This window comes from Pristiophorus japonicus, chromosome 12, assembly GCF_044704955.1.
Source record: "Pristiophorus japonicus isolate sPriJap1 chromosome 12, sPriJap1.hap1, whole genome shotgun sequence".
Taxonomy (NCBI): Eukaryota; Metazoa; Chordata; class Chondrichthyes; family Pristiophoridae; genus Pristiophorus; species Pristiophorus japonicus.
Window position 1 is genome coordinate 70,758,724 of NC_091988.1, and position 143,712 is coordinate 70,902,435.

The 143,712-nt window shown below is 48.2% G+C and overlaps 2 protein-coding genes and 1 non-coding gene across 6 annotated transcripts; 1 reads left to right on the top strand and 2 right to left on the bottom strand.

Moving 5' to 3' along the window:
• Positions 1-1,633: 1,633 nt before the first annotated feature.
• On the bottom strand, positions 1,634-1,725 carry trnad-guc (transfer RNA aspartic acid (anticodon GUC)). The gene is given in 2 exon segments: positions 1,634-1,669; positions 1,689-1,725. It is a non-coding gene; the product is annotated as a tRNA-Asp (tRNA).
• A 6,452-nt stretch (positions 1,726-8,177) lies between these two features.
• Positions 8,178-61,302, bottom strand: xpc (xeroderma pigmentosum, complementation group C). Of its 3 annotated transcripts, none has more exons than XM_070895646.1 (16): positions 61,041-61,302; positions 57,935-58,139; positions 47,223-47,311; positions 38,843-38,963; positions 37,482-37,566; positions 34,828-34,985; positions 25,552-25,672; positions 23,244-23,333; positions 20,715-21,716; positions 17,440-17,600; positions 15,350-15,431; positions 14,121-14,255; positions 12,233-12,402; positions 10,870-10,963; positions 9,777-9,866; positions 8,178-8,658 (listed from the first exon to the last, which is right to left on the bottom strand). In XM_070895646.1, exons 1-16 carry the CDS (start codon positions 61,156-61,158, stop codon positions 8,455-8,457), a joined length of 2,925 nt encoding a protein of 974 aa, XP_070751747.1. In that variant the 5' UTR covers positions 61,159-61,302; the 3' UTR covers positions 8,178-8,454. The 3 variants fall into 3 exon arrangements, with proteins under 3 accessions (XP_070751747.1, XP_070751746.1, XP_070751748.1); XM_070895645.1 differs by having other exon boundaries at positions 20,715-21,719; XM_070895647.1 differs by lacking the exon at positions 23,244-23,333 and having other exon boundaries at positions 20,715-21,719.
• Positions 61,303-61,361: 59 nt separating this feature from the next.
• Positions 61,362-98,666, top strand: lsm3 (LSM3 homolog, U6 small nuclear RNA and mRNA degradation associated). Of its 2 annotated transcripts, none has more exons than XM_070894936.1 (4): positions 61,362-61,425; positions 77,992-78,102; positions 94,673-94,768; positions 98,382-98,666. In XM_070894936.1, the coding sequence occupies exons 1-4, from the start codon at positions 61,381-61,383 to the stop codon at positions 98,460-98,462; spliced, it is 333 nt and encodes a 110-aa protein (XP_070751037.1). In that variant the 5' UTR covers positions 61,362-61,380; the 3' UTR covers positions 98,463-98,666. The 2 variants fall into 2 exon arrangements, with proteins under 2 accessions (XP_070751037.1, XP_070751036.1); XM_070894935.1 differs by lacking the exon at positions 61,362-61,425 and adding an exon at positions 72,734-72,826.
• The last annotated feature ends 45,046 nt before the right edge of the window (positions 98,667-143,712 follow it).

The window sequence follows — 143,712 nt, forward strand, 5'->3', positions numbered from 1 at the left end:
GCGTCTTCAAGTAGAAATGAGAGGTGGAGAGGTTTAGGGAGGCTGTTCCAGAGCTCAGGGCCCAGGCAGCTGCAGGCACGGCCACCAATGGTGGAGTGATGGGAATCAGATGCTCAAGAGGCCAGAATTAGAGGAGCGCAGACATCTCTGGGTGGGGTTACAGAGATAGGCAGGGGTGAGGGCCACGGAGGGATCTGAATACATTCTGGCCGAAATTGCCCCTTCCCTGAAGGACCGTCAGCGCCGGAAATCGGCGGCCACACTGCGGAGTGCAAGGGCCTCCATTTTGAAAGTTCCGTTCCTGCTGTGACCCCTCCACCGTTCCGTCCTAAGTGCATCATCAGAGCGTACACCGCTGATGGCGAAATTCCTCCAAGAAAATCTTGCTGCGCCGTGCGGTGCCAAAAGCTGCTTTGTGCTGCTGGTGCAGTGAGGCTGTGACCTTGTAAAATGGCGGTGCAGCTCCCATTAAAGGGGAGGGCGTGCTGCCGCCGTGTTTTTTTTTGCCGGTCGACTGCCAGGTCAGCCCGGCAATTATGCCTCCTTGAGTGCCAGACCGCTGGCCCGGCCGACACCCTCCTGGTGGCCCATTGGATCAAATTTAAACAATCGCACAGGCTCTCCCCTTTAAATGAAGGGGTGAGCCGCGGTGATGCGGCACCGATGATGTCATCAGCGCTATGTTCAGGTTTACGGAGGGTGCAAGATGGGAGGTCGGCCAGGAGTGCGTTGGAATAGTTGAGTCTGCTGGTAACAAAGGCAGGGATGAGGGTTTCAGCAGCGGATGAGCTGAGTGAGGGGCAGAGACGGGCGATGTATTCGCAGCCAATGCTCAGTGGCTAGTACCTTTGCCTCTGAGTCCATAATTTCAGGCGACATTTCCAGTGGCAGTACTGAGGGAGCACTGCACTGTCGAAGGGCCGGTACTGAGGGAGCGCTGCACTGTCCGAGGGGCAGTACTGAGGGAGCACTGCACTGTCGGAGAGGCAGTACTAAGGGAGCGATGCACTGTCAGAGGGGCAGTACTGAGGGAGCGCTGCGCTGTCGGAGGGGCAGTACTGAGGGAGCGCTGCACTGTCGGAGGGGCGGTACTGAGCGAGCGCCGCACTGTCGGAGGGGTAGTACTGAGGGAGCGCTGCACTGTCGATTGGGCAATATAGTGGACTGCGATAGTTTTCAGTGGTTTGGTTTCTGATGGCAGAGGCTGGGCATGGACCAGAATATTCCTTCCTGTGTCACAGGCATCCTCATTAAAGAATTCGGGTTGGAAATCGGTGGTTAGTGGTGTGCCACAGGGATCGGTGCTGGGTCCACAACTGTTTACAATATACATAGATGACCTGGAAAAGGGGACAGAGTGTAGTGTAACAAAATTTGCAGATGACACAAAGATTAGTGGGAAAGCGGGTTGTGTAGAGGACACAGAGAGGCTGCAAAGAGATTTGGATAGGTTAAGCGAATGGGCTAAGGTTTGGCAGATGGAATACAATGTTGGAAAGTGTGAGGTCATCCACCTTGGGGAAAAAAAACAGTAAAAGGGAATATTATTTGAATGGGGAGAAATTACAACATGCTGAGGTGCAGAGGGACCTGGGGGTCCTTGTGCATGAAACTCTTTTTGGAGAACACTAGCTCCTTCGAGCCGGAAATGAACCAGCGACCTAAGGATGACTTTGCTTTGTATTCCACGACAGTCCTCCGCTCTACCAACTGAGCTATCGAAGGGAAGCTGCAAATTTCAGGCAGCGAGCTAATTGACCGAGGCAGGACTCGAACTGTAATTTTCTGATAACTTCGTGGTTATAACCGAAGTCAGACGCCTTAACCATTAGGCCACGCGAGTTAGTTAGCAGGTGCAGCAGGTAATCAGGAAGGCGAATGGAATGTTGGCCTTCATTGCAAGAGGGATGGAGTACAAAAGCAGGGAGGTCCTGCAGGGTATTGGTGAGGCCGCATCTGGAGTACTGCGTGCAGTTTTGGTCACCTTACTTAAGGAAGGATATACTGGCTTTGGAGGGGATACAGAGACGATTCACTAGGCTGATTCCGGAGATGAGGGGGTTACCTTATGATGATAGATTGAGTAGACTGGGTCTTTACTCGTTGGAATTCAGAAGGATCAGGGGTGATCTTATAGAAACATTTAAAATAATGAAAGGAATAGACAAAATAGAGGCGGAGAGGTTGTTTCCACTGGTAGGGGAGACTAGAACTCGGGGGCACAGCCTCAAAATATGGGCGAGCCAATTTAAACCCGAGTTGAGAAGGAATTTCTTCTTCCAGAGGGTTGTGAATCTGTAGAATTCTCTGCCCAAGGAAGCAGTTAAGGCTAGCTCATTGAATGTATTCAAGTCACAGATAGATAGACTTTAAACCAATAAAGGAATTAATGGTTACGAGGAGCAGGCGGGTAAGTGGAGCTGAGTCCACGGCCAGATCAGCCATGATCTTGTTGAATGGCGGAGCAGGCTCGAGGGGCTGGATGGCCTACTCCTGTTCCTAATTCTTATGTTCTTATTAACCATCAATTGTAAGGTAACCAAGTGTCAGTCTACGGTTACTTACAAAGAAAAAGTTGACTGATCCTAACTGGATTAGGTTATATCTTTTGATTAATTCCTTAGTACGAGTCCTATTCTTGCAGGGCCATAACTCTCAAGGCTAGAGCAAAAATGCCTCTGCCTTGCAATAAAATCGGGTCAGCAGCCAGTGGGCAGCATTAGAAAAACCAACACAGTTGCTGATGTTTTTTGATAGACTTATTTCAAAAGATCAAATTACTAGGATCCTAACTGAAGTGAACCCGTCCAAACCTGGTGTTACAAATATATGCATCAGATCACACTACGTCAAAAATCAATGTATGGGCAATTAGATACATTTTTGCGAAGAACATTTACCTTAATTCAGGTATACAGGATGACAATAATACTGAAATAAATATCAATTGTTGTCGATGTTCTGTTCTGAGCCTGGGCCTAGAAGAGCCGAGGGCCCAGGGGCGGCACGGGCCAGCCCACATTGCGATATGTGTGCGCACTAGGTCCGTGCAGCAGAGCAGGTCTCCAGTCGTCCTGGTTAATCCTCGCTCTGTCAAATCCATGTGGTGGCTGATGTGCAACGGTCACCGCACGTTAAAAAAATCCACGCACAGGCATCTTCCACACCTGGAGTTCAGGACTGGAATATCGGGTACTTCATTGAACCATCTGTGAACTCACGTGGAAGCAAGTCATCCTCGTTCGAGGGACCGCATATGATGACTGAGGAAGTGCTGCACTGCCGGAGGGAGCAGTACTGAGGGAGCACTGCACTACCGGAGGGGCAGTACTGAGGGAGCGCTGCACTGCCTGAGGGGCAGTACTAAGGAACGCTGCACTGTCGGAGGGGCAGTACTGGGGGAGTGCTGCACTGTCGGAGGGACAGTACTGGGGGAGCGCTGCACAGTCGGAGGGGCAGTACTGGGGGAGCGCTGCACAGTCAGAGGTGCCGTCTTTCAGATGAGACGTTAAACCGAGGCCCCGTCTGCCCTCAGGTGGATGTGAAAGATCCCACGGGCACTGTTTTGAAGAGGAGCCGGGGTGTTCTCCCTGGTGTCCTGGGGCCAATATTTATCCCTCAACCAACATCACAAAAACAGATGATTTCATTGTTGCATTGCAATCTGTGTGCAAATTGGCTGCTGTGTTTCCTACATTATAAGTGACTACACTCCAAAAGTACTTCATTGGCTGTAAAGCACTTTGAGACAGCCCGAGGTGGTGAAAGTCCAGTCAAACACTCGCAGGGTAGTTACAGCACAAGTAAATGTCATTCTCCCTTCCTCACCTGGGTCGCTTGTGCAAGTTTTGTCCCCGACTGGATGCTGAGTTACTCCGCTCTGCTCCCTTGACCGATTGTGAGGTGCTGTTGACCCTTGAACCAGGAGCTGTCTAGTACAAGGTACAGTTGCAATCTCAGACAAATGAAGAAGCGGAGAGACAATCAATATCAGTGCAACCAAAAACCCATCAATCTCAGGCTGCAAAGCTCCAATTGTGCCCCGGCACCCACAGCCTCTGGGGGAGAGCGTTCCACCCTTTGTGTGAACAAGTGCTTCCTGACATCACCTCTCAACGGCCTGGCTCTAATTTTAAGGTTACGCCCCCTTGTTCTGGACTCCCCCACTAGAGGAAATAGTTTCTCTCTACGCTATCAACACCTCAATTACGTCACTCCTTAATTTTCCAAACCCAAGGGAACACAAGCCCAGTCTGTACAACCTGACCTTGTAATTTAACCTTTAGCCCCGGGTATCATTCTGGGGAATCTGCGCTGCTCCCCCTCCGAGGCCGATATATCCTCCCTGAGGGGCGGGGCCCAGAACTGAACCCAGTTACTGCAGACGGGGTCTGAGCAGAGCTCTGTACAACTGATGCATCACTTCCTCTTTGTATTGAGTAGGGCGAGTTCTTTGTACATCCAATCAATCGCTGCTCTCGCGAGGTGCAGATGTGCATTTTTAGCACTTGGTTTTCATTTTAATTTCATTTCACTCAAGAAGCTCGACGCGGCCATCCAGGACAGAGCAGCGCACTTGATCAATACCCCATGCACCACATTAAACATTCACTCCCACCACCACCGGCGCACCGTGTCTGCAGTGTGCACGATCTACAAGATGCACTGCAGTAACTCACCAAGGCTTCTTCGGCAGCACCTCCCAAACCCGCAACCGCTACCACCTAGAAGGACAAAGGCAGCAGGAGCATGGAAACACCATCACCTCCATGTTCCCCTCCAAGTCACACAGCAGCCTGACTTGGAAATATATTGGCCGTTTCTTTATCGTCACTGGGTCAAAACCCTGGAACTCCCTCTTTAACAGCACTGTGGGATACCTGCACCACACGGACTGCAGCGGTTCAAGGCAGCGGCTCACCACCACCTTCTCAAGGGCAATTAGGGATGGGCAATAAACGCTGGCCTTGCCAGCGATGTCCACATCCTAGGAATAAATAATTTTTGTTTTAAATTCCAGTTCTCGAGCTTGTTCTAAGGGGTACTTTCACTCTCAGTGCAAGCTGCTGATTTGGACTTGGGCACTGGGAACAGAAAACCACCAGTAGCTAATGATATGGAAGCAGGGGTTTGACAGAAGCTGGGATTGTTCCCCTTGGAGTAGAGATGGTAAGTGAGAGATTTAATAGAGTTGCTGAAAATGATGAGGGGTTTTGATGGAGTAAATAAGGAGACACTGTTTCCAGTGGCAGGAGGGTCGGTAACCAGAGGACACGGATTGAAGGTAATCGGCAAAAGAACCAGAGGGAGATGAGAATTTATTTTTACGCAGCGAGTTGTTGTGATCGGGAACGCGCCGCCTGAAAGAGCGGTGGGAGCAGATTCAATAGTAACTTTCAAAGGGGAATTGGATAAATAATTGAAAAGGAGAAATGATGCAGGGCGATGGGGAAAGGGCAGGGGGAGCGGATCACTCTTTCACAGAGCCAGCACCAGCACGGTGGGCTGAATGATTCTGTGCTGTAGGATTCCAAGGTTCTAACAGGAGGACTGCAAGAAGACTTCAGGTGGGTTTAAGAACATCAGAATTGGGAGCAGGAGTCGGCCCCAGGCTACTCGAGGCTGCTCTGCCAGGCAATGAGATCATGGCTGATCTCTGACCTCAACTCCACTTTCCCACCCGATCCCCATATCCCTTGATTCACCTAGTCTAAAAATCTACTGATCTCAGCCTTGAATATACTCAACGACTCAGCAGCCACAGCCCTCTGGGGTAGAGAATTCCACTGCAACATGGGCAGACAGGTGGAAGATGCAGTTTAATGTGGAGAAGTAATGCATTTTGGGAGGAGAAACAAATAATGCGAGCGTGCACTCCAGGACACTTGTAACACTTGCCCGCTCTACAGACCCTGACTGATCGTTGTCTTTAGTTTGATACAAGGACAACAACAACAACAACCTGTATTTATATAGCGCCTTTAATGTAGTGAAACGTCCCAAGGCGCTTCACAGGAGTATTATGCGATAAAACTGACACCGAGCTGCATAGGTAGAAATTAGTGCATATGACCAAAAGCTTGGTCAGAGGTAGGTTTTAAGGAGCGTCTTGAAGGAGGAGAAGTAGAGAGGTGGAAAGGTTTAGGCAGGGAGTTCCAGAGCTTGGGGCCCAGGCATCAGAAGGCACAGCCACCTATGGCTGAGCGATTATAATCAGGGATGCTCAGGGCAGAATTAGAAGAGCGCAGACATCTCGGGGGGGGGGGGGGTTCTAGGGCCAAAGTAGATTATAGAGATAGGGAGGGGCGAGGCCATGGAGGGATTTGAAAACGAGGCGTTTCTTAACTGGGAGCTAACGCAGGTCGGCGATCACAGGGGTGATGGGTGAGTGGGACTTGGTGCGAGTTAGGACACGGGTAGCGTAGGATGGAATGTGGGAGGCTGGCCAGGAGCGCGTTGGAAGAGTCAAGTTTAGAGGTAACAAAGGCATGGATGAGGGATTCAGCAGCGGATGAGCTGAGGCAATTGGAGAAAATTTCTGCTCATCCATAACTGGATGTCAGACAAGCAATCTGACATTTGAGAGACCGTGGAGGAGTCGATAGAAGTGGTGGTGAGGTATAGCTGGGTGTCGTCAGCGTATGTGTGGAAACTGGCGCCGTGTTTTCGGATTTTAACACAATAGAACGGGTTTTAATATAAATCAACACACTTTATTTCTCGCAAAGTACAAAACACCCCAACAGTACTGAATATATATACACAACTCCCAAACTGGATCGGTTGCACCTCAGCAGGTGTCAAGAGTCTGCGCTGGAGGGGGGAGGGGTTTATTTTAAATTGGTAAACATGGTCTTACAAGACCAATTTAACTTCCAGGGTGAGCAATGAAGCTTTAGTGGGTCGGTCTCGGTTTCCAGCCCTGGGCTGAGCCGGGTTATCTAATTTCCGTCTGGCCACAGCGGGAGAGCTGTCACTCCGTCATGGGCTGACCCGGGGCGGGGGATAATTTCTGGCCGGGGTCGAATCAACAGATAACCAATCGAGCGACTCCTCCCGGAGAGCGTCTGCGGGACTTGGGCCGAGAACAGGATCGGGGGTCAGCTGTGAAGCTGCCCGTAACGGAACGGCCTGCACGCACCAGTCTAAAACTTCGAACGGAGGGCACCAGGGGAGGTGCCCGAGCTCTGTGACCAGGGGGGCATCACTGCCGACTGTTACCCTGCCCCTTGGGGATCGCGCGCGCACACACACACACACACCGGGTGCCGAGCCAAGAGACGGGCTGAGAGATGCTGAAAGCCTCCAGTTACTTCTCGTTAAGAAATTACACTTGAATTTTTTTTTCTTTTTGCGGGCCTATCTTTTTCTGATTAAGGTTGAGGGCTCTCTGCCACCTCCCCACCCCCCCACTGCACACCCTGGCCCCCTCTTCCATCACACATCTTCAGTCCTGACAGCTGCAAGGTCCTACTGCCTGGCTCCTGTCAGCCGAACCCAGAAACACACACACACAGGGGCCGCTGTAGGGAGGCACGTCGCGAGAGGTCCGGGGGGAGGGGCTGTTTGGAGCTGCACTGCTTCAAGCTGACAATTTATCGATGGCCCCTTTGTAATGATACGAGGAGAAGGAGAGAGGACACATGTCCTTTCCTTCTCTCTACAGCATGACCATTATCTTCTTTGAGCGATAAGGGAATCAAGGGTTGTGGGGAGTGGGCAGGAAAGTAGAGTTGAGGCCAAGACCAGATCAGCCATGATCTTATTGAATGGCGGAGTAGGCTCGAGAGGCCTGTGACCGACTCCTGCTCCTATTTCTTCCGTTTTTAATGTTTTCATGCACCCACCCTTCATGGACAGGATCCACGGGACGTTTCCCGTCCTCCCCACCCCCCCCCTTTTCCAAATAGCTACAGCCGTCGCTTGTTGCTCTCCATAAAAGGCATGACGGAAGCTGATCCCCAAAGGCCAGTGAGATTCCGCAATTCCCGAGATCATAGCGCCGCCAGTTTGTGGACTGCTGATAGCAGTCAGTGAGGTTCGCTGGGTTTGAGCAGCAGGTTTCAACCGCCCCAATACCTAGCCTGTCCAACACCGTCTCCCCCCCACCCCCCCCCGCCAAAACCCCTTCTCTCCCCCACCCAACCCCTCTTCCTACTCTCCCTCCCCCCCCCCCCCGGGGCAGTGCTCGGGACCCCAAGCGTTCAGCAACCACATAACAAATAAAGATAGAGTATCGGTGGCCCAATTGGTGCGAGCTGCGACTGACCAGCCAACAACAGATACCCCCGTCGACCTTGCAGCCTCTAGGCAACGCTGCACATTCTGCGATGGGCTAAACTATGGGGTGTCCCGAGCAGTTGCCGTGACAACCCCCCCCCCCCCCGCCGCTCTCACTACCGAGCCACACGCGAGATGCTGGCCGCTCAGACCCTGCACGGACACTCGCCGCTGTCACAGCTTCTCGAACGGGAACAGGTGCTTCTCCTCCCCTTTCCTCCGCCTCTGGCTGCTCCCCGGCCCTGCCGTCTCCGCCGTCTGCCGGTTCAGGGGCCACGAGGAAGCCAGGTCGCTGGCCGGGGCGGGGTCGCTGGGGCCCTCCTCACCGGACGAGCAGCCTCCTCCCAACTCCCGGCTCTCCCCGAGGCCAGCGCCGTCCTGGAACATACAACACGCACAGAGACAACAGGGAGATAAAAACATTAGGGTTTTGTTTCTGGAGAGATAGAATTGAAAAGTGGAGACGTTATGCCAAACTTGTATCGAACCGGGTTTAGACTACACTTGGAGCACCGTGCACAGTTCTGGTCTCCATCTTATAAAACGGATATCGAGGCACAGGAGAGGGGGATAAAAAGATTCACAAGGATGATACCAGAACTGCGAGGTTATACCTAACAGGAAAGGATGAACAGGCTGGGTCCATTTTGGAATGCTGAGGGGTACCTGATCAAGGTCTTTAAAATTATGAAAGGCTTTGGTAGAGTAGACACACAAGAATTAGGAGCAGGAGTAGACCATTCTGTCCCTCGAGCCTGCTCTGCCATTTAATGAGATCATGGGTAATCTTCAACCCCAATTCCACAAGGATTCATTGGAGCTGTGCCGTGTGGGGAGTGCAGTGAGCTCGGGAGGAACAGGGCACTTTGAACCTCTACTCCCAAAGCTCTCCCCCACTGAGGGTTTTCCTCGCCTCGTATCATTGATGGAGATCGATTGATGTGATTGGTCAACAACTCCATTATTGCTGGGTCATAAAGTAAAGAAAGACTTGCATTTATATAGCGCCTTTCACGCCCACTGGACGTCTCAAAGTGCTTTGCAGCCAATGACGTATTTTTTTGAAGTGTAGAGTCACTTGCATTGTGGAAAATGCAGCTGCCAATTTGTGCACAGCAAGATGCCACAAACAGCCATGTGAGAATGGCCGGATAATCTGCTTTCAGTGATTGTGAATAAATATTGGCCCCAGGACACCGGGAATATCTCCCCTGCTCTTTTTTGAAATAGTGCCATGGGATCTTTTATGTCCACTTGAGGGAGCAGACGGGGCCTCGGTTTAACAACATGTATTTATATAGTGCCTTTAACGTAGTGAATGTCCCAAGGTGCTTCACAGGAGTGTTATGAAACAAAAAATTTGACAAAAATGTAACATCAGAAATTTAACAAATGTGACTACCAGGATGGTTGACAGTGAATTAGTTGGACCTTGGTCTTTTCCTATGATAAAGCTGTGAGGCGGGGGGGGGGGGGGGGAGGCTTGCAGTGATTACCTTCATACTGTATCGAGTCTTCAACCTTTCCCGGATGAAAAGGCCTTTCACCAACAGCTTCCAGTTTCCCATCGCTCGTTTCTGCCGCTTCTACAGAGTAAACACAGCCCACGAATTCCAGTCAGACTCACAATAACACACCAAAAACACTACAGCTATTTACTCTCAACAAGGTGCAGGATTGTCAGTGCTGAGGAGACCCAGATCATCATAAAGATATCAGGTACAGCACGGGGTTAGATAGAGAGAAAGTTCCCGCTACACTGTCCCATCAAACACTCCCAGGGCAGGTACAGCATGGGTTAGATACAGAGTAAAGCTCCCTCTACACTGTCCCATCAAACACTCCCAGGGCAGGTACAGCATGGGTTAGATACAGAGTAAAGCTCCCTCTACACTGTCCCATCAAACACTCCCAGGGCAGGTGCAGCACGGGGTTAGATACAGAGTAAAGCTCCCTCTACACTGTCCCATCAAACACTCCCAGGGCAGGTACAGCATGGGTTAGACAGAGTAACGCTCCCTCTACACTGTCCCATCAAACACTCCCAGGGCAGGTACAGCACGGGTTAGATACAGAGTAAAGCTCCCTCTACACTGTCCCATCAAACACTCCCAGGGCAGGTACTGCACAGGTTAGATACAGAGTAAAGCTCCCTCTACACTGTCCCATCAAACACTCCCAGGGCAGGTACTGCACAGGTTAGATACAGAGTAAAGCTCCCTCTACACTGTCCCATCAAACACTCCCAGGGCAGGTACAGCGCAGGTTAGACACAGAGTAAAGCTCCCTCTACACTGTCCCATCAAACACTCCCAGTGCTGGGACAGCCCCACAGCAGCCTGCCTGCAGTCTCGGAGTATGAAACAAACAAAGTACGAGATCGATGACTGACTGCCAGTTTTGAGCTCCAGGAACTTGTGGCTATAGGGAAGTGGGCTGAGATTGCTCAGCCCGTCTCGTATCAAACCCTTACAGCCAGCAGCCAACTGCTGCACACGAGCAGTCAGTGGAGAGTCGACCGCGACGGCCAGCCTCCAGCCCGGAATCCCATCCCGCCCGCTGCCCCTGGCCAGCCCAGGGCCGTCTCACCATTTGTTCTTTTCTTGCCGTTTCGGCCTCGTCTTCCTCGTGGGCTGCCAGCAAGATCTCCTCGTGCTCGTCACACACAATGTATCCATCGATCCTGCGGGGTGGGAGAGCACACGGGACAATTTACATTCTCTTTACAGTGCCGTCTCCCTTTCAAAAACTGGGAACAGTTGCGTGGTGTAATGTGTGCACACGTGAGTATGCTCACAGGTTTGTAGAGCTGTTGAATAGCCTGTCACGTGAGGTTCACTCGTCTCAATAAAACCCCAGCCAGTTGGGTTCGGGGGGATCCACAACGAGGCAGGTAGTTGTGAGCCTGGTGGATGAACTGGTAATGTGTAGTGTGATTGTTAAACCTTTGATAGTAAACTGACTAGTTCTTAATACGTGTTGCTATAAATTGTTAAGCAAAGAACCCATAAAGCAAATACATTACACTCAGAATAAAAGAAAGACTTGCATTTCTATCACAACCACCGGACGTCTCAAAGCGCTTTACAGCCAATGAAGTACTTTCGGAATGTAGTCACTGTTGTAATGTGGGAAACATAATGTGGGAAATAACAGATTTTACAGCACAGAAACAGGCCATTTGGCCCAACTGCTCCGTGCTGGTGTTTATTCTTCACACCAGCCTCCTCCCACCGTCTTCATCTACCCCCCCACCTCTACCCCCCCACCCCCCCCACCACCATATTCTTCTATTCATTTCTCCCTCGTGTGTTTATCCAGCTTCCCCTTAAATCCATCTCTGCTATTCGCCTCAACCACTCCCTGTGGCAGCAAGTTCCACATTCTCACCTCTCTCTGGGTAAAGATGTTTCTCCTGATTTCCCCACTGGATTTATTAGTGACTGTCTTATACTGATGGCCCGGGCACAGAATCTCACCAGTGACCAGTGTAACGACGGGATGCTGTTGCTCACTCCCGGTATATATTTGGAAGATTTCTCTCAGTTTTATAACAACACCAATAGCAACGTGCATTTATACAGCACCTTTTATGTCGCAAGGTGCTTCACAGGAACAACCAGACGGAATTTAACACCGAGCCACAAATGGAGATATGAGCACAAATGACCAAAAGCTTGGTCAAACAGGGAGGTTTTAAGGAGCATCTTAAAGGAGGAGAGAGAGGTGGCGAGGTTTAGGGAGGGAGTTCCAGAGCTTAGGGCCCTGGCAGCTGAAGGCACAGCCACCGATGGTGGAGCGATGGAAATCGAGAGATGCTCAGGAGGGCAGAATTGGAGGGGCGCAGAGATCTCGGAGGGTTGTGGGGCTGGAGGAGATTACAGAACCATGGAAGGTATAGAATTAAGTTTGCAGATGTCAGTGTCCCAGCCAATCACAATGGGCGACCTACACCGGGTGCGAATGTCCCGAGTGGTAATCGAATCCGATCACTGCCCCCGCACAGTCGATGTTGAGTTTCCGGGCCACGCGGTTAATATTCGGTACCCTCAGGTGCTTGCAGCCTCTGGGAAGCATGCAGGGTCTGAACATGTAGACATTTCCAAAATCGTTCCGCGGGACCTGAAGGAGGAAAGGAACAATGAGAGAATCAGTATCTCCATTTAACCACAGTCTTTCTTATCGCACCACCCCACCCCCCCACTTAACCCCTCGTCTCTCGCACACACACACACACCCGCGCACACCCACACGCACCCTCGCACTCCAGTGGGAGTCGCTGGGCACGATAAGGAGCAGGAAACCTGGCTTGAGGATTGCTTCGCTAAGCCAGCATGTGGGTGAACTGTAGAACAGCAAACCCAGCAGGGCCTGGAGCTCGTGTATGTGCCTCACTATCTCATTGGGTGTTGAATTTACACATGGGACCAGAAGAAGCAATGCCCCCGATAGTGACAGTGGAGGGTCTGCCCAGCCCGAGGTATTCCGGCTGTGGAGTTTAGACTCTACAACATGTTACTTTATTTTTCGACCGGGGGTGGGGGGGGGGTAAAGTACTGAGGGACAGTACTGAGGGAGTGCCACACTGTCAGAGGGACAGTACTGAGGGAACGCTGCACTGTCGGAGGGGCAGTACTGAGGGAGCGCCACACTGTCAGAGGGACAGTACTGAGGGAGCGCTGCACTGTCAGAGGGACAGTACTGAGGGAGTGCCACACTGTCAGAGGGACAGTACTGAGGGAACGCTGCACTGTCGGAGGGGCAGTACTGAGGGAGCGCCACACTGTCAGAGGGACAGTACTGAGGGAGCGCTGCACTGTCAGAGGGACAGTACTGAGGGAACGCTGCACTGTCGGAGGGGCAGTACTGAGGGAACGCTGCACTGTCGGAGGGACAGTACTGAGGGAACGCTGCACTGTCGGAGGGGCAGTAATGAGTGAGCGCTGCACTGTCAGAGGGGCAGTACTGAGGGAACGCTGCACTGTCGGAGGGGCAGTACTGAGGGAGCGCCACACTGTCAGAGGGACAGTACTGAGGGAACGCTGCACTGTCGGAGGGGCAGTACTGAGTGAGCGCTGCACTGTCGGAGGGGCAGTACTGAGGGAGCGCCGCACTGTCGGAGGGACAGTACTGAGGGAGCGCTGCACTGTCGGAGGGGCAGTATTGAGGGAGCGCAGCACTGTTGGAGGGGCAGTACTGAGGGAGTGCTGCACTGTCGGAGGGGCAGTACTGAGGGAGCGCAGCACTGTTGGAGGGGCAGTACTGAGGGAGCGCGGCACTGTTGGAGGGGCAATACTGAGGGAGTGCTGCACTGTCGGAGGGGCAGTACTGAGGGAGTGCTGCACTGTCGGAGGGGCAGTACTGAGGGAGTGCTGCACTGTCGGAGGGGCAGTACTGAGGGGGTGCAGCACTGTCGGAGGGGCAGTACTGAGGGAGTGCAGCACTGTCGGAGGGGCAGTACTGAGGGAGTGCAGCACTGTTGGAGGGGCAGTACTGAGGGAGTGCAGCACTGTCGGAGCTGCTGTCTTTCCAATGATATGTTAAACTGAGGCCCCGTCTGCTCTCTCAAGGGGATGTAAAAGAACCTATGACACTATTTCGATGAAGAACAGAGGGTTGATGCTCAAAGTTTTGCTGGACAAGGGTATAAAGGGTTATGGAGCCAAGGCGGGTGGGATGGAGTTATGATACAGATCAGCTACAATCTCGATGAATGAGGTGTCAGAGGGGCTGAGTGGCCTCCTCCTGTTCCTGTGCAAGAAAAAGTATGTAACCAGGGATGCAAAGCCCAGCCACCCCTCTCCTCCGTAACCCGCTGGGAGAGACCACAGGACCCACACCTTCCCGTCGATGGCCCTCGGAGGCTGATAGGGCTCGGTCTGCCAGCGCCCGAACAGGCCGAGGTCGGCCTTGTCTGGATCAGCCCAGTCGTCCAGTCGCGCCTGTCGTGCTCGGTTGGATTGGCTTTTCACCATCTACGAAGGTGGAGAACAAAATATCAACTGTCAGCTGCTGCTTCTACACCTAGTTACAACAACATGTATTTATATAGCGCCTTTAACGTAGTGAAATGTCCCAAGGCGCTTCACAGGGGTATTATACGACACAAATTGACACCGATCCACATAAGTAGAAATTCTGGCAGATGATCAAAAGCTTGGTCGAAGAGGTAGGTTTTAAGGAACGTCTTAAAGGAGGAGAGAGAGACGGAGAGGTTTAGGGAGGAAGTTCCAGAGCCTGGGGCCCAGGCAACAAAAGGCATGGCCACCGATGGTTGAGCAATTATAATCAGGGATGCTCAGGAGGGCAGGGTTAAAGGAGCGCAGAGATCTCGGGGGGTTGCGGGGCTGGAGGTTACAGAGATAGAGAGGGGTGAGGCCATGGAGGGATTTGTAAATAAGGATGAGAATTTTGAAATTGAGGCATTGCTTAACCGGGAGCCAACGTAGGTCAGTGAGCACAGGGGGTGATGGGTGAGCAGGACAGAAGCTTGACCCTGAGCCACATAAGCAGATATTAGGTCAGGCGACCAAAAGCTTGGTCAAAGAGGTAGGTTTTAAGGAGCATCTTTAAAGGAGAAGAGTGAGGTGGAGAGGTTTAGGGAAGGAATTCCAGAGCTTAGGACCTTGTCAGCCATTCCAACTTGGGAATATATCGCCGTTCCTTCATCGTTGCTGGGTCAAAATCCTGGAACTCCCTCCCTAACAGCACTGTGGGAGCACCTTCACCACACGGACTGCAGCGGTTCAAGGCGGCGGCTCACCACCACCTCCTCGAGGGCAATTAGGGATGGGCAATAAATGCCGGCCTCATCAGCGATGACCACATCCCAGAAACAAATTTTTTAAAATCTGAAAGCACGGCCGCCAATGGTGGAGCGATGAAAATCGGGGATGGGCAAGAGGCCGGAATTGGAGAAGCACAGAAATCTCAGGGGAGCATGGGGCTGGAGGAGGTCACAGAGATAGGGAGGCAGCGAGGTCATGGAGGGATTTTATGGAGCAAGCTACTCAGGTAGTCGGGTTATGGTAGCACAGGGGTTAGTGTAGAGAGCTGGGATCTACAGTACCTTACAGGGCACCTCTCCATCTCTCACCACACGGGCTTCCTTCAGCCAGAGGTCCTTAGAGTGCAGTGTGTGCACGCAGTCCCTGAAACATGAAGCAGCACATGGAGTGGGTGAGCAACAAATGGGTGTCTGTGAGTGAGTGAGTGTGAGCGAGCGAGCGTGCGTGCGTGCAAGGGCGCCGTTTGTGTGTATGTGTAGTGTTACTGACCGCTCCAATCAACATACGATAGTTCAGGTCAACGGTTCAGTATAAAGCTCGCTGGAGGCTTGGCTGACAAACACACCCCTGGAGTGGGACAGAGCGGGTCCCAGTTCAACTCCAGCCCCGAGTTAGATGCGCTGTGAATGGCCTCTGCACGAGGGGGTTAGGAAAGGAGGAAGATAAATCAGCCATCGGTTCCTGACCGCTTTCCAAAAAGTTCAGCTTGAAATAAGAGAGAGAGAATTAGCGAGAGAGAGAGAGAGAGACAGAGAGAGAGAGGAGAGAGAGACAGAGAGAAAATGAGAGAGAGAGAGAAAATGAGAGAGAGAGAGAAAATGAGAGAGAGAGAGAAAATGAGAGAGAGAGAGAAAATGAGAGAGAGAGAGAAAATGAGAGAGAGAGAGAGAATGAGAGAGAGAGAGAATGAGAGCGAGAGAATGAGAGCGAGAGAATGAGAGCGAGAGAATGAGAGCGAGAGAATGAGAGCGAGAGAATGAGAGCGAGAGAATGAGAGCGAGAGAATGAGAGCGAGAGAATGAGAGCGAGAGAATGAGAGCGAGAGAATGAGAGCGAGAGAATGAGAGCGAGAGAATGAGAGCGAGAGAATGAGAGCGAGAGAATGAGAGCGAGAGAATGAGAGCGAGAGAATGAGAGCGAGAGAATGAGAGCGAGAGAATGAGAGCGAGAGAATGAGAGCGAGAGAATGAGAGCGAGAGAATGAGAGCGAGAGAATGAGAGCGAGAGAATGAGAGCGAGAGAATGAGAGCGAGAGAATGAGAGCGAGAGAATGAGAGCGAGAGAATGAGAGCGAGAGAATGAGAGCGAGAGAATGAGAGCGAGAGAATGAGAGCGAGAGAATGAGAGCGAGAGAATGAGAGCGAGAGAATGAGAGCGAGAGAATGAGAGCGAGAGAATGAGAGCGAGAGAATGAGAGCGAGAGAATGAGAGCGAGAGAATGAGAGCGAGAGAATGAGAGCGAGAGAATGAGAGCGAGAGAATGAGAGCGAGAGAATGAGAGCGAGAGAATGAGAGCGAGAGAATGAGAGCGAGAGAATGAGAGCGAGAGAATGAGAGCGAGAGAATGAGAGCGAGAGAATGAGAGCGAGAGAATGAGAGCGAGAGAATGAGAGCGAGAGAATGAGAGCGAGAGAATGAGAGCGAGAGAATGAGAGCGAGAGAATGAGAGCGAGAGAATGAGAGCGAGAGAATGAGAGCGAGAGAATGAGAGCGAGAGAATGAGAGCGAGAGAATGAGAGCGAGAGAATGAGAGCGAGAGAATGAGAGCGCGAGAATGAGAGAGAGAGAATGAGAGAGAGAGAGAGAATGAGAGAGAGAGAGAATGAGAGAGAGAGAGAATGAGAGAGAGAGAGAGAGAATGAGAGAGAGAGAGAGAGAATGAGAGAGAGAGAGAGAATGAGAGAGGGAGAAAGAGTGAGAGGGAGAAAGAGTGAGAGAGTGAGAGAATGAGTGAGTGAGAGAATGAGTGAGTGAGAGAATGAGTGAGAGGGAACGAGTGAGAGGGAACGAGAAACAGAGAAAGAGAGAAAGAAATTAGGGAGAGAGACAGACAGAGAATTAGAGAATGAATTAGAGGGAGAGAGAGAAACGGAGAGACAGAGTGTGTGTGTGTTGGATAAAGACAGGATAGGGCTCAGCTCTGAAGCCCGCCACAGTTGAATCCCCTGGTCTCATGTTTTGGGTGAAGTGTCGGAGGCCAGCCGACGCCCCTGGAGCCCACTCCCACAAAGGGTCCAGACGGTCAAGACTGAACACGAGAGAGGGGGCTCCGGGTGGGGCCCAATGGCTCTGGTCCTGAACTTTGCTGGTTTGTGAGAGGCCCTGGAGAAGACCCAGCCAGCTGGCTGGGCATGTGGGGAAGTGTTCTTACCTCGAATACACGGCCTCCTTTCTGCAGTAGCCCAGAACTGACGCGGTCGGGGGATAGAGAGTCTCATACTTCAGCAGATGCCTTTTCAGCACATACAGCGGGTGGCTTTTATACTCGGCCACGGACGTGGGCAACGGTCGATCGAGCAGCTTAGCTTGCAGCTGGGAAACAAAGCAAGAGAAAGGCTACATTACATCTCCGCAATGAAACAGGCCATTCGGCTCAACAGGTCCGTGCCAGTGTTTATGCTCCACACCAGCCTCCTCCCACCTTCTTCATCTCCCTCCCCCATCACCATATCCTTCTATTCCTTTCTCACTCATGTGTTTATCCAGCTTCCCCTTAAACACATCTCTGCTATTTGCCTCAACCACTCCCTGTGGCAGCGAGTTCCACATTCTCACCACTCTCTGGGTAAAGAACATAAGAATTAGGAGCAGGAGCCGGCCATTCGGCCCCTCAAGCCTGCTCTGTCATTCAATAAGATCATGGCTGATCTTCTATCTCAACTCCACTTTCCTGCACTAGCCCATATCCCTTGATTCCCTTTATATCCAAAAATCTATCGATCTCAATACTCAACGACTGAACATCTAATGCCCACTGGGGCAGAGAGTTCCAAAGATTCACAAACCTTTGAGTGAAGAAATTGCTCCTCATCTCAGTCCTAGATGGCTGACCCCTTATCCTGGGACTGTGTGCCCTGGTTTTAGACTCTCCTGGCCAGGGGAAACAACCTCTCAGCATCTACCCTGTCAAACCCCCTCAGAATCTTATGTTTCACTGAAATCACCTCTCATTCTTCTAAACTCCAGAATGTATAGGTTCATTTTACACAATCTCTCCTCATAAAACAGCCCTCTCATCCCAGGGATCAGTCTGGTGAACGTTTGTTGCACCGCCTCCAAGAGAAGTATATCCTTCCTGAGATAAGGAGAACAAATCTGTGCACAGTACTCCAGGTGTGGTCTCACCAAGGCCCTGTACAACTGTAGCAAGACTTCCTTGCTCTTATACTCCAACCCCCTTGCAATGAAGGACAACATGCCATTTGCCTTCCTTATTGCTTGCTGTACCTACACGCTAGCTTTCTGTGTTTCCAGTACGAGGACACCCAGATCCCTCTGAACACCAACATTTAAAAGTTTCTCACCATTTAAAAAATATTCTGTTTTTCTATTCTTCCTACCAAAGTGAATAACCTTACATTTTCCTACTTTATACTCCATCTGCCACCTTACTGCCCACTCACTTAGTCTATCTATATCCCTTTGCAGACGGTTTGGGTTCTTACAGCTTACTGTCCCACCTAGATTTGTATCGTCAGCAAACTTTTTTACATTACACTCAGTCCCTTCATCCAACTCATTGATATAGATTGTAAATAGTTGAGGCCCCAGCACTGATCCTTGCGGCACCCCACTAGTTACAGCCAGCCAACCTGAAAAAGACCCGTTTATCTCTACTCTCTGGTTTATGTCCGTTAACCAATCATTACCTCCAATCCCATGATCCTTTATCTTGTGTAGTAACCTTTTATGTGGCAACTTATCGAATGCCTTTTAGAAATTCAAATATATTATATCCACCAGGTCCCCTTTATCTCCGCTGCCAGTTACATCCTCCAAAAACTCTGATAAATGAGTTAAATATGATTTCCCTTTCATAAAACCATGCTGACTCTGCCTAATCATGTTATGATTATCTAAGTGTTCTGATACCACTTCCTTAACAATGGATTGCAGCATTTTCTCCATGACTGATGTCAGGTTAACTGGCCTGTAATTCCCTGTTTTCTCTCTCCCTCCTTTCTTGAATAACGGGGTTACATTTTTTACCTTCCATTCTGCAGGGACCGTTCCTGAAACTAGGGAATTTTGTACGGTCACAACCAATGCATCCACCAACTCTGCAGCCGCCTATTTTAGAACCCTAGGGTATAGGGCATCAGGTCCGGGAGAAGTCTCTCTTGAACTCACTATTGGATTTATCAGTGACCATCTTATAATTATGGCCCCAAGTTTGAAACTCACAAAAAGGGAAACTGTTCAAAGTGAACTTGTCTCAGCAGCAGTGACCTGCAATTAAAACACAACACCCAAAGCCAGTGCTTTGCTGCTGGTGTATATCACCGACATGAATGGCCGCAGATTAACCGTTTGAGTACTCAATCTCTTTCCGAACTTGCACATTTGTTAACTGCCAACAATGATTTGGCCACTTGCAGCGAGTTATTGGAGAGTGTCAGCTGTGGCTCAGTGGGCAGCACTCCCGCCTGAGTCAGGAGGTTGTGGGTTCAAGTCCCACTCCAGAGACTTGAGCACAAAAATCCAGGCTGACACTTCAATGCAGTGCTGAGGGAGTGCTGCACTGTCGGAGGGGCAGTACTGAGGGAGCGCCGCACTGTTGGAGGGGCAGTACTGAGGGAGTACTGCACTGTCAGAGGTGCCGTTAAACCAAGGTCCCATCTGCTCTCTCAGGTGGACGTAAAAGATCCCATGGCACTATTTCGAAGAAGAGCAGGGGAGTTCTCCCCGGTGCCCTGGGCCAATATTTATCTCTCAATCAACATCACTAAAACAGATGATCTGTTCATTATCACATTGCTGTTTGTGGGACCTTGCTTTGTGCAAATTGGCTGCCGCATTTCCCACATTACAACAGTGACTACACTCCAAAAGTACTTCATTGGCTGTAAAGAGCTTTGGAATGTCCAGTGGTCGTGAAAGGCGCTATATAAATCCAAGTCTTTCTTGCAAATGATGGCCATGGAACCCTCGCCTCATCGCCATCGGGGGAGAGAATTGAACATAAGAAACTGGAACAGGAGTCGGCTATTTGACCCCTCGAGCCTGTTCCGCCATTTAATGAGATCATGGCTGATCTGATCTTGGCCTCAACTCCACTTCCCTGCCTACACCCCATAATCCTTATCGTTCAAAAATCTGTCTATCACTGCCTTAAATATATTCAATGACCCACCCTCCACAGCTCTCTGGGGTAGAAAATTCCAGAGATTTACGGTCCTCAGAGAAGAAATTCCTCCTCATTTCTGTTTTAAATGGGCGACCCCTTATTCTGAAACTGTGCCCCCTAGTTCTAGATTCCCCCATGAGGGGAAACATCCTCTGTGCATCCAGCCTGTCAAGCCCCCTCATAATCTTATATGTTTCAATAAGATCACCTCTCATTCTTGTAAACTGCAATGGTGAAGACAATGCACCTCTATCAGGTCACCTCTAAGTCTACGCTGCTCCAAAGTGAACGCCCCTCACCTCCAGGTCTTCCTCCTTCTGGCGCTGCGTACAGCTGCTTTTGTACGGCTCCAGAGTCTTGTCCCACCACCCAGGGTCAGTGCGTCGTTTCCTCGTGGTGGTCATCCAGGCCGCGTCGTACCTCTGGGTCACGTCTCTCACGGAGCTCTGGTTGTCCAGGCTGATGATGTAGGAGAGCGGTTTGGTCGCATGCTTTGCGCAGAGTTCGGGATGGTTCAAAGTGTTCCGTACACAGTCAATTGCAACCCATTTCCTCTCTGCCTCTGCGTATACCTCAATCCACTGATCCGAGCCCTTGGGATATGGAGACGCCTCGATCGACAGCCTCGCGCTTTCATCGCCGCCCTCAGTCTGGTTGCATCTCGAGGACTTTCTCTTCCTCGGATTGGTTTTCTCAAAGTTCTCATCTTCGCTGTCCTCGGGACCCTTCTTGCCCTTTGGTGTCCCGACAATCGCACCCTTGCTCTTCCCTGGGATAGTCTGCCTTCCCCGCGGTGTCTGTGCTCGCGAAGGGACAACCCTGTCCCGAGCACTCCTGTTATCTCCGCCCGAATGATTGCTGGAATCGGCAGAACCTTCAACTTGAAAATCAGAATCACTGTCATCATCTTCCTCGGTGTCCTCCTCCTTGTAAGAGACTTTCGATGCTACTCGCCGTCGTCGCTCATTCTTCGGCCTCGGAGACGCTGGTTTTCTGGGCGCCGAGCTCTCGTCCTCCTCAAACTCAGATTCGGCAGAAGCTCCATTCAGGGTTTTAACATTTTTACTTCTCCCTCTTGGGTTCCTCGGCTTGTTCGTCCCTTCAGCCTGCTTCCTTTTTGATGCCTGTTGTGGTTTATCTTCATCTTCAGCCTGAATCTTCACCCAATGGCCCTGCTCTTCTTCTCGTTTCACCAAAGCACCCCCCTTTGCTGACTCCCTGGACGCAGGGTCAGGTTTGATGTCGGGCATTGCACGAAGCGTTTTTCGGGAACCAACTTTGGATTTGCTGCCTCTCGGGGTCTTCTGAAGAAAACAAAGAAGATTTAGAGCCGGGACCAAGCTCAGAGGCACATTTCACAACTCAAAGGCCGTGGGTTCAAGTCCCAGCACCAGCACAATTTAAGTTTAATAACTTTAGACCTTAACCAGCACTCTCATCTACTCTGGGACTCCAGAATTCCCATGCTCCCGTCCCCCCCGTTCCCCGTCCCCCGCTATTCTGCTGTCACTATTTACACCTCCTCTAGATCCATCTCTTGCTCTTTTATTTGTCCCGGAAAAGTTGAGGCCCATGGCATAAAAGAGACAGTGGCTGCATGGATATGAAATTGTGAAAGGAAACAGAGTACTGGTGAATAGTTGTTTTTGGGACTGGAGGAAGGTATACAGTGGTGTTCCCCAGGGGTTGGTACTAGGACCACTGCTTTTCTTGATATATATTAATAGTTTGGATGTGGGTGTACAGGGCACTATTTCAAAATCTGCAGATGACAAAAAACTTGGAAGTATAGTGAACAGTGAGGAGGATGGTGATAGACAGGCTGATGCAATGGGCGGCCACGGGGCAGATAAAGTTTAACGCAGAAAATTACGAAATGATACATTTTGCTGGGAAGAACGAGGAGAGGAAATGTAAACTAAAGGGTACAATTCTAAAGGGGTGCAAGAACAGAGAGACCTGGGGGTATATGTGCACAAATCGTTGAAGGTGGCAGGGCAGGTTGAGAAAGTGGTTAAACTAGCATACGGGATCCTGGGCTTCATATATAGAGGCATAGAGTACAAGGAAGTTATGATGAGCCTTTATAAAAACAATGGTCCGTCCTCAACTGGAGCAGTGTGTCCAATTCTGGGCACCGCACTTTAGGAAGGATGTGAAGGCCTTACGAGAAGGTGCAGAAAAGATTTCCGAGAATGATTCCAGGGATGAGGGACTTCACTTACGTGGATAGACTGGAGAAGCTGGGGTTGTTCTCCTTGGAGCAGAGAGGGTTGAGAGGAGATTTGTTGGAGGTGTTCAAAATCATGACGGGTCTACTCTTTCCTCCCCGTTGACCTTATCCAAGTTCAACCTCAGAAAAAAATTATTTAAAAACATTTCTAGAGTGCTTCTCAAGAAGAGGGCAATGTCTCAGAGCAGATTAGAGCTGGCAGGGAATAGTGCAGAGAAATTAGGAGCAGGGGCCAAAAGGTGTCAGCCGTGGCTCAGTGGGCAGCACTCTCGCCTCTGAGTCAGGAGGTTGTGGGTTCAAGTCCCAATCCAGGGACTTGGGCACAAAAATCCAGGCTGACACTCCCAGTGCAGTACTGATGGAGAGCTGCTCTGTTGGAGGGGCAGTACTAAGGGAGAGGCGCACTGTCGGAGGGGCAGTACTGAGGGAGCCACGCACTGTCGGACGAGACTTTAAATTAAGTTAAGATACAGATTAGCCATGGTCTACCTGAATGGCAAAACAGGCTCGAGGGGCTGAATGGCCTCCTCCTGTTCCTAGGAAGCCAAGGAAAAATAAAACATGAAATGAAAATAATTGCTGTTGGGTTTCTTACCGCTTTCGAACTTTCTTTAAATGAAATGGGTTGCAGAGAAATCACAAGGCGCGATGCCAAGGGTAGAGTTCGAAGGATAATTAGAAAAAGCTGTCAAAACAAAACCAGGTTCATTAAGGTCATAGCCACTGGGGTTGGTAGATTGCAAGAGCAGGCAAATAATGGGAAAGTACAAAATCTTCAAACAACTAGACCTTGTATTTATATAGCGCCTTTAACGTAGTGAAACGTCCCAAGGAGCTTCACAGGAGTATTATGTGAAAATAAATTTGACACCGAGCTGCATAAGGAGATATTAGCGCAGGTGACCAAAGGCTTGGTCAGAAGTAGGTTTTAAGGAGCATCTTGAAGGAGCTGAGGTGGAGGGGTTTAGGGAGGGAGTTCCAGAGCTTGGCGCCCAGGCAGCTGAAGGCACGGCCACCAATGGTTGAGCGATTATAATCGGGGATGCTCAGGAGGGCAGAATTAGAGGAGCGCAGACATCTCGGGGGGGGGTTGTGGGGCTGGAGGAGATTGCAGAGATAGGGAGTGGCGAGGCCATGGAGGGAATTGATTCCTTTTATTGTTTACATTGCCCGTGATCTCACAAGTCCCCAATATCTCGGCGCGAGTCGGTTTTACTTAGTGTGCCTCACGATCAAAAATAAAAAAAAACCATCTGCGTCTCTTTTCCTGCAAACTTCTTCGCAACCTAGGTGTCATATTTGACCCTGAAATGAGCTTCCGACCACATATCCGCAGCATAACTAAGACCGCCTATTTCCACCTCCGTAACATCGCCCGTCTCCGCCCCTGCCTCAGCTCAACCGCTGGTGAAACCCTCATCCATGCCTTTGTTACCTCGAGATTTGACTATGCCAACGTATTCCTGGCTGGCCTCCCACATTCTACCCTACGTAAACTAGAGGTGATCCCATGTCCTAACTCGCACCCAGGCTGGCTCACCCATTCACCCCGTGCTCGCCGACCTACATTGGCTCCTGGTTAATCATAGAATCATAGAAATTTACAGCACGGAAGGAGGACATTTCAGCCCATCGTGTCCGTGCCGGCTGTCAAAGAGCTATCCAGCCTAATCCCACTTTCCAGCTCTCGGTCCGTAGCTCTGTAGGTTACGGCACGTCAAGTGCACATTCAAGTACTTTTTAAATGTAATGAGGGTTTCTGCCTCTACCACCCTTTCAGGCAGTGAGTTCCAGACCCCCACCACTCTCTGGGTGAAGAAATTTCCCCTCAAATCCATTCTAATTCTTCTACCAACTTGTATTTATATAGCACCTTTAACATAATGAAATGCCTCAAGGCGCCTCACAGGAGCGTAAATCAGACAAAGATTCAACAATGACCCAAAGAAGGAGCCATTAAGACACGTGACCAAAAACTTGGTCAAAGAGGTGGGTATTCAGGAGCATCTTCAAGTAGGAAAGAGAGGCGGAGAGGTTTAGGGAGGGTGTTCCAGGGCCCAGGCAGTTGAAGGTACGGCCATGCTCAAGAGGCCAGAATTAGAGGAGCACAGACATCTTGGTGGGGGGGGGGGGGGCGGCTGGAGGAGGTTTCAGAGTTAGGGAGGGACAAGGGCCACGGAGGGATCTGAACACATTATGGCCGAAATTGCCCCTTCCCTGATGGACCGTCAGCGCCGGAAATCGGCGGCTACGCTGCGGAGTGCAAGGGCCTCCATTTTGAAAGTTCCGTTCCTACGGTATCCCGGCGGTAACCCCTCCCTGCAGGGGCACACAGTACGACATCGGCCCCAACCCTGCACTGGTAATATCACTCAAAGACAACAACTTATATTTATATAGCGCCTTCAACGTGGTGAAATGTCCCAAGGCGCCTCCACAAGAGTATTATGCGACAAAACATTTGACACCGAGCTGCACAAGTAGAAATTAGGGCAGCTGATCAACAGCTTTGTTGAAGATGTAGGTTTTAAGGAGAGTCTCGAAGGAGGAAAGAGAGAGAGAGAGAGAGAGAGAGAGGTTTATGGAGGGAGTTCCAGAGTTTGGTGTCCAGGCAACAGAATGCATGGCCACCAATGATTGAGCGATTATAATCGGGGATGCTCAGGAGGGCAGAATTAGAGGAGCACAGACATCTCGGTGGGGGGAGGGGGGAGTTGTGGGGCTGAAGGAGATTACAGAATTAGGGAGGGCATCGCACCTGTGCATGGGGAGGAGGAGGGCTGGAGGGGCGGCAGGAAGGATGGAGGAGGGGGAGTGTTATTAGGCCGGGGCAAAGGCAGGCTGCTGGGGTAGAGCACGGAGAGCTCGGTGATGCACTGTTGCCGGTTACAGGGAACACTCACATGAACCATTTCTTCCATACTCCTCGCCGAGCAGCTGCTGAATCTGTGCGCCAGCACCGTGAACAGATTCTCCCTCTCGCCCTTGGGGAGGGAGGGGTCAATCTCGAATGCTGACACAAACCTGTAAATAGAACGAGAGAGACTGAAGTTAACGATGAACCAGGTGCCGATAGATACTGAGCTGCATTATCAGGAGGACGGGGCAGGAATGAAAAGATGGTTGCTGTGGATTCCTGCTCACCGAGTCAAAGTGACACGAGCAGGCCATTCAGCCTCTTGACCGTGCTCCACCATTCTATCAGATCAGGGCTGATCTGCACCTCAACTCCATTGGCCCACCTTTGCTCCATGTCCCGCGATACACAGACCCAACAAAAACCCATCGATCTCAGTCTTGGAAGCTCCAATTGACCCCCGGCACCCACAGCCCCTGGGGGAAGAGAGTTCCTGATTCCCAGCACCCTTTGTGTGAAGAAGTGCTTCCTGACATCACCCCCTGAACGGCCTGGCTCTAATTTTAAGGTTATGCCCCCTTGTTCTGGACTCCCCCCACCAGAGGAAACAGTTTCTCTCCATTTACACTATTGAATAACTTTGCCGCCTTAAACACCTCGATCAGATCATCCCCTCAACTTTCCAAACCCGAGGAACAAAAGCCCAGTCTGTGCAACCTGTCCTCGTAATTCAACCCTTTTATCCCCAGGTATCATTCTGGTGAATCTGCTCCCCCTCCAAGGCCAATATATCCTCCCTGAGGGGCGGGGCCCAGGACTGAACCCAGTTACTGCAGGTGGGCTCTGAGCAGAGCTCTGTACGGCTGAAGCATCACTCTCTCATTTTGGTATTCCAGCCCTCTGAGATAAAGGCCAACATGGGATGGGTAGAGATAGGGGCAACTGTACTGATGCCAGTTATTTCTAAGAACAAAAGAATTAGGAGCAGGAGTCAGCCATTCGGCCCCTCGAGCCTGCTCCGCCATTCAATGAGATCATGGCTGATCTTCTGCCTCACTCCACTTTCCCGTCCGATCCCCATAAACGTGGAGAAAGGTCAAGGAAATTGGAACTTGTCTCTGGTTGAATTTAACCAACTCAACACAAATGAGGAGTGGGCCGACTCCCAGTGCCTGAGAGGGGAGGGGTTGTTTACAAGCAGCTGGTAGGGAGCTGGATGGCACTAGAAATCTCTCTCAGAACTTCTCAATCCTGCTTAGTAGAAAGTTTGTTCACCATCAAATCTCAGCTATAACTGGTCGTTTTCCTGGTAAAATTCCCTCGTTTTCAAATCCCTCCATGGCCTCACCCCTCCCTATCTCAGTAACCTCCACCAGTCCCACAACCCCCCTCCCCAAGATCTCTGCGCCCCTCCAATTCTGGCCTCTTGCGTATCTCCGATTTCCATTACTCCACCATTGGTGGCCGTGCCCTCAGCTGCCTGGGCCCTAAGCTCTGGAACTTCCTCCCTAAACCTCTCCGCCTCGCTACCTCTCCTTCCTCCATTAAGATGCTCCTTAAAACCTATGTCTTTGACCAAGCTTTTGGTCACCAGCCCTACTATCTCCTTATGTGGCCCAGTGTCAATTTTTTGCCTGATTTACGCTCCTGTGAAGCACCTCGCCACGTAAAAGGTTACTGTACAAGACAAGAGCTCATGGGGTTCAGCATCACAGGCAGTCCCTCGGAGTTGAGGATGACTTGCCTCCACACTAACAATAAGTTCTCAGGTGACTGAAGAGTCCAACGGGACGTATCTCTGTCACGGTTTGAAGGAAAGGGTGGATGGGAGGCCTGGGTTGCCGCACGCTCCTTCCGCTGTCTGTGCTTGGCTTCAGTTTGCTCTCGGCGAAGAGACTCGAAGTGCTCAGCGCTCTCCTGGATTCTTTTCCTCTGGTCTTGGGCCAGGCATTCCCAGGTGTTGGTGGGGGATGTTGCACTTTACCAAGGAGGCTTTGAGGGTGTCCTTGAAGCATTTCCTCTGCCCACCTGGGGCTCGCTTGACGTGTAGGAGTTCCGAGTAGAGCGCTTGCTTTGGGAGTCTTGTGTTGGGCATACGAACAATGTGGCCCGTCCAACGAAGCTGGTCGAGTGTGGTCAATGCTTCGATGCTGGGAATGTTGGCCTGAGCGAGGACACTGCTGTTGGTGCACCTATCCTGCCAATAGATTTGCAGGATCTTGCAGAGGCAGCGTTGGTGGTACTTCTCCAGTGTTTTGAGGTGCCTGCTTTATATGGTCCATGTCTCTGAGCCAAATAGGAGGATGCGTATCACCACTGCTCTGTAAACCACGAGCTTGGTGCCGAGTTTGAGGTCCTGGTCTTCAAACACTCCCTTTCTCAGGCGACCGAAGGCTGCACTGGAACACTAAAGGCGATGTTGGACCTAGTCGTCGATGTCTGCCCTTGTTGATAGTAGACTCCCGAGGTATGGAAAATGGTCCACATTGTTTAAGGCCTCGTCGTGGATGTTGATAACTGGGGGTGGCAGGAGGGGGCAGTGCTGTGTGATGGGGGCAGGTTGGTAGAGGACCTTTGTCTTTCAGATGTTTAGTGTAAGCCCCATGCTCTCGTACGCCTCAGTGAAGGTGTTGACGATGGTTTGGAATTCGGCCTCAGTGTGTGCAGGCACAAGCATCATCTGCGTACTGAAATTCGATGATGGAGGATGGGACGACCTTGGATCTGTCCTAGAGGCGGTGGAGGTTGAACAGATTCCCGTTTGATCTGTAATGTAGCTCCACTCCAGAGGGGAGCTTGCTGAGGGTGAGATGGAGCATTGCAGCAAGGAAGATCGAGAAGAGCATTGGTGTGATGACGCAGCCCTGCTTGACCCCGGTCCGGACGTGGATTGGGTCTGTGGTGGATCCTTTGGTCAGGATCATGGCTTCGTGGAGCAGGCGGAGGATGGTGACAAACTTTTGAGGGCAGCTGAATCTGAGGTTGAGGTGGCCGCCTTGGAAATAGCGGATGCATTGACAGTCATTTTCCAACATTCCATTGACTCTGGATCAGTTCCTATAGAGTGGAGGGTAGCCAATGTAACCCCACTTTTTAAAAAAGGAGGGAGAGAGAAAACAGGGAATTATAGATCGGTCAGCCTGACATCAGTAGTGGGTAAAATGATGGAATCAATTATTAAGGATGTCATAGCAGTGCATTTGGAAAGAGGTGATATGATAGGTCTAAGTCAGCATGGATTTGTGAAAGGGAAATCATGCTTGACAAATCTTCTGGAATTTTTTGAGGATGTTTCCAGTAGAGTGGACAAGGGAGAACCAGCTGATGTGGTATATTTGGACTTTCAGAAGGCTTTCTACACAGTCCCACACAAGAGATTAATGTGCAAAGTTAAAGCACATGGGATTGGGGGTAGTGTGCTGACGTGGATTGAGAACTGGTTGTGAGACAGGAAGCAAAGAGTAGGAGTAAATGGGTACTTTTCAGAATGGCAGGCAGTGACTAGTGGGGTACCGCAAGGTTCTGTGCTGGGGCCCCAGCTGTTTACACTGTACATTAATGATTTAGACGAGGGGATTAAATGTAGTATCTCCAAATTTGCGGAAGACACTAAGTTGGGTGGCAGTGTGAGCTGCGAGGAGGATGCTATGAGGCTGCAGAGTGACTTGGATAGGTTAGGTGAGTGGGCAAATGCATGGCAGATGAAGTATAATGTGGATAAATGTGAGGTTATCCACTTTGGTGGTAAAAACAGAGAGACAGACTATTATCTGAATGGTGACAGATTAGGAAAAGGGGAGGTGCAAAGAGACCTGGGTGTCATGGTACATCAGTCATTGAAGGTTGGCATGCAGGTACAGCAGGCGGTTAAGAAAGCAAATGGCATGTTGGTCTTCATAGCGAGGGGATTTGAGTACAGGGGCAGGGAGGTGTTACTACAGTTGTACAGGGCCTTGGTGAGGCCACACCTGGAGTATTGTGTACAGTTTTGGTCTCCTAACCTGAGGAAGGACATTCTTGCTATTGAGGGAGTGCAGCGAAGGTTCACCAGACTGATTTCCGGGATGGCGGGACTGACCTATCAAGAAAGACTGGATCAACTGGGCTTATATTCACTGGAGTTCAGAAGAATGAGAGGAGACCTCATAGAAACGTTTAAAATTCTGACGGGGTTTAGACAGATTAGATGCAGGAAGAATGTTCCCAATGTTGGGGAAGTCCAGAACCAGGGGACACAGTCTAAGGATAAGGGGTAAGCCATTTAGGACCGAGATGAGGAGAAATTTCTCCACCCAGAGAGTGGTGAACCTGTGGAATTCTCTACCACAGAAAGTTGTTGAGGTCAATTCACTAAATATATTCAAAAAGGAGTTAGATGAAGTCCTTACTACTAGGGGGATCAAGGGGTATGGTGAGAAAGCAGGAATGGGGTACTGAAGTTGCATGTTCAGCCATGAACTCATTGAATGGCGGTGCAGGCTAGAAGGACCGAATGGCCGACTCCTGCACCTATTTTCTATGTTTCTATATTAGCATAGATTGAAGATTCGCTAACTATCAGAAAGCAGAATCGGGATAAATGGTTCAAACCAAATGGCAAACTGTAACTAGTGGGGTGCCACAGGGATCAGTGACGGGGCCTCAATTATGTACAATCTTGGATGAAGGGTCTGAGTGTAATGTAGCCAAAATTGCTGATGATACAAAGATAGGTGGGAAAGCAAGTTGTGAGGATGTCGCAAAGAATCTGCAAAGGGATATAGATAGGCTCAGTGAGTGGGCAAACATTTGGCAGATGGGAGTAGAATGTGGGAAAATGTGAGGTTATCCAGTTTAGTAGGAAAAATAATAAAACTAATTATTATTTAAATGGAAAATGCGGTGATTCGGAGGGACCTTGTACATGAAACACAAAAACTTAGCATACCAGGTACAGCAAGTAATGAGGAAGGCAAATGGAATGTTGGCCTTTAATTCAAGGGGGGTGGAGCATAAAAGCAGAGAAGTCCTGCTACAATTGTACAGGGCGTTGGCAAGACCACACCTGGAGTACTGCGTATAGTTTTGGTTTCCTTATTTAAGGAAGGATATACTTGCACTGGAGGCAGTTCAGAGAAGGTTCACGAGGTTGATTCCTGAGATGAAGGGGTTGTCACATGAAGAAAGGTTGAGCAGGTTGGGCCTATACTCATTGGAGTTTAGAAGAATGAGAGGTGATCTCATTGAAACATAAAAGATTCTGAGGGGGCTTGACATGGTAGATGCAGAGAGGATGTTTCCCCTCGTGGGGGAATCTAGAACTAGGGGGCATAGTTTCAGAATAAGGGGTCGCCCATTTAAAACAGAGATGAGGAGGAATTTCTTCTCTCAGACAGTCATGATCTTTGGAATTCTCTGCCCCAGAGAGTTGTGGAGGCTGGGTCATTGAATATATTTAAGGTGGAGATAAGACAGATTTTTGAGCGATAAGGGAGTAAAGGGTTATGGGGAGTGGGTAGGGAAGTGGAGCCGAGCCCATGATCAGATCAGCAATGATCTTATTGTATGGCGGAGCAGGCTCGAGGGGCCAAATGGCTTACTCCTGCTTCTATTTCTTACATTCTTATATTAAGTTCTTATGTTTTTACTATGTTAACAGTTGCTGTATAAATGCAAGTGGTTGTTGGAGGTGGCGAGGCAGAAGGAGTGGGGTTTGGAGGCACAGTGACAGCGCGGTGCAGTGAGCAGTAACTGGGTGTCGGAGAAACATAGAAACAGAGAAAATAGGTGCAGGAGTAGGCCATTCGGCCCTTCTAGCCTGCACCGCCATTCAATGAGTTCATGGCTGAACATTCAACTTCAGTACCCCATTCCTGCTTTCTCGCCATACCCCTTGATCCCCCTAGTAGTAAGGACCTCATCTAACTCCTTTTTGAATATATTTAGTGAATTGGCCTCAACAACTTTCTGTGGTAGAGAATTCCACAGGTTCACCACTCTCTGGGTGAAGAAGTTCCTCCGCATCTCGGTCCTAAATGGCTTACCCCTTATCCTTAGACTGTGACCTCTGGTTCTGGACTTCCCCAACATTGGGAACATTCTTCCTACATCTAACCTGTCTAACCTCTTCAGAATTTTAAATGTTTCTATGAGGTCCCCTCTCATTCTTCTGAACTCCAGTGAATACAAGCCCAGTTGATCCAGTCTTTCTTGATAGGTCAGTCCCGCCATCCCGGGAATCAGTCTGGTGAATCTTCGCTGCACTCCCTCAATAGCAAGAATGTCCTTCCTCAGGTTAGGAGACCAAAACTGTACACAATACTCCAGGTGTGGCCTCACCAATGCCCTGTACAACTGTAGTAACACCTCCCTGCCCCTGTACTCAAATCCCCTCACTATGAAGGCCAACATGCCATTTGCTTTCTTAACCGCCTGCTGCACCTGCATGCCAACCTTCAATGACTGATGTACCATGACACCCAGGTCTCTTTGCACCTCCCCTTTTCCTAATCTGTCACCATTCAGATAATAGTCTGTCTCTCTGTTTTTACCACCAAAGTGGATAACCTCACATTTATCCACATTATACTTCATCTGCCATGCATTTGCCCACTCACCTAACCTATCCAAGTCGCTCTGCAGCCTCACAGCATCCTCCTCGCAGCTCACACTGCCACCCAACTTAGTGTCATCCGCAAATTTGGAGATACTACATTTAATCCCCTCATCTAAATCATTAATGTACAGTGTAAACAGCTGGGGCCCCAGCACAGAACCTTGCGGTACCCCACTAGTCACTGCCTGCCATTCTGAAAAGTCCCCATTTACTCCTACTCTTTGCTTCCTGTCTGACAACCAGTTCTCAATCCATGTCAGTACACTACCCCCAATCCCATGTGCTCTAACTTTGCACATCAATCTCTTGTGTGGGACCTTGTCGAAAGCCTTCTGAAAGTCCAAATATACCACATCAACTGGTTCTCCCTTATCCACTCTACTGGAAACATCCTCAAAAAATTCCAGAAGATTTGTCAAGCATGATTTCCCTTTCACAAATCCATGCTGACTTGGACCTATCATGTCACCTCTTTCCAAATGCACTGCTATGACATCCTTAATAATTGATTCCATCATTTTACCCACTACCGATGTCAGGCTGACCGGTCTATAATTCCCTGTTATCTTTCTCCCTCCTTTTTTAAAAAGTGGGGTTACATTGGCTACCCTCCACTCCATAGGAACTGATCCAGAGTCAATGGAATGTTGGAAAATGACTGTCAACGCATCCACTATTTCCAAGGCCACCTCCTTAAGTACTCTGGGATGCAGTCCATCAGGCCCTGGGGATTTATCGGCCTTCAATCCCATCAATTTCCCCAACACAATTTCCCGGCTAATAAGGATTTCCCTCAGTTCCTCCTCCTTACTAGACCCCCGACCCCTTTTATAACCGGAAGGTTGTTCGTGTCCTCCTTCGTGAATACCGAACCAAAGTACTTGTTCAATTGGTCCGCCATTTCTTTGTTCCCCGTTATGACTTCCCCTGATTCTGACTGCAGGGGATCTACGTTTGTCTTTACTAACCTTTTTCTCTTTACATATCTATAGAAACTTTTGCAATCCGTCTTAATGTTCCCTGCAAGCTTCTTCTCATACTCCATTTTCCCTGCCCTAATCAAACCCTTTGTCCTCCTCTGCTGAGTTCTAAATTTCTCCCAGTCCCCAGGTTCGCTGCTATTTCTGGCCAATTTGAATGCCACTTCCTTGGCTTTAATACTATCCCTGATTTCCCTTGATAGCCACGGTTGAGCCACCTTCCCTTTTTTATTTCTATGCCAGACAGGAATGTACAATTGTTGTAGTTCATCCATGCGGTCTCTAAATGTCTGCCATTGCCCATCCACAGTCAACCCCTTAAGTATCATTCGCCAATCCATCCCAGCCAATTCACGCCTCATACCTTCAAAGTTAGCCTTCTTTAAGTTCTGGACCATGGTCTCTGAATTAACTGTTTCATTCTCCATCCCAATGCAGAATTCCACCATATTATGGTCACTCTTCCCCAAGGGGCCTCGCACAACGAGATTGCTAATTAATCCTCTCTCATTACATAACACCCAATCTAAGATGGCCTCCCCCTAGTTGGTTCCTCGACATATTGGTCTAAAAAACCATCCCTTATGCACTCCAGAAAATCCTCCTCCACCGTATTGCTTCCAGTTTGGTTAGCCCAATCTATGTGCATATTAAAGTCACCCATTATAACTGCTGCACCTTTATTGCATGCACCCCTAATTTCCTGGAGGAGCAGGTCCATACACCTGGAGATGTGTGGGGAACCGAGGCCGAGGATCTGGACGTAGATTACATGGGATATACGGCACAGGAATGAGGAAAGATTGGCTAAATTGGGCCTATATTCACTAGAGTTTAGAAGAATGAAAGGTGATCTCATTGAAACATACAGAATTCTTACAGGGCTCGACAGGGTAGATGCAGGGAGGATGTTTCCCCTGGCTGGGGAGTCTAGAAACAGGGGTCACAGTCTCAGAATAAGGGGTCGGCCATTTAGGACTGAGATGATGAGAAACTTCTTCACTCAGAGGGTGGTGAATCTTTGGAATTCTCTATTCCAGAGGGTTGTGGAGGCTCAGTCTTTGAGTATATTCAAGACAGAGATCGATCGATTTTTGGATATTAAGGAAATCAAGGGACTCATGCCGGCGTTTATGCTCCACTCGAGCCTCCTCCTGTCTTTCCTCATCTAAATCTATCAGCATAACCCTCTATTCCCTTCTTCCTCATGCTTGTCTAGCCTCCCCTTAAATGTATCGATACTATTCGCTTCAACCACTCCCTGCGGCAGCGAGTTCCACATTCTCATCACTCTCTGGGTGGAGAAGTTTCTTCTGAATTCCCTATTGGATTTCTTGGTGATTATTTTATATTGATGGCCTCTAGTTATGCTCTTCCCCACAAGTAGAAACATTCTCTCTGTATCCACTCTATCAAAACCTTTCATAATTTTAAAGACCTCTATTAGGTCACCCCTCAGCCTTCTTATTTCAAGAGAAAAGAGACCCAGTCAGTCATTTCCTGATATGTATACCCTCGTATTTCTGGTATCATCCTTGTAAATCTTCTCTGCACTCTCTCCAATGCCTCTATATCCTTTCTTTAATATGGCGACCAGAACTGTACACAGTGTGATCCAACCAAGGTTCGATACAAGTTTAGCATAACTTTCCTACTTTTCAATTCTATACCTCTAGAAATAAACGCTAGTTTGGCGGGGCCACTGGGAGCCGGGGAGGCAAAGGGCGGACCAAACTCATTGGCTTACCACTTCAGCAGTTTGGAGAGGAACGGAATGTCCACACAGCTGCTTGGCACCTTGGTGAGTTCGGCGGGCACCAGCGACAGTGCCACGGCACGCAGCTCCGGCTCATTGCACATCCTGTTCCGGAACATTCCATTGGCCAACAGACACAGAAGGTGCACCTGCAGCAGGGGAAGCAATAACAAGAACAAAGGTCGCAATATCAGCAATAGGTGCATCACAATGCATTTATAGCACAGAAACAGGCCATTCGGCCCATCGGGTCCGTGCCAGTGTTTATGCTCCACACGAGGCTCCTCCCCCCACCCCTTCTTCATCTCACCCCATCACCATATCTTTCTATTCCTTTCTCCTTCATGTGTTTATCCAGCTTCCCTGTAAATGTACCTCTGCTATTCGCCTCAACCAGTTTTGCTTTTTCCCACAAGTGGAAACATTCTCTCTGTATCCACTCTATCAAAACCTTTCATAATTTTAAAGACCTCTATGAAGTCACCCCTCAGCCTTCTTATTTCAAGAGAAAAGAGACCCAGCCTGTTCATCCTTTCCTGATGCTGAGGCCCCAAGCTCTGGAACTTCCTCCCTAAACCTCTCTGCCTCACTATCCTCCTTTAAGACACTCCTTAAAACCCACCTCTTTCCTGCACTAATTTCTACTTATACAGCTCGGTGTCAAATTGTTATTCCATAATACTCCTGTGAAGCACCTTGGGACATTTCACTATGTTAAAGGCGCTATATAAATACAAGTTGTTGTTGACACACAATCTTAGAATGAAACAGCACAGAAGGAGACCCTTCTCTTTCCACATAGCCCTGTCACTATTTTCTCTTCAAGTACATACACACAATTCCCTTTTGAAAGCTTCCACAACCCTTTCAGGCAGCGTTCGGCCCATTACAACCAGATCACAACTCGCTGCGTAAAAACATTCTCCTCCTCTCCCCCTCGAGTTCTTTTGCCAATTATCTTCAATCTGTGTCCTCTGGTTACCGACCCTCCTGCCAGTGGAATCAATTTCTCCTCATTTACTCTATCGAAAACCATTCATGGTTTTGATCACCGCTATTAAATCTCCCACTAACACTCTCCACTCTAAGGAGAACCATCCCTGCTTCTCCATGAAGTCGCTCATCCCTGGAACCATTCTAGTAAATCTCCTCTGCACCCTCTCTAAGAAGGTGGTATACAATGAAAGAAAGGAAAGACTTGCATTTATATAGCGCCTTTCACGACCACCGGACAGCCAATGAAGTACTTTTTGAACCATGGTCACTATTGTAATGAAGGAAACGCAGCAGCCAACTTGCACATTGCAGGTTTCCACAAACAGCAATGTGATAATGAGCAGATAATGTGTTTTAATGACATTGGTTGAGGGATAAATTGTGGCCCCATGACATCGGAATAACTCCCTTCCTCTTCTTCGAAATGGTGCAATGGGATCTTTTACGTCCACTTGAAAGAACAGACGGAGCCTCGGTTTAATGTCTCATCCAAAAGAGGGCACCTCCGACAATGCGGCGCTCCCTCAGTACTGCCCCTCAGAGTGAGGCACTCCCTCAAGTACTGCCCCTCCGACATTGCAGAGCTCCCTCAAGTACTGCCCCTCCGACAATGCGGAGCTCCCTCGGGTACTGCCCCTCCAACAGTGCAGCGCTCCCTCAGTACTGCCTCTCCGACAGTGCAGCACACCCTCAGCACTGCACTGGATTATGTGCTCAAGTTTCGGGAGTGGAACCTGAACCCACAGCCTTCAGACTCTAGAGGCAAAAGCGCTTCGCACCTGGCACCGTGAGTCAGTCAGCATCTGAAAGAGAGGCTCCTCACCACTACTCTCCGATAGGTGCTGACCCTCCATGGGCAACAGCAGCCCATCACCTCACCCTTGTTCTTCACACACGAGCCTAAATAGGGAGCGTATGGCAGACTATTTCACCACAAAGGCATCGCAGCCTAATCCAACAATGCCTCAGACATAATTGTTTTGCAATCAATCAGTGGATGGCGATTTATCCAGGGCCACTGAGGCATCTATAACAACAACTTGCATTTATATAGCACCTTTAACATAGTAAAATGTCCCAAGGTGCTTGACAGGAGTGATTATCAAACAAAATTTCACACAGAGCCACAGAAGGAGATATTAGGATGGGTGATCAAAAGCTTGGTCAAAGAGGTAGGTTTTAAGGAGCGTTTTGAAGGAGGAGAGAGAGGTGGAGAGGTTTAGGCAGGGAGTTCCAGAGCTTGGGGCCCAGGCAGCTGAAGGCACAGCTGCCATGGTGGAGCGATGGAAATCGGGGATGGACAAGAGGCCGAATTGGAGGAGCGCAGAGATCTCGGAGGGGGGGGGGGGGGGGGGAGTTTGTAGGGCTGGAGGGGATTACAGAGATAGGGAGGGGCGAGGCAAGGAAGGGATTTGAAAACAAAGATAAGAATTTTAAAATCGAGGGAGCCCATGTGGGTCAGCGAGCACAGGCCCTGCTCCCGAGATCAGTAGGCTCAGCCCAGGGCAGGGACTAATCCTGCTTCACACGACTGTCCCTCCCCCTCACTGGGCCCAGTAATTACTGATCGAGAACTTTGGCCAATCCCTAAAGTCCCCATTTTCTTGGTTTCAATCGCGCCGCGCTGCATCCTGGGTACGTTGGTGTACCTTGTGAGTGTCCACGAGAACATTCCTCGTAAAACGGTTTATCATTCGCCGGAGGTAGTCCTCAAATTCAGCCTGTCGCTTCTCTCTGTATGGCACATAATGTTAGCATGAAAGGTTACATTACCAATCGGATTGAAAGATTGATTCATCATAAAAGGTTCAAATAACAGGAAAAGAATTTATAGCGCCTTTCAAAAGTTCAGGACATCCCAAAGGGCTTTACAGCCAATTAAGTGCTTTGTTAAGTGTAGTCACTGTTGTAATGTAGGAAATGCGGCAGCCAATGTGCGCAGCACAAACTCCCACAAACAGCAATGTGACAAGGAGCAGATCATCTGTTTTAGTGATGTTCACTGAGGGATAAATATTAGCCGCAGGACACCGGAGAGAACTCCGTTGCTCTCCTTAGAAATAGTGTCATGGGATCTTTTACGTCCATCTGAGAAGGCAGACCGGGACTCGGTTTAACGTCTCATCTTAAAGACGGCACCTCCAAAAGTGCAGCGCTCCCTCGGTACTGCCCCTCCGACAGTGCAGCACTCCCTCAGCACTGGTCCTCTGACTGTGCCGCACTCCCTCAGTACTGCCCCTACATCAGTGCAGCATTCCCTCAGTACTGCCCCTTCGACAGTGCAGCGCTCCCTCAGTACTGCCCCTACATCAGTGCAGCATTCCCTCAGTACTGCCCCTCCGACAGTGCTGCACTCCCTCAGTACTGCCCTTCCGACAGTGCAGCACTCCCTCAGTACTGCCCCTCCGACAGTGCAGCACTCCCTCAGTACTGCCCCTCCAACAGTGCTGCACTCCCTCAGTACTACACTGGGAGGGTCAGCCTGGATTATGGGGCTCCAGGTGGATGTGGAGGATCCCGCAGCCATTGATGAACGGGGAGCGGGGGTCAGTTCTCCACAGGTTCCTCGGACCATATTTTGTCCCTTAACCAACATTCCTAAAACTAGAACTAGGACCCGTCAATATAAGATAGTCACCAATAGGGAATTCAGGAGAAACTTCTTTATCCAGAGAGTGGTGAGAATGTGGAACTCGCTGCCACAGGGAGGGGTTGAGGCAAATAGCAAAGATGCATTTAAGGGGAAGCTGGATAAACACATGAGGGAGAAAGGAATAGAAGGATATGGTGATGGGGGGAGATGAAGAAGGGTGGAAGGAGGCTGGTGTGGAGCATAAACACCAGCATGAATCTGATGGGCCGAATGGCCTGTTTCTGTGCCGTATGCTCGATGCTAGTCTCTGGAGTGGGGCTTGAACCCACGATCTCTGACTCGGGCACGATGGGAAGTGGTGAGGTTGTATAATAAAAGCAACAATTGTAAATTAAAGAGGGTTTATAAATCACAGACCTTCGCGCCTTTTTCTTGCTATAGGCTGGAGTTTCAATTTCAATCTCCAGGGGCTCTTCAGGAAAGTCGTGCTTAGGAAGGGGCAAGGTCAATGATTCTTCTGACACACTGTTCTGCAGCTCTGTGAGAAAGAAAAAGAAAGGAATGCTTAAATTGTGGTCCGCTTGATACTGTTGGTGCCACTCCCTAAGCGTTTGTCCATGGCTCAAACCTCAAGCAATATTTGGCTCTCTGGACATGGGGGTGAACCCAGTATTTTCCCACGCACAGTGACAGAAGGTGCGTCTCTACCAGCATCTAACAGGTGTTACATATAGAGTAAAGCTCCCTCTGCACTGTCCCGTCCAACACTCCCAGGGCAGGTACAGCATGGGTTAGATACAGAGTAAAACTCCTTCTACACTGTCCCATCAAACACTCTCAGGACAGGTACAGCACAGGGTTAGATACAGAGTAAAGCTCCCTCTGCATTGTCCCATCAAACACTGAGAACATAAGAATTAGGAGTAGGAGGAGGCCATTCAGCCCCTCGAGGCTGCTCTGCCATTCAATGTGTGATATTCGACCTCAACTCCACTTTCCTGTCCCCATATCTCTTGATTCCCTTAATATCCAAAAATCTACTGATCTCTGTCTTGAATATACTCAAACACTGAGCCTCCATAGCCCTCTGGAGTAGAGAATTCCAAAGAGTCACCACCTCTGAGTGAAGAAGTTTCTCCTCATCTCAGTCCTAAATAGTCAACCCCTTATTCTGAGACTGTGACCCCTGGTTCTAGACTCCCCAGCCAGGAGGAAACATCCTCCCTGCATCTACCCTGTCAAGCCCTGTAAGAATTTTGTATGTTTCAATAAAGTTACCTCTCATTCTTCTAAACTCTAGAGAATATAGGCCTAGTCTACTCAATCTGTCCTTAAAGGTCCAGGGGATTTATCAGCTTTCAGTCCCATTAATTTCTCCGGTACTATTTTTTTTTACTAATACTAATTTCTTTCAGTTCCTCATTCTCCTTAGACCCTTGGTACTCCACTATTTCCGAGAGGTTTCTTGTGTCTTCTTCCGTGAAGACAACGCAAAGCATTTGTTTAGTTACTCCGTCATTTCCTTATTCCCCATTATAATTTCTCCTGTCTCAGTCTGTAGGAGACCCACTTTTTCCTTTTTACCCCATACCTATAGAAGCTTTTACAGTCTGTTTTTATCTCTTTCTCTAATTTACTCTCATATTCTACTTTCCCTTTATCAATTTCTTGGTCCTCCTTTGCTGAATTCTAAAATCCTCTCAATCCTCAGGCTTACTGCTCTTTTTGGCAACATTATAAGCCTCTTCCTTTGATCTAATACTACCTTTAACTTCTCTTATTAGCCATGGTTGGACCACTTTTCCTGTGGGGTTTTTGTGCCTTAAAGGAATGTATATTTGTTGTAAATTATGTATTAATTCTTTAAATGCTAGCTATTGCTTGTCAACCGTCGTACCGTTTACTGTCGTTTCCCAATCTACCTTAGCCAACTCGCCCCTCATACCTACGTAGTTTGCTTTGTTTAGATTTAAGACCTTAGTTTCGGATTTAACTAAATCACTTTCAAACTCAATATAAAATTCTATCATATTATGGTCACTTTTCTCTATTTCTTTTTAAGTAGATTTTAAACTAGATAAGGCTAACTAGAGGGATGGTAGTGCAGCTCAGTCCTGTGGAATGCACATCCTGCGGCATGTGGGAAGTCCTGGACGCTTTGTGCGGCCTAGACAACCAGCTGTGCTCGGGCTTCGTGTTGTGGAGTTGGAGCAGCGTGTGGAGTCAATACGGTGCATCCGCGAGGCTGACAGCTACGTGGATAGCACGTTTCAGGAGGTGGTCACCCCGCAGCTTAAAGGCGAGCAGGTAGAGGGGAAGTGGGTGACCAGCAGACGTAGTAAGTGTGCTAGGCAGGTAGTGCAGGAGTCCCCCCGTGAGTCCATCTCGCTTTCAAACCGATATTCACTTCTGAGTATCGGTAAGGACGATGGTGCCTCTGGGAAGTGCAGCCAGAGCCAATTCCAAGGCATCACGGGTGGCTCAGCTGCATAGAGGGGAGGGACAAAGAACAAAAGAGCCCTAGTGAGAGGGGATTCTATAGTTAGGGGAATAGAGGCTTTTCTGCGGCCGTAGACGTGATTCCCAAATGGTTTTGTGCCTTCCTTGTGCCAGGATCAAGGATGTCACAGAGCGGACGCAGGGCATCCTGGGAGGGCGGGGAGAGGGTAAACAGCTAGAGGTCGTGGTCCAGATAGGTAAAATGAGGGATGAGGTCCTACAGGAAGAATTCAGGGAGCGAGGAAGAAAATTAAAGAGTAGGACCTCAAAGGTAGTAATCTAGTAATAGAAGGATAGAGAGGATGAACACGTGGCTGGAGAGTTGGTGTAGGAGGGAGGGCTTTAAATTCTTGAGGCATTGGTACCGCTTCTGGGGGAGATGGGACCTGTACAAACTGGACGGGTTGCACCTCAACAGCGCCGGGACCAATATCCTCGTGGGGAGTTTTGCTAATGCTGTTGGGGAGAGTTTAAACTAGCTTGGCGGGGGATGGGAACCTGAGAATGAATTCAAAAGGGAGGGAAGTAAAGCAGAAATTGGATAGCAAGAATCTAGAAAGCGAATCTGTAAGACAGAGGAAAACATGGCTTAGTATGTAGTAAGTAAGGAGGTTTTCCTGTGCTGAATGGTATATACTTTAATGCAAACTGTATAGCGAATACAGTGGATGAGCTAAGAGTATGACATTATAACCATTACAGAAACATGGCTGAAAGAGGGGCAGGTTTGGCAGATCAATATTCCTGGCTACAGGATTTTTAGACAAGATAGACAGGGGGATAAAAAGTGGGGGTTGGGGGGGGGGGGGGTTGCGGTCCTGATTAAAGAAACTATTACAGCGGTGAGGAGGGATGATATGTTAGAGGGATCATCAAATGAGGCCATATGGGTAGAATTAAAAAATAAAAAAGGGGCGATCACACTGCTGGGCGTGTATTATAGACCCCGAAACAGTGGGAGGGAGATAGAGGAGCAAATATGTAGGCAAATTGCTGTGAAGTCTAAAAATCAAAGGGTAGTAACAGTAGGGGATTTTAACTATCCAAATATTGATTGGGACAAATTTAGTGTGAAGGGTATAGAGGGTGCGGAATTCTTGAATTGCATTCAAGAGAACTTTTTTAGTCAGTATGTAGCAAGCCCAACACGAGAGGGGGCAGTCTTGGATTTAGTTTTGGGGAATGAAGCTGGGCAGGTTGAAGGGGTATTAGTGGGACAGCACTTGGGAGGTAGTGACCATAATTCAGTCAGATTCAAGTTGGTTATGGATAAGGACAAGAATAGGCCTGGAATAAAAGTTCCGAATTGGGGAAAAGCTAATTTTGCTAAGTTAAGGAGTGATTTGGCCATGGTGATGTGGAAACAGCTACTTGTGGGTAAATCAGTGTCGGAACAGTGGGAGGCATTTGAGGAGGAGATCCGGAATGCTCAAGCCAAATATGTGCCCTTAAAGAAAAAGGCTGGGAAAAATAATTCTAGAACCCCTGGATGTCTAGGGACTTACAGGGGAGGATTAAGAAAAAAAGGGACGCTTAAGTCATATACTGACAGCTAAATACTTTAGAATCTTTATAGGAATATAGAAAGTTAAAAGGCAAAATTAAAAAGGATATTAGGAATGCTAAGAGAGAGCATGAGAAATTCTTGGCCAGTAAAATTAAGGAAAACCCTAAGACGTTCTATAAATATATTAAGAATAAGTGGGTAACTAAAGAAAGGTTAGGGCCTATTAGAGACCATGAGGGTAATATTTGTGTGGAAGCGGAAGATGTTGGTAGGGTTCTTAACGAATACTTTGCATCTGTTTTCACAAAGGAAAGGGGTAATGCAGATACTGCTATCGAGGAGGAGTGTGAGAGAGGAAGTATTAAGGGGTTTAGCAGCATTGAAAGTAGATTAAGTCCCCAGGCCTGGATGAAATGCATCCCAGGCTGTTGAGCGAAGTAAAAGAGGAAATAGCAGAGGCCTTGACCAGCATTTGCCCGTCCTCTTTGGTGCCAGAGGATTGGAGGACTGTTAATGTAGTACCCTTGTTTAAGGAGGGAAAAAGGGATAAGCTGAGTAATTATAGGCCTGTCAGCCTAACCTCAGTGGTGGGAAAACTATTGGAAAAAATCCTGAAAGACAGGATAAATCTACATTTGGAAAGGCAAGGATTTTAATTAGGGACAGTCAGCAAGGGAAGATGGTGTTTGACTAACCTGATCGAATTTTTTGAGGAGGTAACCAAGAAGGTCGATGAGGATAGTGCATACGATGTAGTATATATGGACTTTAGCAAAGCTTTTGATAAGGTCCCACATGGTAGACTGGTCATGAAAGTTAAAGCCCATGAGATACAGGGCAAAGTGGCAAGTTGGATCCAAAATTGGCTTGGAGGTAGGAAGCAAAAGGTAATGATTGATGGATGTTTTTGTGACTGGAATGATGTTTCCAGTGGGGTTCTGCAGGGCTCAGTACTGGGTCCCTTTCCTTTTGTGGTATATGTCAACGATTTAGATTTGAATATAGGGAGTATGATTAAGAAGTTTGCAGGCGACACTAAAATTGGCTGTGTGGTTAATAATGAAGAGGAAAGTAATGGGCTGCAGGAGGATATCAATCTACTGGTCAGGTGAGCAGAGCAGTGGCAAATGGAATTAAATTCAGATAAGTGTGAGGTGATGCACTTTGGGAGGGCTAATAAGGAAAGGGTATACACAAAATGGTACATTGGCCTTTATTGCAAAGAGGATGGAGTATAAAAGCAGGGAAGTCTTGTTATAGCTATATAAGGTATTGGTGAGGCCACACCTGGAATACTGCATGCAGTTTTGGTTTCCATATTTACAAAAGGATATACTTGCTTTGGAGGCAGTTCAGAGAAGATTCACTAGGTTGATTCCGGGGATTGAGGGGGTTGACTTATGAGGAAAGGTTGAGTAGGTTGGGCCTCTACTCATGGGAATTCAGAAGAATGAGAGGTGATCTTATCAAAACGTATAAGATTATGAGGGGGCTTGACAAGGTGAATGCAGAGAGGATGTTTCCACTGATGGGGAGACTAGAACTAGAGGGCATGATCTTAGAATAATGGACTGTCCATTTAAAACAGAGATGAGGAGAAATTTCTTCTCTCAGAGGGTTGTAAATCTGTGGAATTCGCTTCCTCAGAGAGCTGTGGAAGCTGGGACATTGAATAAATTTAAGACAGAAATTGTTTTTTAAATGATAAGGAAATAAGGGGTTAAGGGAAGCAGGCGGGGAAGTGGAACGGAGTCCATGATCAGATCAGCCATGATTTTATTGAATGGCGATGCAGGCTCGAGGGGCCATATGGCCTGCTCCTGTTCCTATTTCTTATGTTCTTATTAAGCGGTTGGCCACTTACTAGTATAGATGCACAAAGGGACCTTGGAGTGCTTGTCCACAGATCCCTGAAAGTAGCAGGCCAGGTGGTTAAGAAGTCATACGGAATGCTTGCCTTTATTGGCCAAGGCAGAGAGTATAAGAGCAGGGAGGTTATGCTTAAATTGTATAATACTTTGGTTAGGCCACAGCTGGAGTACTGCGTGCAGTTCTGGTCACTATTATAGGAAGGACGTGATTGCACTAGAGAGGGTGCAGAGGAAATTTACTAGGATGCTGCCTGGAATGGAGAATCTTAGTTTATGAGGACAGATTGGATAGGCTGGGTTTGTTCTCATTGGAACAGAGGAGGCTGAGAGGAGACTTCATTGAGGTGTACAAAATATTGAGGGGCCTGGACATAGTGGATAGTAAGGGTCTATTTCCATTGGTGGAGGGATCTATTACGAGGAGGCATAGTTTTAAGGTGGTTGGTGGAGGTTTAGAGGGGATTTGATGGGGGGGGGGGGGAGGGGGGCTTCTTTACCCAGAGGGTTGTGGGGATCTGGAACTCGCTGCCTGGAAGAGTGGTGGATGCAGAAACCCTCACCACTTTTAAGAGATGGTTGGCTGGGCACTTAAAGTGCAGTAACCTGCAGGGTTACGGACCTAGAGCTGGTAATTGGGATTAGACTGGGTGATTTGTTGGACGGCGCAGATATAATGGTAAGTACCGCAGGGAATAGAATACGGCCAGGGTGATCTCCTGGACTAGTTTCGATCACCTGGATGGGTCGGAGAGGAATTTTCCCAGATTTTTTCTCCTTAAATCGGCCTGGGTTTTTATCTGGTTTTTGCCTCTCCCAGGAGATCACATGACTCCGGTTGGGGTGGAGTGTAGAATGTTTCAGTATAAGGGGTGTCGAATGTTGGGTGAGGCGGACTGGTTGCTCTTTGCCTTTCCGTCATTGTTCATAGGTTTATATGTAAACTGCAAACTGAGTAGCGAACGCGGCCGCGAGAGACATAGGCCGACAGTCGGAGCCAAGATAGCGGGGACAGCGAGACACGCCCGGGAAATGGGGATGAATGCGAAGCAGCAACTGCGGCAGCGCACGGACCCGGTGGAGAAATTGCGGCTGCAGTGTCTGTCCTGGGGCTCGGCCGGCATCAAGGGACCCGGCAGCCTACCTTTCCTAACGCAAGGAAAGAGATCATTGCACAAGCCTTCCGACAAGACAGGAGACGGTGTGATCACCATCGAGAATCTGCGAGGAGTGTACAACGCCACGCATCACCCCAAATATCAGAACGGGGAGTGGACGGAGTACCAGGTCCTCAGGACCTTCCTGCCCTACAACAAGGATGAAATTGGCACCAAATTTGAATTTTTAAGTTACTACGTTGGAGTGAGTGCCTCTATTGACAGTGACGCCTATTTCATCCTGATGATGAGTGCCTGCCAATTATGATGGATCCTGATGCTTAGATTTTACTATTTCAAGGAGCGCTGACAGTGAGCAGAGCAGATTGGACAACGGCATTGGTTTCCAGAGATTGGGACTGTGAATGTCTCGTGTGTTACTGTCCCTACTTTGCTCCTGTCTCTCTCCCCATTTCTGTAATCAGTGGTGTGTAATGTTTGTGCGTTTGTGGGCTCGGTGACTGTACAGGGTGTGTGTGTGTGAGTGCTGGTGGTTTGCAGAGGGACTGTTTATCTAGCTTCCCCTTAAATGCATGCGAAGGAGCGGCGAGAGACTGTGGACGGATGTGATCGGGGCCCAGGAGAGGCGTGAGTTCGGGGCCAGGGGCAGCACGGGCCAGCCCACACTGCGATATGAGTGCGCGCTAGGTCCGTGCAGCAGAGCTGGACTCGTCGTCTTGGATAACCCTTGCCACTGAACCAAGACCTAGCTCTGTCAAGCCCATGTGGTGGCTGGTGTGCAGCAGCTACCACTCGCTAAAAAAATCCACGCACAGGCATCTTCCAACCTTCAGGATGCAGTTCAGGTCCTTCTTTGAAACATCTGTGAAGCAAGTCATCCTCGTTTCGAGGGACCACCTATGATGATGATGATGAGAATATGTAACCTTTAGGGCTGCTGACCAAGGGCTGTGCGGCTCTTTGTTGGCCGGCGCGGACAAGATGGGTCGAAATGGCCGCCTTCTGCCCTGTAAATTTCTATGTTTGTATGTAAAGGCCCCTTTACTGCAAGATTATTAATTAACCTTTGGCTTATTTGGTTTGCCCAGTCTGTATGCAGATTAAAGTCCCTCATGATTACTGTATTGCCGCGGTTACATGCACCTCTAATTTCCTGATTTCTGCTGTGCCCTACATCACCACTATTGTTTGGGGGTCTATAAACAAATCCCACCAATGTTTTCTGCCCCTTGCTGTTTCTTAGCTCCACCCAAACTGATTCTACTTGTTGATTTTCGGAGCTAAGATCCTTTCTCTCTACTGTCTTTATCCCATCCTTTATTATCAGGGCTACCCCTCCTCCTTTTCCATTTTGCCTATCTCTTCTAAAAGTTAAGTGTCCTGGAATATTTAGTTCCCAATCTTGGTCACTTTGAAACCACATCTCCGTAATGGCTATTAGATCAAACCTATTCATTTCTATCTGCGCTGTGAATTCATCTATTTTGTTGCGAATGCTTCACGCATTCCGATATAGTGCCTTTAGCTTTTGACTTTTTCTATTCTTCCCTGATGTCACTTTAGTCACTGATGCCCTATGACCTTTGTTACTCTCTCTGTCCCTTCCTGACCCACTCTGCTTATTTTTACCCAAAACTCTGCTCTAGAGCCTTGACATTTCTCTTGCTGCTTTTAAATGTACTCTTTCCTGAATCCTCCCATATAATAGGGCTTCGGTGTCCGACATACCCGAGCCGTGCCCGCTGGGTGAGTCAAGTTAAGATTATCCCCCACGAGTCAGTGATGTGAATCAGGATCTTGCTTACCTTCCACCTCCTCCCACTCATTTTCGCTGTCCTCTGTCCCGGCTTCGTCCTCTGAACTTTCCTCCTCCTGCTTCAATCGGCCTGTCAAACTGAAGATGGAAGTCTCGTCATTAGCTGGTGTTTCAGGCACAGGACCGACATCGAGACTAACCCCAGAGCCTGTCTCACTCTCGCTGTTCACAACCACCTGGGACTCTAAACACCACTCGATCCGTAAGGACGTGGCCCTGAGAGAAGAAGCTCCCTGACCCGTGCAGAACGATCTCGTTGGCTCTGGGCCCTCGGTAGGGGCATTAACATTTGCCTCAGTACCTCTGACCAGTATCTGGGCGTCTTGGATCTCTGCAGTGCTTGAAAATTCAGCTGTCAATCAACAAGTGAAGGAAAAGGTCCAGAAAGGAAGAAAATATGTTTATCCTGGGGGATGGACACTCCGGGGAGCTAAAGGTTAACCTGCTGCAAAATTCTGCGGAGCTCTCTGACCCAATTTTATTTAAACCTCCTGGTTAAGAGAAACAGCACTAAATGTGCTCCGTTTCCCGACATTACAACAGTGACTACGCTTCCAAAGTACTTCATTGGCTGTGAAGCGCTTTGGGATGTCCCAAGGGTGTGAGTTCTGTCTTTCTCATGTGTGTCAGTGAGAGTGTTCATTACCCAGGGTCCCACACACTGTCAGTGAGAGTGTCCATTACCCAGAGTCCCACACACTGTCAGTGAGAGTGTCCATTACCCAGGGTCCCACACACTGTCAGTGAGAGTGCCCAGGGGGTTACCCAGGGTCCCACTCACTGTGCCACAGAGAGGTCAGGCGGGAACTTAGCCCGACACCTCCCAACTTGAGTAAGAATCTTAGAATCGTGTAAAGTTGCAGCACAAAAGGAGGCCACTCGGTCCATCGTGTCCGTGCCGGCCGACAAAGAGCAATCCAGTCTAATCCCACTTTCCAGCTCTGGGCCTATTGCCCTGTAGGTTACGGCACTTCAATTGCACATCCAAGTATTTTCAAATGTGGTGGGGGTTTCTGCCTCTACCACCCTTTCAGGCAGTGTGTTGCAAACCCCACCACCCTCTGGGTGAAAAGGATTCTCCTCAAATCCCCTCTAAACCTTCTAACAATTACTTTAAATCTCTTCCCCCTGGTTGTTGACCCCTGTGCTAAGGGAAACAGATCCTTCCTATTCACTCTATCTAGGCCCTCATAACTTTATATACCACAATAAGATCTCCCCTCAGCCTTCTCTGTTCCAGAGAAACCAACACCAGCCTATCCAATCTTTCCTATAAGAGCATAATCGGAGCAGGAGTAGGCCATACGGCCCCTCGAGCCTGCTCCGCCATTTAATACGATCATGGCTGATCCGATCATGGATTCGGGTCCACTTCCCTGCCTGCTCCCATAACCCATTATTCCCTTATCGGTTAAGAAACTGTCTATCTCTGTCTTAAATTTATTCAGTGTCCCAGCTTCCACAGTTTTCTGAGGCAGCGAATTCCACAGATTTACAACCTCCTGAGAGAAGAAATTCCTCCTCATCTCAGTTTTAAATGGGCGGCCCCTTATTCTAAGATTATGCCCCCTAGTTCTAGTCTCCCCAACATTGGGAACATTCTTCCTGCATCTAACCTGTCTAAACCCGTCAGAATTTTAAACGTTTCTATGAGGTCCCCTCTCATTCTTCTGAACTCCAGTGAATACAAGCCCAGTTGATCCAGTCTTTCTTGATATGTCAGTCCCGCCATCCCGGAAATCAGTCTGGTGAATCTTCGCTGCACTCCCTCAATAGCAAGAATGTCCTTCCTCAAGTTAGGAGACAAAAACTGTACACAATACTCCAGGTGTGGCCTCACCAAGGCCCTGTATAACTGTAGCAACACCTCCCTGCCCCTGTACTCAAATCCCCTCACTATGAAGGCCAACATGCCATTTGCTTTCTTAACCACCTGTTGTACCTGCATGCCAACCTTCAATGACTGATGTACCATGACACCCAGGTCTCGTTGCACCTCCCCTTTTCCTAATCTGTCACCATTCAGATAATAGTCTGTCTCTCTGTTTTTACCATCAAAGTGGATAACCTCACATTTATCCACATTATACTTTGTTGTAGAGAGTAGAAATATATATATAGACTTAGGCATTAGGCACCTGCTGGATATTTAAAACTCACATAAGCTTAAATGGACACACACATAAAATGGCTGCCCAGGCATGATGGGAAACCAGGTAGTCAAACTGTGAACTGTTGAACGTTCACTGACCGAGCAATAACCCTGTGAGGCCCACTGTAGGAATGCCTGGGAAGACAGAGATAAGAAGGAAACCATCTCCTGTGAACAAGGCCATAAACCAATTAATTCCCCAGGAAGAAAGATAAGAGGGAAACCATTTGCTGTAAACAAGGCTATATACCAATTATTTCTCCCAGATGAAAGAACTAGGGAGAGAACCTATAAAGTCATCGATCAGCCCAAGCTGACAATAACCGAACATATGGTTCCCGGGATACTAGGAGAATTCTATTGGGTTAAAAGAACCTATATGTAATCTATAATCGTTGTGATTGGCTTGTGTCCAGCCGTGATGGGCTGTGTAACTGTAGTAAACTGTTTTGTAACTGTTGTGAAACATATAAAGGTACATGTAACTCTTTGTTCTGTGAAGAGAAACCTGGATACGGTCCTGAGTTTTTCCTTCCCGCTGAGCGTAATAAAAGCTGCTTCAGCATTGGAACCGACCCCGAGTGTTGAGTGATTCTTCTAAGAAAACACTAACGCTAACAATGGCGTAGTCGACGGGATTTCCCGGAGTCGCTGGACGCCCTTGGAAAAAACCCGGGTGAGTATAAAAAACAATTTTTAAGTATAAAGGGTGCGGAAGGTGGAAGCTGGTTGATCGACATGAGGAGACGGTCTAATATCTCAAACGCCTAGCCTGAGCCTGAATTAAGAGGACTTTTGTCCCACGTGACGGCCAGGAACCAAGTAGGCGTAGGGAACACACTTAGACCGTGGGATCGTGATACCGAGAGACATCTTCCGGACCCAGTAGTGTAATTTGAAATACCCCGGGGTAGAACCAAGCGGTGTACAGCGGCTAACGGAATCCAAACCTGTGAACAGGGTCGGACCAACGGGCTGAGCGGTGGTAGGTAGTTGTTAAGGATACGTAGAGCACTGCGGGAATTGCTTAAACGCGTTTTTAAGAATTGTATAAGTTTGTGTAACAGCAGAACTTGTGACCTGACAGTAGCCAAGAGACAGTTTACTACAAGTCGCGCTAGAAAGAAAGCGGACCTCTGAGAGTAGATTCCTAACGGTACTAGTCCTACCCAGGAATGGCCATGAAAACAAGTAAACTCGAGTGGAGACCAGAAGGGTCGCTTACCCGCCACCTGGCGGAAAAACAAAAGAAGCTAATTGAAAAAAATGATTAAAGCAGGGTGGAATCCTCAGGAACTAGTTATGTGAGGAATTATTTAGATAAAAACTACGAATTCCCTGAAAGGTCATGGATCCAAAAATAGAGCCGGCCAAAACAAGAAGAGAGACTGTTGTAAATCGTTGAGTGAGAAGTGTCTGTGTGATTTTTGACTGCAGAATGAATTTTTTTATGTTTTCATGTTCCGAAAGCCTGGTTGGAAGAGGAATGCAAGTGTCTGTTTATTTTAGAAACAGAGTGAAAGTCTTTTTTTAAACCCTTTGTAATGTTGTCCTGTATGTGGGAAGTTTTAAGACATTTAAGTTAGAAACGCAGGTGTGGATTTATTCGGATGATAAGTTACGGAGCTAGGAAAATAAACAAATAAAGAATAGGTTTGTTAAGCAAAATATTTATTTGACATGCTCACTTACTTGCCGAAAGAAAACATGCAATGATTGATTGGGTTGAAAGACATAAATTTGGTCTCGGAATGAGATAAAGAATGCTTAAAAAAAAAAGAGAGCTTCTAAAAAAAAAAGTTTTAAATAAAGATTGAAATTACAAAGTTTGAATTGGGATTTTGAGATATTCAGAGAAGGCACAGGAAATACTGAGGTGGATTTAAAAAAAAAAGAAAAAGATTAAATTAAATCTGATCAGGTCAAACTCCTGGGCAAGTGGCGAGCTATCTGCGAAGGTGTAAAAGGAACTTTTGGAAAATGTTAAAAAACAGCAAGCTTTAGTAACGACTTTGAAACTGGAGCATTTTGAGATAACGAAAGGCAGCACTCAAACTCTCAAAGCTGGTCTCCATTCCAGTTATGGAGAAAAAGAAAAAGATAAAGACGCCACTTTGAAAGTAAACAAATGATTTTAAATTAACAACTTTATGGAGTTACGAACCCTCCGTGTAAAATACAAAACCTAATTTGAAGAAAGGAAAAAAAAAGATGTAACGGACTAAATGGAAAAAGACATAACTTACTAAATACTAGTTGATGTTTGCTGTGAAAAAGATATTGGTTTAATTAGAAGAGAAAAAAAAATTGGAATAAGTAAAAAACACTCTACATGGATTCGAATTTTCAATTATGAAAAAGTTTCAATGCAGTTTGAAAAGATTTCCAAAATGGACAGTGTTTATCAAAAAAGTCCCGAACAGTCTAAACAAGCAGGAGGGTTTTGAAGATAACGAGGAGAAAGAGAGAAATAAAAAAAAACAGAATTGAATTTCAGTAAACAAAATTGCTATTGTATGTGTGGTCTTGTTTTAAAACAATTAAAAAAAAAATTCTTTGGCAAGTACTTGAATTAGAAGTTAAGAAAACATTGGAGTTTACTCTAATGATTTATGCTGTTTTTAACAGATTCCTAATTTCGAAGCCAGTTTTGAAGGCACAAAGACTTTTTTTTTCAGATGATTACGTGAAGTCACGTAATGACATCAGGTCTTCTTACAAACCTGGAAAGGAGTTAACCCTTTCCATTGACAGCCGTTTTATACTGAACATTATTAATTTGGATTTCTTAATAGGGAAAAAAAAAAGACTCACCTAACAGAGGAAACAAAAATAAAAACAGAACTAGCTTATGTAATAATACTTGCCTGATACAATAAAGAAATAGATATTCAATAAAACAAATTGAAGAGTTAAAAGCGAAGATAAACAGGCTGGAAGAGATAACGGGACTAGACGGATAGTGCAGTGCGCAGCCATAGCACCGTCACCTCTGGCAATAGAGCCAATGTACCCCACGGTGGGTAGGTGTAGTCCACAAACCCAACCTAATGGTAAAGCAGACAGCGATGTTTGGAGGAATAGCTTTGGCCTTGGTCATAGGAGTTTGGGTAATATTTAAGTGAGTAAAGACACGGGCGCACGCCCTACAGATTCAGCTCGAAATGGTTCGATTATAACCTTGTGCTTCTGATTTTGCAGGGTGACAGGGACTCTCGTAGAGCAAAAAACTTAACCCCTGGTGACGACCAGGCCGTCTGTTTAAAATTACAGATAATACTTACCGGAATGGGAATACGAACGGCGCTACTCGTAATCTGGATAGCCCTGCGACAGGCACGTACCCTGGGCAACACCGACGGACAGCAGAGCACGCTGGAAATAAACAACTATATGAACTATGGAGTCTTGTTTAATTTAACGGCCGGAATGTGCATCCCAGCAGCCAAGGACTGGAGCAAGGACAGGACTTATTTTAATGCATGGTTACAAGTGAATCCTAATAAGAATCCTAATAAGAATAAGAGTATGTGTACAGTGCTCCACGGGTATAAGGAGCAGATGCATTAAACGGAGGGATGTCAAAGGGCCTGATGAATGTACTTTCGGCATAATTTGCGCGCCTCCGGGACAATCCCAGCAATCAGTCATCCGCAAGAAGGGAGTGGGGCTGTGTGGGTATTACGAGGAGGCGGGGGCGGCTGCAATATCATTGTATGTATGTTTCTCACCCCCTCCGACACCGCGCCCCATAAGAATCACTACATTGCCCGAGGAACTGCCTTGCCCCATAACTACGAAGGGACCAGAGAATGGGATTGTAATGTACAGCGAGGGGGAACTGTTGTATGATAATGTTAGACATGAAATTGTGCCTGTTCTGATCAATATTTCAGGCATCCAGATGCTGGAGTACGGTACAGAACAGTCAAGGAAGATGTACAATGTATTAAGTAAAGTTGTAATGCAGCAGGCTGCCGATGCAATGGGTGCCAGTAAGTTCCGGGGACAGGGGTTAGCCCCAGGATGAAGAGGGAAATAGTTAATGATGTTGCTACCGTTTTCAATACAGAGACCTCCGTAGTGAACTCGATAGACATACAAGGATTAAATGAAAGGGTGGAACAGCTTAGAGGGGTGATGAAGGGGTTATTGGAGAGGGTGGAGCAAAACCAGGAAGACCAGGCCAACCTAGGAAAGGAGGGTGCCAAAATCCAGTTGGATGGCATCTCAGTCCTGGAAGCTCACGTTAAAACCATCAATCACCTCATTGATAGAGAACAAGAAGATACAATAAAGCAAAGACAGGGGCAACTCTGTCATGCTTATGGTCTGTGGATGGTGGGACAGATCCGCCACAACCTCGACCAGATCCAACGCGGGGAAGTATCCGATTGGATAGACAGTTCACATTTAGCTCAGTTGGCGAACCAAAGGGGGACACTGGATAATTGTATTCTGAAGGGACTGACCCGAGTATACCCCGCAATTCCAGATTGCCAGATGGGTAGGACTACCGGGATAGGGATAGTCCTGTTGATCCCTATAGCAACGCCGGACTCAGGGCCGTTCCCCTTATACCAACTAGAGAATATCGGGGTAATACGGGAAAATGTCTCCATACGCTACTACCTAACCACCACCTCTGCCGTTCGTCGAAACAACATACTTACTGGGATTTCCCCAGCAGATTGCAAGCAAAGGGGGGAAATCACAGTATGCCCTCACCCGGTGGGCCGAGGGGAGCGAGACGAGTGCGGGTTTAACCGAACCAACGGGTGTGTACTAGAAATAGTGCCCGCACACATGCACTTCGCGAGGGCAGGCTACGGAGGGAGGGGAAGATACTGCGTCTCTACCACAGAGCGTTCATACCAGTATAATGACCTGCAGTGCCCTATACCGCAGCCAAACTTTTGCTTTACACCACTACGACCTGTCGCGATCGGGCAAGCGCATATCACCCAGGTTAGGCGCCGGAAGTCCGAAGTTATCGAGGTAACCGATCAGGTCCATGATCATTTACAGGATTATGACGAGCCAGAGCAGGTCCCTATCCCACATCTAACCGAGGTATTACGGGAGTTAAGGCTCAGAGTGGGGCAATCCGTAAAAAATCTATCACCAGCTACAAACTAAAATCAAAGAACTGGAAGAAGATACCGAGGTAGACTTACAAAGTCAGAGTTGGTGGAGAAAGGTCTGGGACTGGGGAATAAATGTGAACATCCACCCATGGATCCGAATTATTTCACACACACTGGTCGGTATACAATTAATCTTAGCAATAACATGGGGCGTGATGGCCTGCCAGGTATGCAGGCGCCACAAACGGCGGAAACGGACCAATCACCGTTCCCTGGATATTAAACAAGCCTGTTTGATAAGGGGACGGGAGGAGCTAGCCTTTGTTAATTTGATCTAAGCAACCAGGACTCCTGAAACCGCGTGACTGGCCAGCACGTTGAGGCAAGGAGTACCGGGCCGTGCACAAATATCAGATAAAGGCAGTACGGTCGGTTAAAAGGGGACTAGGACTAGTCCCTTTACCGAAAGGGGGAATTGTTGTAGAGAGTAGAAATATATATATATAGACTTAGGCATTAGGCACCTGCTGGATATTTAAAACTCACATAAGCTTAAATGGACACACACATAAAATGGCTGCCCAGGCATGATGGGAAACCAGGTAGTCAAACTGTGAACTGTTGAACGTTCACTGACCGAGCAATAACCCTGTGAGGCCCACTGTAGGAATGCCTGGGAAGACAGAGATAAGAAGGAAACCATCTCCTGTGAACAAGGCCATAAACCAATTAATTCCCCAGGAAGAAAGATAAGAGGGAAACCATTTGCTGTAAACAAGGCTATATACCAATTATTTCTCCCAGATGAAAGAACTAGGGAGAGAACCTATAAAGTCATCGATCAGCCCAAGCTGACAATAACCGAACATATGGTTCCCGGGATACTAGGAGAATTCTATTGGGTTAAAAGAACCTATATGTAATCTATAATCGTTGTGATTGGCTTGTGTCCAGCCGTGATGGGCTGTGTAACTGTAGTAAACTGTTTTGTAATTGTTGTGAAACATATAAAGGTACATGTAACTCTTTGTTCTGTGAAGAGAAACCTGGATACGGTCCTGAGTTTTTCCTTCCCGCTGAGCGTAATAAAAGCTGCTTCAGCATTGGAACCGACCCTGAGTGTTGAGTGATTCTTCTAAGAAAACACTAACGCTAACATACTTCATCTGCCATGCATTTGCCCACTCACCTAACCTATCCAAATCACTCTACAGCCTCATAGCATCCTCCTCGCAGCTCACACTGCCACCCAACTTAGTGTCATCCGCAAATTTGGAGATACTACATTTAATCCCCTCGTCTAAATCATTAATGTACAATGTAAACAGCTGGGGCCCCAGCACAGAACCTTGCGATACCCCACTAGTCACTGCCTGCCATTCTGAAAAGTACCCATTTACTCCTACTCTTTGCTTCCTGTCTGCCAACCAGTTCTCAATCCACGTCAGCACACTACCCCCAATCCCATGTGCTTTAACTTTGCACATTAATCTCTTGTGTGGGACCTTGTCGAAAGCCTTCTGAAAGTCCAAATACACCACATCAACTGGTTCTCCCTTGTCCACTCTACTGGAAACATCGTCAAAAAATTCCAGAAGATTTGTCAAGCATGATTTCCCTTTCACAAATCCATGCTGACTTGGACCTATCATGTCACCTCTTTCCAAATGCGCTGCTATGACATCCTTAATAATTGATTCCATCATTTTACCCACTACTGAGGTCAGGCTGACTGGTCTATAACTCCCTGTTTTCTCTCTCCCTCCTTTTTTAAAAAGTGGGGTTACATTGGCTACCCTCCACTCGATAGGAACTGATCCAGAGTCTATGCAATGTTGGAAAATGACTGTCAATGCATCCGCTATTTCCAAGGCCACCTCCTTAAGTACTCTGGGATGCAGTCCATCAGGCCCTGGGGATTTATCGGCCTTCAATCCCATCAATTTCCCCAACACAATTTCCTGACTAATAAGGATTTCCCTCAGTTCCTCCTTCTTACTAGACCCTCTGACCCCTTTTATATCCGGAAGGTTGTTTGTGTCCTCCTTAGTGAATACCGAACCAAAGTACTTGTTCAATTGGTCTGCCATTTCTTTGTTCCCCGTTATGACTTCCCCTGATTCTGACTGCAGGGGACCTACATTTGTCTTCACTAACCTTTTTTTCTTTATATATCTATAGAAGCTTTTGCAGTCTGTCTTAATGTTCCCTGCAAGCTTCCTCTCGTACTCTATTTTCCTTGCCCTAATCAAACCCTTTGTCCTCCTCTGCTGAGTTCTAAATTTCTCCCAGTCCCCGGGTTCGCTGCTATTTCTGGCCAATTTGTATGCCACTTCCTTGGATTTAATACTATCCCTGATTTCCTTTGATAGCCACGGTTGAGCCACCTTCCCTTTTTTATTTTTACGCCAGATAGGGATGTACAATTGTTGTAGTTCATCCATGAGGTCTCTAAATGTCTGCCATTGCCCATCCACAGTCAACCCCTTAAGTATCATTCGCCAATCTATCCTAGCCAATTCACGCCTCATACTTCAAAGTTACCCTTCTTTAAGTTCTGGACCATGTCTCTGAATTAACTGTTTCATTCTCCATCCTCATGTAGAATTCCACCATATTATGGTCACTCTTCCCCAAGGGGCCTCGCACAACGAGATTGCTAATTAATCCTCTCTCATTACACAACAGCCAGTCTAAGATGGCCTCCCACCGAATTGGTTCCTCGACATATTGGTCTAGAAAACTATCCCTTATGCATTCCAGGAAATCCTCCTCCACCGTATTGCTTCCAGTTTGGTTAGCCCAATCTATATGCATATTAAAGTCACCCATGATAACTGCTGCACCTTTATTGCATGCACCCCTAATTTCCTGTTTGATGCCCTCCCCAACATCACTACTACTGTTTGGAGGTCTGTACACAACTCCCACTAATGTTTTTTGCCCTTTGGTGTTCTGCAGCTCTCCCCATACAGATTCCACATCATCCAAGCTAATGTCCTTCCTAACTTTTGCATTAATCTCCTCTTTAACCAGCAATGCTACCCCACTTTCTTTTCCTTTTATTCTATCCTTCCTGAATGTTGAATACCCTTGGATGTTGAGTTCCCAGCCCTGATCATCCTGAAGCCATGTCTCTGTAATCCCAATCACATCATATTTGTTAACATCTATTTGCACAGTTAATTCATCCACCTTATTACAGATACTTCTTGCATTAAGACACAAAGCCTTCAGGCTTGTTTTTTTTAAACACCCTTTGTCCTTTTAGAATTATGATGTAGTGTGGCCCTTTTTGTTTCTTGCCTTTGTTTACTCGGCCTTCCACTATTGCTTTTTACCTTTCTACCATCTGTGCTTTATCGCTAAAATTTTCCCGTCCCGGCAACTTTCTGGTAAAATCTGGTATCGTTTTATCCACTTCATCGTAGGAAGCGAATAACCTCACGGGGTGAAGCCTACCTCCCAGTGCCAGCAGCGCTGCGTTTAATCCCTTCGCCATCTTCAGCCTTGACGGAGGGGCTTCCTCGTCTCCCCCCGGCCTTTGACGGGTTCCTTCTCGCGGCGTGGTTCCCCCTGGGGGTCACTTGCGCCTTCGCTGCTCCCTTCCTCCGGACTGCCAATCTCGACGGAGGCTTTTCAGGTTCGAAGTCCTGGCTGATGTCATCTGTTCATCGGGAGAATAAGCAGGAGCAGTCAGAGCTGGGCAAAAAAATTGCCAACAGTAACGTCTAGTGGATATGGCACTAGAAATTGATCATGAAAAACCCAACTGGTTCATTAATGTTCTGTCATAGAAACATAGAAACATAGAAAATAGGTGCAGGAGTAGGCCATTCGGCCCTTCTAGCCTGCACCGACATTCAATGAGTTCATGGCTGAACATGCAACTTCAGTACCCCATTCCTGCTTTCTCACCATACCCCTTGATCCCCCTAGTAGTAAGGACTTCATCTAACTCCTTTTTGAATATATTTAGTGAATTGGCTTCAACAACTTTCTGTGGTAGAGAATTCCACAGGTTCACCACTCTCTGGGTGAAGAAATTCCTCCTCATCTCAGTCCTAAATGGCTTCCCCCTTATCCTTAGACTGTGTCCCCTGGTTCTGGACTTCCCCAACATTGGGAACATTCTTCCTGCATCTAACCTGTCTAACCCCGTCAGAATTTTAAACGTTTCTATGAGGTCCCCTCTCATTCTTCTGAACTCCAGTGAATACAAGCCCAGTTGATCCAGTCTTTCTTGATAGGTCAGTCCCGCCATCCCGGGAATCAGTCTGGTGAACCTTCGCTGCACTCCCTCAATAGCAAGAATGTCCTTCCTCAGGTTAGGAGACCAAAACTGTACACAATACTCCAGGTGTGGCCTCACCAAGGCCCTGTACAATTGTAGCAACACCTCCCTGCCCTTGTACTCAAATCCCCTCGCTATGAAGGCCAACATGCCATTTGCTTTCTTAACCGCCTGCTGTACCTGCATGCCAACCTTCAATGACTGATGTACCATGACACCCAGGTCTCGTTGCACCTCTCCTTTTCCTAATCTGTCACCATTCAGATAATAGTCTGTCTCTCTGTTTTTACCACCAAAGTGGATAACCTCACATTTATCCACATTATACTTCATCTGCCATGCATTTGCCCACTCACCTAACCTATCCAAGTCGCTCTGCAGCCTCATAGAATCCTCCTTGCAGCTCACACTGCCACCCAACTTAGTGTCATCCGCAAATTTGGAGATACTACATTTAATCCCCTCGTCTAAATCATTAATGTACAGTGTAAACAGCTGGGGCCCCAGCACAGAACCTTGCGGTACCCCACTAGTCACTGCCTGCCATTCTGAAAAGTCCCCATTTACTCCTACTCTTTGCTTCCTGTCTGACAACCAGTTCTCAATCCATGTCAGCACACTACCCCCAATCCCATGTGCTTTAACTTTGCACATTAATCTCTTGTGTGGGACCTTGTCGAAAGCCTTCTGAAAGTCCAAATATACCACATCGACTGGTTCTCCCTTGTCCACTCTACTGGAAACATCCTCAAAAAATTCCAGAAGATTTGTCAAGCATGATTTCCCTTTCACAAATCCATGCTGACTTGGACCTATCATATTATCTCTTTCCAAATGCACTGCGATGACATCCTTAATAATTGATTCCATCATTTTACCCACTACCGATGTCAGGCTGACCGGTCTGTAATTCCCTGTTTTCTCTCTCCCTCCTTTTTTAAAAAGTGGGGTTACATTGGCTACCCTCCACTCCATAGGAACTGATCCAGAGTCAATGGAATGTTGGAAAATGACAGTCAATGCATCCACTATTTCCAAGGCCACCTCCTTAAGTACTCTGGGATGCAGTCCATCAGGCCCTGGGGATTTATCGGCCTTCAATCCCATCAATTTCCCCAACACAATTTCCCGACTAATAAGGTTTCCCTCAGTTCCTCCTCCTTACTAGACCCTCCGACCCCTTTCAGGAAGGAAACCCACCATCTTTACCCGGTCTGGGCCTATATAGCAACCTAATAGAGGTCATTGATATTGACAAGAGTAGACAAAGAGTGTTTCCACTTGTGGGGAAGTGCAGAATTAGAGGCCACCAATATAATATAGTCAAATAGGAAACTTAGGAGAAACTTCTTTACCCAGAGAGTGGTGAGAATGTGGAACATGCTGCCACAGGGAGTGGTTGTGGGGAATAACAGAGATGCATTTAAGGAGAAGTTGGATAAACACATGAGGGAGAAGGGAATAGAGGGTTAAAAAGATTTACATTTATATAGCACCTTTCACGATCACTGGGCATCTCAAAGCACTTTACAGCCAATGAAGTACTTTTGGAGTGTAGTCACTGTTGTAATGTGGGAAACACAGCAGCCAATTTGCGCACAGCAAGCTCCCACGAACAGCAATGTGATCATGACCAGGTAATCTGTTTTAGTGATGTTGGTTGAGGGATAAATATTGGTGAGGACACCGGGGATAACTCCCCTGCTCTTCTTCGAAATAGTGCCGTGGGATCTTTTACATCCACCTCTGAGTCAGAAAGTCGTGGGTTCAAATCTAGGCTGACACTCCAGTGTAGTGTTGAGGAAGTGCTGCACTGTCGGAGATGCCGTCTTTCGGATGAGACGTTAAACGGAGATCCCTTCTGCCCTCTCAGGTGGACGTAAAAGATCCCATGGGCACTATTTCGAAGAGCAGGTGGTGGGGGTGGGGTTCTCCCCGGTGTCCTGGTTAATATTGATCCCTCAACCAGCAGCATTCAAACAGAATATCCGGTCATTATCACATTGCTTTAAAGCGCTTAGGGGTGATCTGAAGCTGTGAAAGGCGCTGTAGAAATGCAAGTCTTTCTTTCACGACCTCAGGATGTCCCAAAGCGTTTTTTTCAGCCAAAGTAGTACTTTTAAAGGGCAGCTACTGTTGCAATGCCAAAGAGAATCAAATCCCAATTAATTGCACTAACTTACTGCGTTGCCTTGGATTTCAGTGAGAGTATTTGCAAAATATTCAGTGCAAAATTTGTAAAAAAAAATAATTACAACTTTGAAGTATAGTTACCAGGAAGCAGTTGCTGCTTTGCAGCCTTGGCTGGGCCCCCTTTGGCCCGTTTAGTTGTGCTGCCCTCCTTGCTGCCACTGTGAGCTGTTGCCTGGCCTGAGCCTTTTCTCTTGCCCATCCTGGAGCCTGGAGCAGGAGGGAGGGAGGTTGCAGGGAGCCCCAGGCCTGCAATGCAAGGCACAGAGGAGCAGCACACCGTGTGCCAGTCGGCCGGGGCTGCAGAATGCCGAGCCCCCCGGGAACCGCTGTGTGCACGCGCGCCGCTGCATCCTCCCGGCCAGCAGGCGGCGCAGCGCCCGGAGGACCGGCGTCTCCATGACGACAGGGCGGGGAACGGCGCATGCGTGGGGAGCACGTAGAGAAAATGGCGGAGGAGACGGAGCAGGTGAGTGTGTGAGAGAAAGGGAGCGATAGAGGGAGAAGAGAAGGAGGGAGAGATTGACAGATGGAGGGGGGAGAGCAGTAAGGAGGAGGGAGAGGAGGGACAGACAGAGGGAGAGAGAAAGAGAGAGCTATACTGATAGGAGTGAGACAGATGGAGAAGGAGGGTGAATGAGACTGAACATACAGACAAAATGAAGGATGAAGTACAGTTTTGCAGCTGAGATGAAATAGATTTGAAATAATTCCCTTGATAGGCAGTGTTTGAGAGGTGCAACAGTTGCATTATTTAGCCACTTTTCATAAGTTAGTCCCTGGGCTTGAGCGAGGTACAGACAGGTCTGCACTTCAGGGTTTCTTTTTTAAGTCGCCTGTTTGTCGGCACGGGCTCGACGGGCCAAATGGCCGCCTTCCTTGTAGTAACCATTCTATGATTTTGTAACCTCGTCGCCGAGAGCATGCAGAAACCAAGAGCAGGCAGCGGAAGGAGCGTGCGACAAACCAGACTCCCCACGCACCCTTTCCTTCAACCACTGTCTGTCCCATCTGTGACAGAGACTGTAATTCCCGTATTGGACTGTACAGACACCTGAGAACTCACTTTTAGAATGGAAGCGAGTCTTCCTCGATTTTTGAAGGACTGCCTATGGTGATGATTTTGTAATCTGGGTCTGCAGTCTTTCCAACTCCACAACTGGGTAGGGGCCCAAGCTCAAGATTTGCTTTGCTGCTTTCAATCAATTGAAGATTCATTTTTCACAGTAAATCATATGGGATGGAAGAGGAAAAGTTGCTTTCCATTTTAAAGCGGGGACTCTTGTGTGTTTAGTCCTCTCAATAACAATTGTGCATTTATATAGCACTTTTAACATAGTAAAAGGCCCCAAGGTGCTTGTCTGGGCACATCATATGTGAGTCTGTGTGACACATGCTCTGCAACTCTTGCTGTATATACAACTTACAGGTTTCTACAGTGTTAATCAGTGAGAAAGTGAGAGGGCTATCTTATGATGAGAGATTGAGTAGAATGGGCCTATACTCTGGAGTTTAGAAGAATGAGAGGTGATCTCATTGAAACATATCAGATTCTGAAGGGATTGACAGGGTAGATGCTGAGAGGTTGTTTCCTCTGGCTGGAGAGTCTAGAACTAGGGGGCACAGTCTCAGGCTAAGGGGTCGGCCATTTAAGACTCGGATGAGAAATTTCTTCACTCAGAGGGTTGTGAATCTTTGGAATTTTCTACCCCCAGAGGACTGTGGATGCTGAGTCTCTGAATATATTCAAGGCTGAGATCGATAGATTTTTGGAGTCTAGGGAAATTAAGGGATCTGGTGTGAAAGTAGAGTTGAGGTCAATGATCTGTCATGATCTTATTGAATGGCGGAGCAGGCTCGAGGGGCCAATTGGCCTTCTCCTGCTCCCTATTTCTTATGTTCTTGTGTTCAAAAGGCAGCTCCCATTTTGCGAACGTATAGAAAGATATAGACTAACCGTTAGTGGTGGGATAACTACTGGAGACCATTGTCAAGAACAGAATTAATTCTCACTTGGAGATGCATGGGTTAATAAGGGACAACCAGTGCGGATTTGTTATAGCAAATGATGTCTGACTAACCTGACTAAGTTAGTTGATGAAGTAGCAGAGAGGGTTGATGAAGATAGTGTTGTTATGTGTATACTTTATCAAATACCTTTTGAAAATTCGTATCATATAACAGACTTATTCGGAAAATAGAAACACATGGGATTAAAGGGACAGTGCTAACTTGGGTACCTAATTATTTAAGGGATAGGAGGTAGAGTAGTGGATGCTTTTCTGACTGGAGAGAAGTATGCAGTGGGGTCCTCCAGGGGTCGGTATTAGGACCATTGCTTTTCTTGTTATACTGTATATAAATAAAAATAAGAACATAAGAACTAGGAGCAGGAGTAGGCCATACGGCCCCTCGAGCCTGCTCCATTTAATACGATCATGGCTGATCTGATCATGGACTCGGGTCCAGTTCCCTGCCCGCTCCCCATAACCCATTATTTCCTTATCGGTTAAGAAACTGTCTATCTCTGTCTTAAAAGTATTCAATGACACAGCTTCCATAGCTCTGTGAGGCAGCGAATTCCACAGATTTACAACCCTCAGAGAAGAAATTCCTCCTCATCTCAGTTTTAAATAGATGGCCCAGTATTCTAAGATTATGCCCCCTAGTTCTAGTCTCCCTTATCATAGAAACATAGAAAATAGGTTCAGGAGTAGGCCATTCGGTCCTTCGAGCCAGCACCACCATTCAATATGATCATGAAACTTCAGTACCCCATTCCTGCTTTCTCTCCATACCCCTTGCTCTCTTTAGCGATGAGGGTCCCATCTAACTCCCTTTTGAATATATCTAACGAACTGGCCTCAACAACTTTCTGCGGTAGAGAATTCCACAGGTTCACAATTCTCTAAGTGAAGAAGTTTCTCCTCATCTCGGTCCTAAATAGCTTACCCCTTATCCTTAGACTATGACCCGTGGTTCTGGACTTCCCCAACATCGGGAACCATCTTCCTGCATCCAACCTGTCCAGTCCCGTCAGAATTTTATATGTTTCTATGAGATGATCTCGCATTCTTCTAAATTCCAGTGAATATAAGCCGAGTCGATCCAGTCTTTCTTCATATGTCAGCCCTGCCATCCCAGGAATCAGTCTGGTGAACCTTCGCTGCACTCCCTCAATAGCAAGATTGTCCTTCCTCAGATTAGGAGACCAAAACTGTACAGAATATTCAAAGTGTGGCTTCACCAAGGCTCTGTACAACTGCAGTAAGATCTCCCTGCTCCTATACTCAAATCCTCTCGCTATGAAGGCCAACATGCTATTTACTGCCTTCACCGCCTGCTGTACCTGCATGCCAACTTTCAATGACTGATGTACCATGATACCCAGGTCTCATTGCACCTCCCCTTTTCCTAATCTGTCACCATTCAGATAATCTGCCTTCCTGTTTTTGGCACCAAAGTGGATAACCTCACATTTATCTACATTATACTGCATCTGCCATACATTTTCCCACTCACCTAACCTGTCCAAATCACCTGCAGCCTCTTAACATCCTCCTCACACTGCCACCCAGCTTCGTGTCATCTGCAAACTTGGAGATATTACATTCAATTCCTTCGTCTAAATCATTAATGTATATTGTAAATAGCTGGGGTCCCAGTACTGAGCCTTGCGGTACCCCACTAGTCACTGCCTGCCATTCTGAAAAGGGACCGTTTATTCCTACTCTTTGCTTCCTGTCTGCTAACCAGTTCTCTATCCACGTCAATACATTACCCCCAATACCATGTTCTTTAATTTTGAACACTAATCTCTTGTGTGGGACCTTGTCAAAAGCCTTTTGAAAGTCATACACCACATCCACTGGTTCTCCCTTGTCCACTCTACTAGTTACATCCTCAAAAGATTCTAGAAGATTTGTCAAGCATGATTTCCCTTTCATAAATCCATGCTGATTTGGACCGATCCTGTCACTGCTTTCCAAATGCGCTGCTATTACATCTTTAATAATTGATTCCAACATTTTCCCCACTACTGATGTCAGGCTAACCAGTCTATAATTCCCTGTTTTCTCTCTCCCTCCTTGTTTAAAAAGTGGGGTTACATTAGCTGCCTTCCAATCCACAGGAACTGATCCAGAGTCTATAGAATGTTGGAAAATGACCACCAATGCATCCGCTATTTCTAGGGCCACTTCCTTAAGTACTCTGGGATGCAGACTATCAGGCCCTGGGGATTTATCGGCCTTCAATCCCATCAATTTCCCTAACACAATTTCCTGACTAATAAGGATTTCCTTCAGTTCCTCCTCCTCGCTAGACCCACGATCCCCTATTATTTTCGGGAGGTTATTCATGTCTTCCTCAGTGAAAACAGAACCAAAATATTTGTTCAGTTGGTCTGCTATTTCCTTGTTCCCCATTATGAATTCACCTGATTCTAACTGCAAGGGACCTACGTTTGTCTTCACTAATCTTTTTCTCTTCACGTATCTATAGAAGCTTTTGCAATCAGTTTTTATGTTCCCTGCAAGCTTACTCTCGTATTCTATTTTCCCCCTCCTAATTAAACCCTTAGTCCTCCTCTGCTGGATTCTAAATTTCCCCCAGTCCTCAGGTTTGCTACTTTTTCTGGCCAATTTATATGCCTCTTCCTTGGATTTAACACTATCCCTAATTTCTCTTGTTAGCCACAGTTGAGCCACCTTCCCCTTTTTATTTTTACGCCAGACAGGGATGTACAATTGTTGTAGTTCATCCATGTGATCTTTAAATGTCTGCCATTGCCTATCCACCGTCAGCCCTTTAAGTATCATTCGCCAGTCTATCTTAGCCAATTCACGTCTCATGCCATCGAAGTTACCTTTGTTTAAGTTCAGGACCCTAGTCTCTGAATTAACTATCACTCTCCATCTTAATGAAGAATTCTACCATAGTATGGTCACTCTTCCCCAAGGGGCCTCGCACGACCAGCTTGCTAATGAATCTTCGCTCATTACACAAGACCCAGTCTAGGATTGCCTGCTCTCTAGTTGGGTTCCTCGACATATTGGTCTAGAAAATCATCCCTTATACACTCCAGGAAATCCTCCTCCACAATACTGCTACCAGTTTGGTTAGCCCAACCTATATTCAGATTAAAGTCACCCATGATATCTGCTGTATCCTTATTGCACACGTCCGTAATTTCCTGTATGCCATCCCCAACCTTCCTACTACTGTTTGGTGGTCTGTACACAACTCCCACTACCGTTTTCTGCCCTTTGGTATTTCGCAGCTCTACCCATATAGATTCCACATCATCCAAGCTAATGTCCTTCCTTACTATTGCTTTAATATCCTCTTTAACCAGTAACGCTACCCCACCTCCTTTTCCTTCCTGTCTATCCTTCCTGAATATTGACTTTTTACTTCCCTCTGCCTCTCTGCGTAGATTCCCATCCCCCTGCTATATTTGTTTAAACTCTCCCCAACAGCACTAGCAAAGCCTCTGCCTCGGACATCGGTTCCGGTCCTGCCCAGGTGCAGGCCATCCGGTTTGTATTGGTCCCACCTCCCCCAGAACCGGTTCCAAATACCCAGCAATTTGAATCCCTCCCCCTTGCACCACTCCTCAAGCCACGTATTCAACTGAACTATCCTGCTATTCCTAATTTGACTAGCACGTTCCACTGGTAGAAATCCTGAGATTACTACCTTTGAGGTCCTACTTTTTAATTTAACTCTTAGCTCCCTAAGTTCAGCTTGTAGGACCACATTCTGTTTTTTTACCTATATCGTTGGTACCTCTATGCACCACGACAACTGGCTGTTCACCCTCCCCCTCCAGAATGCCCTGCAGCAACTCCGAGACATCCACTCTAGCAACTCTGCCAATGACCTGGACTTGGTATAAGGAGTACAATTTCAAAGTCTGCAGATGATACCAAATTCGGAAATGTAGTAAACAGTGAGGAGGATAGTAACAGACTTCAGGAGGATAGAGACAGACTGATGAAATGGGCAGACACGTGGCAGATGGAATTTAACGCAGAGAAGTGTGTAGTGATGCAAGATGAGAAGGAGGCGAAGAAAGCGTACGGAATGCTTGGCTTTGTAAATAGGGACATTGAATAAAAAAAACAAGGATGTCTGTTTCCTCCGGCAAGTAATTTGGCAGCCAGAGGGCATAGATTTAAACCATTTGGCAAAAGAATTACAGGAGAAATTAGGAGAATTCCTTCACATAAATAACGACTGCATTCATACGGCACCTTTCATGACCACTGGACATCCCAAAGCACTTGACGTACTTTTTGGAGAATAGTCACTGTTGTAATTCAGTTTGAGGGTGACAAACTTAGGTCTCAAACGAGTGTCCTGAACGTAAATAAAGGCAGTTACAAAGGTATGAAGGCAGAGTTGGATAAAGTGGACGGGGAAATGGATTAAAGGGTAAGACGGTAAATAAGCAGTGCCAGACATTTAAGGAGATCATCATAGACAGAGGAAATGAGGATGGCGAAGGAGATATTTCATAACTCTCAGAAAGATATATTCCAGTGAGAAAGAAAGACTCTAAAAGAAGGATGAACTATCTGTGGCTAACTAAGAAAGTAAAGGGTGATATCAAATTGAAAACAAAGGCATAGAATATTGCGAAGATTAGTGGTAGGCCAGAGGTTTGGGAAATTTTTAGAATACAGCAAACGACAACTAAAAAAATAATAGAGATTAGATTATGAGAGTAAACTAACATATATAAACACAGACAGTAAGAGCTTCTACAAAGTTACTCTCTTCCTTTATAAAAAGGAAGAACGTACCTAAAGTACACATTGGTCCTTTAGAGGATGAGACTGGGGAATTAATAATGGGAAACAGGGAAATGGCAGAGACTTTGAACAAATATTTTGTATTGGTCTTCACGGTAGAAGACACTAAAAGCTTCCCAATAATAGATAATCAAAGGACTATAGGGAGGGGGGAACTGAAAACAGTCACTATCACGAGAAAAAGTACAAGCAAACTAATGGTACTAAAGATGGACAAGTCCCCTGGATCTGATGGCCTGCATCCTAGGGTCTTAAAAGAAGTGACTGCAGAAATCGTGGATACATTGGTTGTAATCTACCAAAATTCCCTGGATTCTGGAGAGGTCCCAGCGGATTGGAAAACCACAAATGTAACGCCCCTATTTAAGAAAGGGGGGGAGACAGAAAGCAGGAAACTGTAAACCAGTTAGTCTAACATCTGTCATTGGAAAAATGCTGGACTCCAGCTGAAAGGGAAGTCATCTCTGACAAATTTGCTAGAGTTCTTTGAGGATGTAACGAGCAGGGTGGATAAAGGGGAACCAGTGGATGTGGTGTATTTGGATTTCCAGAAGGCATTTGACAAGGTGCCACATAAAAGGTTACTGCACAAGATAAAAGTTCACGGGGTTGGGGGTAATATATTAACATGGATTGAGGATTGGCTAACTAACAGAAAACAGTCTCGAGATAAATGGGTCATGTTTAGGTTGGCAAACGAACTAATGAGGTGCCACTGGGATTGGTGCTGGTGCCTCAAATATTTACAATCTATATTAATGAGTTGGATGAAGGGACCAAGTGCAATGTAGCCCAATTTGCTGATGATACAAAGATAGGTAGGAAAGGAAGAATCTGTAACGGGATATAGAAAGGCTAAGTGAGGAGGCAAAAATTTGGCAGATGGAATATAATGTGGGAAAATGTGAGGTTATCCACGTAGAAAAAATAATAAATCAAATTATAATTTAAATGGGGAGAGATTACAAAATGTTGCGGGACAGAGGGATCTGGGGGTCCTTGTACATGAAACAGAAAAAGTTAGCATGCAGGTACAGCAAGTAATTAGGAAGGCAAATGGAATGTTGGCTTTTATTGCAAGGGGGATAGAGTATAAAAGTCCTACTCCAACTGTTGGTGAGACCATATTTGGAGTATTGCATCTAGTTTTGGTCTCCTTATTTAAGGAGCGATGTACTTGCATTAGAAATAGTTCAGAGAAGGTTCACTAAGTTGATTCCTGAGATGAAGGTGTTATCTTATGAAGAAAGGCTGAGCAGGTTGGGTCTATACTCATTGGAGTTTAGAAGAATGAGAGTTGATCTTATTGAAACGTATAAGATTATGAGGGAGGGTAGATACAGAGAGGATGTTTCCCCTCATGAGGGAATCTAGAACTAGAGGGCATAGTTTCAGAATAAGGGGTCGCCCATTTAAGACGGAGATGAGGAGGAATTTCTTCTGAGAGGGTTGTGAATCTGTGGAATTCTCTGCCCCAAAGAGATGTGGAGGCTGGGTTATTGAATATATTTAAGGTGGAGATAGATGGATTTTTGAAGTACAGGGGAGTCGAGGGTTATGGGGAGCAGGCAGGGAAGTGGAGTTGAGGCTAAGATCAGATCAGCCATGATTTTATTGAATGGCGGAGCAGGCTCGAGGAGCCAAATGGCCTACTCCTGCTCCTATAATGTTGTTATGTACTGTGGTAAATGCAGCAGCCAATTTGCGCACAGCAAGCTCCCACAAACAGCAATGTTAAAATGACTAGATAATCTGTTTTTTATTGAAGTTGCTTGAGGGATAAATATTGGCCAGAAAACCTGGGATAACTCCCCCGCTCGTATTCAAATACTACTGCGGGATCTTTTATGCCCACCTGAGCGAGCAGACGGGGCCTTGGTTTAACGTCTCTTCCGAAAGATGGCACCTCCGACAGTGCAGCGCTCTCAGCACTGCGCTGGAGTGTCAGCTTAGATTTATGTGCTCAAGTCCATGGAGTTGGACTTGAACTGACAACAACAACAACTTATATTTAATTGGAGCCTTGAGACATAGTGAAAGGTCCCAAGGCGCTTCACAGGAGTATTATTAGATTAAAAAAAACCTTCTGACTCAGGGGAGTGTGCTGCCCACTGAGCCACAGTTGAAGAAGAGCAGGGAAGTTATCCCCAGTGTCCTGGCTAATATTTAACCCTCAATCAACATATATAAATAAACGATTATTTGGTCATTATCACATCGCTGTTTGTGGCAGCTTGCTGTGTGCCAATTGGCTGCCGCGCTTCCCACATTACAGCAGTGACTACACTTGAAAAGTACCCCAATGGCTGTAAAACTCTTTGAGATGCCCAGTGGTCGTGAAAGGCGCTATATAAATGCAAGTTTGTCTTTCTTTAACTAATTTGCAGGGCTGTGGGGAAAAAGCTGGGCGTGTGATTAAATTGGATTGCTCTTTCAAAGAGCCGGTACAGGCACGATGGGCCGAATGGCCTCCTGTGTAAGATTCTAATCAGGGATGATCAACATGGATTTATAAAGGTCGGGACATGCTTCAGTAATTGAATTCATTGTATAAATAACAAAGCTTTTCGACGAGAGGAATGCAGTGTACCGAGATTTGTCGTGAAGATTAAGGTCCATGTCCTTAAAGGTGAAATGGTCTGGACAGAGATAATGGCTGGAAGGAGAGCAAGAGTAAGTGGCTATTTTATGGATTAATATGTAGACCCAGTGCCCAGGGATCAGTTTTGGGACTGCTCTTGTCCATCCAGAATTACATACAATGTACAGCATAGAAACAGGCCATTCGGCCCAACTACTCTATGCTGGGTCTATGCTCCACACGAGCCTCCTCCCACCCCTCTTCATCTCACCTCCAACAATGAAGTGCTCACTCAGCACTGCACTGGAGTGTCAGCTTCGATTTATGCGCTCGAGTCACGAGTGGGATTTGACTACTCAACATTCTGACTCACAGGCGAGAGTGCTACCCACTGAGCCACAGCTGACACCATTACCGAGTTTCCGATGTAGCACCTTGTCAAACTATTTCTGAAAATAATATACGCGCAGCACATAGGTGAGAAATAGGAGGGGGCCGAGGATAGACACAAGTCTGAAGGGTTCCAATGCCCCTCTCTGTCAATTTCTTACTCTAACCATATCCATTCCAGTACTTACAAAGTATAATTTAAAAAAAAGGCTTTTTAGGATCTCAGGATAAATGAACAGAGTAATTGATAGTAGTTCTTAATCCTGGAGCAAGCAGCTCTTGAAAACTGATCTGAACCCAGAGAATAAGGCACTGGCTCTGACAGCAGCTGAAACCATGAGTACTGTACTTGGTATGTGTCAGCTGTGGCTCAGTGTCAGAACGTTGTGGGTTCAAGTCCCACTGCAGATACTTGAGCACAAAAATTTAAGTTGACACCCCTACTGTCGGAGTGGCGCACTGTCGGAATGCCGCATTGTCAGAGGGACAGTACTGAGGGAGCGCTGCATTGTCAGGGGCAGTACTGAGGGAGTGCTGCACTGTCGAAGGGGCAGTACTGAGGGAGCGCTGCACTGTCGAAGGGACAGTACTGAGGGAGCGCTGCACTGTCGGAGGGGCAGTACTGAGGGAGTGCCGCACTGTCAGAGGGGCAGTACTGAGGGAGTGCCGCACTGTCGGAGGGGCAGTACCGAGTAAGCGTTGCACTGTCGGAGGTGACATGTTTCGGATGAGACCTTAAACTGAGGCCACGTCTGCTCTCTCAGGTGAACGTAAAAGATCCCATGGCATTATTTTGAAGACGAGCAGGGGAGTTATCCCTGGTGTCCTGGAGCCAATATTTATCCCTCAATCAACATCACTGAAACAAATTATCTGGTCATTATCACATTCGCTGTTTGTGGGAGCTTGCTGTGCACAAATTGGCTGCTGCGTTTCCTACATTACACTTCAAAAAGTCCTTCATTGGCTGTAAAGCATTTTGGGATTTCCGGTGGTCGTGTCAGGCGCTATAGAAATGCAAGTCTTTCTTTACTTCTGGAGTGTGGAGAAATCGGCAAGTCAACGTGAAGGATCTGTGGCATCATCTTTCAGAGTGACTTGCCGATCACTTCTCAGATGCAGTTCTGGTGACTTGCTTTCAATTATTAAACGTTGCAGCTGGTGCCTGCTCCATCACCAGGGGCTATGTCGCATGACTGAACACGCAAGAGCATTCATTTCCTTTGTATTTGCAGTGATATCAGTTACCAAGCATTGCATTGAATTGGATGGGAGGTCACTCCTATATATATATATATATATATAGTGATTCCTGGGCAGTAATGGTATTGACTAGTTCATGTGTCACGACACCACGTCAGTTGAAATGACACGGGGCAATCTGTAAATGAGTTTTGTAATACAATATTGTGAATATCCTGGTAAGGCGTGTATATATATATATATTTTTAATATGTTGCCACTTGGTGGTGCTGTCGACTAAAATGTCGGACCGACACATGGGGATTCTGCACCCAGCAACATGTTACAAAACTATAGCAGAGTGTTTTATACAAACTTCCGTTGTTCACTTGATTAGTAACAAACTCAATCTTATGATTATAATCACTGAAGCGGAGTATTAACACAATTTACAGTTGGAGTTTTGTCAGTCGGCACGCGCTCATCTTTGAAGGATTCTATCTTCCAGAACTTAACATAAAAGCTTTTTTATATACTTTTCTCCTAATCAAACAGGAAATGGATTTGCCTTGTATGGTAGTCTTCGGTTAATGTACAGTCCTTCAACCAATTCTTGTGCGCGCAAGTTTACATTTCTCCAACATATGTACATCAGCATCCTTTCATGTAGGTTTCAATGTCCTTGTTAAACATCCTATTGACAGGACTCCCTGTTTCAGTCCCAAGGTCTTGAAACTGGTCACTTGAACAAACTGACTGTTGCTATGATCTGTAATTCTCTCTCTCCCTTGCCTGTTTCTAGGCTAAGGTATCTCTCCATCATGTACCAACACAGAGTCCCGGGGTATCCACTGACTTCATTTATATCGCACTTTACCACATGGTCTCAAACAATTGGAGTAAGTGATTGTTACCTAGACAAACTTGATAGCAGCAGCCCACCAACAGCAATGGGAAGAGAAACCATTTAATTTGTTTCTTTAAGACTCGTGTCTTCCTTCCTCATACTGCAGCCCTGAAACAAACTCTAGGTCAGCTGTGAATACAAAGGACTTAAATTGGGGCTTTTTTTCATTAAAGAAAGATTTGCATTCATATAGCGCCTTTCACGGCTACCGGATGTCCCAAAGCACTTTGCAGCCAATTCTTGGAGCATAGTGTTGTTATGCAGGAAACGCGGCAGCCTATTTGCGCTCAGCAAGCTCCCACAAACAGTAATGTGTTAATGACTAGATAATCTGTTTTTTTTGTTATGTTATTTGAGGAATAAATATTGGCCAGGACACTGGAGATAACTCCCCTGCTCTTCTTTGAAATAGTGCCATGGGATCTTTTACATCCACCTGAGAGGACTCACCTGAAAGACGGCACCTCTGACAGCGCAGCACTCCCTCAGCTCTACACTGGAGTGTCAGCCTAGATTTTTGTGCTCAAGTCTCTGGGGCGGGACTTGAACCCACGACCTATTAGAACAACGCAGATTGCGGGGTGATACGCTCGAAGTGTTTAAAATTTTAAATGCATGGGACGGTGGGTAAGCCGAGCCCAATTGCCTTCCCCAAAGTGGAGACGGTACCTCACACCCCGTACTAGTGCTCGATTAGATTGCAAGTGGCACAAGAGCCAGTGATGCAGCTTCATGTCAAAAAAGATAATCTCCTGTCTCTATTTCCTTCCCTCTCTCCCACCCACCCCCCCACCGATTTTCTCTCCTGACAGTGCTGTGATCCGAGCTACAGTTACTGGCAGCCTCTCAAACTCTCACCCATGTTCAGTTCTTCCAGTGTGAGCCTTGAACCTTGGTAGACTATTGAGTTGGAGGAAGAGGGTCACAGCTAAATCTGACCCTGTTCTTACTGAATAGCCAAACACATGCTTTCCAGCAGGAATCACTTGTTGAGAGCTATGGCTAAATAACCTCTAGATTGATTCCTGGATGAGAGGGCTGTCCTGTGAGGAGTGATTGAGTAGATTGGGCCTATATTCTCTGGAGTTTAGAAGAATGAGAGGTGATCTCATTGAAACATACAAGATTCTGAGGGGGATTGACAAGGTAGATGCTGAGAGGATGTTTCCCCTGGCAGGAGAGTCTAGAACCAGGGGTCACAGTCTCAGGATAAGGGGTGGCCATTTAAGACTGAGATGAGGAGGATGTGAATCTTTGGAATTCTCTGCCGAATGGCCTACTCCTGCTCCTAATTCTTATGTTCTAATCTTCTCTTGCTTCCTTTCCCCCACCGGGCTCTCCCCAGTGCAGGATCCTTTGACCAATTGTATTACCCTTGCTGCTAACCAGCCTGCGGGCAGCTCGCCCTGCAAGGACCATGGATCATACCTGTTGCCTTCCTAGACCGGCTCAGTCTCACATGAAGCAGCGCATCTCGGCATTGAGCTGTCGGGAGGAAGCTTTCCATTTTAGAATCCTTTGCAGGGGATAGGGATCATGCCATTTGTTTCTCTGCAGAAACTTGAGCACAAAAATCCAGGCTGACATTCCCAGTGCAGTACTGAGGGAGTGCCGCACTGGGGCAGTGCTGAGAGAGCACTGCACTACCAGAGGGGCAGTACTAAGGGAGCGCTGCACTGTCGGAGGGTCAGTACTGAGGGAGTGCTGCACTGTCGGAGGGGCAGTACTGAGGGAGCGCTGCACTGTCGGAGGGTCAGTACCGAGGGAGTGCTGCACTGTCAGAGGGGCAATGCTGAGGGAGCGCTGCACTGTCGGAGGTGCAGTACCGAGGGAGTGCTGCACTGTCAGAGGGGCAGTACTGAGGGAGTGCTGAGGGAGTGCCGCACTGTCGGAGGGTCAGTACTGAGGGAGCGCTGCACTGTCGGAGGGTCAGTACTGAGGGAGTGCTGCACTGTCGGAGGGACAGTACTGAGGGAGTGCCGCACTGTCGGAGAGGCAGTACTGAGGGAACGCCACACTGTCGGAGAGGCAGTACTGAGGGAGTGCTGCACTGTCGGAGAGGCAGTACTGAGGGAGTGCTGCACTGTCAGAAGGGCAGTTCTGAGGGAGCGCTGCACTGTCGGTGATGCCGTCTTTCGGATGAGACATTAAACCGAGGCCCCCGGCTGTCCTCTCAGGTGGATGTAAAAGATCCAACTGCACTATTTCTGGTCAATATTTATCCCTCAATCAACATCACTTTAAAAAAAAAAACAGATTGTCTGGCCATTATCACAATGTTGTTTGTGGGAGCTTGCTGTGCGCAAACTGGCTACCACGTTTCCTACATTACAACAGTGGCTACACTTTAAAAAGTACTTCATTGGCTGTAAAGCGCTTTGGGACGCCCGGTGGTCATGAAAGGGGCTATATAAATGCAAGTCTTTCTTTTTATTTGTGAAATTATTTTTTGCATTTCTTATAAGTGTGGAGTTTTTGGAGTGTTCCCCCCCCCCCCCCTTTTAATCAGGGGGCACTTGATTATTAGTTTACAACAAAAATAGTTGTAGATGGCAGCAGCCTCTCTGGGACTTTATTGAAAAAGTGAATCCAGAGCTTGCTGCTCTGAAATAATTTGTTTGATTACCTAATAAACCAGTGCTTCATTAATCACTTGCGCACTCGTTAATCCTGAGTCAGACATAGTCGAGCGTCTAGTTTGAGTCCAGTTTGGGCTCGTTGGGACCTGAAGCGCTCCCAGCTGTATTGTTCCTGTAAGTAGGCAATGCAAGAAAAAACTTGGAATAACCAGACGACTTCAAGTACATAATGTGAATATTTTTTGTTTTACCACAGAGTTTGTATACCAGCTGTGTTCTGCAGTCAATACTTTGATTTAAATGTTTCCAGTGAATCTAAGCTGCTCATCAATCTTGATCACAAGTAGTTTAAATATCCAAATATTGTTATTCAGTATGGGAATGTTGCACATAACTGGTTCGGCCTCAACTGGAGTATTGTGTCCAATTCTGGGCACCGTACTTTAGGAAGGATGTGAAGGCCTTAGAGAGGGTGCAGAAAAGATTTACAACAATGATTCCAGGGATGAGGGACTTCAGTTAAGTGGATAGACTAGAGAAGCTGGGGTTGTTGGCCTTAGAGCAGAGAAGGTTGAGAGGAGATTTGCTAGAGGTGTTCAAAATCATGATGGGTCTGCACAGAGTAGATAGAGAGAAACTGTTCCCATTGGTGGATGGGTCGAGAACCAGAGGACACAGATTTAAGGTGATTGGCCAAGAACCAAAGGCGTCATGAGGAAAATCTTTTACGCAGCGAGTGGTTAGGATCTGGAATGCACTGCCTGAAATGGTGGTAGAGGCAGACTCAATCATAGCTTTCAAATGGGAATTGGATAAGTACCTAAAGGAAAAAAAAATTGCAGGAATACAGGGAAAGGGTGGGGGAGTGGGACTAGCTGAAGTGCTCTTGTAGAGAGCCGGCACGGGCTCGACGGGCTGAATGGCCTCTTTTTGTGTTGTAACCGTTCTATGATTCAAAGTATATTTAAATGTGCGCTATATATCTCTGTATTGTACTCTTAATTCACCTAATGTATGCTGGTTGTAGCTATCCCTCTCTATCAGCTCTCTCAACCCCTCCAGTGCCTCTGTATTGTTAGACCACTTGTCCCATATCCAGTCCTGGATGAACCAAAATTAAAACCATCATCGTCATCCCCCACCTCAAACTCCGTCCCCCCCACCACCGATTCCATCCCCCCTCCCTGGCCAATATCTCCGGTTGAACCAGACTGTTCGCAACCAATGACCCTTGTAATTTTGTTTCGGGCCACGTGGCCCATTCAAAACACTGTGCATGCACGGTTTTTCTATTGCAAGCTGGCTGCGCGTCCGGGACCCCTGGAAGGCCATGTGGCAGCGGAGCATACAGGTGTAATGTACGTACCTGTGAGTATGCTCACAGGTTTGTAGAATTGTGAGTGGCTAGAACATAAGAAATAGGAGCAGGAGTCGGCCATTTGGCCCCTCGAGCCTGCTGCGCCATTCAATAAGATCATGGCTGTTCTGATCCTGGTCTCAACTCCGCTTCCCTGCCCACTCCCCATAACCCTTGACTCCCTTAACCCATCACGTGATGCCCACAAGACTCAATATAACCCCAGCCAGTTGGGTTCGGGGGATCCACGATGAGGCAGGTGGTTGTGAGCCTGGTGGATGAACTAGTAATGTGTAGTGTGATTGTTAAACTTTTTGCTAATAAACCAACTAGTTCTGAATAGCAATGTGTTGCTATGAATTATTAAGCAAAGAACCCATGAAGCAAATATATTCCAATAGGGAACATTGTTCGCAACCTTGGTGTCCTATTTGCCCCCACGCTGAGTTTTTGAGCCTCATACCCCCTCTCATGCTTCCACCTCCGTAATGTCTCCCGACTTTGCCTCAGCAACTGCTAAAACCCTCTTCCATGCCTTTATCACCTCCAGACTCAACTATTCCACAGCTCTCCTGGCCAGCCTCCCACCCTCCATCAAGTTCTGTGACTCGTAACCTATCCTGCTAAGTCCCGTTTATTCATCACCTTCTGATTGCTGACCTACATTGGCTTCCGGTCCACCAACACTTAGTTTTAATAATCCTCATCTTTGTGTTTCAGTCCCTGCACGGTCTCGCCCCTCCCTTCCTCTGTAACCTTCCAGGGCCTCCAACCCACTGGGAGCTCTGCATACCTCAGACTCTGGCTTCGTGTGCATCCTTCACTCCATTCACCCCACTATTGGCGGCCGTGCCTTCAGCCGTCTGGGTCCTGCACTCTGGAATTCCCTCCCTGTATAAACCTCTCCACCTCTTCTCCTTAAAACCCACCTCTTCAGCCAAGCTTTTAGTCAGCTTTCCAAATCACTCCTCCTCTGATTCTTGGATTACGCATCTCTGAAGCAGCTTGGGACGTTTCTCTGTGTTAAAGGCGCTATATAAATGCAAGTTGTTGCTTTGTGCATTACATGGTAAAGCACCCCTGTGCTTATAAAGCAGCGCATAATCTGAATTGTCATGGACAGTACTTTACTGAAATCCCAGTGACAACACTGCAATGAAATATGTCCTTTCAAATGTTTCTCTTGTGCTAAGACTCTGCTTTCTGCTCCTTCCATGTTAGCCGCAAACGACCAACACCGTTGAGGAGCCTCTCGACCTGATCAGGCTTAGTCTGGACGAACGGATTTACGTGAAGATGAGAAATGACCGCGAGCTTCGGGGAAGACTACACGTGGGTAGCCGCTTGGATTATTTTGGTGTCGTATTCTTAATCATTGGAATCATCCAGCATTATCAGAGGCCATTCGGCCCATCGAGCTTGTGCCGGCTCTGTGAAAGAGCGATGCTATCAGTCCCACTCCCCCTGCTCTTTCCCCGTAACCATGCAAATTGTCTTTTTCAAGTATTTATCCAGTTTGCTTTTGAAAGTTACTATTGAATCTGCTTCCACCGCCCTTTCAGGCAGCGCATTTCAGATCACAACATCTTACTGCGTAAAAGAAAAATTCTCCCTGTCTCCCCTCCGGTTCTATTACTGAGCAGTATTGTGATGGTTAATAATCCAGCGAACGTGAGTTCAAATCCCACCATGGCAGGTTGAGAATTAATTTTTTTTTAAAATCTGCAAATAAGAACAGAAGAATTAGGAACAGGCGTAGTCCATTTGGCTCCTTGAGCCTGCTCCACCTTTCGATAAGATCATGGCTGATCTTCGACCTCAACTGTACTTTCCCGCCCGATCCCCATATCCCTTGATTCCCCTCGAGTCCAAAAATCTATCACTCTGTCTTGAAAATTCTCAACGACTGAGCCTCCAAGCCCTCTGGGATAGAGAATTGCAAAAGATTCACCATCCTCTAAGTGAAGAAATTTCTCATCATCTCAGTTGTAAAAGGCCAACCCCTTATTCTCAGACTGTGACCCCGGTTCTAGACTCCCCAGCCAGAGGAAACATCCTCCCTGCATCTACCCTGTCAAGCCCTGTAAGAATTATGTATGTTTCAATTAGATCACCTCTCATACTTCTAAATTCGAGAAAATATAGGCCTAGTCTACTCAATCTCTGCTCATAGGACAATCCCCACCCCATCCCAGAAATCAGTCTATTGAACCTTCGTTGCACTCCCTATGGCAAGTATATTGTTCCTTAGGTAAGGAGACCAAAACTGTACACAATACTTCAGGTGCGGTCTTATCAGGGCCCTATATAATTGCGGTAAGACGTCTTTATTTTTATATTCAAATCCTCTTGTAATAAAGGCCAACATACCATTTGCTTTCTTAATTGCTTGCTGTGCCTGTATGATAACTTTCACTGATTCGCATACAAGGACACCCAGGTCCAATCTCTCACTGTTTAAACAACACTGTTTTTCTATTTTTCCTACCAAAGTGGATAACTTCACATTTCTCCACATGCCATGTTCTTGCCCCCTTACTTAGTCTGTCTATATACCCTTGAAGCCTCTTTGCATGCTCCTCACAACTTACATTCTCACCTAGCTTTGTATCATCAGCAAACTTGGATTCCACAGTATTTTGCTTTTGTAAAAGGATATATTACATTTGGTCCCCTCATCCAAATCATTGATGTAGATTGTGAATAGCTGAGGCCCAAGCAGTGATCCTAGCGGTACCCCACTAGTTACAGTCTGTCAACCCGAAAATGACTCGTTTATTCCTACGCTCTGTTTTCTGTCCGTTAGCCAATCCTCAATCCATGCTGGTATATTATGCCAAATCCCATGAGCCCTAATTTTGTTTAATAACCTCTTATGTGGCACCTTATTAAATGTCTTCTGAAAATCCAAATACACCACATGTTCTGGTTCCCCCTTACCTATTCTGCTTGTTACAACCTCAAAAAACTCTTAACAGATTCGTCAAACATGATTTCCCTTTCATAAATCTGTGTTGACTCTGCCCAATCCTATTATTATTTTCTAAGGGTCCTGTTGTCCCGCCCTTAATAATAGATTCTAGCATTTTCACTACTACTGATGTCAGACTACCTGGCCTGTAGTTCCCTGTTTTCCCTCCTTTCTTAAATAGCGGAGTTACATTTGCTACCTTCCAATCTGCGGGAACTGTTCTAGAATATTTGGAAGTTTTGGAATATGACAACCAATGCATCCACTATCTCTATAGCCACCTCTTTCAAAACCCTAGGATGTGGGCCATCAGGTCCAGGGGATTTATCGGCTTTCAGTCCCATTAATTTCTCCAGTACAATTTTTTTACTACAGGTACAACGTCTGAAATCTTGAATCCACAGGGCTGAATCTGTGACGGATTTCAGGTTGTGACGGATTTCGGACCTCACCGCCTGCCGATCCTCTGCTCCTCTCCACTCGCCGAAACGTCCGGTTTTCGGACAATTCCGGGTTTTGGAGTTCCGGATTCGGGACGTTGCACCTGTAATACTAATTTCTTTCACTTCCTCATTCTCGCTAGACCCTTGGTTCTCCACTATTTCCAGGAAGTATTTTGCGTCTTCTGTGAAGACAGACACAATGTATTTGTTTAATTTCTCTGCCATTTACTTAGTCCCCATTATAATTTCGCCTATGTTAACAACAACAACTTGTATTTATATAGTGCCTTTATCATAGTGAAATGTCCCAAGGCGTTTCACTGGAGTATTATGAGACAAAACATTTGACACCGAGCTACATAAGGGAAAATTAGGGCTGGTGGGAGGTATGTTTTAGGGAGCGTCTTGAAGGAGCAAAGAGAGGTAAAGAAGCAGAGAGGTTTAGGCAGGGAATTCCAGAGCTTAGGGCCTAGCCAACAGAAGGCACGGCCACCAATGGTTGAGCGATTATAATCAGGGATACTCCAGAGGGAAGAATTAGAGGAGCACAGATACCTCTGGGTGTGTTTTCGTATGATGTCGCCAAGTGACAACATATAGATGAGAAATAGGGAGCCAAGGATAGATCCTTGGAGAACACCAGAGGTAATGAGGCCGGGCCGGGAAGAGAAGCTGTTGCCGGTGATTCTCTGGCTACGATTAGATAGATAAGAATGGAACCATGCGAGTGCAGTCCCACCCAGCTGGATGCCAGTGGAGAGGCGTTAGAGAAGGATAGAGTGGTTAACCATGTCAAAGGCTGCAGACAAGTCAAGAAGGACAAGGAGGGATAGTTTGCCTTTGTCACAGTTACAAAGGATGTCATTTGTGACTTTGATGAAAGCCGTTTTGCTACTATGGTAGGCAAGGAAACTGCATTGGAGGGATTCAAACACGGAGTTGCGGGAAAGATGGGCACGGATTTGGGAGGCGACAACACGTTCAAGGACCTTGGAGATGGGGTGGTAGTTTTCAAGGTCGGAGGGGTCAAGGGTTGTTTTTTTGAGGAGAGGGGTGATGACGGCAGATTTGAGTGAAAGGGGGATAGTACCTGAGGAGAGAACCGTTAACAATGTCAGCTAACATGGGAACTGGAAAAGGAAGTCAGGTGTCAGCAGTTTAGTGGGTCTCATGGATAAGATGTGTTTGGAGAGTTCATGAGGGGAGATCAGAGAGAAACTGGAGAACGATGTGATTGTGAGGTCAGGGCTAGGGCGGGGGGATCCTTAGAGGAAGCTAGGCCTGGTGGGCTAGGGGAAGGAAGGGAAGAGGCAGAGGTGGCTGAACAGATGGTCTCAAGCTTAGAGACAAAGAAGTCCTTGAGCTCCTCACACTTATTGTCGGAGGTGAGGGTGGAGACTGGGGAGAGGGGTTTAAGAAGATGGTTAGCAGGGGAGAATAGAAGCTGGGGTTTATCTGCATTCCAGAATGATTCTGGAATAGTGAGCAATTTTGTCAGACGAGAGCAGGACCTGATAGTGTTTTATGTGGTCCAGCCAGATCTGGCGGTGAATGGCTAAACCAGTTGTCCGCTTTATCCGTTCAAGTCTGTGTCCTTCGGATTTAAGGGAGCGAAGATCAGGGCTGTACCAGAGGGAATGGCCAGGGTGAGAGAGTAATTGTTTTAATAGCGATAAGGCCATCAAAGGTGGTAGTGAGGGTGTGATTGAGCAGATCCGTAGCTGTAGAAATGTCATGGTGAATGGAGGGCTAAAGGCTGGACATTTGGGAGTTCGTAAGTGGAATTGTAAGAGAGGTTTTTCCAGGAGAAGGCACAGAAGGAGGTGGGGGGGTGGGGGGGGTCGGTGGTGTTGGCAGTTTGGGGGGGTGGGGGGGTGTGAAAGTGAGTGGCGGGGATGTGGGTGGGTGGGTGGAGAGCGATACAAGGAAGTGGCCAGAGATGGCCTTATCACGATGACACGATGGGAGTAACAAGGCCACGAGAGATGGCAAGGTCGAGGGGATGGTCGTGAATATGGGTTGAAGGGTTTACATGGAGGGAGAGATTAAGGCAGGATAGGAGGCTAGTGAACCCGGAAAAGACAGAGCGTGATGAGTTGAGATGGAGATTAACATCACCAAGGATGAGAAGTTCGGTGCAGAGGCCGAGGGAGGAAAGCAGTAAAGAAATATTGGTGATAACAATTTTATGGTACTTGGTGGACGGTAGAAAACGAGAATTTTCAATGAGAGGGGTGGAATAAGGTGAGATGCTCAAAGGAGGAGAAAGTGCCGGAGGAGTAGGGAGACAGACCCTGATTTTCTGATGAGAGCCACATCGCCACTACGGCGGTCTGGGCGGGGCAAGCGATGGAAGGTATAGCCTGGCTTATTTAAGGTTAAGGTGTCATCGCCCCTCAACCAACTTTCCATCAGAGCCATGATGTCGATGCAATCATCCACAATAAGCTTATGGATGGCAAGGGCCTTGTTCGCAAACTAATGGACATTCTGGGCCCAAGTTTCCACATGATTTGCGCCTGATTTTTAGGAGCAACTGGTGGAGAACGGACTATCTTAGAAATCGCAATTCTCCACATTTTTTTTTCTGCAGTTCTAGTCAGGTAGAACAGTTCTACTTTGGAACAGAATTTTTTCTTCAAAAGGGGGCGTGTCCGGCCACTGATGCCTGATTTGAAAGTTTCCACAGTGAAAACGTACTCCAAACTAAAGTAGAATGGAGCAAGTGAAGATTTTTGTAGAACTGAAAAAACCTGTTCTACACATTAAAAAATCAGGCGCAGGTTACAAATTAGGCGTTCAGAACGAGGTGGGGGGGGGAGGGGGAAGGGAAGTCATTAAATTCTACAATCAATCCTTATTTATACTTCTACAAATATTATACAAATAAATCCAACCTGAATAAACATTTATAAGCAAAGAAAAGATTAAATAAACCATCTTCCTACCTGTGTGAAAGTGCTTCAGCCATCATTCGTTGCCGCGGGGGATGGAGAAGGAAACCGCTGTTTGCCGCCGCGGAGGGGAGGGAGGGGAAGGAGACAGCGGTTTGTTGCCGCGGAGGGGAGGGAGGGGAAGGAGACAGCGGTTTGTTGCCATGGAGGGGAGGGAGGGGAAGGAGACAGCGGTTTGTTGCCGTGGAGGGGAGGGAGGGGGAGGAAACCGCCGTTTGTTGCCGTGGAGGGTGGGGAGGGGAAGGGAAGGAGACAGCGAGAAGGGTAGCCTCAGTGCTGATGGCAATGTGCTTTTATTAAAAAATTTTCAAAAATTAAACAGCTACAAAGAACTACAAAAATGGCCGAGTGCCAATGTTTTTTTCACACTGAGCATGCGCGAACGCTCCAACGCGCACACGCAGCGTTGCCGGCAGGAAAAAACTAATTTAAGTAGTATCCGCCCCCTCCCACTTACAAAATCGGCGCGAGTGTAGGCTCCGCCCCCCCTGGGCGCCGCGCCAATCAGACAAGGAGCTGCAAAGCGCTCGAGAATAGCGCGTTTTTTTTCTGGCGCCGTTTTAGGCGCGAAAAACGGGCGCCCAGCTCGGAGGGGCGCCCGTTTTTTTATCCTGTGGAAACTTGGGCCCTCTGGAGGGAGATGTGGAGAGGGTCGGTGATGGCTGATGCACTGCTTGTGTCCACAGGGTCAGCGCTGGGGGGGAGAGGGGGTGAGTTGGACGGGGAGGAGATTGGCAACATAATTCCCAGTGGGCGGGAAGGTCGGCGAGATGGTAGGATGGGACAGTTGAGGTTGCTCCTCGGAAGGAGGCAGCACCTAGTGCCTCGATGGGCCCTTCGGACAAAGCCAAGAGAAGCACAGAGGGAAGCTGTAGGCTTATCTAGCAGGGAGTCGAGCCTGGGACGGCGGCAGGAGAGTAGGAAGAGTAATGAAGGATGGGGGTAGGGATTGAGGAGGGAAGAGTATCTGAGAGAGAAGAGGTGAAAGGAGGCATGAGGACAGGAGAGAATGGTCAGGGATAAAGAGGAAAGAAAAGAGAGGGAGAAAGTGGAACATGTTGAATGGCTCGGGTCTGGAACGGCAGCCAAAGTGCGCAAGCAAATGGACAGGGGTAAAGCTCAGGTTACAGTGGCCTGTTTCTATGTAGTAGTTAATGGGATACAATCGTAGGGAGACCTGGGTCAAAGTCAGAGGTCCCATGGAAGGACAAAGCCGACATGAGCAGGATGGGGCCGGCATGGAGCATCAATGAATCGCTGTCCGAGGCAGGCGCATGAAGTCCAGAGCTATTTGAGGTGTAGAGAGAGCGAGGATGTGCTGTAGGAGGGAGAGTCGATAGCGGTGCAGAAAGATGGTGGCGACCTTGACGCAGGTTTGTAGGTCGCCCTAGATCAAAGTAGCGGAGAAAAAGTAAAACCACAACCAGCGACCAACAAAGTTGAGAACTGGTAGAACCAGTGAAGCAGCAGCTGCTCGCTCGAAGCCAGCAGAGCAGAACAAACAATAGAACCTGTCTGTAGGACACCCACATTTACTTTCGCTAATCTTTTCCTTTTTACATACCTATAGAAGTTTTTACAGTTTGTTTTTATGTCTCTCTCTCTCTAGTTTACTCTCATTCTATTTTCCCTTTCTTTATCAATTTCTTGGTCCTTCTTTGTTCAATACTAAAATCCTCCCAATCCTCAGGCTTGCTGCTCTTTTTGGCAACATTATAAGTATTTTCCTTTGATCTAATACTATCTTTGACTTTCTTGTTAGCCACGGTTGGACCACTTTTCCTGTGGGGTTTTTATGCCTTAAAGGAATGTATATTTGTTGTAAATTATGTATTCTATAAATGCTAGCCATTGCTTGTCTACCGTTGAACCTTTTAATGTAGTTTCCCAATCTATCGTAGTCAACTCGCCCCCTCATACCTACGTAGTTTGCTTTGTTTAGATTTAAGACCCTAGTTTTGGAATTAACTAAATCACTTTCAAACTCAATATAAAATTCTATCATATTATGGGCACTCTTCCCTAAAGGCCTCTTTACTACAAGGTTATTAATGAACCCTTTCTCATTGCACAATACTAGATCTAAAATAGCCTGTTCCCCAGTTGGTTCCTCAACATACTGATCTATAAAACTATCTTGTATACATTCCAAGAAGCTGGTGTCAGTAAAAATGACCATGAAGCTGTCGGATTGTCGTAAAAACCCAACTGGTTCATTAATGTCCCTTTAGGGAAGGAAACCTACCGTCCTTACCAGGTCTGGGCCTATATGTGACTCCAGTCCCACACCCAACGTGGTTGACTCTTAACTACCCTCTGAAGTGGCCTAGTGAAACACTGAATTGTTCAAGAAGAAGGCTCACTCCCCACCTTCTCAGGGCAACTAAGGATGGGCAATAAATGCCGACCTTGCCAGCAACGCCCACATCCCGAGAATGAATAATGTTGGGAAGGTTTCTTTCCCGAAAGGGACATTAATGGACCAGTTGGATTTTTACGACAATCCGACAGCTTCAAGGTCACTTTTGCTGATATCAGCTTCTTGGAATGTATACAAGATAGTTTTCTAGATCAGGATGTTGAGGAAACAACTGGGGAACAGGCTAGATCTGTGTACTGAGAAAGGGTTCATTAATAATCTTGTAGTAAAGGGGCCCTTAGGGAAGAGTGACCATAATATGATCGAATTTTATATTGCGTTTGAAAGTGATTTCGTTAATTCCGAAACTAGGGTCTTAAATCTAAACAAAGCAAACTGTAGGTATGAGGGACGAGTTGGCTAAGGTTGGCTATGTTAAAAGATACGACGGTAGACAAGCAACGACTAGCATTTAAAGAATGAATACATAATTTACAACAAATATACATTCTGTTTTGATTTGTTCTTAATCTATAAACATTCCCGCCCATGAATGGTTAAGTGAGACTTGCGTCTCGATGGATTAACGGCGTTACACCTGACTTGACTTGCGGCAAAGCCCTGTGTCGGTCTGATCCACGAGAGGATATGGAGATTTAAATGCTGAAAAATAAACACCTGCCGGGAATGCAAAACAGAATCTGAAACTGCATGTCCGGTGGCCCCTGGTCAACCTTCCTGCGTAACTCCAATATCTGGTTATCCCTTGAGAGGATGTGTAGCATCTGCTGGGCATCTAGAGTCAGCATCACTGGTCCTGGCTTGTGTGCAGTTTGATATTTTCCACATTCTCACCACTCTCCGGGTAAAGAAGTCACTCCTGAATTCCTTATTGGATTTATTAGTGACTATCTTATAAGAACATAAGAAATAGGAGCAGGAGTCAGCCATTTGGCCCCTCGAGCCTGCTCTGCCATTCAGTAAGATGGCTGATCTGATCCTGGCTTCAACTCCACTTCCCCGCCCGCTCCCCATAACATAGAAACATAGAAAATAGGCGCAGGAGTATGACATTCGGCCCTTCGAGCCTGCACCTCCATTCAATGAGTTCATGGCTGAACATGCAACTTCAGTACCCCATTCCTGCTTTCTCGCCATACCCCTTGATTCCCCTAGTAGTAAGGACTACATCTTACTCCTTTTTGAATATATTTAGTGAATTGGCCTCAACAACTTTCTGTGGTAGAGAATTCCACAGGTTCATCACTCTCTGGGTGAAGAAGTTTCTCCTCATCTCGGTCCTAAATGGCTTACCCCTTCTCCTTAGACTGTGACCCCTGGTTCTGGACTTCCCCAACATTGGGAACATTCTTCCTGCATTCTTCCTGTTCAGCCATGAACTCATTGAATGGCGGTGCAGGCTAGAAGGGCTGAATGGCCTGCTCCTGCACCTATTTTCTATGTTTCTATGTTAACCTGTCTAAAGCCGTCAGAATTTTAAATGTTTCTATGAGATCCCCTCTCATTCTTCTGAACTCCAGTGAATACAAGCCCAGATGATCCAGTCTTTCTTGATATGTCAGTCCCGCCATCCCGGGGATCAGTCTGGTGAACCTTCGCTGCACTCCCTCAATAGCAAGAATGTCCTTCCTCAAGTTAGGAGACCAAAACTGTACACAATACTCCAGGTGTGGCCTCACCAAGGCCCTGTACAACTGTAGTAACACCTCCCTGACCCTGTACTCAAATCCCCTCGCTATGAAGGCCAACATGCCATTTGCTTTCTTAACCGCCTGCTGTACCTGCATGCCAACCTTCAATGACTGATGTACCATGACACCCAGGTCTCGTTGCACCTCCCCTTTTCCTAATCTGTCACCATTCAGATGATAGTCTGTTTCTCTGTTTTTACCACCAAAGTGGATAACCTCACATTTATCCACATTATACTTCATCTGCCATGCATTTGCCCACTCACCTAACCTATCCAAGTCACTCTGCAGCCTCATAGTATCCTCCTCGCAGCTCACACTGCCCATCTAACTTAGTGTCATCTGCAAATTTGGAGATACTACATTTAATCCCCTCGTCTAAATCATTAATGTACAATGTAAACAGCTGGGGCCCCAGCACAGAACCTTGCGGTACCCCACTAGTCACTGCCTGCCATTCTGAAAAGTACCCATTTACTCCTACTCTTTGCTTCCTGTCTGCCAACCAGTTCTCAATCCACGTCAGCACACTACCCCCAATCCCATGTGCTTTAACTTTGCACATTAATCTCTTGTGTGGGACCTTGTCGAAAGCCTTCTGAAAGACCAAATACACCACATCAACTGGTTCTCCCTTGTCCACTCTACTGGAAACATCCTCAAAAAATTCCAGAAGATTTGTCAAGCATGATTTCCCTTTCACAAATCCATGCTGACTTGGACCTATCATGTCATCTCTTTCCAAATGCGCTGCTATGACATCCTTAATAATTGATTCCATTATTTTACCCACTACCGATGTCAGGCTGACCGATCTATAATTCCCTGTTTTCTCTCTCCCTCCTTGTTTAAAAAGTGGGGTTACATTGGCTGCCCTCCACTCCATAGGAACTGATCCAGAGTCTATGGAATGTTGGAAAATGACTGTCAATGCATCCGCTATCTCCAAGGCCACCTCCTTAAGTACTCTGGGATGCAGTCCATCAGGCCCTGGGGATTTATCGGCCTTCAATCCCATCAATTTCCCCAACACAATTTCCCGACTAATAAGGATTTCCCTCAGTTCCTCCTTCTTACTAGACCCTCTGACTCCTTTTATATCCGGAAGGTTGTTTGTGTCCTCCTTAGTGAATACCGAACCAAAGTACTTGTTCAATTGGTCTGCCATTTCTTTGTTCCCCGTTATGACTTCCCCTGATTCTGACTGCAGGGGACCTACATTTGTCTTTACTAACTTTTTTCTCTTTACATATCTATAGAAGCTTTTGCAGTCCGTCTTAATGTTCCCTGCAAGCTTCCTCTCGTACTCTATTTTCCTTGCCCTAATCAAATCCTTTGTCCTCCTCTGCTGAGTTCTAAATTTCTCCTCGTCCCCAGGTTCGCTGCTATTTCTGGCCAATTTGTATGCCATTTCCTGGTTTCCCTTGATAGCCACGGTTGAGCCACCTTCCCTTTTTTATTTTTACGCCAGACAGGGATGTACAATTGTTGTAGTTCATCCATGCGGTCTCTAAATGTCTGCCATTGCCCATCCACAGTCAACCCCTTCAGTATCATTCGCCAATCTATCCTAGCCAATTCACGCCTCATACCTTCAAAGTTACCCTTCTTTAAGTTCTGGACCATGGTCTCTGAATTAACTGTTTCATTCTCCATCCTCATGTAGAATTCCACCGTATTATGGTCACTCTTCCCCAAGGGGCGTCCCTGATTTCCCACATAGTACAGGAGGAGCATAACACGTGTCCGAGCTCTCCTGCCATGATTTAACCCTTAGATTAACTTAAATTGGCAACAACAGTGCTAAAGTTACTCACTGATATAGAAGAGAAAAAAGAAAAACTACTTACCAATCACCAGCCAATCACTTGCTCCCTTGGCTGTGACGTCACCTTTCTATTTCTTTCTACTTTTTTTTCTTCTCCCTGTAGCTGCACAAGCTGGGCCTTTAAAGGCCTCTCACCGACCCCAGACTCACGCCTCAGCGATGCACCTCGCGGCCTTTATAGGCCTCTCGCCGACCCCGGACTCACGCCTAAGCGACACACCTCCCGACCTCGCGGCCTTTATAGGCCTCTCGTCGACCTCCTGGACTCCCGACTCAGCGACGCACCTCGCGGCCTTTATAGGCCTCTCGCCGACCTCATGGACTCCCGACTCAGTGACGCACCTCCCGACCTCGCGGCCTTTATAGGCCTTGACTCCCCTGTAGTTCAAAAATCTGTCCATCTCCGCCTTAAATATATTCAATGACCCAGCCTCCACAGCTCTCTAGGCAGAGAATTCTAAAGATTCAAGACCCTCTGAGAGAAGAAATTCCTCCTCATCTCAGTTTTAAATGGACGACCCCTTATTCTGAAACTATGCCCCCTAGTTCTAGATTTCCCCACAAGGGGAAACATCCTCTCTGTATCTACCCTGTCAAGCTGCCTCAGAATCTTATGTTTCAATAAGATCACCTCTCATTCTTCTAAATTCCAATGAGTATAGGCCCAGCCTGCTCAACCTTTCTTCATAAGACAAACCCCTTCATCTCAGGAATCAACCTTGTGATCACTGGTCCTGGCTTATGTGCAGTTTGATATTTTAAATCTCCAATATGCAGTGCAGATTTACTAGAATGGTACCAGGGATGTGAGTCTTCAGTTACATCGACAGACTGAACAAAATAAAGGAAGACAGAATTGGATTTCTATAGCGCCTTTCACGACCACCGGACATCTCAAAGCGCTTTACAGGCAATGAAATACTTTTGTCGTGTAGTCACTGTTGTAATGTTGGAAAGCTGGGGTTATTCTCCTTAGAACAGAGAAGGTTAAGGGGAGATTTGATAGAGGTGTTCAAAATGATGATCCATTTCGATAGAGTAAATAAGGAGAAACTGTTTCCAGTGGCAAGAAGGTCAGTAACCAGAGGACACAGATTGAAGGTAATTGGCAAAAGAACCAGAGGGCGAGATTAGGAGATTTTTTTATGCAGCGAGTTGTTGTGATTTGGAATGCGCTGCCCGAAAGGGCGTTGGGAGCAGATTCAGTAGTAACTTTCAAAAGGAATTAGATGAGGAAAAATTTGCAGGACTATGGGGAAAGAGCAGGTGAGTAGGGATAACTGGAGCAGATTTTTTTTTAGAGAGCTGGCACAAGCATGATGAGCCAAATGGCGGCCTCCTGTGCTGTATGATTCTATGATTATTTGTTAAAAGCTTCAGCTGATTATATATTTTAAGAATAGAATGCATTAGTCCATACTGATACCCCCTTCTGTGGCAGGCAGCTAACGTCTGTCAGACGAGGTCACATTAATCAGGGTCACAGATTTTCCATTACAGAAACAGACGCAATTGCAAATTGTTACCCCAAACCATCAGCTTGGAAGCTCGTAACAAAAATGGAATTGAATTTGTTTCCTTAAATCAGCGTCTCTGATTTATTGGGAATGGTAACCTCCTGCCGATTATGAGCAAAGCTGCGAGTTTGCCATTTGGACGGGAAAACAGAATGTAATTTCCCACAACGCTGGTTAGAAACCTCGAGTCCCACGTGACTTGGTCACTGAATCAGTTTCCTCGATTTATAACTATTGGAAAAGGCTGTGCGTCGAATGCCATAAACTCATTTAATTTTACTGCCATTTCCTGTGTGGGTTAGATTTGTTGAAGGCTTTTTCAGGAAATGACACATTTGGAAAGAAAAGTATCTCAGCTCGCAGGAGAACACTAATATTTAGAAAAAATATGCAGGTATCTGGTGTTAGATTATTGAATTCCACATTGAGTAGGAGGCAGTGACTGCAAAATTGCACTGACTGTAGAGATTGAGTAGGTTGGGCCTGTACTGTTTGGAGTTTAAAAGAATGAGAGGTGATCTCATTAAAACATACAAGATTCTGAGGGGGATTGACGGTAGATGCTGAGAGGTTGTTTCCTCTGGCTGGAGAGCCTAGAACCAGGGGGCACAGTCTCAGGATAAGGGGTAGGCCATTTAGGACTGAGATGAGGAGGAATTTCTTCACTCAGGTGATGAATCTTTGGAATTCTCTCCCCAGACGGCTGTGGATGCTCAGTCAATGAATATATTCAAGATGGAGATCGCTAGATTTTTCGACTCTAGGGGAATCAAGGGATATGGTGATCAGGTGGAAAGGTCGAGTTGAGGTCCACGATAAGCCATGATCTCATTGAATGGTGGAGCAGGCTCGAGGGGCCGAAAGTTTCTTATGAGAAGAAATGTGATAGAATTGAAAAAAACAGTAAATAAAATGTTCATAAATAGGGAAAGAACAATGCCTGGAACATAAAAAGAAAGTGCTTTACAGCCAATGAAGTATTTTTTTTTGAAGTGTAGTCACTGTTGTAATGTAGAAAACGCAGCAGCCAATTTGCGCACAGCAAGCTCCCACAGAGCAATGTAATAATGACCAGATAATTTGTGTTTGGTGATTTTAGTTGAGGGATAAATATTGTCTCCAGGACACCGGGGATACCACCCGTGCTCTTCTTTGAAATAGCACCACGGGATCTTTTACATCCACCGAAGAGGGCAGACGGGGCCTCGGTTTAACGTCTCATCCAAAAGACGGGACATCCAACAGTGTAGCGCTCCCTCAGCACTGCACTGGGAGTGTCAGCCTAGATTATGGCCTGAAGTCTCTGGAGGGGAACTTGAACCCACAATCTTCTGACTCAGAGGTGAGAGTGCTGCCCACTGAGCCACAGTTGGTGCCTGAGGGTCTTACCTTAATGTATTTGGGTTTCAGAAAAACTATTTCTTGAAAAGAAAGGACGGAAAGTTAGACTGTTATGGGAAGGGTTAAGGGTTCTGGTCGAAGAAAACTTTTTCGCTCAAAGGGCTGTTAGAATATGGAATGTAGCACTGCAGGTTGCTATTAAGTCAAGCTAATCACATTCAAAATGAATCAGATAAACAGTTAAAGGAAAAGACTGGAGTAGGATTATAGTAGATATCCAGAGTAGAGCTAGCAATTACAGCACGGGATATACAGCCGCGTGGGTCCTACAGCCGCCTCCTGTGCTGTAATCCTGTTCCGAGCAAGGAGACAACACAGCTTCATGGAAAGATATCTTTGTACGTAACCCCAGCTTATTCTGTCCCCCCGGGAGAATTTTTTTTATTCGTTCCGGGATGTGAGCATTACTGGCAAGGCCAGCATTTATTGCCCATCTCTAATTAGCCTTGAGAAGGTGGTGGTGAGCCGCCTACTTGAACCGCTGCAGTTCGTGTGGTGAAGGTGCTCCCACAGTGCTGTTAGGGAGGGAGTTCCAGGATTTTGACCCAGCGACAATAAAGGAACAGCGATATATTTCCAAGTCAGGATGGTGTGTGACTTGGAGGGGAACTTGGAGGTGGTGGTGCTCCCATGTGCCTGCTGCCTTTGCCCTTCTAGGTGGTGGAGGTCGTGGGTTTGGGAGGTGCTGCCGAAGAAGCCTCGGTGAGTTCCTGCAGTGCTTCTTACAGATGGTACACACTGCAGCCACGGTGCGCCGGTGCAGGAGGGAATGAATGTTTAAGGTGGTGGATGGGGTGCCGATCAAGTGGGCTGCTTTGTCATGGACGGTGTTGAGCTTCTTGAGTGTTGTTGGAGCTGCACTCATCCAGGCAAGTGAAGAGTATTCCATCAAACTCCTGACTTGTGCCTTGTAGATGGAAAGGCTTTGGACAGTCAGGAGATGGTTATTAATTGACCTCCGGTGGTGTTGCACATCAGGAGTCGAGCCCGAATGCAGTCTTCAGGTGAAGCCGGGCAGGGGATAATTGGACCGGACTGCACACACACACAATTCTATATTCTGTGCGTTATTTGTGCATAGTTCCTTTGTGTCCGTGTTTATAATGTAATTTCTCCCTCCTGCCAGTGGTGGCGCTGCAGTATCTTCTCCAGCAGGAGGGTGTGATTGCAGTGTGACATGTTACATATCAGCTCCCATTCTAAATGTGAGCATTAGAATTTATAATGGAATAAGTTCACAAGTGTGTGTGTGCAGGTATAAGATTTATAATGAATGAATATAGTAATGTGCAAATTGCTGTCAATGGCACAGAATTTGCGGTGGGTAATAACGGCAATCGAACAGCGGCAATCAGGAAAACTGATGAAAACGTGGGTTTTTCCGCACTAATATCACTGTTAAATACCCCATTAAAAGTTAGACCTTGTTGGATTGGGTGTAACTGGGGTTTTAACAGCGTATGGACTGCTAAACACACGTTATGGCCCCGAGAAACTCTTTTTAATTTTGTGGAGTATCAAATTTCTCCATTTTAACAAAAAATTACCATTTTTAAGAAACTTCAAAAAATGTAATTTTTTAAGTTTGTTAATATTTATTTCAGGTTTACCTTTTCCCCATGTGATAGCCTCAATCTTTGTTTTGCTCTCAACATTTGTAATAAAAGGCGCTGCTTCACTTCCTGGTTCTCGGTCTGTGAGAATTCTGCATTGCGATTGGCTGCTTAGACAGCCCGTTGATGTCACAGAAGCTGGTGCTGGGGATTCCCCATTAACTTCCACTGATCCCAACTGCACGTCAAAACAGATCAGATTCTTGCGGGAAGCTTTCTCGGGGGGCCAGCGGTGCACGCCTTTGCTTCTCCGCTGACTGCACACTCTATCCCTTGTTTTTTCTGAGTTCTTTGCGATTTCTGTCTGAGACTGAACCAGACTGTTCGTAACCTTGGTGTCATATTTGACCCTGAAGTGAGCTTTCGACCACATGTCTGCAGCATAACTAAGACCGCCTATTTCCATCTCTGTAACATCGCCCGTCTCTGCACTTGCCTCAGCTCATCCGCTACTGAAGCCCTCATCCATGCCTTTGTTACCTCTAGACTTGACTATTCCAACGCACTCCTGGCTGGCCTCCCACATTCTATCCTATGCAAACTAGAGGTGATCCAAAACTCGGCAGCCCATGTCCTAACTCGCATCAAGTCCCGCTCACCCATCACTCCTGTGCTCGCTGACCTACATTGGCTTCTGGTTAAGCAACACCTCGATTTTAAAATTCTCATCCTTGTTTTCAACTCCCTCCATGGCCTCGCCCCTCCCTATCTCTCTAACCTCCTCCAGCCCTCCACCCTCCACCCCGAGATGTCTGTGTTCCTCCAATTCTGCCCTCTTGAGCATCCCTGATTATAATCGCGCCACCATTGGTGGCTGTGCATGTGCCTTCTGTTGCCTGGGCCCCAAGCTGTGGAACTCCCTGCCTAAACCTCTCCATATCTCTACCTCTCTTTCCTCCTTCAAGACGCTCCTTAAAACATACCTCTTTGACCAAGCATCTGCCCTAATTTCTACTTATGTGGCTCGGTGTCAAATCTTTTGTCCTATAATACTCCTGTGAAGCGCCTTGGAACATCTCACTACGTTAAAGGTGCTATATAAATACAAGTTGTTGTTTCGAGTCTTCCCTTGGAATGTAACGCCTGCTCTATTTGTAAACACAGGCCTATGATCAGCATTTGAACATGATTTTAGGAGACGTCGAAGAAACTGTTACAACCGTAGAAATTGATGAGGAAACGTACGAGGAGATCTATAAAGTAAGTGCGTGCCCCCTCCTTTCCCCCTTGTGTTTATGATTTCATGCTCTTTGACGAGCGCGCTACTTTCAATCATGGGATGTTGTGACTTCAGGGAGTTGGGCAGTGTGTTCTTCTACCACCCCCCCCCCCCTCACAACAATTTGTATCCAATCACTGTTGTACTACTATGGATGATGCCAAGTGAATACCTAGCCCCTTCCCCAGGTGGTGGGGACATGGCGGTTGGGGGTACTATAGTCGGCAATCCTCTCACACCTCAACCAGTTTTTAATTGAACCACCAGCATCAGCGAAGGCCTGGGTGGGTGCATGAACAGAGAGACCTGGGGGTATATGTGCACAAATCGTTAAAGGTGGCAGGGCAGGTTGAGAAAGTGGTTAAAAAAAGCTTACAGGATTCTGGTCTTCATAAGTAGAGGCATTGAGTACAAAAGAAAGGAAGTTATGATGAACCTTTATAAAACATTGGTTCGGCCTCAACTGGAGTATTATGTCCAATTCTAGGCACTACATTTTAGAAAGGATGTGAAGGCCTTTGAGTGGGTGCAGAAAAGATTTACGAGAATGATTTCAGAGATGATGGACTTCAGTTACGTGGATAGACTGGAGAAGCTGCGGTTCTCCTTAGAGCAGAGAAGTTGAGAGGAAATTTGATAGAGGTGCTCAAAATGATGAGGGGCCTAGACAGAGTAGATAAAGAGAAACTGTTCCCATTGGCGGGAGGGTCGAGAACCAGAGGACACAGATTTAAGGTGATTGGCAGAAGAACCAAAGGCAACATGAGGAAAAAAGTTTTTACACAGCGAGTGGTTAGGATCTGGAATGCACTGCCTGAGAGGGTGGTGGAGTCAGACTCAATCGTGGCTTTCAAAAGGGAGATGGGATAAGTACCTGAAGGAAAAAAATAGCAGGGTGACGGGGAAAGGGTGGGGGGGTGGGACTGTCTGAGGTGCTATTGCAGAGAGCCGGCACGGGCTCGACAGGCCGAATGGCTATAACCATTCTATGATTGCTGGACTAAGTATCGCCTGTACGTAGGGAGCATATGTTTATACGTTTATCATTGACACATGTAAGTTACTGAGGGGGTTTGACAGGGTAGAGGCTGAGTGGATGTTTCCCCCGGCTGGAGAATCTAGAACTTGGGGGCAGAGTCTCAGGATAAGGGGGTCTGCCATTTAGGACTGATGAGGAATTTCTTCACTCGGAGGATTGTGAATCTTTGGAATTCTCTACCACAGAGGGCTGAGGATGCTCAGTCGATAGATTTTTGGACTCGTAAGGGAACCAAGGGATATGGGCATAGGAAATTGGGAGTTGAGGTAGAAGATCAGCCATGATCTCATTGCATGGCGGAGCAGGCTCACGGGGCCTTATGACCTATTCCTTTTTTTTTGTTCATCGGAGTGCTAGTCAGTGCCAGGAGCAGTGTTAACCCCACTATGTCCTTCACCTCACTATTGGTTTAGCTCTGGTTGCATTGTACAGCTCCCCTTTAATTGCCTGATGCCATTGCGTTGACACACTATTTAAAGGCAATATGTGTTCAACACGAAGCACCAGCCAAAGGTAGTCGAGCATTCCAGCTAGCAAGATACTTCTCAAGTCTTGACATTCGTAGCTGCGAGCTCCCAATGTTGGCCGTGTGTTAGTGTGGCTCAGTAACCTCCCGCTGAGGGCCACAGTCTCATCCAGCATCTGCTACCCCACCACACAATACTGGTATAGGACCGAACCCGCGATTGTGGCTGTGTAGGGCAGCTGCCGAGTACAAGCCAAGTGCTTCTGCGGGAAAACCCGAGGGCAAATATTTCTACCAGGTGCTCCCACCTGCCTTTTGCAAGCTCGGGACGTGCTCAACTAACAGCGGTCCGCTGCCGCCCTTTGCCGAAGAGAAGCCTGAACAGCGCTGATTCCCGACTCGGTGAGGAAGGCAATGAATGAAGCCTGGGGAACAGCAAGTCCAGCACGCCGCAGATGAGAGTACTGCGTCCAGTTTTGGTCTCCGTATTTAAGGAGGGATATACTTGTATTGGAGGCAGTTCAGAGAAGGTTCACGAGGTTGATTCCTGAGATGAAGGGTTTGTCTTATGAACAGCTGAGCAGCTTGGGAGTTCAGAAGAATGAGAGGTGATCTTATTGAAATGTATAAGATTCTGGGGGGGGGGGGGGCTCGACAAGGTAGAGCAGAGAGGATGTTTCCCCTCATGGGGGAATCTGGAACTAGGGGGCATAGTTTCAGAATAAAGAGTCACCCATTTAGAATGGAAATGAGGAGGAATTCTCTTAGGGTCGTGAATCTATGGAATTCTCTGCCCCAGAGAGATGTGAAGGCTGGGTCATTGAATATATTTAAAGTGGAGATAGACAGATTTTTGAACGATAAGGGAGTCAAGGGTTATGGGGAGCGGGCAGGGAAGTGGAGCTGAGCCCAAGATCAAATCAACCATGATCTTATTGAATGGCGGAGCAGGCTTGAGGGGCCAAATGGCCGACTCCTGCTCCTATTTCTTATGTTCTTATGAGAGAGAGATGGAATACAAGAGGCTAGTGTTCCCTCTAATTTTTGTTTGAGCCGCGTTGCCCCTTTAACAGGCTGCCGGGCCCATGCAAGATTCTGCCCATGTGTGGTTTTTCCATTTAAAAGCTGACAAGTTGGCTGCTCCAGAGCACTCTGCAGCCACACAGCTTAAAGGGAGCATTGCAAGTGGCTCCATATTAAAAGTACCCCTAAACCCGTCTGTTTTGAGTTGTGGACCCCTAGTTGTCAAGGTCTGCACTTGGGTTTGCTGATCAAAGTCTTCCCAGCCAATGCCACCCACTGCACTGTTAAATCACTCAAATCCACAGCTTTACCTGTCCCCTGTGGGGGGCAGGGCCGATACCATCATCATAATAGACAGTCCCTCGGAATCGAGGAAGATTTGCTTCCACTCTTAAAGTGAGTCCTTAGGTGGCTGAACAGTCTAATGTGAGAACCACAGTCCTTGTCACAGGTGAGACAGATAGTCGTTGAGGGAAGGGAAGGTGGGACAGGTTTGCCGCACGCTCTTTCCGCTGCCTGCGCTTGGTTTCTGCATGCTCTTGGCGATGAGACTCAAGGAGCTCAGCGCCCTCCCGGATGCACTTCCTCCACTAAGGGCGGTCTTTGGCCGGGGACTCCCAGGTGTCAGGTGGAAGTTGCACTTTTATCAGGGAGGCTTTGAGAGTGTCTCTGTAATGTTTCCTCTTCCCACCTTTGGCTCGCTTGCCGTGAAGGAGTTCCCAGTGGAACGCTTGCTTTGGGAGTCTCATGTCTAGCATGCGAACGATGTGGCCTGCCCAGTGGAGCTGATCAAGTGTGGTCAGTGCTTCAATGCTGGGGATGATGGCCTGGTCGAGGACACTAACGTTGGTGCATCTGTCCTCCATGGGGATTTACAGAATCTTGCGGAGGCATCGTTGGTGGTATTTCTCCCGTCATGTCACATGTCCTGTGTGGGGGGCGGGGCCGATACACTGCACAACTGGCAAGCCGCTCCTGCAAACAACCCGTCAACAAAGTGATCGCATAACTTTTTCTTTTCATCGTTTTATCCTCAAATCGTTCTCCTTTCCCTTTCCCTCCCCAGTCCACCAAGAGGAATATCCCGATGCTGTTTGTCCGGGGGGACGGTGTTGTTCTCGTTGCTCCGCCGTTAAGAGTCGTTTAAACTCAACCAAACTCAACAACTATGGACTGAGCTTCATCACGGGAATAGAATTTTCAGTTGATGGAGAGCATATTGTTTTTTTATCGAACATTCTTCAAAGTTACAATGCGCAGGGTGATTTCTGCAGTTTATTTTTTTTTAAGAGGAGTGTTCGGCCTTGGCTGAAGTAAATAAAGTATTTTCATTTGATTTAATAAAAATTAACACTCAATTTCTGTGCCTTAATTTTCAGCCACACTTTATTCCCCGACTGGACTTCACGTCTTTCTCTCTAGCTCAATGTTCATAGAAATTTACAGCACGGAAGGAGGCCATTTTGGCCCATTATGTCTGCGCTGGCCGACAAAGTGTTATCCAGCCTAATCCCACTTTCCAGCTCTTGATCCGTAGCCCTGTAGATTACGGCACTTCAAGTGCACATCCAAGTACTTTTTAAATGCGGTGAGGGTTTCTGCCTCTACCACCCTTTTAGGCAGAGAGTTCCAGACTCCCACCACCCTCTGGGTAAAAAAAACTCCCCTCAAATCCCCTCTAAACCTCCCCCAATTACTTTAAATCTATGCCCCCTGGTTGTTGACCCTTATGCTAAGGGAAATATGTCCATCCTATCCACTCTATCTAGGCTCCTCATAATTTTATACACCTCAATAAGGTCTCCCCTCAGCCTCCTCTGTTCCAAAGAAAACAACCCCAGCCAATTCAATCTTTCTTCATAGCTAAGATTCTCCACTCCCTGCAAAATCCTTGTAAATCTCTGTACCCTCTCTAGTGCAATCACATCCTTCCTGTATGTGGTGACCAGAACTGCACACACTACTCTAGCTGTGGCCTAACTAGTGTTTTATACAGTTCAAGCATAACTTCTCTGCTCTTGTATTCTATGCCTCGGCTAATAAAGGCAAACATTCCGTGTGCCTTCTTAACCACCTTATCTACCTGACCACCTACTTTCAGGGATCTGTGGGCATGCACTCCAAGGTCCCTTTGTTCCTCTACACTTCTCAGTGTCCTACCATTTAATGTGTATTCCCTTGCCTTGTTAGCCCTCCACAAATGCAATACCTCACACTTCTCCAGTTTGAATTCCATTTGCCACTGTTCTGCCCACCTGAGCAGTCCATTGATATCTTCCTGCAGTCTACATCTTTCTTCTTCATTATCAGCCAAACAGCCTATTTTTGTCCAATAGAAGCCGTTGATGAGCCACATGTGTGGCTATGGGCGACTCTGTTTTAACATCATGCAGTAATTCTAGTAGAAAACGTCTCACGCATGGCAACAACAACCTGCATTTATCTAGTGCCTGGAACGTAGTAAAATATCCCAAGGCACTTAGCAGGAGCGATTATCAAACAATTTGACACCGAGCCAGATGAGATATTACGACAAGTGGCCAAAAGCTCAGTCAAAGTGGGAGGTTTTAAGGAACGTCTTGAGGCAGGGAGGTTTAGGGAGAGAATACCAGAGCTCCGAATCCAGGCAGCTGAAGGCACGGCCACAAATGATGGAACGATTAAAATTGGGGATGCATAAGAAGCCAGAATTGGAGGAACGCAGAGATCTCGGGGGGGGGGGGGGGGGAGTTGTAGAGCTGGAGGAGGTTACGGAGATAGGGAGGGGCGATGCCGTGGAGGGATTTGTAAACAAGGATGAGAAATACAGGTAAACGTATTTCACACATGGATATTCACTGAGCAGGGCAGTAAAGCAGCTACACTCGCACTCCCTGCTTCTCTCACCGTTTCACCAACAAATGCACAAAAGTTAAAGTTCACATGCACAGCGAATGATTATTGAGCTCACATGACCAAGGAGGGTGCCGATTACTCATTTTTAATTTAATAATCAGCCATGTGGTTAATGTATTTGACATCACTGCTATGACAGAAGGATGGTTTTTAGGTTTGCTCTCCCCCAATAACCTAGGTGTTGCCCTGTGTGGTTCTGAAGCTCTCAGACTGCGGATGTCTCTATTTCAGTGCTTAGGTTGTGCTGAGACAGCACTGGGGCCTACAATTAGCTTCAGCGCTCATGGACTGAAGTGAGGAAATTTGGTCACTATCCTGTGTGTGTGTACCCATGGTGTGTATGTGTATACATTGAGAGTATGTGTAGACATTGTGTGTATATGTATACGTATATGCAGGAGGGGCGAAGGAGTGGCAAGAGTTTGTAGAAGGAAGTTACCGGGGCCCAGGAGAGGCGAGGGCCCAGGGACAGCACGAGTCAGCCCACACTGCGATATGTGTGCACACTCAGTCCGTGCAGCAGAGCTGGTCTCCAGTTGTCTTGGTTAATCCATGTCACTGGACCAAGACCTTGCTCTGACAAGCCCGTGTGGTGGCTGGTGTGCAACGTTCACCACACATTAAAAAAATCCACGCACAGGCATCTTCCACCCTCCAAGATGTAGTTTGGGATCTGGAATATTAGGTCCTTCATTGAAACATCTGTGAACTCATTCCTTTTTGGCGTGGAAGCAAGTCATCCTCGCTTCGAGGGACTGCCTATGATGATGATGATGATGATGTATACGTGTACCGCACAGAAACGAGCCATTCGGCCCATCAGCTCCGTGCCGCTGTTTATGCTCCACTCGAGCCTCCTCCCACCCTCTTCATCACACCCCATCAACATATCCTTCTATTCCTTTCTCCCTCATGTGTTTATCCAGCTTCCCCTTAAATGCATCTCTGCTGTTCGCTTCAACTCCTCCCTGTGGCAGCGAGTTTCACATTCTCACCCCTCTCTGGGTAAAGAAGTTTCTGCTGAATTTTCTATTGGCTTTATTAGTAACTGCTTTATATTGATGGCCCTAGTTCTGGTCTCCCACACAAGTGGAAACACCTCTATGTCTACCCTATCGAACCCTTTCATAATTTTAAAGACCTCTTATCAAGTCATCCTTCAGTCTTTTTTCCAAAGAAAAGAGCCCCAGCCTGTTCAGTCTTTCTTATTAGGTATAACCTCTCAGTTCTCGTATCTTTGTAATGTTTTTGCACTGTATAACCCGTTCTTTTGATGTCTGAATGTTTTCCTTCCTTGGTTACTGAATGGTGTTAGATGTTAAGTAAATATCCACATCTGAATTGCATTTACCTGCATTGTATGCATAATGAGAATTGGCAGTGAATAGCTTACCTTTAAGGGAGTCAATGGATACGAACATAACAAATAGGAGCAGGAGTAGGCCATTTCGCCCCTCAGGCCTGTTCTGCCATTCAATAAGATTATGGCTGATCTGATCCTGGTTTCAACTCCACTTCCCTGCCCGCTTCCCGTAACTCTTTATTCCCTATCGCTCAAAAATCTGTCTATCTCCACCTTAAATATATTCAATGCCCCAGCCTCCACAGCTCTCTGGGGCAGAGAATTCCACAGATTTATGACCCTCTGAGAGAAGAAATTCCTCCTCATCTCAGTTTTAAATGGACGACCCCTTATTCTGAAAATATGCCCCCTAGTTCTAGATCCCCTCAAGGGGAAACATCCTCTCTGCATCTACCCTGTTGGGGTCCCCTCAGAACCTTATACATTTCAATAAGATCACCTCTCATTCTTCTAAACTCCAATGAGTACAGGCCCAACCTATCAAGAAAGACTGGATCAACTGGGCTTGTATTCACTGGAGTTCAGAAGAATGATCGGGGACCTCATAGAAACGTTTAAAATTCTGACGGGTTTAGACAGGTTAGATGCAGGAAGAATGTTCCCAATGTTGGGGAAGTCCAGAACCAGGGGTCACAGTCTAAGGATAAGGGGTAAGCCATTTAGGACCAAGATGAGGAGAAACTTCTTCACCCAGAGAGTGGTGAACCTGTGGAATTCTCTACCACAGAAAATAGTTGAGGCCAATTCACTAAATATATTCAAAAGGGAGTTAGATGAAGTCCTTACTACTCGGGGGATCAAGGGGTATGGCGAGAAAGCAGGAAGGGGTACTGAAGTTTCATGTTCAGCCATGAACTCATTGAATGGCGGTGCAGGCTAGAAGGGCTGAATGGCCTGTTCCTGCACCTATTTTTCTATGTTTCTATGAGGACAGTGCAGGAAAGTAGAGTTGAGGTATCAGATCAATCATAATCTTACTGAATGGCGGAGCAGGCTCGAGGGGCCAAATAGCCTACTTCTGACCCAACTCTTATGTTCTACCAACCCTCGCTGCCTGAACTCACATAAGAATAATGGCCAGTTGGGTGAGGCCCACGAGGGCGGCCAGTGACCGTGGAACCATAGCCCAGCAAAGGCCAGCGTCTGCAGGAGAGGCAATTTGGTGATGGGGTAGGGGGCAGTGGTTAAGCTTTGCTGAGGCATGTGCGATGCCCTGATTTATGGCACCAGTGGGTCCACTGCCGAGTGAGGGGTACAAAGGCATGGTCTCTTGCCCCAAACTGCAAACCGATGATCCCACTTACTGGTTGTAGTCGGGAACTGAAGGGAGCTCAGACCCTCTGCCTTAGGGAGAGTGGGTAGGATTTTCCACCAAGTTCCCCTCACATCCTTGGATACAGGAGGCTTCATACAGGAGTGTCAGCCAGTGGCTCAGTTGGTAGCGCCCTCGCCTCTGAGTCAGAAGGTTGTAGGTTCAAGTCCCACTCCAAAGACTTGGGCACAAAAATCCAGCGCTACACTTTCGGAGGAGCAGTACTGAGGAGTGCTGCACTATTGGAGGGGCAGTACTGAGGGAGCGCTGCACTGTCAGGGGCAATATTGAAGGAGCGCTGCACTTTTGGAGGTGCCGTCTTTCGGATGAGACGTTAAACCGAAGCCCCGTTTGCCCTCTCAAATGCACGTAAAAGATCCCACGGCCACTATTACGAAGAAGAGCAGGGGAGTTCTCCCCGGTGTCCTGAGCCAATATTTGTTCCTCAAACATCACTAAAACAAATTATCAGGTCATTATCACATTGCTGTTTGTAGGAGCTTGCTGTGTGCAAGTTGGCTGCCTGTTTCCTACATTACAACGGTGACTACACTTCAAAAAGTACTTCATTGGTTGTAAAGCGCTTTGGAACGCCCTGAGGTGGTGAAAGGCACTCAAGAAATGCAGGTTCTTCTTAGAAAGAGCCAGCCAGTTTCCTATTGATTGTTTTAAAATGTCATGGGAATATTGAGTGCTCACCTGCCTTTGGATATATGGGATTCTGGTGGAATTTGAAAATGAAACCCATTCTCACTCTCTATATTGCTAAGCAGTTTGTCATTGGGATATGCCACAGTCCCGTTGTGCAAACAAGGCAGAGAGGCGAGGAGTGACCTCTCCATCAGGGATTTTCGCCTAAACTTATCCCAATTAGAAAAAGTGCCTCAAATATTCAATGAGGTGAGAGTAGGGTGGAAGAATGTTGGGAGGTCAATGGACATGTTTACAATATGAGCAGGTTAGAGTGCAAAAGGGTGTAGATTTCCGAAGTGTTTTATTTCTCTGCACTTATCTAATGCTCTCCTGGCCAGCCTCCCATCTTCCGCATTTCATAAACATGAGGTCATCTAAAACTCCTGCTATCCCGTGTCCCAACTCGCACCGTGTCCCACTCACCCATCACCCCCTGTGCTCGCTGACCTACATTGGCTCCTCGTCTGGCAATGCCTCAAATTTAAAATTTACATCCTTTTCAAATCCTTCCATGGCCTCGCCCCCTCCCTATCTCTGTAACCTCCTCCAGCCGCACAACTCTCCGAGATCTCTGCGCTCCTCCAATTCTGACCTCTTGAGCATCCCTGATTTCCATTGCTCCACCATTGGTGGCCGTGCCTTCTGTTGCCTGGGCCCCAAGCTCTGGAATTCCCCTCCGTAAATCTCTCCGCTTCTCCACCTCTCCCTCCTCCTTTAAGACGCTCCTTAAAACCTACCTCTTTGACCAAGCTTTTGGTCACCTGCCCTAATATCTCCTTATGTAGCTCGGTGTGGATAATCGCTCCTGTGAAGCACCTTGGGAAGTTTTACTACGTTAAAGGTGCTGTATAAATGCAAGTTGTTGTTAACATTACGACAGTGACTACTTCATTGGCTGCAAGGCGCTTTGAGACGTCCGGTGGCTGTGAAAGGCGCTATATAAATGCAAGTCTTTTCTTTCTGGAGACTCCAGGGCAATACTGGCGGGTTGTCCAACACTTGTTGCAATGTCCAGTGGGCCGACCGGTCCCTTTGGACCTCCTCAACCCGATGGGGACCTTGTGTAACCTCCATCCCCCCCCCCCCCCCCCACCAGCATACCGCAGATGTGTGGAACCCGGCTAAGTTGCTGTCCCAGCTCAGCCCCTCGGGGTTTAAGGAAATTCGCTGCAAATTCTCTCTCTCGCCAGGCTTCTGGCAGCACTTCATAGTTCACAATTAAACTCGTCTCCGTCAGGGAAACGCATCGAAAACAAAACTCAAGACGCCGACTGGGAATGGAGCGAGGTGGGCGCTGGAGAGTCATTTCGAAGATTGGACTTTCACTGGTCGCAACAGGTATGTTGTTGATGAAACTGGTCACGAGGTGTTCAAACCGGGGCGTCGGGGGGAGGAGAGGATTGACAAACTCCATCACCCAAGGCTTGAAGTCAGAGTAGAGCTGTAACACTTGGCTTCATTGCCCTGGTTCAGCTCATCCAAAACTTTTGCTGCCCCATCTCCTAACTCGCACCGAGTCTCGCTCAACCATCACCCCTGTGCTCGCTGACCTTAATTGGCTCCCGGTTAAACAACGCCTCGATTTTAAAATTCCCATTCTTGTTTTCCAATCCCTCCATGGCCCTCGCCCCTCCCTATCTCTGTAATCTCTTCCAGCCCCTGTAACCCTCCGAGATCTCTGAACTCCTCCAATTCCCAATTTCCATCACTCTGCCATTGGCGGCCGTACCTTCTGTTGCCTAGGCCCCCAAGCTCTGAAATTCCCCTCCGTAAACCTCTCCACCTCTCTACTTCTCTCTCCTCCTTTAAGACCCGCCTTAAAACCTGCCTCTTTAACCAAGCTTTTGGTCAACTATCCTAATGGTTTGGTGTCAGTGTTTGTCTGATTTATGCTCCTGTGAAGTGCCTGGGAACGTTTTTCCACACTCTATAAATGTAAGTTGTTATCTATCATTCCTCCAAAGAATAAAATAAATGGTCTTTTTTTTAAAACAAGCCTGTCTTTCCTTTTATTCATCATCATCATAGGCGGTCCTTTGAAACAAGGATGACTTGCTTCCAGGCCAAAAAAGGATGAGTTCACAAGTGTTTCAATGAAGGACCTAATATTCCAGGTCCTGAACTAGATAGTGTAGGGTGGAAGATGCCTGTGCGTGGATTTTTTTAACGTGGTGGCACACACAGGCTTGATGGCTTTTATTATGGGATGCTTGTATATCGGGTCTTGCTTACTGCAGTAACACTCCTGGCCTGAGGGTGGTGCCATCTACTAACCGTAGTTTCTACACTGAATCAGAGAATGATACGCCACAGAAGAAGGCCATTTGGCCCCAGTGTTTTATAAAGGTTGACCATAACTTCCTTTGCTGTTGTACTCTGTGCCTCTATTAATAAAGCCCAGGATCTCCTCTGCTTTTTTAACAGCCTTCTCAACTTGTCCTGTCACCTTCAAAGACTTGTGTACGTACACCCCCAGGTCTCTCTGTCCCTGAACCCCATTTAAAATTGTACCCTTTACTTTATATTGCCCCTCCTCATCCTACCTTCCAAAATTTATTTTCGGCATTAAATTTCATCTGCCACGTGTCCGTCCATTTCACCAGTCTGTCTGTGTCCTCCTGAAGTCAGTTACGATCCTCACTGTTTCCTACATTTGACAAGCTCTGACGGTGGAGACTCAATGCAGGGAAAGCTCAGTAAAAGCACCGTGGCTGCAGTGTGTACCATCTACAAGATGCACTGCAGCAACTCGCCAAGGTTTCTTCAGCAGCACCTCCCAAACCTGCGACCTCTACCACCTCGAAGGACAAGGGCAGCAGGTACATGGGAACACCATCACCTCCACGTTCCCCTCCAAGGCACACACCATCCTGGCTTGGCAATATATCGCCGTTCTTTCATCATCGCTGGGTCAAAACCCTGGAACTCCCTCCCTAAAAGCACTGTGGGAGCACCTTCACCACACGGCCTGCAACGGTTCAAGAAGGTGGCTCACCATCACCTTCTCATGGGCAACTAGGGATGGGCAATAAATGCCGACCTTGCCAGCGACGCCCACATCCCACTGCCTGGAGATAACGTACACTCCTGCCCTTGACCTTGATCAGGTCACCATTACATCTAGATTTTAGATCCTTTATAAATCGCCAATTGAAAATGGAAGTCAACAATGGGTGATTTACGCAGAATATGTTGCTGCCCCCGGCACGCCATTTTATCTTGTATGATGTACTCTCCCTCCAGACTGTAGTCTATTTATACAGCGTGCGTCAGCATAGCTCAGCTGGAACCTCTGAGTCAGTGGCCGAGCTCCACTCCAGGGCATCAGTGCTAACGATCACGGCCGACATACCCAGTACACTACAGAGTGAATGCTGCATTGTCAGAGGTGCCATCCTGCAGATGAGAGGTTAAAACCGAGGCCTCGTCTGCCTTGTGCCAATGCTTCAGGTGGATGTTAAGATGTTTGAAGAAGAGTAAAGGAAAGCAAGGACTTGCATTTTTATAGCGCCTTTCACCACCTCAGGACGTCCCAAAGTGCTTCACAGCCAGTAAAGTATTTTTGGAGTGTAGTCACTGTTGGAATGTGGGAAACATGGCAGCCAATATGCGCACAGCACGCTCCCACAAACAACAATGCAGCGCTTCCTCAGTACTGCCCCTCCGACAGTGCAGTGTTCCCTCAGTACTGCCCCTCTGACAGTGCAGCGCTCCCTCAGTACTGTCCCTCTGACAGTGCAGCACTCCCTCAGTACTGCCCCTCCGACAGTGTGGCGCTCCCTCAGTACTGGCATTGGGGAGGGACGGCTTATATTATGGGGCTCAAGTCCCTGGAGTGGGGCTTGAACCCACGCCCTTCTGACTCAGAGTGCTACCCACTGAGCCAAGCCCAAATGCATCCCTCCATTGCCACAAATTAAGCAGTTGGCAAACCCAGGAGTGGGGACGTCCCGGGCTTCCTCAGTGCCAGGCGGCACCCGGTGCTGGGAGAGCTACCTTCCTGATTGTCCAGCCCCGAACTTATCCTGCTTTGCCTGCAATGGGGCGTAAAGCAGGCTCCAGACATGAATCCGTCTTGTTCCCTCGTCCCCTGGGCCGATCGGGTTAAAATCGGGGTCGTGGCATCTCCTGCCAGTGAGTGATGGGACGCAAACCTGAGCATGCAAATGCGCACACTGAAAATGACGGGTGATGGCTGGTATTTTCAGCCACACCCCATTCCTGACATCAATCACTTTCATTAAGCTGTCTAGCAACAAAATTAGCATTTCCACAGTACCTTTAACCTAGTAAATCGTCCCAAGGCACCTCACAGGAGCGATTATCAAACAAAGATTGACACCGAGCCACATAGCGAGATATCAGGATGCTTGGTCAAAGAGGTACAGTTCAAGGAGCATCTTACAGGAGGGGAGAGAGAGACGGAGAGGTTTAGGGAGGTTTACATTTGTGCCACAAATCTTCCAACCGTCTCAATAAATACCTGTTTGGTTAAGTGCTGCCTTAATCATTTGCCTTTCTAATAAGCCCGTTAAATGTTTTTGAAAAGAGACACAGCATCTTACAGCACAGGAGGAGGCCATTTGGGCCATCGAGCCTGTGCCGGCTCTGTGAAAGAGCGATTCAATCAGTCCCACTCCCCCTGCTCTTTCCCCACAGCCCTGTGAATTTTTCCCTTTCCAGTATTTATCCAAGCCCCTTTTGAAAGTTACTATTGAATCTGCTCCCACCGCCCTTTCAGGCAGCGCGTTCCAGATCACAACAACTCGCTGCGTAAAATAAATATCTCCTCATTTCCCACTGGTTCTTTTGCCAATTAACTCCAATCTGTGCCCTCTGGTTACCGCCCCTCCTGCCACCGGAAACAGTTTCTCCTTATTTACTCTATCAAAATTCTTCATGATTTTGATCACCTCTATTAAATCTCCCCTTAACCTTCTCTGCTCTAAGGAGAACGACCCCAGCTTCTCCAGTCTCTCCACGTAACTTAAGTCCCTCATCCCTGGGATCATTCTTGTAAATCTCCTCCACACCCTCTCTAAGGCCTTGACATCCTTCCGAAAGTGCGGTGCTCAGAATTGGCCACCACACTCCAGCTGGGGACCAACCAGTGATTTATAAAGGTTCAGCACAATGGAAGCAATTGTGGCAGCCATTCTGCGCAAACATCCCACGAAAGAGACAAATTTCCTGACCGGTTCATTTGAACCATAGAAATTTACAGCAGGGAAGGAGGCCATTCGACCCATCGTGTCCGCACCGGCCGACCAAGAGCTATCCAGCCTAATCACACTTTCCAGCTCTATGTCTGTAGCACTGCAGGTTATAGCACTTCAGGTGCATATCCAAGTACTTTTTAAATGCAGTAAGGGTTTCTGCCTCTACTACTCTTTCAGGCAGTGAGTTCCAGATCCCCACCACCCTCTGGGTGAAGAAATTTCCCCTCAAATCCCCTCTAAACCTTCTACCAATTAATTTAAACCTATTCCCCCCTGTTAGTTGACCCCTCTGCTAAAGGAAATGGGGCCTTCCTAGCCACTCTACCTCACCCCTCATAATTTTATACACCTCAATGAGGTCTCCCCTCAGCCTCCTCTGTTCCAAAGAAAACAACCCTAGCCTATCCAATCTTTCCTCACAGCTAAAATTCTCCACTCTCGGCAACATGCTCGTAACTCTCCTCTGTACCCTCTATAGTGCAATCACATCTTCCCTGTAATGTGGTGACCAGAATTGTACGCAGTACTCTATCTGCGGCCTAACTAGTGTTTTATACAGTTCAAGCATAACCTCCCTGATCTTATATTCTTCGCTTTGGCTAATAAAGTCAAGTATTCGGATGTCTTCTTAACCACCTTATCTACCTTTCTTGGTGGTGTTGGTTGAGGGAAGCCTGTTGTTGCTCACCACCCAGGCTCTACTCATGTCGGTTGTGGCTCAGTGGGTAGCAGTCTCTCGCCTGCGAGGCAGAAGGTCATGGGTTCGAGACCAACTCCAGAGACAAGAACACATAATCCAGGCTGACACTCCATCTGCCAGTACTGAGGGACTGCTGTACTGTCAAAGGGGCAGTACTGAGGGAGTGCTGTACTGTCAAAGGGGCAGTACTGAGGAAGCACCGCACTGTCGGAGGGGCAGTACTGAGGGAGTGCTGCACTGTCGGAGGGGCAGTACTGAGGAAGCACCGCACTGTCGGAGGGGCAGTACTGAGGTAGCGCCTCACTGTCAGAGGGGCGATACTGAGGGAGCGCTGCACTGTCAGAGGGGCAGTACTGAGGGAGCGCCGCACCGTCGGAGGGGCAGTACTAAGGGAGTGCCACACTGCCGGAGGGGCAGTACTGAGGGAGTGCTGCACTGTCGGAGAGGAAGTACTGAGGGAGCGCCTCAGTACTTCATTGGCTGTGGAGCGCTTTGGGATGGCCTGAGGTTGTGAAAGGTGCTGTAGAGTTGCTGGTTCCTTCTTCTTTCTGCATGAAGATTTTCCACCATAACAGTGGCTCAGGGCGACAGACCATGAGGGTTTCATGTTTAATCCCGGGAGGGGCAGCAGTGTAGGGGGGGGCGCGGGTGTGGGGGCAGGGTACAGGACCGGCCTAAGCCCCCTTGGTATAGAGCCACCTGTTCCAGGGAGGGGGAATGAAAATCGGCCTGGGTTCTTGCTCGTGTTCACTGTCCAGTGACCGCCTCCCCACCCCACCCTGCGAGAACGCATCTTGGCGCTCTGGTCTAGACTCGTCAAACGGGGCAGGAGGGCGAACCGGACTGCTGGTGGCGCCCATGGCAACGCACACCCCGTGGCGTGCGCCAGAGGGGGAAACCTACCCGCATGTTGTCTGAGCCGTCAGGCCAGCTTGTGTCTTCGCAACCTCTTAACCGCGTCTCCTTTGAGCAGCGCTAATTGTCCGTCTGTGGAGCCTGCTGTAGACCAGGGCTGCTGCAGGGCCCTATTTATGGAGTCTGTACAGGCAGCCCCTGTCTCACATGTGGTCAACACCCACCGCCCTCACACCCCATCCCCCACCCCCACTAATCTTCATCTCTCCAGCCAGCGGAAAATATACAAACAACTTGGAGAATGAGCCCGGTCCCATGTGCATCTAATAATCGAGCTCCCTGCAATGCATCATTTGCCTTCCATTAGCCGACTGACATCTCCCCTGGCACGCAGCCCTGTGGTCTGTCCTTGGGCTCACACTCCTTTCAACCTCTTCCAAGGCCTCAAACTTATTTCCTGTTTTCATTCTCATTAAATGAATTGGTAAACCACTCCCTCTCACTCTCCCTCTCTCTCACTGTCTCTGTCTTTCTCTGCCTGTCTCTGTACCTCTCTCTCTCTCTCTCCCCCTCTCTTACTCTCTCTGTCTCTTTCTGTCTCGATCCCTCTTTCTCTCTCTCTCTCTCTGTCTCTATCTGTTTGTCTGTCTATCTCTCTCTCCCTCTCTCTCTGTCTCTGTTTCTTGCTCTCTCTCTCTAATTCTCTCTCTTTCTGTCTCTCACTTTCTGTCTCTTTCTCTCTCTGTCTGTGTGTGTCGCTCTCTCTCTCAGTCTCTCTAAATCTCAGTCTCTCGTCTTTAATTCTCTGTCTCTGCCTATTTCTCTTTCTGTCTCTGTCTCTCTCTCTCGCTCTGTCTCTATCTCGCTCTCTATCTCCCTCTGTCTCTCTGTCTCTGTCTCTCTGTCTCTGTGTGTGCCTCTCTCATGTCTCTCTGTCTCTGTCTCTATCAGTCTCTCTCTCTGTCTCTCTCTCTGGTCTCTGTCTCTCTCTCTCTCTGTCTCTGTCTCTGTCTCTATCTCTCTCTCTCTCTCTGTCTCTGTCTCTATCTCTATCTCTCTCTCTCTCTGTCTCTGTCTCTGTCTCTCTCTCTGTCTCTCTCTCTCTCTCTGTCTCTATCTGTCTCTCCCTCTGTCTCTCTCTATCTGTTTCTGTCTCTGTCTCTCTCCAATTCTCTCTCTCTCACTCTGTGTTATTTCCTCCTCCCATGGCCCCTGAGCATCTTTCCGTCTCCCACTCGCCTCGCGGACTCTGTGTTTTAGGTGAGGATACCCCGAGGTGCTGCAGCTAGGGTGTCATGTATGCAACCTTCATACAACTGTAACCTTCATACAACTGTAACCTTCATGGAACCACACTGTACACTGTATATATGTCCTGGAAATGCACACCTTGATCACAGGGGGTGAACTTGTGGGAGACACTCCTCACCTGGGCACTCAGGTATTTAAAGGGAGGTCCCATGCAGGGTCATCACTTCTTGGTCCTGGGGAATAAAGAAAGGTCACGCAGTGACCGTGTCTGCAGTACATGCCTCGTGTGATTCAGTAGCAAGGTGCAGGGACACCACATTTGGCAATGAGAAACGGAAATCACCGAACCACGAGGATGGCCACCGGTAGCACAGAGGAACATTACTGTGTGGGTGAGGACTGGGACGACTTCGTTGAGCCACTCCAGCAGAGTTTTGCCACGAAGGACTGGCTGGGAGCGACAGTGGCTGACAAGCGGAGGGCACATCTACTGACCAGCTGCGGACCAAAGACGTATGCGCTGATGAAAGACCTGCTCACACCCGAGAAGCCAGCGGACAAGTCCTTCGAAGGGCTCAGCCAGTTGATCAGTGAGCATCTCAAACCGGCGAGTAGCGTACACATGGCCCGGCACCGGTTCTACACACACCGGCGTCGGGAGGGACAAAACATCTTGGACTTCGTTGCGGACCTGCAGTGCTTGGCCAGTCTCTGTAAGTTCACAGACCCCTGCAGGGGAGGTGTTAAGGGATTTCTTCATTGAGGGCATTAGTCATGCCGGGATTTTCAGGTAGCTCATAGAGACCAAGGACTTGACTTTAGAAAGGGCGGTGTTGATAGCTCATAGAAACATGAAAAATACGTGCAGGAGTAGGCCATTCGGCCCTTCAAGCCTGCACCGCCATTCAATAAGATCATGGCTGATCATTCCTTCAGTACCCCTTTCCTGCTTTCTCTCCATACCCCTTGATCCCCTTAACCATAAGAGCCATATCTAACTCCCTCTTGAACATATCGAGTGAACTGGCATCAACAACTCTCTGCGGCAGGGAATTCCACAGGTTAACAACTCTCTGAGTGAAGAAGTTTCTCCTCATCTCAGTCCTAAATGGCCTACCCCTTATCCTAATACTATGTCCCCTGGTTCTGGACTTCCCCAACATCGGGAACATTCTTCCCGCATCTAACCTGTCCAGTCCCATCAGAATCTTATATGTTTCTATGAGATCCCCTCTCATCCTTCTAAACTCCAGTGAATAAAGGCCCGTTGACCCAGTCTCTCCTCATATGTCAGTCCAGCCATCCCGGGAATCAGTCTGGTGAACCTTCGCTGCACTCCCTCAATAGCAAGAACGTCCTTCCTCAGACTAGGAGACCAAAACTGAACACAATATTCCAGGTGAGGCCTCACCAAGGCCCTGTACAACTGCAGTAAGACCTCCCTGCTTCTATATTCAAATCCCCTAGCTATGAAGGCCAACATACCATTTGCCTTCTTCACCGCCTGCTGTACCTGCGTGCCCACTTTCAGTGACTGATGAACCATGACACCCAGGTCTCGTTGCACCTCCCCTTTTCCTAGTCTGTCGCCATTCAGATAATATTCTGCCTTCGTGTTTTTGCCCCCAAAATGGATGACCTCACATTTATCCACATTATACTGCATCTGCCATGCATTTGCCCATTCACCTAACCTGTCCAAGTCACCCTGCAGCCTCTTAGCGTCCTCCTCACAGCTTACACCGCCACCCAGTTTAGTGTCAAACTTGGAGATATTACACGTCATTCCTTCATCCAAGCTGGGGTCCCAGCACTGAGCCCTGCGGCACTCCACTAGTCACTGCCTGTCATTTCTGAAAAGGACCCGTTTATCCCGATTCTCTGCTTCCTGTCTGCCAACCAGTTCCCTATCCATGTCAGATATTACCCCCAATACCATGTGCTTTGATTTTGCACAACAATCTCTTGTGCGGGACCTTGTCAAAAGCCTTCTGAAAGTCCAAATACACCACATCCACTGGTTCTCCCTTGTCCACTCTGCTAGTTACAGCCTCAAAAAATTCCAGAAGATTCGTCAAGCATGATTTCCCTTTCATAAATCCATGCTGACTTGATCCGATCCTGTCACCGCTTTCCAAATGCGCTGCTATTTCGTCCTTCATGATCGATTCTAACATTTTCCCCACTAGCTTGATGTCAAGCTAACCGGTCTATAATTACCCGTTTTCTCTCTCCCTCCTTTCTTAAAAAGTGGTGTTACATTAGCTACCCTCCAGTCCATGGGAACTGATCCAGAGTCGATAGACTGTTGGAAAATGATCACCAATGCCTCCACTATTTCTAGGGCCACTTCCTTGAGCACTCTAGGATGCAGACTATCAGGCCCCGGGGATTTATCGGCCTTCAATCCCATCAATTTCCCTAACACAATTTCCCGCCTAATAAGGATATCCTTCAGTTCCTCCTTCATGGCAGGGGAAGAGGAGACCAAGCTAATTTACGCGTGCAGTTCTGGTTCCAACGTGGCAATGGACCAGGGAGTTAACATTATGAACGCGGCTCGGGATCCCACAGGCAGGCAAGGGCCTTTTGAAACCAGCCAGGCAGCAACAGACGCTCGGGTGGGCCCGCAACAGGGACAATGGAAAGGGGATCGGCAATTCACGCCATCTCGAGGAATAATGCGTCCCGTGATGGGATCATTGACACCCACCATCAGAGCGCTTAGAAACAACCAAAGGGACAATCAGAGAGGAATGCCTGGTAACAGCTCGTTTGTTAACAACAACCTCAACTCATGCTGGAGGTGTGGGGTAGACATACTGCGAAAAGCTGCAGGTTCCAGCAATTTATCTGTAGGAATTGCAACATCAGTGGACACTTGGCCCGAATGTGCAGGAAGGCTGTAGCGAGGCTAATCTACGAGACAGAGGAACCAGACGAGGGGTCTGCAATGCAGGATGATGCTTGGGGCAAAGCCATGGATGCTGAAGTTCAGCAGGTTCATGTGGCTGACGTCCACAGCTCATATACCAAAACGCCACCCATGATGATGAAAGTTTTATTGAATGGCATCCCGGTGCGCATGGAGCTGGACACAGGAGCCAGCCAGTCCCTTATGAGCACCCAACAATTTGAGAGACTATGGCCACACAGAGCTAGCAGGCCAAAACTGGAATGCATTGACATGCAGCTACAGACATACACCAGTGCTTGGCAGTGCAAACTTGGTGGTAACACATAATGGGTCAGAGAACCGGCTGCCACTCTGGATTGTCCCGGGAAATGGCCCCGCACTTTTGGGGAGGAGCTGGCTAGCCGAGATGAACTGGAAATGGGGGGATGTGCACGCCATTTCATCTGTGGAGCGAAGATCATGCTCATAGGTCCTACAGAAATTCGGGGCACTGTTTCTACCCGGTGTCGGGACTTTCAAGGGCACCAAAGTAGTGATCCGCATCACCCCAGATGCCAGACCAGTGCACCACAAAGCCAGAGCGGTGCCATATGTGATGCGTGAGAAAATTGAAAGTGAATTGGACAGGCTGCTCAGAGAGGGCATAGTGTCGGCAGTTGAATTCAGTGACCCCATCGTCCCTGTCCTTAAAGCGGATGGCTCGGCCAGGATCTGTGGCGACTACAAGGCACTATCAACCAAGTGTCTCCACAGGACCAATACCCGCTTTCGAGAGCGGAGGACCTTTTTGCCACGCTGGCAGGTGGCAAGCTGTTCACCAAGTTGGACCTCACTTCGGCCTACATGACTCAGGAACTGGCTGAAGAATCCAAGCTTCTGACCACCATCACGACGCACAAGGGGCTATTTATCTACAACAGGTGTCCGTTTGGCATTCGTTCTGCGGCAGCTATCTTTCAGAGGAACATGGAAAGCTTGCTTAAGTCCATTCCTGGAATGATCGTATTCCAAGACGACATCCTAATAACGGGTCGAGACACCGAGGAACACCTCCAAAACCTGGGGGCGGTGCTATGCCGACTGGACCGGGTAGGCTTGCGGTTGAAAAAGCCCAAGTATGTGTTTTTGGCCCCAGAGGTCGAGTTTTTGGGCAGGAGAGTTGCCGCAGACGGGATCCGGTCCACCGAAGCTAAAACGGAGGTGATCCGCCAGACGCCCAGGCCCGGCAACACATCGGAGTTGCGATCATTCCTGGGACTTTTGAACTATTTTGGGAACTTTCTGCCGAACTAATTGTTGGAGCCGTTTCACGTGCTCTTGCGTAAAGGTTGTGAATGGTTTTGGGGGGACGGTCAAGAACGGGCTTTCAATAGAGCTCAGAACCCCCTTTGTTCTAACAAGCTGTTGACCTTGTAATACCCCTGTAAAAAACTGGTTTTAACGTGTGATGCATCATCCTATGGGATTGGATGCGTGTTGCAGCAGAGTAATGACGATGGCCGACTCCAACCGGTGGCTTATGTCTCCAGGTCGCTCTCCCAGGTAGAGCGTGGATACGGCATGGTCGAAAAGGAAGCACTCGCTTGTGTTTACGGTGTGAAAAAGATGCACCAGTACCTTTTCGGTAGGCGGTTCGAGCTAGTAACGGACCACAAGCCGTTAACATCCCTGTTGTCCGACAGCAAGGCTGTCAATGCCAATGCGTCAGCTCTCATACAGTGATGGGCTCTCATGCTGGCTGCGTATGACTACACCATACGGCACCGGCCAGGCACCGAGAATTGCGCTGATGCGCTCAGCAGGCTTCCACTGGCCACCCATGAGGGGGCGTCGGAGCAAAGCACTGAGATGGTCATGGCCATTGAGGCTTTTGACACCACAGGCTCCCCTATCACAGCCCGCCAGATCAAAATCTGGACCAACAGAGACCCCCTCCTGTCCATGATAAAGAAATGTGTTCTGACTGGGGATTGGGCATCCGCACACGATGAGCTCTCCATCCAAGCCGACAGTGCAGGACTCCCTCAGTACTGCCCCTCTGACAGTGCAGCACTCCCTCAGTACTGCCTCTCCGACAGTGCAGCGCTCCCTCAGTACTACCCCTCCCACAGTGCAGGACTCCCTCAGTACTGGCCCTCCGACAGTGCAGCGCTCCCTCAGTACTGCCCCTCCGACAGTGCAGGACTCCCTCAGTGCTGCCCCTCCGTCAGTGCAGCGCTCCCTCAGTACTGCCCCTCCGACAGTGCAGGACTCCCTCAATACTGCCCCTCCGACAGTGCAGGACTCCCTCACCACTGCCCCTGTGACAGTGCACTGTTCCCTCAGTACTGCGTTTTCAACTAAAATTTTTGTATATGGTTAAAATGGTGTGGCCTGTCACCACACCTGTGGCTAGATTTCCATTGGACAACGCTGATTTAAGATGACTCCTCTTCCTCAACCCACCCCCACTTTCAGCAAAAGGAAAACCTGTGGACCAGCAGTAAGGTGGCCACTGGGCAGTGAGACTGCCCTGAGAGATGGGAGTGTCTCACCTCCTGACTCCCCAAAGCCTTTCCACCATCTACAAGGCACAAGTCAGGAGTGTGATGGAATACTCTCCACTTGCCTGGATGAGTGCAGCTCCAACAACACTCAAGAAGCTCAACACCATCCAGGACAAAGCAGCCCGCTTGATTGGCACCCCATCCACCACCTTAAACATTCACTCCCTCCACCACCGGCGCACCGTGGCTGCAGTGTGTACCATCTACAAGATGCACTGCAGCAACTTGCCAAGGCTTCTTCGGCAGCACCTCCCAAACCCGCGACCTCTACCACCTAGAAGGACAAGGACAGCAGGTGCCTGGAAACACCACCACCTCCACGTTCCCCTCCAAGTCATTCACACTCCAGACTTGGAAATATATCGCCGTTCCTTCATCGTCGCTGGGTCAGAATCCTAGAACTCCCTCCCTAACAGCACTGTGGGAGCACCTTCATCACACGGACTGCAGCGGTTCAAGAAGGCGACTCACCACCACCTTCTCAAGGGTAATTAGGGATGGGCAATAAATGCCGGCCTTGCCAGCAATGCCCACATCCCGGGAATGAATTAAAAAGAGATTTGATTTGAATGGTGTGTGGACTGTCCTTGCAGTGCAGAGATGGGGAGTGGGAGTCAGAGGGAGTGAAGTGGGCAGGACAGATCCTTAAATAGACCAGGGATCGTGGGTCAGGGCCAGGAGCATTCCTTAACCATCCACCACAGTGACCTCCGTGTAAGGTGATCTCTCTCCAATTACTTTCAATTCCCTATTGGTCACCACTTTGCCGAAGATTTTGGTCGCCTGTCTTAATATTTCCTTATATGGCTCGGCGTCAATTTTTAGAACATAAGAACATAAGAAATAGGAGCAGGAGTAGGCCCCTCGATCCTGCTCTGCCATTCAATAAGATCACGGCTGATCCACTGATAATGCTCCTGTGAAGAGCCTTGGAATGTTTCTACTGCCTTAGCGGTGCTATATCATGTAAATTGTTGAATTTTACATGCTGGGCATGTGCCAACTTTCTGTCCCCCACCCCCTCTGTGTGTTTAAAGCTTAACACACTGCTGCCCCGATGTTGCCTGGCCCTCGGGTTGAAGGGTGAGTGTGGCACTGCGTCCTGAAGCAGTGCGCTGTGTATCAACACTTGCCGATCTGTCACCTGCCTACATGTAGGTCAGTGTAGACCGAGCACAGCCTGTGTCGCTGCAGCAACCATTGGCGATTGAGAGAATGGCCTTATTGTGGCAGCGACCGGCTGCATCCTGTTATGCCACTGAACTCATTGCTTGTTGTTTCCTCCACCTCGTCCTAACGTCACAATCAGCAAACCTCGGGTACTTGCTGGCTGCAGCTGGCCCCGTGCTCTCCGCAGGAAGCATTACCCTCCCTCCCTCTGTCCCGCTCTCCAACCCTCCCTCCGTCCCACTCTCCATCCCTCCCTCCCTCCGTCCTCCCCTCCCTCCCTCCTTCCATCCCTCCCTTCCTCCCTCCGTCCCACTCTCCATCCCTCCCTCCCTCCATCCTCCCCTCCCTCCCGCCCTCCATCCCTCTCACCCTCCCTTCTTCTGTCCCTCCCTCCGTCCCACTCTCCGTCCCATCCTCCCCTTCCTCCCTCCTTCCATCACTCCCTTCCTCCCTCCGTCCCACTCTCCGTCCCTCCCTCCCTCCATCCGTCCCTACCTCCATCCGTCACTCCCTCCCTCTGTCCTCCCCTCTCTCCCTCTTTCTGTCCCTCCCTCCCTCCGTCTCACTCTCCGTCCATCCCTCCCTCCGTCCTCCCCTCCCTCCGCCCCGCTCTCCATCCCACTCTCCGTCCCTCCCTCCCTCTCTCTCTCTTCCTCTCTCCCACCCTACCTCTCCCTCCCTTTCACTCTTCCTCCCTCCCGCATCTTTCCCGAGGGGCCCGTCCTTTGCGTTTGACGGGAGGGTCGGCTGGCTATTCGAGCGCAGGGTGCATCGCTGCCAAAACCAATACCGGCCTCATCCAGTCTGCGCGGTCACGTTGCAGCGGGGCGGGCGGGGGTGATGGGGGCGTGTGGGGGTGGGGGGGGGTGGGGGATTGGTGGGGGGGGTTGGAGGTGGTGGGGGGTGGGGGCGGTTGGGGGGTTGGAGGGGGTGGGGGGAGGTGGGGTTGTAGGGAGTGGGGAGGTTGGTGGGGGGGGGGTTGGAGGGAGTGAGGGAGGTGGGGGGGTTGGAGGGTGTGGGGGGGCTGGAGGGGGTGGGGGGAGTTGGGGAGGATTGAGGGTTGGGGAGGACGGGACAGGGGGGTGGGGGTGGGGTGACTGAAGATGGGGAGTAGGAGCCCTGGCTCATTTTTTTTAAATTATTTTATTTTACTCCCCCCCCTCTCCAGCCCAGGGGGGCCATGTTACAATCGAACATTCTGTTCTCCGCTGAGAGCCTCTGTCCATCACTGGCTAAAAGCCAGGACCCTCCCTCGTCTGTCCACTCAGCTCCTTGCTTACCATCGGGGCACTGAGGAATGTCTGTACATAGTGCTCACGCAATGCTCAATCGCTTTTATTTTCCAACCTACATTGCACGCAGGCCTTCTCCATGCTCTCACTATCCTGTGTGAACACAATGTTGTCTCCTCATCTATCAGCAGCCAGTACTTTTACTTTGCTGTTGAAACCACCCGGCTGCCTGCTGTACGTGACAATTGCAGGCAGGCTATTTTTAAAATCTATTTTTTGCTCACTGCGTTCTTTGGTCTTTGTTGCTCGGAGAATGCTGGATAGCTCATCTGGAAAAAGCAGGCATTAAGCTGCTGTCAGTAAGGCAGGGCGTGCTTTACAGTCAACGCCAATCCCTGTCTGGGGTACGCAATCCTCTGCAGATAGCGGCACGGTACACAGCCCCCTGAGTGAATAAAACTGAGTGGCTCAGTGCGTAGCAATCTCTCGCCTTTGAGTCACAAGGTTGTGGGTTTGAGTCCCACTCCAGAGACTTGAACACAAAAATCCAGGCTGACACTCCCAGTGCAGTGCTGAGGGAGTGCGGCACTGTGGGAGGGGCAGTGCTGCGGGAGGGCTGCACTGTCGGAGGGGCAGTACTGAGGGAGTGCTGTACTGTCGGAGGTATCGTCTTTCGGATAAGATGTTAAACCGAGGCCCCGATTGCTCTCTCAGGTGGACGTAAAAGATCCCATGACACTATTTCAAAGAAGAGCAGGGGAGTCATCCCCGGTGTCCTGGGCCAATATTTATCCCTCCATCAAAGTCCTTAAAAACAGATTATCTGCAACGTTTCCCACATCACAACACTGACTAAACTTCAAAAAGTACTTCATTGGCTGTGAAGCGCTTTGGAACATCTTGAAATGGGACATATAGAAATGCAAGGTCTTCTAGCTTTTAAAAATATATAGAATTCATTCTCAGGATGTGGGCATCGCTGGCAAGGCCGGCATTTATTGCCCATCCCCAGTTGCCCTGAGAAGGTGGTGGTGAGCGCTCTTTTGTTTAATACAACTGAGTGCCTCACTCAGCCATTTCAGAGGGCAGTTAGAAGCCAACCATGTTGAGTGTGGGACTGGAGTCACGTATAGGCCCAGACTGGGTAAGGACGGCAGGGTTCCTTCCCTAAAGAGACATCAGTGAACCCATTGGGTTTTTACGACAATCTGACAGCTTCATGGTCACTTTTATTGAGCCCATTTTTTTATTTACAGATTTTGTTTAACTAAATTGAAATTCTCGAACTGCCCACGGTGGGATTAGAACTCACGTTCTCCGGACTATTATTCCAGGCCTTTGGATTACTCGTCCAGCAACATAACCAATACATTCCCGTAACTCAAAGTTACTTGAAAAACAGTACAATAACTGCCATTCCTTCACCGTCGCTGGAACTCCCTCCCTAACAGCACTGTGGGAGTACCTTCACCACACGGACTGCAGCGGTTCAAGAAGGCGGCTCACCACCTCCTTCTCCAAGGGCAATTAGGGATGCGCAATAAATGCTGGCCTTTCCAGCGGCGCCCACATCCCAGGAACGGATAATTAAAAAGATAACTGCAGAAAACATTATTATGTTACCCGTGCAGCAACAGGAATAACATTGTCAGTCGGCCAGCACAGAACAGCTGAGGCTCACAGGACACTGTGCTTGTGGCACCCACTGAGCCTGCCCCAGATGAAAAGTTTCACGGTCTTGCCGGTCCCCTCGGTTGGTGTGCCTTCACCAGAAGAGGCCTCTTCTGTAATATATTCTTCCCACATCACTAACCAACACACTGCACAACCTGTCATCACGTGACTTTACCACATGATCCTTTTATTATTTATATCAGCAGTCGCACTACCACAGTAGTCCACAAGTTGGAGCTCTATTACACTTCTCCCTCCTTAATGAAGAAGTAATTATAACTAATTAATCATCATACATAACCTGCATGGTTATACACAACAAAAGATATGGGGCCCGAGTTTGATGAAGGCCCCCGCCCGCTCAAATGCCGCCCAAAGGACCGCCGATGGCCGCCGAGGTATTTTCGGCGGGATTTTCATCAGAGACGTCCCTCGAAGGTCGGCGGGCAGAAAATGAGCGACTTGCGCCGCCAATCTGGGCGGCAACTATTGGGAGCTCTCATTCTCGGCGGCAGAGGCAATTGACGCCCAAGTGCCACCGAGAATGGAGTCGGGCCCACGGAGGATCAAAAAGCTGAAAAGCAAAAGCATAAAAAAAACATCTGAAGACCTTCAGGGGACCCCATCCAGCTAAGTAATGAAAAACATTACAAAAAATGCACTAACCTTTTTTCCCCCATTTGCCTCCCTACCGTCAGAGGCAGACCAGCCTCCAGCCACCGGTCCACCCCTGTCTGCCGCCGACTGCCGCCGACTCCCGCCAGCATCAATATCGCAGCTTGTGGGCGGGAGGTCAGTTGCGCGACTCGGCCATCCGTTGATGTCGGCGGGCGCTTCCCGGCGGCTCTCCCCTCCCTCCCGCTCCAGTCTACGTCGAAAGTGGCGCTTGGCGGTTCGACGAGAGGAATGTCGACGGTAGTGGGCAGTAAGTTCTTCAATTTCGGGCCCTCGGACTTATTTTTCCAAATTTATAAATCAAACTTAACCACTGGTTTTCTGTTTCAAAGAGGATACCTTCGCTCCGGAACAGAATTTTCCAAACTTGGTGTCGAACTTAGACTCATTCTAGGCTGATCCTGAGGAAAGTTTTCCTCCAAGGGATGCCTCTTGATTTACACTTTGACTCTCTACAACTTCAGACTGTTTGTCTGCCTGACTCGGACTCAGACTTAAATTCTGACTTTTTCTTGGACTTGTATCTAGTACATCTGATATAGGATATGCTACTGGTACTCTACTTGTAACAAGACTATCTGACTCATCAGAAATAATCGAATCATTCCAACTTTCAACTCCTTCCACATCTGGGGATAAAATATGATTCAGAGCATCTGAGGCTCCCAGGACACTGTGCTTGCAGCACCCGCTGAGCCTGCCCCAGTTGGAAAGTTTCACGATCTTGCAGGTCCCCTCGGATGACACGTTTCGCCAGAAAAGGCCTCTTCATCGCCCAACATCCTACCCTCCTGTTCACCCCCACGTTCGCGCAAATCAGGAAACAGCTGCATGTCTGGAGCCCTCGTGGAAAGCCCTCACGCTGACCATTGTTGTAGTGTATGGAATGATACAAGGAACTCCGTACTGTGAGCCAGTGACTAGGTGAAAGGGCAAAAAACGTTAGTAGGAGTTGTGTACAGACCTCCAAACAGTAATAGGGATGTTGGGGAGGGCATCAAACAGGAAATTAGGGGTGCATGCAATAAAGGTGTAGCAGTTATAATGGGTGACTTTAATATGCACATAGATTGGGCTAGCCAAACTGGAAGCAATACGGTGGAGGAGGATTTCCTGGAGTGCATAAGGGATGGTTTTCTAGACCAATATGTTGAGGAACCAACTAGGGGGGAGGCCATCTTAGACTGGGTGTTGTGTAATGAGAGAGGATTAATTAGCAATCTCATTGTGCGAGGCCCCTTGGGGAAGAGTGACCATAATATGGTGGAATTCTGCATTAGGATGGAGAATGAAACAGTAAATTCAGAGACCATGGTCCAGAACTTAAAGAAGGGTAACTTTGAAGGTATGAGGCGAGAATTGGCTAGGATAGATTGGCGAATGATACTTAGGGGGTTGACTGTGGATGGGCAATGGCAGACATTTAGAGACCGCATGGATGAAGTACAACAATTGTACATTCCTGTCTGGCGTAAAAATAAAAAGGGGAAGGTGGCTCAACCGTGGCTATCTAGGGAAATCAGGGATAGTATTAAAGCCAAGGAAGTGGCATACAAATTGGCCAGAAATAGCAGCGAACCTGGGGACTGGGAGAAATTTAGAACTCAGCAGAGGAGGACAAAGGGTTTGATTAGGACAGGGAAAATGGAGTACGAGAAGAAGCTTGCAGGGAACATTAAGGCGGATTGCAAAAGTTTCTATAGGTATGTAAAGAGAAAAAGGTTGGTGAAGACAAACGTAGGTCCCCTGCAGTCAGAATCAGGGGAAGTCATAACGGGGAACAAAGAAATGGCGGATCAATTGAACAAGTACTTTGGTTCGGTATTCACTAAGGAGGATACAAACAACCTTCCGGATATAAAAGGGGTCAGAGGGTCTAGTAAGGAAGAGGAACTGAGGGAAATCTTTATTAGTCGGGAAATTGTGTTGGGGAAATTGATGGGATTGAAGGCAGATAAATCCCCAGGGCCTGATGGCCTGCATCCTAGAGTACTTAAGGAGGTGGCCTTGGAAATAGCGGATGCATTGACAGTCATTTTCCAACATTCCATTGACTCTGGATCAGTTCCTATGGAGTGGAGGGTAGCCAATGTAACCCCACTTTATAAAAAAGGAGGGAGAGAGAAAACAGGGAATTATAGACCGGTCAGCCTGACCTCAGTAGTGGGTAAAATGATGGAATCAATTATTAAGGATGTCATAGCAGTGCATCTGGAAAATGGTGACATGATAGGTCCAAGTCAGCATGGATTTGTGAAAGGGAAATCATGCTTGACAAATCTTCTGGAATTTTTTGAGGATGTTTCCAGTAAAGTGGACAAAGGAGAACCAGTTGATGTGGTATATTTGGACTTTCAGAAGGCTTTCGACAAGGTCCCACACAAGAGATTAATGTGCAAAGTTAAAGCACATGGGATTGGGGGTAGTGTGCTGACGTGGATTGAGAACTGGTTGTCAGACAGGAAGCAAAGAGTAGGAGTAAACGGGTACTTTTCAGAATGGCAGGCAGTGACTAGTGGAGTGCCGCAAGGTTCTGTGCTGGGGCCCCAGCTGTTTACATTGTACATTAATGATTTAGACGAGGGGATTAAATGCAGTATCTCCAAATTTGCGGATGATACTAAGTTGGGTGGCAGTGTGAGCTGCGAGGAGGATGCTATTAGGCTGCAGAGTGACTTGGATAGGTTAGGTGAGTGGGCAAATGCATGGCAGATGAAGTATAATGTGGATAAATGTGAGGTTATCCACTTTGGTGGTAAAAACAGAGAGACAGACTATTATCTGAATGGTGACAGATTAGGAAAAGGGAAGGTGCAACGAGACCTGGGTGTCATGGTACATCAGTCATTGAAGGTTGGCATGCAGGTACAGCAGGCGGTTAAGAAAGCAAATGGCATGTTGGCCTTCATAGCGAGGGGATTTGAATACAGGGGCAGGGAGGTGTTGCTACAGTTGTACAGGGCCTTGGTGAGGCCACACCTGGAGTATTGTGTACAGTTTTGGTCTCCTAACTTGAGGAAGGACATTCTTGCTATTGAGGGAGTGCAGCGAAGGTTCACCAGACTGATTCCCGGGATGGCGGGACTGACCTATCAAGAAAGATTGGATCAATTGGGCTTGTATTCACTGGAGTTCAGAAGAATGAGAGGGGACCTCATCGAAACGTTTAAAATTCTGACGGGTTTAGACAGGTTAGATGCAGAAAGAATGTTCCCAATGTTGGGGAAGTCCAGAACCAGGGGTCACAGTCTGAGGATAAGGGGTAAGCCATTTAGGACCGAGATGAGGAGAAACTTCTTCACCCAGAGAGTGGTGAACCTGTGGAATTCTCTACCACAGAAAGTAGTTGAGGCCAATTCACTAAATATATTCAAAAGGGAGTTAGATGAAGTCCTTACTACTCGGGGGATCAAGGGTTATGGCGAGAAAGCAGGAAGGGGGTACTGAAGTTTCATGTTCAGCCATGAACTCATTGAATGGCGGTGCAGGCTAGAAGGGCTGAATGGCCTGCTCCTGCACCTATTTTCTATGTTTCTATGTCTATGTTTCTATGTTTCTTCATCAATAGTTCCGCAGGCGGGACCCCGGTGAGAGTCTTTGTCCTGTAACTGAGGCCTTGTCCTGTAACTGAGCAGTATACGTGACAGGCGTGTCTGCAAGGAACCGTGAGTTACACGTTTCAGGCTCTGCTTGATGGTTTGAACGGCTCGCTCCACTTGACCATTGGACGCGGGTTTGAACGGGGCTGACCTCACGTGTTTTATGCCGTTGCGTTTCATGAACTCTTGAAACTCTAGGCTAGTGAAACATGGTCCATTGTCGCTGACAACGATGTTTGGCAGACCATGTGTGGCAAACATGGCTCTCAGGTTCTCAATGGTGGCAGTGGAAGTGCTGAATGACATGATCACACATTCTATCCATTTGGAGTGTGCATCCACCACCGCAAAAAACCTTTTACCGAGGAAGGGGCCCGCAAAGTCGATGTGGATTCTAGACCACGGTTTGGATGGCCATGACCACAAACTGAGCGGAGCTTCCTTTAGGGCATTGCTTAACTGCATGCAAGTGCTGCACTGATGCATGCATGACTCTAAGTCCGAGTCAATGCCAGGCCACCAAACATGGGACCTGGCGATGGCCTCATCATGACAATACCGGGATGCATACTATGTAACTCCCGTACAAATCTCGCCCTGCCTTTCTTGGGCATTACAACACGATTATCCCACAGTAAACAGTCGGACTGGATGGAAAGCTCATCTTTGCGACAACTGTACAGTTTGGTTTTATCACCCATTTCCTTGGGGATGGTCGACCAGTCCCCATTAAGAACACAATGTTTTACAACCGATAGGGTCGGATCCTGACTGGTCCAGGTCTTAACTTGTTGAGCAGTGACAGGTGACCCTTCACTCTCAAAGGCATCCATGACCATGAGTAGCTCTGCGGGCATTGGTGTTTCCATCTCCGGTGTGGGCAACGGTAACCGGCTCAATGCATCAGCGCTGTTTCAAAACTAGACGCTTGCATGGGTCATACAGTACCAGTAGCTTGTGGGAACAGAACAGATTTCTAGCCTTCTCAAAGGCTCTGTCTTGAATTCACCCCACACCCTGGCGTCTCCTTTCCTGAGCAGCTTGTGCAAAGGTTCTAATACTGTGCTCAATTTGGGTAAGAAGTTATCAAAGTAGTTGAGAAGACCAGGAACGAACGCAGCTCCGTCACATTCTGGGGCCTGCTCGCATTATTGACGGCCTCTGTTTTCGTCTCTGTAGGCCTGATTCCGTCTGCAGCAATCTTTCGTCCAAGGAATTCGACCTCTGGTGCCATGAAAACGTACTTTGAACGGTTCAGCCTGAGTCCCACTTTATCCAGACGATGCAGAACCTCTTCCAGATTGTGCAGGTGCTTGGCGGTGTCACGAACTGTGATTAGGATGTCGTCTTGGAATACATGGTCCTGGGGACGGATTTCAATAGGCTCTCCATGTTTCTCTGAAATATGGCTGCCGCCGAACGAATGCCAAAAGGGCACCTGTTGTAAATAAACAGTCCTTTGTGCGTGTTGATGCACATAAGTTTATTTGATGATTCAATCAGTTCCTGTGTCATGTAGGCCGACGTTAGATCCAATCTGGTGAATGATTTTCCCCTGGCTAGCGTTGCAAACAGGTCATCAGCTTTCGGTAGCGGGTACTTAACTTATTTCGAAACTCAGTCTCCACAAATCCTGACTGTGCCGTCGCTCTTTAACACCGAAACAGTGGGGCTGGCCCATTCATTAAATTCGACTGGTGAGATGACCCCCTCGCGGTGTAGCATTTCCAATTCGAGATCAACCTTTTCTCTCATCATGTGTGGGACCGCCCTAGCTTTGTGATGGATGGGCCTTGCATTTGGGCCTAGGTGAATCTGCACCTTGGCTCCCTTGAAGCTGACAATTCCCGATTCAAACAGTGAGGGAAATTTGCTCAGCACTTGAGCACACCATCATCCGCTGATGACAAAACTTTGATATCGTACCATTTCCATTTTATTTTCTCGAGCCAATTCTTGCCGAATAACGATGGGCCATTGCCCGGGATAATCCATAAAGGTAGATCATGAACCGCTCCCTCGTATGACACTCCTACTGCTGTACTACTGATCACCGGTATGAGCTCTTTGGTGTAGGTATGCAACTTCGCATTTATCGGACTCAGCTTGGGTCTCTCTGCCTTGGTCTCCCACAGCTTTTCGAAAGTCCTCTGGCTCATCATCGATTGACTCGCACCCGTGTCTAATTCCATGGATACCGGCACACCGTTTAATTTTACCTCCATCATTATCGGTTGGCTCTTGTTAGGAACGCACATACGCTATACACTTCCTCCTCGGAGCTCTCAACTGGCTCGGGCTGCATCGGCAGATCCACGCTGAATTGATCATCATCCACATGATGTGCCGCAGCTCGTTTGCTCCGCTGCGGACACGTCCGCTGAAGATGCCCCGTCTTCGCACACCTTCTGCATACATACTGCTTGAAGCTGCACTGATGGGGTTGGTGATTGCTCCCACAACGGCAACACGTTGAGCTCGGATTTGCGCCCGATGGCGGACTTTGAGCGGCTCTCGTTCTTACAGATGCAGTCGAGTAGGCCCTCGATGGCGAACTTTGAGCGGCTCCCGGTCTTACAGATGCAGTTGAGTAGGCCCTGCCATGTGCAGTTCTGCCGGCCGTCGATACAATTTTGTACACAGTACCTGCCATGGAGTTCCTGTTTTGGCTTGACAGATCATCCGCAGATCGGGAGCGAGAACATTTGCGGTGCAAGATTTCCGATATTTATGGATATCTTGCCCAGCAAATGTCCTCAAAAATCTTGCACCTGAAAAAGCAGGCGAATAGCAAGTGTTTAAAAAACATTAAAACATTTTAAAATAAAGTTATTAAACACATTTTATTCTTAAAAACTCTCCCCACTACAGTAAATTTATTTTTAACCATAATTAAAAAAACTTTTTTAAAAATCAGGAAAATAGTTTATTTTTATAAGACATAATAACTTTAATTTCAATCCATTTTAAATATGTGTGGTCTGTTTTTTATTTTTTATTTTGTGTGATTGCTTTTGTTCCCATTAATAGCACTGAGAACTCGTAGGTACGAGCGTCTCAGTGCTATTAATGGGAACCTGTGAAATACTTACCTGATTGGCTGAGCAGTCACACATGACTGCACCTTCTGTGCAGGAACTAGGAGGACGGGAGCGCGCTTTGCAGCGCGGGAGGAGAAGGCCTCCCCATCGGAAATCAGGGCGCCTCCTAGATATTTCTAAAAAATATCCAGTGAGGAGGCAATTGCCCGCGGGAAGACCCCCAGAGGAATTTCTGGGCCAATGTTCCTTCCCCTGAGTGCTGACTCAGGATATCATTCCAGCAGAACTGACTGCACTGGAGTGATCCTCATCCAAGTGACTGTTTGTGGTACTAACCACCTAGCAACAGTTGTAGCAATCCCCAACTAATTCCACTGCCCCACTCCCTCCCCCATAGCCCTGTATCAATCCCCAATTAATCCCACTGCCCGCTCTATCCCCATAGCCCTGTATCAATCCCCAAACTAATCCCACTGCCTCGCTCTCTCCCCATAGCCCTGTATCAATCCCCAAACTAATCCCACTGTCCGCGCTCTCCCCATAGCCCTGTATCAATCCCCAAATTAATCCCACTGCCCCGCTCTCTCCCAATAGCCCTGTGTCAATCCCCAAACTAATCCCACTTCCCCGCTCTCTCCCCATAACCCTGTATCTGTCCCAAACTAATCCCTCTGCCCCACTCTCTCCCTATAGCCCTGTATCAATCCCCAACTAATCCCACTGCCCCGCTGTCTCCCCATAGCCCTGTGTCAATCCCCAAACTAATCCCACTGCCCCGCTGTCTCCCCATAGCCCTGTATCAATCCCCAAACTAATTCCACTGCCCCGCTCTCTCCCATAACCCTGTATCAATCCCCAACTAATCTCACTGCCCTGCTATCTCCCCATAGCCCTGTATCAATCCCAAACTAATCCCACTACCCGATCTCCCACCATAGCTTTGTATCAATCCTAAACTAATCCCACTGCCCGATCTCCCACCATAGCTCTGTATCAATCCCAAACTAATCCCACTGCTCCTCTACCCCATTTAGACACTCAGGGGGCAAAATTGACCCGTTTTATAGCCTTGTTTGCACCTCCGGGGGAGGGGTCGCTACTGCCACCCAGGAAATTGCCCTGGAGGTTTGGGGGGTCTGTCCCGTGCCTGGCGATCCCTCATAGCTCCGCGCTGACCCCGTTACACCCTGGGGGTGAAATTGCCCCATGGGTCACGAAGCTGGTGGGAATGTGCTCCTGGGCCCCTGTTTAAAGGGGAGGCCTGCAGAGCCCCGGGCTTTCATCGTGTAGCCCCGCACTCCGTCTTGTCGCCGGGTCACTGGCCCACTCTCACGTGCCCCTGGGGGCCCAGTGGCAGTACCAAAGGGGCACTCAGAGTACGCAGCGGCCTTCCCCTTTAATGAAATGGGGTGAGGGGGGGTTGTCGCATGTTAGCGCTCCGTGGACACAGCGCTGCACTACCGCCCCAAAGGAAGCGGAGCGCCGGAGACAGCAAGGGAGCGGGAGACAGTGGGGGAGATAGCGAGGGAGCGGGAGACAGTGGGGGAGACAGCGAGGAAGCGGGAGACAGTGGGGGAGACAGCGAGGGAGTGGGAGACAGTGGGGGAGATAGCGAGGAAGGGGAGACAGTGGGGGAGATAGCAAGGGAGGGGAGACAGTGGGGGAGATAGCAAGGGAGGGGAGACAGTGGGGCAGACAGTGGGGGAGGGGGAGAGGGAGACAGTGGGGGAGAGGGGAGACATTGGGGGAGAGGGGAGGGGGAGACAGTGGGGGAGAGGGGAGACAGTGGGGGAGAGGGGGACAGGGAGAGGGGAGACAGTGGGGGAAGGGAGAGACAGTGGGGGAGGGAGAGGGGAGACAGTGGGGGAGAGGGGAGACAGTGGGGGAGAGGGGAGACAGTGGGGGAAGGGAGAGACAGCGGGGGAGAGGGGAGACAGTGGGGGAAGGGAGAGACAATGGGGGAGAGGGGAGACAGTGGGGGAGAGGGGAGGGGGAGACAGTAGGGGAGAGGGGAGATAGTGGGGGAGAGGGGAGACAGTGGCGGAGAGGGGAGGGGGAGACAGTGGGGGGGAGGGGGAGACAGTGAGGTAGAAGGGAGACAATGGGGGAGAGGGGAGACAGTGGGGGAAGGGGAAACAGTGGGGGAGACAGTGGGGGAGAGGGGAGGGGGAGACAGTGGGAGAGGAGGGGAGACAGTGGGGAAGGGGAGACAGTGGGGGAGGGGGAGGGGAGACAGTGGGGGAGACAGTGGGGGAGGGGGGAAGACAGTGGGGGAGATAGCAGGGGAGACAGTGGGGAAGGGGGAGACAGTGGGGGAGGGGATGCCCCAGATCGAATCACATTGTAAATAGTTATACTATTGACTTTGGGGAGAATGTTGTTATATATGTATACTTGTATTTACTCTGTACAGCCACCAGAGGGCTCATTCTGGAGTCCCAAAGGGTTCCATTATCCCTTGAGAGCACAGGTATTTAAGGAAGCTTCACAGGTTGGAGAGGCACTCTGGAGACCTGCAATAAAAGACAAAGGTCACACATTACTTTGAGCGCTCAGTGTTCAGTCTGACTCTTTTCCATACACAACAACTGGTGACGAGATAGAGATAGCGAACCCAAAGATGCAGAGAACAGTGGGCATCCTGGAGAAATTTTCGGAGGGAGATGATTGGGAAACTTTTGTGGAGTGACTCGACCAATACTTCATGGCCAATGAGCTAGATGGGGAAGAGAGCGCTGCCAAATGTAGGGCGATCCTCCTCACCGTCCGTGGGGCACCAACGTATGGCCTCATGAAGAATTTGCTCACTCCAGCGAAACCCATGGAGAAATCGTACGACGATTTGTGCACACTGATCTGAAAGCATTTGAACCCAAAGGAAAGCGTTCTGATGGCGAGGTACCGGTTCTACACCTACAAAAGATCTGAAGGCCAGGAAGTGGCGAGTTATGTCGCCGAGCTAAGACGCCTTGCAGGACATTGCGAATTTGAAGGACAATTGGAGCACATGCTCAGAGACTTTTTCATACTTGGCATTGGTCACAAAACCATACTTCGCAAACATTTGACTGTAGAGACTCTAATCTAGAGTAAGGCCATAGCGATAGCCCAGGTGTTCATTGTCACCAGTGACAATACGAAGCAAATCTCTCAGCACACAAGTGCTGCTATAAGTACTATGAACAAAGTGATGTTGTTTTCGATTCATAAAGTACAGGGCAGGTCACACATACCTGCAGCTACACGTCGGCAGATGTCTCAGAGTCCACCATCAAAGGTGATGAATGCAAGGCCATTAACACCTTGTTGACGCTGCGGGGGTGATCATCGTTTCCATTCATGCCGATTCAAAGAGTACGTTTGCAACGGCTGTGGAACAATGGGACACCTCCAACAAGTGTACAGGTAAGCTGCAAAGCCTGTTATACCTGCAAACCACCATGTTGCAAAGGAGGACAGATCCACGGAGGATCACGACGAACCAGAGCCTCAGATCGAGGAGGCAGAGGTACATGAGGTGCACACATTCACCACGAATTGTCCCCCGATAATGCTGAACGTTGAACTAAATGGACTCCCGGTGTCAATGGAGCTGGACACAGGCGCGAGCCAGTTCATCATGGACAAAAAGACTTTTGAAAGATTGTGGTGCAATAAGGCCTCAAGGCCAGTCTTAACCCCAGTTCGCACAAAACTAAAAACTTACATGGAAGAACTGATTCCTGTAATCGGCAGTGCTACCGTAAAGGTCTCCTATGATGGAGTGGTGCACAAGCTACCAATCTGGGTGGTACTGGGCGATGGCCCCACGCTGCTCGGCAGGAGCTGGCTGGGAAAGATACGCTGGAACTGGGATGACATCTGAGTGCTATTGCCCGCTGACGACACTTCGTGTGCCCGGGTCTTAAACAAATTTCCTTCGCTGTTCGAACCAGGCATCGGGAAATTCCAAGGCGCAAAAGTGCAGATCCACCTAATTCCGGGGGCGCGACCCATCCATCACAAGGCGAGAGCAGTACCGTACATGATGAGAGGAAGGATAGAGATCGAGCTAGACCGACTGCAAAGAGAGGGCATCATTTCCCCGATCGAGTTCAGCGAGTGGGCCAGTCCTATTGTCCCAGTCCTCAAGGGAGATGGCACCGTCAGAATCTGTGGCGATTACAAAGTAACTATCAATAATTTCTCCCTGCAGGACCAATACCAAAGGCCGACGACCACTTTGCAACGCTGGCGGGAGGAAAGACGTTTACGAAACTGGATCTGACTTCAGCCTATATGATGCAGGAACTGGACGAATCATCGAAGGTCCTCGCCTGCATCAATACGCACAAAGGTCTTTTTGTTTATAACAGATGCCCATTTGGAATCCGATAGGCGGCGGCGGCGATATTCCAGAGAAACATGGAAAGCTTACTGAAGTTGGTCCTGCACACCGTGGTCTTCCAAGACAACATCGTGGTCACAGGTCGGAACACAGTCGAGCATCTGCAGAACCTGGAGGAGGTTCTTAGTCGACTCAACCGCGTGGGGATCAGGTTAAAACGCTCGAAGTGCATTTTCCTGGCACCTGAAGTGGAGTTCCTGGGAAGGAGAATTGCGGCGGATGGCATCAGGCCCACCGACGCGAAGACGGAGGCAATTGAGAAAGCACTGAGGCCGCAGAACGTGACGGAGCTGCAGTCGTTTCTGGGACTCCTGAAATACTTCTTACCGGGTTTCAGCACACTGTTGGAACCACTGCATGTCTTACTATGAAAAGGGGACGAATGGGTTTGGGGCAAAAGCCAAGAAAATGCCTTTGTAAAAGCGAGAAAATTGTTATGCTCAAACAAATTGCTTGTGTTGTATGATCCATGTAAGCGTTTGGTACCAGCTTGTGATGCATCGTCATATGGCGTCGGGTGTGTATTGCAACAAGCTAATGATTTCAGGAAACTGCAACCAGTTGCTTATGCATCCAGGAGTCTGTCTAAGGCTGAGAGAGCCCATAGCATGATTGAGAAAGAAGCTTTAGCATGTGTCTATGGGGTAAAGAAAATGCATCAATACCTGTTTAGGTTAAAATTTGAATTGGAAACTGAACATAAGCCACTTATATCCCTGTTCTCCGAGAGTAAAGGATAAATACCAATGCATCAGCCCGCATCCAGAGATGGGCGCTAGCGTTGTCCGCATACAACTACGCCATCCGTCACAGGCCAGGCACAGAAAACTGTGCCGATGCTCTCAGTAGGCTACCATTACCCACTACGGGGGTGGAAATGGCGCAGCCCGCAGATCTAGCCATGGTTATGGAAGTATTTGAGAGTGAGCAATCACCTGTCACTGCCCAGCAGATCAAAACCTGGACAAGCCAGGACTCCTTATTATCTCGAGTCAAAAGCTGTGTGCTTCATGGGAGCTAATCCAGTGTCCCAGTGGAAATGCAGGAACAGATAAAGCCGTTCCAGTGGCGCAAAGATGAAATGTCTATGCAGGCAGACTGCCTTCTGTGGGGCAATCGAGTAGTGGACACTTTCATCAATGACCTCCACAGTACCCACCCAGGCACCGTAATGATGAAAGCGATAGCCAGATCCTACGTGTGGTGGCCCGGTGTCGATGTGGACTTAGAGTCCTGCGCTCACAGATGTAATACATGGCTCGCAGTTGAGCAATGTACCCAGGGAGGCGCCGCTAAGTTTATGGTCTTGGCCCTTCAAACCGTGGTCTAGGGTACACGTCGACTATGCAGGCCCCTTCTTGGGTAAAATGTTCCTTGTGGTTGTAGATGCGTACTCCAAGTGGATTGAATGTGAGATAATGTCGGCTAGCATGTCCGCTGCCACTACTGAAAGCCTGCGGGCCATGTTTGCCACTCATGGCTTACCAGATGTCCTGGTGAGCGACAACGGGCCATGTTTTACCAGTGCTGAGTTCAAAGAATTCATGACCCGTAACGGGATCAAACATGTCACATCTGCCCCTTTTAAATCAGCGTCCAATGGTCAGGCAGACAGAGCAATGCAAACCATCAAGCAAGGCTTGAAGAGAGTAACGGAAGGCTCACTGCAGACTCGCCTATCTCGAGTCCTGCTTAGCTACAGCACGAGACCCTCCTCATTCACTGGGATCCCACCTCCTGAACTGCTCGTGAAAAGAGCACTTAAGACAAGGCTCTCGTTAGTTCACCCTGATCTACATGAACAGGTAGAGAGCAGGCGGCTTCAACAAAGTGCACACCATGATCACACAAATGTGTCATGCGAGATTGAAATCAATGATCCTGTATTTGTATTAATTTATGGACAATGTCCCAAGTGGCTTCCCGGCACTGTTGTGGCCAAAGAGGGGAGCAGGGTGTTTCGGGTCAAACTTTCAAATGGACTCATTCACCGGAAACACTTGGACCAAATCAAACTCAGATTCACGGACTACCCTGAGCAAACCACCTTGGTCCCTACCTTTTTTGGCCTCCCCAAGATACACACCAGTGGCAACCGGCACCACAGTTGACCACGAAGCAGAACCCATCATTCACAGCAGCCCTGCAGGGCCCAACACACCAGGCAGCCCAGCAAGGCCAGCTGCATAGCAGCCCAGCAAGGGCCCAACAAATGATTCAATAACACCAGCTTTCACACCGAGATGATCAACCAGGGCAAGAAGGGCCCCAGATCGACTCACATTGTAAATAGTTACACTATTGACTTTGGCGGGGGAGTGTTGTTATATATGTATACTTGTATTTACTCTGTACAGCCACCAGAGGGCTCATCCCCTGGAGTCCCAAGGGATCCCATAATCACTTAGGAGCACAGTTATTTAAGGAGGCTTCACAGGTTGGAGAGGCATTCTGGAGACCTGCAATAAAAGACTAAGGTCACACTTTACTTTGAGCTCACAGTGTTCAGTCTGACTCTTTCTACATACACAACAGGTACTTCATTGGCTGTGAAGCATTTTGAGATGTCCTAAGGTGGTGAAAGGCACTGTGGAGTTCTTTCTTTCGTTGTAACGTAGCGCCGTGACAGTCCAATTATCACACAAGGTTACGCTTTTAAACCAAAGAAATAATGCAGAGCTAATGGATTTTAATGTGGGTGATATTTGGTTTATGGTTATTTTAACTCACTAGAACTGGAACAAACTAAATGCCGAGAATTGCAATTTCTAAGATGCTCCATTCTAAACTGGTTGCTCCAAAAAAATAGAAGCAACTCAGGCCGAAACTTGAGCTCATTGAGGCTGTAGGGAAGGCGGAGAGCGAGCAGGCCTGTATATTTCTAGCAACCAGTGTTCGGCAAGTTCTGTGTTGTCCTCCCAGAGAAAATTCTGTATTGGGAATTCATCTTTCTACTGCAACTAACTGATCTCCAAACAGATTCACTGAGTTAAATTGTTTGCTGTCTAGTTTCTGAAGGGAGTCCTGTTGTATCTGCAGTGGGAGTTTGGCAGAATCTCCAGAGAAATGTATAAAGAAAGAAAGAAAGACTTGGATTTATATAGCACCTTTCACGACCACCAGATGACTCACAGCACTTTACAGTCAATGAAGTACTTTTGGAGTGTAGTCACTGTTGTAATGTGGGAAATGCGGCAGCTAACCTGCACACAGCAAGCTCCCACAAACAGCAAGATCATAATGACTGGATAATCTGTTTTTTTGTTATGTTGATTGAGGAATAAATATTAAGGGATAACTCTTCTTCGAAACAGTGCCAGGATTTTTTACGTCCACCTGAGTGAGCAGATGGGGCCTCGGTTTAACGTCTCATCTGACAGTGCAGCACTCCCTCAGCATGGCACTGGAGTGTCAGCCTGGATTAATGTGCTCAAGTCGCTGGAGTGGGACTTGTACTCACAACCTCCTGAAGTAGGCCGAGCTTTACTCTGCATCACACCCCTCTGCTCCCGAGCCAGAAGTGCTCAAGCCTGAGTGACACTTGGGGCCGCCAACTTTGGTTGGACCTATTCCTGGAGGGTTCACCACATGACCTGCCGCCTCCACCCGCCCTGCCCACTCAAACAGACATTTTATTTCCTCCATCTCCCAACATTTTTACAGCTAATAAATGAAAGTGTTAAAGGAAAAAAAACACACACTTGTTTTCATGTCTGGGTGACTTTCTTCCTGCAGCAGTATCCAGGAGATAAGTCATTCATTTCCTGGAGGCTCCAGGACAACCCTACCGACACCAGTTTCCAAAAAGTAGAAAACTGCTCCTCGGGGCCAAATAAACTGAACAGCCAATGACGTACTTTTGGAATGTAATCACTGTCGAAATATAGATGATTTAAAAAAAAAATGTATTCGTTCACGGGATGTGGCCGTCGCTGGCAAGGCTGGCATTTATTGCCCATCCCCTAATTGCCCTTGAGAAGGTTGTGGGAGCTGCCTTCTTGAACCGCTGTCGATTGTGGTGAAGGTCCGACCACAGTGCTGATTTTGGTTTGGTAAGAGTCTGTGCAAGCAGGGCTGGTCTCCAGTCGTCTTGGTTAATACTTGTCACTGGACCAAGACCTAGCTCTGTCAAGCCCGTGTGGTGACTGGTGTGCAACGGTCACCACACGTTAAAAAAATCCACACACAGGCATCTTCCACCCTTCAATATGTTGTTCAGAACCTGGAATATCAGCTGTGAGCTCATTCCTTTGTGTGGAAGCAAGTCATCCTCGATACGAGGGACCACCTATGAAGAAGATGGAGACCGAGCAGCGGTGAGTAATGCAGGGACATTCAGCATTCTGAGACAGGTATCAGTGAACCAGTCCATTCAGTGAGGACCAATGCTCCCCACACACACATAGAGATAAACAATGTCACATCACAACTGTTTTATGTTTCTCTTGAAAAACAGTAGCTGGCTAATGTTATTGCCCCACAGAATGAGCGGTGGGGGAGAGTGGGGGGGGGGGGGAAGTGGGGGAGGGGTGGCGGTGGGGGAGAATGGGGGGGAAGGTGGGAGAGGGGTGCGAGTGGTGGGGGTGGGTTGGGGAGAGTGGGGAGAAGGTAAGGGAGGGAGAGTGGGTGGGGTGGGGTGCGTTGGGGTGTTGTAGGGGTGGGGGGGAAGGTGGGCGAGGGGGTGGGGGAGAGTGGGGGCAAGGAGGGGGTGGGGTGCGTGGGGGCGCAGTAGGGGTGGGGCGTAGGTGGGCGAGGGGGTGGAGGAGAGTGGGGGTAGGTGGGGAGGGGTGGAGGAGAGTGGGGGGGTAGATGGGGGAGGGGGTGGATGGGGTGGGGGAGGTGAAGAGGTGAAGGGAGGGAGTGGGTGGGGTGGTGGTGTGGTAGAGGTGAGGGGAAGGTGGGCGAGGGGATGGGGTACATGAAGGGAGTGTGGGGGGAGGTGAAGGGGGGTGGGGATGTCCATTCCCTGCCCCAGTGTCAGGATGAGGCCCTAGGGAAAGTGGGAGGATGTGAAAATGTCGGAATAAAGTTGTTAATTCAGCCTTTCGTGAATGGTCATTGCTGTTTTAGAATGAATCGGTTTGCAATCTCACCTTCTCACAATAAATTGTTACCGTGCAGTTTGAACAAACACACCTGAACAAATGCGTTTCACCTGCAGCTGACTCTGATTCCGTTTTGATAACTGGTGTGACTCTCAGTAAAACGTGAACTAGACTGTCCGCAGGCTCAGCGTCCGATTGCCCACCCCGAGCCCTCTCAGGTGCACAATGGGTGTGAGTTCCTTTGTTATCAAGCTTGGCCGAGGATTGGCAATAAAGGATAATATCACTGTGGCTGAAAAGGTGGAGATTACAGCAGTGGGTCGATAGCAGAGGAACTTTGGATAGAAATGTTTAATAAGGACACGTTAACAATCGTCTGGTGATTGAGCTGCCAAAGGTCAGCAGGTAGATGAGCAATGGTGCGAGCTCGAGAGAGAGAGTGCAAGGAATCAATTTTTTTGTTATAATTGTGGGCTGTTTCAATATCCTGGAGGCGCAGTGGACAGATAAGGGAAAGGCTGGGCGAGATATCGAGAACTGCACTAAACCCAACCTAGGAATCCGGTAAGAAGGCTGATCTTGCAATCAATTAGCTAAAAGGAGTGTCCACTGGGGACTGGTGAATCAGCCAAGGTATTAATCACATTAATCATAAATCATTACATATATGCCGTCACAAGCAAGAAAGAAAGACTTGCATTTATATAGCACCTTTCACGACCACTAGACGTCCCAAAGCGCTTTACAGCCAATGAAGTACTTTTGGAGTGTAGTCACTGTTGTAATGTAGGAAACGCAGCTGCCAATTTGCGCACAGCAAGCTCCCACAAACAGCAATGTGATAATGACCAGATAGTCTGTTTTTAGTGATCATCATCATCATCATAGGCAGCCCCTCGAAATCGAGGAAGACTTACTTCCACTCTCAAAGTGAGTTCTCAGGTGACTGTACAGTCCAATACGGGAATTACAGTCTCTGTCACAGGTGGGACAGACAGTGGTCTTTGGCCAGGGACTCCCAGGTATCGGTGGGGATGTCACACTTTATCAAGGAGGCCTTGAGGGTGTCCATGAAACATTTCCTCTACCCACCTGGGGCTCGCTTGCCATGTCGGGGTTCCGAGTAGAGTGCAGGGAGTCTCGTGTCGGGCATGTGAACAATGTGGCCCACCCAATGGAGCTGGTCGAGTGCGGTCAGTGCCTCGATGCTGGGGATGTTGGTCTGATCGAGAACACTGATGTTGGTGCGTCTGTCCCCCCAGGGGATTTGCAGGATCTTGCGGAAACATCGTTGGTGGTATTTCTCCAGCGATTTGAGGTATCTACTGTATATGATCCATGTCTCTGAGCCATATAGGAGGGCGGGTATCACTACAGCCCTGTAGACCATAAGCTTGGTGCCAGATTTGAGGGCCTGATCTTCGAACACTCTTTTCCTCAGGCAGCCGAAGGCTGTGCTGGTGCACTGGAGGTGCTGCTGAACTTCGTCGTTGATGCTAATAATAGGCTCCCGAGGTATAGAAAGTGGTCCACGTTGTCCAGGGCCGCGCTGAGGATCTTGTTGACTGAGGGGCAGTGCTGTGTGGCGGGGTCAGGTTAGTGGAGGACCTTTGTCTTACGGATGTTTAGTGTAAGGCCCATGTTTTCGTGTGCCTCGGTAAAGATGTTGACGATGACTTGGAGTTCAGCCTCTGAATGTGCGCAGACGCAAGTGTTGTCCGCGTACTGTAGCTCAACGTCAGAGGATAGGATGACCTTCGATCTGGCCTGGAGGCAACGAAGATTGAACAGGTTCCCACTGGTTCTATAGTTTAGTTCCACTCCAGCGGGGAGCTTGTTGAGTGTGAAGTATTGCAGCGAGGAAGATCGAGAACAGGGTTGGAGCGATGATGCAGCCCTGCTTGACCCCAGTCCAGACGTGGATTGGGTCTGTGATGGATCCGTTTGTCAGGATCACAGCTTGAATGTCGCCGTGGAGCAGGCGGAGGATGGTGATAAACTTTTGGGGTCAGCTGAAACGGAGGAGGACACTCCATAGTCCCTCACGGTTAACAGTGTCAAAGGCCTTTGTAAGGTCAAAGAAAGCCACGTACAAGGATTGGCACTGTTCCCTGCATTTCTCTTGTAGTTGTCGCTCAGTAAAGATCATGTCCGTTGTACCCTGTAGTGGACGGAATCCGATGTTGATTGAGGGATTACAAGAAAGAAGGAACTTGCATTTCTATAGCGCCTTTCATATTCTCACCATACCCTAAAGCGCTTCACAAACAATAAATTACTCTATGATCTCTAGGCAAACCGAGTAGCTAACTTGTACGCAACAAGGTCCCACAAACAGTAAATGAGATAAATGACCAGATAATCTGTTTTAGTGATGTTGGTTCAGGGATAAATACTGGGCAGGATAAAGGGAAAACTCCCCTGCTCTTCTTCCAACAGTGACCGTAGGATCTTTACATCCACCTGTGAGAGCAGATGGGGTCTCAGTTTAACGTCTCATCTGCAAGATGGCACCTCTGACAGTGCAGTGCTCCCTCAGTACTGCCCCTCCAACAGTGCAGCACTCCCTCAGTACTGCCTCCCCGACAGTGTGGCACTCCCTCAGTACTGCCCTTCGACAGTGCGGCACTCCCTCAGTACTGCCCCTCCTACAGTGCGGCACTCCCTCAGTACTGCCCCTCTGACAGTGTGGCACTCCCTCAGTACTGCCCCTCCGACAGTGTGGCACTCCCTCAGTACTGCCCTTCCAACAGTGGGGCGCTCCCTCAGTACTGACCCTCCGACTGTGCAGCGCTCCCTCAGCACTGCCCCTACGACAGTGCAGCGCTCCCTCAGTACTGCCCCTCCGACAGTGTGGCACTCCCTCAGTACTGACCCTCCGACAGTGCGACGCTCCCTCAGTACTGCACCTGCGACAGTGCAGCGCTCCCTCTGGGAGTATCAGCCTAGATTTTTGTGCTCAAGTCTCTGGAGTGGTTCTTGAACCTTCTGAGTTAGAGGCGTGAGAGAGTAAGAGCTGCCCATTGAGCCACGGCTGACACTTATCAGTACCTGATTCAATCGCTAAACTTTTCTATGCCTCTATCTGCCATGTATTGTTCCAGTTCCAATGGTGCCACCAAATGGGCAATCACCATATGGAGACGGAAAATTCATCTATTCTGCCTCAACTCACCCACTCAGATACACTTGCATTTACATAACGCCTATCACGTCTCCTCTGAAACATCTCAGTGCCTTTCACATGCCTTGGGAAATGCTTTGACAGCCAATGACTCCCAGTGTCACGTGACCAAATGTCACGTCATTAAATCTCCAGGAATTCGTCCAACCAGAGGTGGGAACTCCACCACCAAGATGGAAAAGGTTCACAGAGAACGTGAGGTGAATCAAGCAGCAGCAATTAGATGGTGCTAATCATAGAATCAGAGAAATTTACAGCATGGAAGGAGGCCATTCGGCCCATCGTGTCTGTGCCACAAAGAGCTATCCAGCCTAACCCCACTTTCCAGCTCTCGGTCCGTAGGCCTGTAGATTACGGCTCTTCAAATGCACATCCCGGCACTTTTTAAATGTGGTGAGGGTTTCTGCCTCTACCACCCTTTCAAGCAGTGAGTTCCAGACCCCCACCGCCCTCTGGGTAAAGATATTTCCCCTCAAATCCCCTCTAAACTTCCCCCCAATTACTTTAAATCTATGCCCCCTCTGCTAAGGGAAATAGGTCCTGCCTATCCACTCTATATAGGCCCCTCATAATTTTATACATCTCACTAAGGTCTCCTCTCAGCCTCCTCTGTTCTGGAGAAAACAACCCCAGCCTAGCTAATCTTTCCTCATAACTAAAATTCTCCAGTCCTGGCAACATCCTCATAAATCTCCTCTGCACCGTCTCCAGTGCAATCACATCTTTCCTGTTACGTGGTGACCAGAACTGCACGCAATTTGGGACAGATTCGATCGCTCTTTCAGAGAGCCGGCACAGGCACGAGGGGCTGAATGGCCTACTTCTGTGCTATAAGATTCAGTGATTCCAAGCCGCAGCTAAACACAATTTGCTCTCATTGAGCTAAGGGAAGAAAAGAGTAATGTTGCTTGGAGTGAAGGCTGGAATGCAATCAAATCAAAGGGTTCAAGAAGGGGCAGTACACTGCAAGAGAAGCTTAAGTGCTTTTATACTAATGCAATCGCATTAGGGATCAACTCTTGCAGCTAGAGACACGTGTAACAGGCACAGACACTGACGTGCTGGAATCGGACAGCTTTGATGTGCTCAGGACCCAAGTGCAGGGAAAGGGTCAGGAAGAAGGTGTGGCAAATTAGGCAGGCTTTAGCTTTCAGAACATTCAGGTGGGTCATCATCTGTACCGAGACACGTGGGGGCTGACATTGCCCCTCGCCCCAGTTGGGGGCGGAAACCTCCCGAGGCTGGGATTATTATCACCCAGACCAGAAGGCCGGTCCCGGAGGCCGAATTGGGCACATGCTGTTGTGGAATGCTGTCTCTGGCTCTGTCTCCCCTGCTGTCTCCCCCGCTGTCTCCGGCTCTGCCTCCCCCGCTGTCTCCAGCGCTCCGCTTTATTGAATGGCACTGAGTCCAGCGTTACGCGGATGTTCCACGTGGCACTGACGCGCTACAGTGCCCCGCCCCTTCCATTAAAGTGCAGGGCCGCTGCGCACCCCATGTGGCCCTTTGGTGACTGCCACTGGGCCACCAGGGACACGTGAGAGTGGGCCAGCAACCCGGCACCCAAGACGGGGTGTGGGGCTTCACGGTGGCGGCCCAGGACGCTGACGGCCTGCCCTTTAGATTCGGCCCCAGCGGCAGATATCCAGCAGCTTGGCGAGCCGCGGGCGGGTGAGGGGTCGGCATGCACAGCGATGACATCATTGCTGGCTATGCACCGACCTGGGGGCGCTAATCGGGGTGCACGGCGCTTCTGGCACTTTGGCCCCATTGCGTGCCCCGGAGGCATTAACATGGCTATAAAAAGGGGCAATTTCGCCCCCATTTTGCCGTGTGTAGACTTTACTGGAGCTGCTGACTGCCCCAATCTGCGTTTTTAGCTTGTTCCAAGTTCTGGTTTCCGATTTCCCTTTAATTTGCCTTGCGTTGTAAACTTGCAGATTCCACGAGAGAGGGGAGGAACGGGTTTGAATAGGACATGGAGCGAAAGGTCTTGATCCCAGCCCTGGGAGGAGGAAGCAAGTGTAGGGCAGGATATATGCAGCTTAAAAGGAACATGAAAGGTCGGTTTATTGGAGCAAAGGGCGTAGCGATACGGACACGGGTAGGGAAGAAGGATAGACAAGGATAAAGAATATCTTGGAGTGTCAGTTGTGGCTCAGTGTGTAGCTTTCTCTCTCGCTCTCTTGACTCTGAGTCAGAAGGGTTCAAGTCCCACTGCAGAACTTGGGCTCAAAATCTAGGCTGACGCTCCCAGTGCAGTACTGAGGGAGTGCTGCACTGTCAGAGGGGCAGTACTGAGGGAGTGCTGCACTGTCAGAGGGGCAGTACTGAGGGAACGCTGCATTGTTGGAGGGGCAGTACTGAGGGAACGCCGCAATGTCGGAGGGTCAGTACTGAGGGAGTGCTGCACTGTCGGAGGGTCAGTACTGAGGGAGTGCCGCATTGTTGAAGGGGCAGTACTGAGGGAGCGCTGCACTGCTGGAGGGGCAGTACTGAGGGAGAACATAAGAACATAAGAAATAGGAACTGGAGTAGGCCATTTGGCCCCTCGAGCTTGCTCCGCCATTCAAAGACCTGGAAATTGCAGTCGGAGGCTTACTGCGGGCAATTGCCTCCGACCTGAAACATTTCTACGA

Bases quoted from the DNA above. Each gene is read 5' to 3' on its own strand.
- lsm3 (XM_070894935.1), top strand. From the start codon at position 72,749: ATGTACCAACACAGAGTCCCGGGGTATCCACTGACTTCATTTATATCG. The intron at 72,827-77,991 runs GTAAGTGATTGT...CTTCCATGTTAG, and splicing joins CATGGTCTCAAACAATTGGA to CCGCAAACGACCAACACCGT. The intron at 78,103-94,672 runs GTGGGTAGCCGC...TTGTAAACACAG, and splicing joins AGCTTCGGGGAAGACTACAC to GCCTATGATCAGCATTTGAA.
- xpc (XM_070895645.1), bottom strand. From the start codon at position 61,158: ATGGGCAAGAGAAAAGGCTCAGGCCAGGCAACAGCTCACAGTGGCAGC. The intron at 21,720-23,243 runs GTAAGAAACCCA...TGTTTTCTTCAG, and splicing joins TTAAAGAAAGTTCGAAAGCG to AAGACCCCGAGAGGCAGCAA. The intron at 10,964-12,232 runs GTAGGTCGCCCA...CCCACCCCGCAG, and splicing joins TCGGGACATTCGCACCCGGT to GATCGATGGATACATTGTGT.